Genomic DNA, 144,179 nt, shown 5'->3' on the forward strand with positions numbered 1-144,179 from the left:
TTTTATTCTTATATTTATTTATGTATATATTTATATAAATATTGATGTTTATATATAATTACTTATATATTTTGTTTCTATTTTTTAATGTATAATTACTTAAATCTACTAATGATATGACTTTTTCTTTTCTTAACATTATTTTCATAAAGTATAAAAATAATCTATCTTTTAAATCTTATAAAGTTTATTCATAACAATAAGAATATGTAATAGTAGTTTTAAGATATTTTGACATTTTTGTTTTATTTAAACAACACTTTCTATTTTGACACTTGATATTGAAAATAAGTTTTTATATATTGGATTTATTTTTGGGTTTACATATGGTGACTCGCTCCTTTTGAATGTTATTTTCACAGAGTATAAAAATAACTTATCATTTAAATTATATAAAACTTATTCATAAAAAATGTGGCATACATACCCTCAGTAAGATTTGAACTTGTGACCTCTCTTTACAAGATCTCTACTAGTAGGTCAAACTAGAAAACTATAATTCAAAGTCACAATATGTGTATTTGAAAGAAGTATGAAATTTGAGAGAAAGAAAGAGATGCTCGATCAATAGCTTTAGTTGCTAAAAATTAGAGCTTGATTAGTGTTTGATAAGTTCTCCCTCTCTTTTATTGTACTTATTTTGTAATATAAATAATGTTGGAAGTTTTCATGAATATAAATCAAACAAATGCTTGATAATTATAGCTTAATTAGTGTCTTTTAAGTATTTTGGTATTTATTGCATTTCTCTTGTAGTATAAATCATGAAAAATGGCAACTAGTCTAAGCTTTTGTCTTTATAGACATAAGCCTTGGGAAAGCTATTGAGTTTTACTTTTTATCCATGCCTTATTATAACAATCTTATTATTACACAGTCAAGGAAGTGCAACATGTTTTAGACAAATTATATTGCATATTCTATGATCCTATAAAGAAAAATCTTAGGAAGAAGATTTTTTAAAAAAATAAAATAATCAGTAAAAGGCCATAGTCATATTATTTATATTGATTTAACTAAAAAAATTATATTTTCTTTGTTCAAACAGGAACTAGTAGGAAAGAACGGAGAAGAAAACTTCAAGTCTTGCTCGGGACATTTGTCCTATACACTTTTACATTATAAAAAGGGCATACCCCAGTTTATATGTTTTTCAAAATTATCATTAGTTTACAACGATTTACTTGTATTCATTTTTGTACTATTGCTTTGATTACATTTTCAACTTGAAAGGTTTTCCTTTCTCTATGATTCCATATTTTCTTCTCAGGGAAATTTGGCCTCTTGATCAATTTCTGCTTGACTATGTGCCTCATTTCATTTGAATTCCTTTAGCTTTGATATAGTTTCTTTCTTCATAGCCTCTGTATTGTGCTATAAAATTCATACTCATTTCAACTGCTAGTCTTAATAAGTAAATTCACATAAATGTTTAAACCTTTCTTTGCCTTGCAATTAGGGGAAATTCAACTTATAAGACTACTAATAAATCAATGGCTATAGTCACTATCAATTTGGAGATTAAACAATATATAAATCTCCAAAATACCAGGGAGAGAGATGAGATAGAAAATCTTCAATGCCAATACTTATTAGATTACCCTAAGAGCAGAAATAAGGGGCCATAATTCATCAAAATATATTAATATTAAAACTATTTGAAAAAAGGAAATAAATGAGACAAGGGACATAATAACAAGATATCCAACAAAAGCACTACTATTTTTCTGATTATTGTTATCTTAGGAAGAAGATAATTAGGATCCATTACTAATAGGATAATGTTTTAGATAAATTATATTGCATATTCTATGATCTTATAAAGAAAAATCTTAGGAAGAAGATAATTAGGATCCATTACTAATAGGACAATGGAGGAGAGAGAGAGAGAGAGAGAGAGAGAGAGAGAGAGAGAGAGAGAGAGAGAGAGAGAGAGAGAGAGAGAGAGAGAGAGAGAGAGAGAGATCTTTAAAAATCTAATAAAATACCCTTCCATTATATTTTGATAGGTTCCATACCCTAATATAAAGCTTTTATTTTGGCAAAATCAAGGAGAAAGTGGGAAATGCTTTTGACACAAATTGTGCATATTCAAAAATCCTAGAAAGAAAAATCTTATGGCGAAGATAATTAGGCCTCGTGTCAAATATGCTCATGTGGCCTTATACATTTTCATTTAATACTAATACAAATTATTTAATGATAGAAATGGACCTTTTTTGTAGTAAGTTGGAATGTTCTACTATAACTAAATAAATCTCACCTAAAATGTTTAATATATAAACAAAATTTCAAGAGTTCATTGACAAATTTTAAGGAGTTTGAGTGCAAATTGGGTTGATTTTAAGCTCATTTCTAGTTCAATATCAATTAAGAGGACATTTGAGGAAGCTAACTAATAATGATGTACTGATAGGATGAGAACTCCATCAATGAGCAATAAAAGTTAAAAAAGAGCTAAAAAAAATATTAATATGATAAAAACTTCATTGATCATTTGTTTAGTCATTTGTTTGGGTAACTAAAAATTAGTGACCGATTGTTTAGTCATTTATTTAGTCACTTATCTTTTTCTAACCTTTTGATTTTACGTGATGAGCAAATTTATCATTTATCTAGTCACTTATATATTATAAAATAGTATAATAATTTGATCACTTTTAGTCATGTGACTAATTTGCCTAAAATCTACTAGTGTAAGCATAAACACATCTATCGACCTATGAGATTGCTAAAAGGAGGACTAAAAGGTCTTACAAAGAAAGTGTACACTTTTTCAAATGGTGCAATGATAATTGTTTAATATTTGAAAAATATATTTATTAAAGTGAAACCTTAGTACTCAATAATAAATGTATAGGGTCAATGGTATTGTACTCACATGTTTTGGTGGTACATGGTTACCTTTACCACTAGTTGTATTTTTTTGTGAGCTTGATTTTGTAAAAGAAATCACATATAGGTAGCTTAGGTTTGCTGGTTGAGTGAGTTGTCATTATTGAGTATTTATGAGGAGTGCAAATGTGAAGCGTGACATGGTACGTAGGGGTTCATGCTTGCACACATTAACATTATATCAAAGAGTGTTGATGTTTTAGGAGTATTCATTGTAATTCTATAAGTTCTCTCTTAGGCTTTATGGTTGAATAATATGATGGAACACATATACTTTTGGAGGTTGGAGTTTTCCTTTTGTGAGGATTTATTTCATGGCTTGTGTATGTGATCAATGCATAATGGTGGTTATATAAGCACGTCTTTTATGGGTTGTGTAGGATATGGATTAAATGTAACCAGTTATGATGCATTATCTCCTAACAATAAGAGCTTGAGAATGTTGTGGAAAACTACCAAGAGCTATTAAGACCAAGAGAACATAAGGTATTTTTAGAGACAATCTAAGAGATATTATGTGTGGTAAAAAGGTATGTTTTAAAAAGAGAGAGTATGAATGAAATATAGGGTTTCTGATCCATTACAATTTGTCTCAAGTAAATTCTATTGACTTGATTAAGTTATAAGTGGAAAAATGAAAAAATTGATCTTTGCAAAGTAAAAATGCCATGATATACTAGTTGTATGTGTGGACATCCTTGCAAAACACTATTGTCAAAACAAATCATGCTAAAAATTGACATGAGACAAGAAAACCACATGGATAACAAAAAAATACCATAATAAGGTAGCTTCTAAAAGGAAATCTTGACCATGCTAAGAGTGGGAAAATAATCCACAAGCTAAAATGAGCCTCCTTAAGTACAAGGGGAACGGACACTAAAGTGGATACAAAGGTACATGTTGCATTGGAAGGGTATGCAATTCCTAACACAATACATATCATATAGCTCAAAGAGTGTCTTACATCAAAGACATTGGTTTGTCCCTCGTGGTCTTGATCTAGCATGAGATCAACCATAGTTACACAAATCCTCACACATGGATTCCTATAATCTTTGTTGGCTAACTCCCATATACTCAAGATTTGTATTTTTATAATCTCTTGCTCAAGGCATGTAGAAAAATACATTCCTTATCTAGAAACCCTTGTTTGTCATTGCTTCACTTTCTTTTGATCTTTTTTATCTTGTCCTTCTTCATGAGATGTTTTAAAATATGTTACTCCTTGTTTATTTTGTAAGGATGATGCAATAAACTCTATTAGGGTTTAACTAACCACTTCAAATAGATGCTAATTCTCCTCAAATTTTTTTTGTTCCTATTTTCTAAATTAAAATGGATTATTGCCTCTTCAAGCTATGTGCTAGATCATTCATATTTCAATTACCATTATTCTTTTACTATCGCAAACAATGACAATATAACTAGTTTGCAATCTCTACACATACTTGTTCACATTCTTATTATCGAGAAACTCTATTATCTAATTTATTTTCTACTTTTATTTATACTTATATTAAATGTTGTTTTATTTCTAACATTATCTTTAATTGCATTTATTGAATGAACCTATAATTTATTCCATTTCAATATTTGATTTAATATACTATATCATTACATATTTTCATTTTAAATAAATAAATGATCCTAATATCAGTTATATACCAATTTTGTCTAAAATATTCCAAATAAATTGAACAAATATAGTGAAAGATCCTATTTACTATTAAAAAACATCCAAAAACAAACAATCTAACTTAGAACAAATTATAACTTTTAGATAAAAATCTATAATAAAAAACACAACATCAAACATAATTCCAAAAATATCTCCCTTGATCCCTTAAAATGATTGGTATATAGATCCCATTAAAATCTTTCATTTCATTTAATAATAATTTAAAATAACCGACATCTCACCTTCGGACACTATTATGGCGATCCTACGCTTTAGGGTTCTGTAATTTCGATGAGTCCATTAGTAATAAGTTCATGTGGATTCGGCAAATGGGAGTACAAATTACAATCACACATTTGTCTCGCATCTTTCCTTTTCGAAGGTCCAAAAATCAATCCACCCACCATCTGTAGACCTCTTAAACCCATCGTCACAAAGTTTACATCTACATATTCCTAAATCATATTTACTATTAAACAAAGTCAGTGTGTCAAAAATGGTGGCTCTCTGTATTTACCCAACTCTTTCTTTTGAAAATTACAAGTGCGCATTGCTCACCGTGGAATTAATGTTCAGATTGGTCAATCAACAATAACTGAATCCTTCATGTGAAAAACCGTTGTGTCTACTACAGTTTACAGGTAACTATTTTTCTGCAAGCCTTGTTCACCTTTGTGGAAGTACGTTGGGAAAATGCTATCTTGGGGTTTGCTATTGGCGACATTATTTTAGTTGCCGCTGAAAACATTTTGGGCATTATTTTATCTTAACAGTAGGGATGTCCCGTATTAGAACCCTTTAGTTACTTCTTGAAACAGAATGTCTGAAAATCTTGGCTTTTATCACTCATATAGCTTTTGTTTATGTGTTTACCAGTTCTAGCTTCACTGCACGTTGATGTCGCCTTTCTCCTCGTTCTCTCTGTTTTTCGTTTTTTCCTCCTATTTCATTGTTTATTACAGGCGAACTATTTAGGGTCACTTAGAGAGAATGTGTCTAAGGTACAATCTCAATAACATTTTCCTAGTTTTCAAATTTTGTGCGCCTGATAAAACAAATTCTGAGTATTTAATGCAGCATTGAAAATTAATCTCTTTGTACACATTTTTTTTGCCCTTGGATGTTGTTCTACTAAAGATTACCAACAGCGGAGGTTTAAATTTTTGGCTGGGTAACTGCTTGATTCTCATGTGCTTCTATGAGTCATTACTAAAATAATGTTTGTTTTGGTTTCTCTTTGATGAAATGAAATTTGGCAGCCAGTATGTTTATTTCTAAGAAAGTACAATGTATCAATTTGAAAGAGGTCAGAATGTTGGGATGGTGTGTAGGAGGACGAGAAGAGAAAGTACAGGGCTTTTGTTGAGAAGAAATTTCTTTACGTTTTCTGTTAGTTGTGTAAAAAATGGCCTCTGGGATCCAGTCTTCAGCAGTTCTTGTGCCTTCGGGCATTGTTTATCCCAAAAGTAGATATAATAACTATTGTTTTAGGCTACAAGGATGCTGTGTCTCTACAACTGCAAGAAGCTGCCATTCAGTTGATTCATTATCATCATTGACCTTGCGTCTACCGACAAGGTCAATTGCTGGGGCCGTTGCTTCTTCTCAGTCACAATGGAGTAACAGCACAGAGCCAAGTAGAGTCATATCTGGTTTATGTCTTGACAGTCATATTGTGAATGGACATTTTGGTTTACGCAGGGAGAGCATGGGAGAATGCCGAAGGTTTCTATCTGGACATCTTAAGCTGGTCTCTTATAACAATGATGCAGGATATTTCCTAAGATCCTCAAAAAGTAAGCGTTGTGTAAAATCAATCTGGGCATCGCTTGCTTCTTCCAGTAGACAGGATCCATTCTTGGATTTGCATCCTGAAGTTTCGATTCTTAGGGGGGATGGACGAAATATGATTGGCCCCTCAAAGAAACAGAATGCAAATAATGTGCCGTTTCCATTGGAGGATTCTTCTCCACCTGTCAATAATAATGCTGCCAAAATCAAGGTGATAGGAGTTGGTGGGGGTGGCTCTAATGCTGTGAATAGGATGATTGAGAGTGAACTGAAGGGTGTGGAGTTTTGGATTGTCAATACTGATGTACAGGCCTTGAGAATGTCACCCGTGTATTCTGATAATCGTTTGCAGATTGGAAAAGAACTGACAAGAGGTCTTGGTGCAGGGGGAAACCCCGAGATTGGAATGAATGCTGCCAAAGAGAGTCAGAGTGCAGTTGAGGAAGCTGTTTCCGAGGCAGATATGGTCTTCGTGACGGTAAGCCTGGAACTTCTATCTTACCTTCTCACTAAGTGATTATCATCATTGGAAAGACTTAAAAAGTGAAATAATTTTTCTGCAGGAATCAAAGGAATGCATCTGGCTAATGAGTTTAAAATTTGAGGGAATGAAAACCTTAGTATTTTAGGTATTGCATTAAATCAGTAATTCTGTCTAGTTGAAGACTTATTGAGATTTTAGCATTTATTTTTTTATTTTTTCATCAATGTTTACTAATGTAACTTTCTTCAAGTTCTTAATTTTACGCCCATGAATTTAAATGTTTTAGTGCAAGTCATTTTTTCCCTTCAAAAGTTCAAAAAATAAAATGGATTGAGAAGACCAATGAAATAATATCTTCTATTTTATGACATATGCTAATTTATGGAATGAGGTTGCATCGCTTTAGAAATTAATGATATTATAAAACCAACTACACACGTTGAAAGACACAAAACACAATGAATAGTTATAGTATCAAATAAGTCCAAGCCTATTGAAGATCAAGGGGAATATGACAGCATAATTTGCTCGCTTATCATTGTTTAAATTAGAGATGGTGCATATAAAACATGATATATGGCTTATACAGAACTCCCATGCAGCTACTTCTTCAGTGATCAGTATCATATAGGTAAACTTACAGGTCATATTTGTTGTTGCCTTCAGCTCAACTGTGCATGGCGATACATCATATACAGTTCCCCCTCATAAGTGAATAAATGACCAACTTGATTTACATTTTAGATATTATAGCCCATGCTTTTAGTGGGGCTTCAACAGCATCTGTCCAAGTTTATAGTGATGCTACGAATTAGATAAAATGTTTTATGAATGGATTGAACACTGATTATGAAGAGTTCAATGAATTGTGATATTCATATTATAATGGCTTTCCTTTCAGCCTGTGATCTTTATGCATCAAGACTTTACTTCGCTTGACTGGACCATTTTTGACTTTGCCTCACCAAAGAATAATTGTCAATGTGAATGAAGGTTATAAGAAGTATATGCATAACAAGAGGCTCTTATTTGAATATGCATGACATCAACACCTATGTATGAATGGAAGATCAATTTTTGTCTATATTTTTATGCATATGCTTACAGTTTTTGATGATCATTCATATGTCCCTATGTTCATACGTCCCTATGTTTAACATCAGTTTAGAGCCATAGATGTTGTTAGGGATATGCAAATTAGGCATAAATATAAGGCGAAGAATATGTACAGTTCCATAATTAGCCATTGGTTAGTGATTTGCAATGTTTGTTTTGATTATATGAATCTGTAAAAGATACAACTGTCAATAAGGCATTTAACATGCAATTAACTTGACACATAATTTTGAAAGTGGGGTTTCAGGACTTCCAAACTTCATATATGCACGTCTCATCATTTTTACCCATAAGTTGACTGTAGGTAAGAATGATATCATCATTGTAGGATTATATAGAATGTGTAAAGACTTATTGTTTATTTATGCCTTATCATTCGACATTACTGTTAGAAAGATTGAAAAATTTGATTCATTTGGGAAGTCAAAACAATTTGAAGATCCAGTATTTCAAAAGTTATAATAGGAATTAAAAAAATTCAGATCTAATTGGGCAAATCTAGCTTGTCCAAAATCTGGATCCAGTTCGCTTTGAACCAAATCTGGTGTATTTGGTATCTGTGTTGTCAGTGATGGCCATAACACCAATTTCACCATCTAAACATTGATTTTTTTGGCCAGCAAAGTTTTCAAAATTGATGGTAGAGAACAGCGCAGATTGGAGGTAAATGCATAAGTTTCTCCCTTTAGGATTTTTTTGGCCAGCAAAGTTGTCAAAATTGATGGTACAGAAGCACTTGCCAGAGCAGATTGGAGGTGAATGCATAAGTTCCTCCTGTTACAATTTTCACATTATAAGAATTTTGTATACCTGGGATCTGTTATGAGAAGGAATGCTTTCTGCTCATCAAAATATTGTAGTCAACGCCAATAGGATGACGACATTCTTTGGAGCCTAACTAGATCTAGATTTCTGTCTTTGATGGTCCTCAGAGTTAATGCCAATTTTAATACTTCCATTTAACAACTTATAGCCAACACGAATAGGATGATTATTCTTAGGAGCCTTACTAGGCGTAGAATTTTGTCATTGATGGTCCTCATTGCCAATGTCAATGTCAATACTTCCATTCCATTGTCTCTCAAGTTTCTTAATCAAGTGTTTATGTTTGCATATTGTATTTAACTGGAATCTCCTATATTTAGTGTGATCCTGCTGTAATAACCTTGAATGGGCACAATTATGAGTCATGGGCAAAAGCGATCATCACACAATGTAAATGGATTTCTCGCTTGCCTCATCTTTATGGACTCTCTGTAATGTCCCTGATATGGAGCCAAGGAATTAATGAGTGAATTATTAAAACATTAGCCCAAAAAGCTAAAACTGAGTTACAAAATATTTAATTATTCATTATGGCTTAAATTCCTATCTTTTAGTCATTGATGGGACCACTTAAAGTTTTGCAACACATTTTACTAGGCGATATATTTGTGAAAGGACATTTCAAAATAATTAATGGTAATCTTAGTGCCTAAGTAAGTTGCCTAAAATCAAGGATTTTATGAGGGGACAGCTTTTTGAGAAAGAGGATAATTTATAAGGAGTTGGATGGGAGAAAAGTATTCATGCCAAGTTTATGATTTTTTTGTTATCTCCTCCCTACGATTTGTATGTCTAGTATGGGATGAAACCCCTGTAGCAGCAGCTGTTCTGGATGCAACCCCATCACAAAATATTGATTAATGATTATTCTATCAGCATAACAAGTGGAGAAACAGTAGCAGCAAGCCATGAAATATAGCTGGTTTGAAAGCAGTAGAGGGTTTTTGGAAGCAATCTGCAAGTACACAAAGCTTATCTGATCTGGACCCTTACGCCAATCTCTGGTACTGTAATTGCAAAATTAATAACGGAATCACAGCCTGCAAAGATGAATATACATGCAGCCACCGCCTCTTAACAACAGACGATTCTTGAAGCTCAACAATTCAGGTTTTATGAGCACACTGATCTTGTATGCTTTTTGTTACAACTCTAAATTCGGTGATCAGAAATAGATGGTGATTTCTATCAAAGCATTTCTTGTAGTCTAATGTAAGCAAGTTCAATTTGAATAAAGGGAAACTGAAAGATATTTGCATAATGTTCGAATATTCCTATTATTTTGTGTGTTTGAATCAGATTGTTATAATTCCATGAAAAATCTTATATTTCTCCGAAGGACTGCTAGTTAAGATATTTCACTCGCCCGTGAGCCAGCAATAGAGTGGTATCAAGGACTTTGGGAACTTAAGAATGATCATATCCGAATATTGATTATCTAAGAAAGTTACAAAAAGTCACTTCTTGAAAAATATGCTGTTTTTATTTGATTATATGAAAAATGTTATGCGGCCCTTTGAATTTTTTTGCTGTTTTGCCATCAATGCGAAAGGGGGAGATTGCTGAGAGCATGGTTGAGATGTCGACATTATTGTTATTGATGTCAAGACCCTTGTATTGGTTATATGCTGAGTCACAAGGTTTGAATTTGAATTTGAATTCGTTGATCATAAAATTCATGTGAAATTTGGCAAGGGTAAAAACTTGGAAATAAAGGACATTAAATCTAAGTTATATATATTTATGTTTTTTTAAGTATTAGTAATGTATCCACAAAATTGTCAAAATAGTTTAACATTGCTAAAGAATTTAACTAAATAACTCAATATCATTTTAAAATAAAAATAATATTATATTAAATAACAGTATTATATTAAATATCATAAAATTCGGATGAAGTTCGGAAGACTGAAAATTCGCTGAAATTCGAATATCATGGATGAAATTCAACGTATCCTGTGACTTGGGTTATATCTCTGTACTTGTTGATTTTCAGCTGGTTATGCTTCAGTATTATACATTTTAGATCTAATCCTATGTGATATTTTTGATAATGGACTGCGTGGATCAATGTCTCAATTCTGGTTATGATAATATATTCTTTTGGTATATCTGTAGTATTTGGTGAATATAATTGGCTGCTGTGTTTCAGAATGCTTCTGAGTATCCGTGCTACCTGGACATTCTTGCAGTATATTAGAACTTGTTGGTATTATAGTTGTACTCAATGTTTGAACAGGTTCCATTTTGCTCTATCCATCAGTTTCTTTAGAATTTTTGTACATCAAGAGATGATCTCAGTTGCAACATTCCCATCGACCCCAAAACATGCTTAGCTTTCGGTGTTCACAGTATGACCTATTCTGTAGGTCCAGTGCTAGTGTGTTAAACTACATTGCAATATCTTCTGTGTCTTAATCCAACATGTTTTGTTGCTAGGCTGACATGTGTATATGTTTCACCGGATATGTAAATATATAGAACACCTATTTCAGGTTTGAAGATATGAGAGTGAGAGTATGCTGAAGGTGGTATGATGTCAAAATTATTGTGAGTGAATAGTTGGTGGTGAAGTGTGTGAGCAGAAATAAGTAGTGCGAAGATTGTGGAATCAGAGAGAAGGTTTGCATTCAGTTTTTCAAAAGGATAAAGAAGTACTAGCAGAAGATCTTTAACCAAAATTCCTGCAATCAATAGTTGTTGTGCTTTTAGCTGGAACTGTATTCATGCATATATAGATACAACTTCATCAAGTTACATTTTGTCTGTAAGACCTTTTCATTTAATAGATCTTTTGTATCAGGGCAATTAGCCTAACTGATAGTGAGCCTACGTGCATTGAGCCCTTGTGAACATCACCTTAACTGTTGTCACCTTAATTGATGTTTATATTCATGAAAATTAGTTTCTCCATGGTTTTTCCCATCTTGGGTTTTCACATTATATCTGAGGTGTTATGGTGTTTACTGCTTTTGCCCTTTCAAGTTTATACTAGTTTATGTACTAGAATGTTTAAGTTTGTACCACTTTATCAAAGTTTGCAAAAACTATTTTGGAATAACTGATTCATTGCCTCCCTCAGTTTTTCGGCATGTTCAACAATCCTAGAAATGATTCCAAGTTGAGGAATTTTGACAATGGAGAAAAGATATTATTGAAGCTGAAGACTTTGCAAAACATTAAGACTTTACATAAAGAGGCAAGAGAGCATATTAATAAGATGAAGTCATGGTTCATCTGCAAAAAGAGAGTCTTCCAATAGGAACATACAATAAGTTGAAGATATTTGGATCTTGCAAAATTGTGAAGAAGCATGATTTTGAAAATGCATATGAGATAGAGTTGCCAATGTGGACTTAACATTTCACTTGTCTTTAATATTTCAGACTTGACAGAGTATTAAGAAAGCATAATTACAGATGAAATAGTGGAAGCTTAGTGGAATATTTCAACACCTACTTCAAATAAGGAGATAGAAAACTTCTTGGATAGTCATGGGTTGGAGCATAAGAATCACGAAATGTGAAGAGTACTTGATCAAATGGAAAGGAAGAGCTGTCGAAAATTGTAACATCCACTCTATTCGGGTCTTAATTAACAACTAACATATCAAAGAAATACAGTTATTACTTCATTTTCATAGGAAGACAGTTATATCAGTTATGTTCATGTGAATGAGATTTAACAGTTACAATTACTTAAACGGAAAACTCATAACTAACATCTGAAAACACCATCAATAAATTTACTATGGAAATTAAAATCTACATACCATGAAATTTGAATTCTAAAATCAATGTAGAGATGCTTCTACAATCACCTACACTAGTCCACAAATTTCACTTAGTATAAATTGACGATTACCATCAAATACCACTATATCAAAATCAAATGACAATTACCATCAAATACCACTATATCGTTTAGGGCATCACATACTACTCTATGAATTAGGGCATCGGTTACCATTGGATCATTTTGGGCATCAGATACCACTGTATCATTTGGGGCTTTAGATACCACTGTATTATTTAGGGCTTAAGATACCACTGTATCATTTAGGGCATCGATTACCATTGGATCATTTAGGGCATCAGATACCAATTGTATCATTCCTTTCCTTCTGATTTGCTCAACTGTGGCAATAACATAAGATTAGAAAATATGCTCATAATCATTATTCTTATAAATGAAGACTAAAATAACAATCCATCAAATAAATCTATCTCTCGCGAATAAATATATTCCACATTTAGTTAGAAGATCAACCGATCTAACTGGTTGCCAATTATATTGATAAGAGTTGCTTTCATTTAAAGAAATAACTGTAACGATGATACAACTCAATTAATCTTACCTTCTACTTGAATATACATCCTAAAAATAAATATCTGTTTTTGACAAATGTTTGAATGCATAGCTTATCTTTATTTGATGCAGATACAACTTGTGGAGAGGGAAAACATTGTCACGTGCTTAACCACTCAACCTCGGACCATGACTTATCCCACACAATCTCTATTGAGAAAGGCCCTCCGTACCCGGAATAGACATGGAACACCTTGTCATCCACTAAGCATTCTGGTATCTAATCACACCACTTGACTCGACAATAGGAGAATACAATAAACATGATCATGCATGAGCTATTAAATGATATTATTGTAGATTTAATGTATCATATCTGACTTTTATTTCTACGTCTTGCAGACTCCGCCTCACCTCTTTACCTTTTCCAAGGCTATACAGCCGATGAATCCTAGGTGCTTAGATCTCAGAGCAATCGACTCTATCTGTTGATGCTAAATAGAATCATGAATATTAAAATATATATATTCCAGCTTATCACAATCTGTGATTCGGAGAATGTGTTCTTGAGATTATAGAAAATATCATTTGAATTCCAATGGCATATTAAATCATTATTTCATAACATGTTTACTTGGCTTTTTATTTGCCGTAGACAACTTCTATTAAACAAGATAATTTACAACATGTCATAAGCTGTAGCTTACAACTATATAAATCGTAATGCTGTAGCAAATTTGGTAGGAATTACATTGCAATGTTTGGTTTTAGGTTAATCACATGACCTAATATGTTTTGTAGGACGAATGGAGTTTTGCTGAAAGTTCAACAACCAGCCTTGAACGCCAATTTCTAGTATAAATGTTGCTCACGATTTGTGGTTGATAACATGGAGAAGTCGAGTGCTTGAAACATATGGAAGTCTGGTGCATGAAAAAATAAATATCAGACACTTGGAAAGATATAAAAGTCGGGTGTTTGGATCGTGCAAAATGATTTTGTATCTACTCTTTTTCGGTTTTCCTTAAGGCGTAACCACAATATATATCAATCCTCAACAAAGGATGCATACGACAGACTGTAATACAACAACACTGTTATGAAATGAAAAAGATCTTCAAATGGACTTACAGAAAATCAATTGATTTTTAGTAGAGTATTGGTTGAGGGAGGAAGTCGGAATGGGCAAGGAAAACGCCAAAAAAAATAAAGGAAATAAAAAATGTGGTTTCTTGTATATTTTGTCTCTCTCGACTCATGATAGAAAAAAGATTAAAAAACTCTCTGTCTTCTGTAACATAAAGAATATCTTGGCTCTTTGAACGCCAATTAAAAATGCCAAGTGTTCAATTGGTTTTTAAAAGAAAAAGAAAGAATAAAGGTTGGAAGAAGATTTGAAGATTAAAAATTCAAAATATTATAGTTTATATCTATCTACGTACGCGTAGATATATTTGTGAGGTGGCATCATTATATTATGGTGTCACTTTATATTTATCTCTATGTGTACGTACATAGGTATATAATAAAATAATATTGTGAAAGATCATTCAAAATCCTTTGAGGTATGTATTATATTTTAATTAATTTATTTTATGTTTTAAATTGTTTATTTAATAACTCATGCGGTTTCATTGATTATATTGTGATGTTCAAGTCGTTAGGTCTACGATTCATACCCATTTGCGCAATAATGGTGATACTCCTGTGCCCAATTCTTTTCTGACAGTGCTTCCACCCCTTCGACGTGCTTCCTACAAGGAAATTTTTCGCAATTAAATCATATTACCGTAACAAGTTATTTGATCATAAGTAATCATAATGGCTAACCGCCTTTTTAATTCCATGAATTCATGATAAATAAACTAGCATGTTATCTTCACATGAAATTGTAAGGACTAACCATCTTACCATTTCGTAGGATTATAACATATTTAACTGTCAATTGACTTCATGTGAACCTCAACGGCTATATTTTAAATTAGGTCAAAAATTGGGATGTAACAAAAATTCATCATGGCTATTAAACGAAGAGTTTAATCTCCTTGGTTTTCCTTCGAACCCCTGAAATGTGATAATGTCACTTTTCAAATTACCTTGATTGTCTGATGTAGGAGCATCTAGTGTGTAAGAGCGATCTTGCAATCACTCAAAAATATTGTCTATTTTTACTAAGGGCTATTTTGGCTAGGTTACTACTTTTGACAATTCTACTACTTTTAGGAAGTTTTCATATGTGCATACTGGAATCTAAAAACTGGTCTCAAGGTAGAATGGGAAAATATAGTGACTAGAAAAATAATCATGTCAATACCCCATATAGTGCGGTAGGAGATATTCATTTTTTTTCTATAAAAACTTCAAATGCATTTTTGAAGGCCTTAGAAGCCTCAAATTCATTTGAACGGTCAAATTTTATAGATTTGTCGAATAGAGGGTGTAGATTTCTTTACAAGCTTTTTGACGATGCATGATAATCTATGTTACCCCAAGTTTCTAGGATAGGGGGGGCATGGATACGGGTTTTTGGGATTTTTTTGTTTTGGTTGAAGTAGGGGACGACTACACACACACACACACACACACACACACACATCTGAATTTTCAAATATATTCATCAATTTCACATTCATCACAATAACATAGTTTAAAATTATCAAGTCTATTCCTCAATAATCATAGAGCATAGAAGTTAGCATCTAATCGAATCATCATAGAAAATAGCATCAAATCGAATACCAATAGCAAGTCATCAAAAAAGCATCATAGATTCATATCACAAGGCTGCAATTTTCAAGTTTCAAGTTTCAACAAAATGGAAACATTGAAAAGTTAAAGACATAAACTTTAAACTTTTAAAGTATCAACTATAGTCTATCTATGACTATATAATTGTTCCATCAATGTATCAACTATCAATGATCATATAATGTTAAGATAAAACACTCCAAGTCTCAAACATTAAAGTCAAAATGAAAGCAAAGATAATATGATAGTTGTCCTTGATCATCCATATCAACATCACTGTCACTATCACTATCACTATCATCCTAATTTGATACATAATTTGATATGTAAACAAACTTATAAAGTTAATAACTCATATTTTATAATTGATTTAAAGCTTGACTTCCAAGTGCGGGACCCACGAATGGGTAAAGAATAGTTTGTTAAATTTTTTTTTGAGATTAATATCTTTTTTGAGTTGGAAACTTTTAGTAGTGCCCAAGACGAAGATAAAACAACAATGCAAACCCTAGGACAAATAGGAAACACCAGTACAATCCCCCAAATGATTAGGAAAAGGCATTGTCGTCCCCAGGTTAGACAATGCTATTCGAGAACTTGTTGACTGTTTCCTAAGTTTTTGGGACATGTTTCCGATTTTCCTGTTTGGGCGGGGACGACTAGGAAACGTCCCTTGTCATCTCCCCGTTCTTGTTTCTGATACTTGGGGCTCAGGGCCTGAAACGTGTCCCTAGGTAATGCAGATGATAATTGAAAATCCAATGATTGGATAAAAAGATACGGGTTTCAGAAGTTGTGTTGCTTAGTTGGAGAAACAAATTCTTTAAATACCCCACTTAGTACCAAAAGTCATGTTGGGCATATTCTCAGCATATTCTAATATGAATTACAATAACATTTTGTACATTTTATGGCAAACATGGGGGAGTGAATTTTCTTCTAGGCCAGGGGATTGGTCCAAAAGATGGTAGCTTGGATGGTTGAGCTAGAGGCTTTTCATTAGGAAAAGACAGTGAAATGGGATAGGGACAAATGGGGGTTCCCATCAGTACTATTTGTATTGACAGAGATCCTCTCATCCTGAAGTTAATGGGACAGGTTAATGGTTCTGTGCAAGTCATTGGGATTGGAGGCTTGACTCTAAAAAAAGGTGCACAAATTGAGAATGGTCAAACATCTGGCACAAGGAATATTAATTTGTTAAAACAAGGAGCGGATCTTGGTAAGTGGTCGTTGCTTTTTGGCATCAAACTGTAATGTCCCCTCTTAGTTCAACATGGCATTGATCATGGATTTGCCTATTCCAGACTCTCGTAGGCAAATGGTGTGGAAAGAGAGTCAATTCTGCGGATCAGATAGTCATATCTTGCTCTTGAAGAAGTGTTAAGAGGTTATATTTTATCATTATGTGATATTGGGGCCCACATGTTATAATTTTAATTTGAGTTGCACTTTTTATTTTATAAAATTACTTTATTATAAAAAAGTGCATTATAATGAGAAATTATAAAGGATTTTTCTAGAAGTTCTAGCAACTTCTTAGAAAAGTGAATAAATAGAGGGTTGGGCCTCTCATTTGGACATGCTTGGATTGGAGAACTCTTCTACTTCTTCATTGTGAAGACATTTGTGGACTTTGGATCTGCAAATTATTCGATCTTTGGGAACGAATCACTCCCTTGGATTGGCGACTTTGAGGGTGTGAAATATCACCTGAATTGTTGCATAATTGGAGTTGGTATTCAGTCATCTCATTGGAGCTTATTGAGAATTCGTTGTTAGGGTTTGTTTTTGGTTGGAATAAGGATTTCAGATTTGCCCTATCATTGGAGAAGCATTTGACAAGAGTTTGAAGACAGAATAAGTGCATTTTCAGAATTGGCAAAGCAGGGTTCGGAACCACATAATTGCTCATATCTCCTCAAACCCTTGGAGTTATTTTTTATGGTTTTACAGGGTTACTACCTAACCCTAGGCGCCCATTTTCCTTGCATTTGGGGGTCCCAAAACCCTAATATTATTTTATTTCAGCAGCCGTACAGGTACGGCCTAGTACGGCCCTGCTAGTTTGGGCAGCAGCAGCAAATTAAGGACAGTTTGGGGGTGCGGTTGGAGGTCTTCATCAACGATCTGCAGCAAAACGTGGTGTTCTTCCATAGTTCTTCAAACCAGGTTCTTGCATTCTGAAATATATGTCAATTTTTGGGTAAATTTGCTGTCATACAATCATTGTAATAATCAGTCCAGAATTGGTAATAAAAATAATTTCAGAATTTATTGCATTGTAATTGAAATATAGTTCAATGGCTTTATATATATTGTAATTCTGTGATTATATTCTGAAAGTATCAAATCTGAAATTACCATATTCTGAATATTGTTACTGTTACATGCCAAGTGTTTGACAAAATTCCTAAGTTCAGTTTGAGGGTTTCTGTGGCCTTTATAGAGAGGGTCATTACAGTGGTATCAGAGCTATAAGTCCTGCCATCCTGTGGAGGTCTTATAGGGAATTTGGAACAGCTGGATAGGAGGGAAAGTGTTTGACGAAATGTCAAAACACTAAAATCAGAGCATGTGACAAAGGCCTTATAATTTTCGCAATACCAAAGCAAGACAAGATAGGATTTCTGACCTGCAGAGCGAACAGTCTAGCTCATCTATCCAGGTGGACATAGAATCCAGTCATACAGACACAGGGGAGGTATTTTTTGATCAAGACTACGACTACAATATGGATAGAGGCGGGAATGTCGGTCCAGATCCGCAAGAGGAAAGATTTTTACAGTTATTAGACACCCTGGCACAGGGACAGCGATTAGCCGAACAAAGAGCACAAGAACAGAATCAGAGAATGGAGCTTATGATGCAGATGATGGCTCGACAAATGGGGTTGAACGCTAACATAGGTGGAGGAAATAATCAGAATGGGAATAATCAGGATGAGAGACATAATGGAGGCGAACAAATTGGGAACAATTTCGGTCATGCCCCCCAGCAAGCTCGGATAGTAAGTTCGAGGCCTATGATTCCTACGTTCCTTCCTAGAGCTCCAGAGCAGCTAGTACCAGAACCCCAGATCACTGACATACAGGATCAGCTGAGGAGAGATTGGGAAGCAGGAGGACCAGATTTTACAGCTGCAATCACCTTTAGAGAGTATATGGATGTGCGGATGAAGCATATGCCCCGTGGACAAGACAGGACTCAGAACTATGAGCTACGAAAGAAAGTAGGAAAACTACAGTTACCATATTATGATGGCTCGGGGAAGTCTACAGCAAGAGCTTGGGTTCAAAAGCTTGACACATACTTTCAATTGAATCCTATGTCTGAGGAAGAAGCTATTAAGTATGCAGCAATTCACCTGGATGGGTTAGCACACGAATGGTGGCATCATGGTATGATCACTATGGGTCATGCACACATTACCTCATATGTGGAGTTTACGGAGAGACTGATTGAACGTTTTGATAAGAAAGATCCAGAACTCCATTTCAAGGAATTAGCCCAGCTTAAACAGTGGGGCTCATTGGAAACATACATTTCAGAGTTTCAGAAACTTGCAGTGTTAGTAATAGATGTATCTGAACGAAGGCTATTGGTTTTATTTATGGATGGGTTAGTTGATCCGTTGAGAGGGTGGATTAAAGCTCTCAACCCTTCCACTTTGCAGGAAGCCATTAAGAAAGCTCGTGACATGGATTCCTCTTCAGCTTCTAAAAATAAATTTCAGGCAAAGAGTTTCCCTTCAGGAAAAGATAAGGACAGGAAACCCTTTCATAGAGAGGCACAGCTACCTAAGGAAGAAAGTAAGAGGCTGGACAAGGAGACACTTAATGATTTGCGTAGGAAGAAGCTATGCTTCTATTGCAAAGGCCCGTATGAGTACGGCCATGACTGTCCTATGAGGCCAAAAAGGGAAGGCCAACCGGGCAATGTGGGCTTATTACGAAGGCTCAGATTCAGATGGTTCAGAACATCATGATGAGGATCCTGATGAAGCAGAGGGAGAGCAGGAGATAGACAGTGCAGGGCAAAGGCAAGAAACAGAGCTACATTTACAGGAAGCACGGCTGTCTAGTATCCAGAGAGAGGGATCTTTCAGACTTCGGGGAGTCTTGGCTGGACAGAAGGTTATTACATTGTTGGACACAGGTGCCACGCATAATTTCATTGATGCATGATTTGTAGAGAAGCGTGGACTCATTACTGAGGAGTTCGAAGGACTAAGAGTCAAGGTAGCTGATGGATACACTCTTCGTTGTGACAGGATGGTACGAGACTTACCTTTGCGCTTGAACAACTATGAGTTTAAGGCGGATTATCATGTTGTCAACATGGGTGACATGGACATAGTACTTGGGATGCAGTGGCTACATTCATTGAAGGTGGTTACCCTGAGATTAGAGGATATGGAGATACAATTTGAAATAAATGGTAGGATTCATGTGCTAAAGGCTATCCGTAATGGAGACATCAGGACTATCTCATTTAGGCGGCTGGAGAGATTAACTAGGCATAATGATATAGAGTGGGCAGCAGTTTGTACTTTGATACCTACACAGGAGGAGCAACATAAGGTGGAATATCATCCTGATATTCAGAAGTTGAGGATTAAGTACGAAAAGGTATTCAGTGAGATTCCACCAGGCAGGCCACCGGACAGAGGTATTGAGCATATTATTGAACTGGAGGAAGGTGCTAAACCTATCATGATCACACCATATCGACATCCAAAGCAACTCAAGGATGAGATTGAAAGGACCATTGAGGAGTTGCTAGCTATGGGGCACATCCGACCTAGTAAGTCACCTTTTGCATCCTTTGTTGTTTTGGTAAAAAAGAAGGATGGAACGCTACGGATGTGTATTGATTACAGTGCATTAAATAAGAGAACCATTAAGAACAGGTATCCTATTCCTCGCATTGATGAGTTGATAGATGAATTGCATGGGGCCTGTTATTTCACGAAAATTGATTTGAGATCAGGTTATCACCAGATCAGAGTCCGTGAACAGGATATTGAGAAAACTGCTTTCAGATGTCATTGTGGGCACTTTGAGTTTGTAGTCATGCCTTTCGGCCTGACCAATGCACCTGCCACTTTCCAGTCCACTATGAACAGAGTTTTCCACCATCAGTTGAGGAAATTCGTGCTGGTGTTTTTTGATGATATTTTGATCTATAGCCGATCATGGCAGGAGCATCTAGAGCATTTGGAGACGGTGTTGAGCATTCTACAGAAGGAGTCCTTGTATGCAAAGGAGTCCAAATGTGACTTAGGGATGACCGAGCTGTTATATTTAGGACACATCATTAGTGCAGAGGGAGTGCGGATGGATCCTGAAAAGATTCACGCTATTGTTGATTGGCCTCCACCAGAGAACCTTACACAGTTGAGGGGGTTCCTTGGTTTATGTGGTTTTTACCGCAGGTTTGTCAGTGGCTACTCACGACATGCAGCTCCCATGACAGATTTACTGAAAAAAGGGGAATTTGTGTGGACTCAGAAGGCACAGGACTGTTTTATGAGATTTAAGGAGATAATGACTACGTGCCCAGTTCTAGCATTACCTGATTTCACGAAGCCATTTGAGCTTCAATGTGATGCATCTGGAGAGGGAGTAGGTGCTGTACTTATGCAGAATAAGCACCCCATAGCTTATGAGAGTAGGAAGCTCAGAGGCCTTGAGCGTTCATTCAGTATATATGATAAGGAGATGTTGGCCATCATGCATGCTTTGGCCAAATTCAGACAATATCTTGTGGGTAGTAAGTTTTGTATTAAAACTGATCATAACAGTCTGAGGCATTTCTTGGGACAGCAGGACCTGAATGATCGCCAACAAAAGTGGGTAAGTAAGTTGCAGGCATATGATTTTGACATCTCATATGTCAAGGGAACTCAGAATGTTGTTGCAAATGCTCTATCTCGAAGGCCACACCTCACTCTTATGGTTCAGATATCAGAGGATTGGCGACACTTGATTATAGCAGAGTATGCCAGGGATACATGGGCCTCCGATATAGTAGAGGGAACAGTGATTGATACCAGATACACACTTGTGGATGATTTGATCATTTACAAGAACAGGATTTACCTGGTCCCAGGATCAAAGGTTAAGCAACTGATTATGAGAGCACTTCACGACTCACCGACAGCAGGCCATCCCGGGTACTTCAAGACTTACAAGTCAGTTCGAGAGCGGTTCACTTGGAAAGGGTTGAAAGCTGATGTTTTGCAGTATGTTCGAGAGTGTCTTGTTTGCCAGCAAAACAAACAAGAACACAGCTATCCGGCAGGGCTCCTACAGCCACTTCCGATTCCCAACAGGAAGTGGGAATGCATCTCCATGGACTTTATCACAGGTTTGCCCAAGGTACAAGGACGAGATTGTATTTATGTGGTGGTAGATAGATTAACGAAATATGCTCATTTATTTCCTATCACCACTACACATTCAGCAGCTCAGGTGGCAGAGGTTTTCTTTCGGGAGATTTTCAGATTGCACGGCTTGCCTCAGAACATTGTGAGTGATAGGGATAGCCGTTTCATGAGTCACTTTTGGCAGGAGGTATTCCGGTTATGTGGCATGGAGCTTACACCCAGCACTAGCTATCACCCACAAACCGATGGTCAGACAGAAATTGTGAACAAATGGGTGGAAGGGTATTTAAGGAATTATGTGGTAGCTCAGCAGCGAGCTTGGGTCAGATGGATATATCTCTGCAAGTATTGTTACAATACTACATATCATATGACTATACAGATGACACCCTTTATGGCACTTTACGGTTATGAAGCACCTAGTTTCCTGGATTTATTGTTGAGCGACAGCCGGGTACCCAGTGCAGGTGAATTATTACAGGAGAGTAAGGATATAGTTGCTACCCTCAAAGACAATATTGCAAGAGCTCAGAACCAGCAGAAGCAGTATGCAGACCAGAAGAGAACTGAGCGTAGTTTTGAGGTAGATGATATGGTTTACCTCATGTTGCAGCCATACAGGCAATCTACTCTTAAGAAGAGTGGGGCAGAGAAACTTAAGCCACGCTATTATGGACCATTCAGGATTATCAGGCGAGTTGGTGAAGTGGCTTATGAGTTGGAGCTTCCCGCAGACAGCAGAGTGCACAATGTGTTTCATGTGTCACGCCTCAAGAAGGCGTTGGGTCAGAATGTGGTGCCTTCTGCAGTATTACCTCCTTTAGACGATGAGGGAAAATTGATTTTAGTACCAGAATCCATCCTGGAGGGCCGAGAAAAGCAGCTTCGTAGAAGGGTGATCAGAGAATACTTGGTTAAGTGGAAAGATTTACCTGTTGAGGATGCTACTTGGGAGGGCGAGGCTATTTTGCAGCACCCGGCGTTGAGATTGCTTGAGGCCAAGCAATTTCAGGAGGGGCGGACTGTAATGTCCCCTCTTTAGTTCGACATGGCATTGATCATGGATTTGCCTATTCTAGACTCTCGTAGGCAAATGGTGTGGAAAGAGAGTCAATTCTGCGGATCAGATAGTCATATCTTGCTCTTGAAGAAGTGTTAAGAGGTTATATTTTATCATTATGTGATATTGGGGCCCACATGTTATAATTTTAATTTGAGTTGCACTTTTTATTTTATAAAATTACTTTATTATAAAAAAGTGCATTATAATGAGAAATTATAAAGGATGTTTCTAGAAGTTCTAGCAACTTCTTAGAAAAGTGAATAAATAGAGGGCTGGGCCTCTCATTTGGACATGCTTGGATTGGAGAACTCTTCTACTTCTTCATTGTGAAGACATTTGTGGACTTTGGATCTGCAAATTATTCGATCTTTGGGAACGAATCACTCCCTTGGATTGGCGACTTTGAGGGTGTGAAATATCACCTGAATTGTTGCATAATTGGAGTTGGTATTCAGTCATCTCATTGGAGCTTATTGAGAATTCGTTGTTAGGGTTTGTTTTTGGTTGGAATAAGGATTTTAGATTTGCCCTATCATTGGAGAAGCATTTGACAAGAGTTTGAAGATAGAATAAGTGCATTTACAGAATTGGCAAAGCAGGGTTCAGAACCACATAATTGCTCATATCTCCTCAAACCCTTGGAGTTATTTTTTATGGTTTTACAGGGTTACTACCTAACCCTAGGCACCCATTTTCCTTGCATTTGGGGGTCCCAAAACCCTAATATTATTTTATTTCAGCAGCCGTACAGGTACGGCCTGGTACGACCCTGCTAGTTTTGGCAGCAGCAGCAAATTAAGGACAGTTTGGGGGTGCGGTTGGAGGTCTTCATCAACGATCTGCAGCAAAACGTGGTGTTCTTCCATAGTTCTTCAAACCAGGTTCTTGCATTCTGAAATATATGTCAATTTTTGGGTAAATTTGCTGTCATACAATCATTGTAATAATCAGTCCAGAATTGGTAATAAAAATAATTTCAGAATTTATTGCATTGTAATTGAAATATAGTTCAATGGCTTTATATATATTGTAATTCTGTGATTATATTCTGAAAGTATCAAATGTGAAATTACCATATTCTGAATATTGTTACTGTTACACGCCAAGTGTTTGACAAAATTCCTAAGTTCAGTTTGAGGGTTTCTGTGGCCTTTATAGAGAGGGTCATTACACAAACCTTCTGGTAAATCCATTTTTCTAGACATAAATAATATCTCTGAACCTTCCAAAGGGGTTTTGGCTATTTCGATACTTGATTCACACATAGACCACTAGGCTTCGAGTATGGCTCTTGTTAAGAATATTAACCAAGATAAACCTACAGGTCTGATAGTACAAACCGTACTTCCTCTTCATGGTAATATATCTCTAATGATGGCATTTAATGATATATGTATCTCTTGTATAGGTGCCGGCAATTTCTAAGGATGCAACTGTTAATGCTTAACCAAACTAACTCTTAGTTAGTTAGTCTTTACTAACTTATGTCTCCCAGATCGCCGACTTAGGAAGTATTTAATTAGTGCCAAGTTAGGAAGGGTTATGTCCCTTGAGGGACATACCCTTTAGAAAGGATATATATGTAGGTTTTAAATGCAAATTGTAGGACACACAGTTACAACAATCTGCTCCTATAAGCATCTTATATCTTGTGATTTAGGTTTGAGTTTCTCCATCACAATTAAAAGGTTAAATATTCAGTATTGTATCTGCATTATAATAAGCACTGATTTCATCAATATTCATACCACTTAGAAGATCATTCTTAGCATATAACACTGAATTAAAAGTCTGATTAAGAGATAAGGATTTAGCAGAAACTTTACATGGTATCAGAGCTCTGGTAATTGAACCTAGGCTCTGCTAAATTTCAATAATCAGACTTTGTACACATCAAGCAACAATCTTCTATCTTCCATGGCTTACACAATCAGACCCGAGGACAGGTTTGATGGGAAAGAGCACTTTGAAGCTTGGAAGTTCATAATCATGATGATTCTTGAAGAGAACAATGTAAAACAATTCATTGATGGAGCATCCAAACAACCCCCAAGTGAACCTCACAAATCTGTTTGAAGCAGAAGAAATAGAAAAGCTATTCAAATCATCTTGGATGGAGTTAAAAATGATATTGTACCTATGCTTACAAAACATCAAACTACCTTTGATATGATGAATGCATTACGAAATGCCTATGAAGTAAACAATGCAACCAGGGTTCTTGCACTAAAAAGGCAACTGAATTACATTTAGATAAAGAAAGGAGAATCGATAAGTTCTTACTTCTTAAGAGTTGCCAGCATTAGAGATGAACTATCAAGCATAGGAACCATCATTAGTGGTAGAGAATTAACACTTATGGCTATAAATGGATTGCCAGATTCATGGGAGACATTGGCACAAGGAATAAGTGCGAGAGATCAGCTCCCGGACTTTAACAGACTCAAGAATGATTGTCTTGAAGAGGAATCCAAAAAACTAAAGAAAGGAGGGAAACCAAAAGTAGATGAACTTCACATTCTTAATACAAACTCCTATAAAGGCAAGAAGAAGCATTTCAAGAAGAAAAAGGGAAATCAAAAGAATGGAAAGCCCAAAAAAGATGATCTAAAATAAACTTTCAAATGTGACAAATTTGGACACTATAGATCTAATTGTCTTGAAAATTCCAAACAGGCAAATTGTACAAATGTCATTAGAGAAGAAGATACTTATGATCCTGAGAACCGTGTTTTGTATTCCTCTCTATCAAATGAAATTTCAAATAAAGCACGGGTAATTGATAGTGGATCTTCTAGACATATAACGGGATACAAAAAAACTCTAGATTCTTTATTAGAGAAGGTTAATGGTGAGGTTACCATTGGTGATAACTTAGCACACTCCGTTGAAGGAATTGGAAATTGTATTTTGAAACTAAAATCAGGAAATACTCTTCTTCTTAAAAGCGTACTCTATGTACCAGGGATTAAAAGAAATCTAATCTCAATTACAAAACTTGAAGATGATGGACACAATGTTGCATACGTGGATGACAAAGTATTAACTTGGGCTAAGAACTCTTCCATCAAGAAAGCAAAGTTAATTGGTCAAAGAAAGGGATATTTGTATGAATTGAATACATAATCTAGTCGATCCATTCAAGCCCTAGTTCACGAAGTTGAAGATTCAAATGAAATATGGCACAAAAGATTAGGGCATTTAAATTTTAAAATTTTATCAACTATGGAAAAGATGGTTAGTGGATTACCCAAATTAAATAAAGACCACCTTAGTGTTTGCATAGGGTGTGCTCTGCGTAAAAGCACCAGAAGTCCTTTTCATGATAGTACTAGGAAAACAAATAATGTACTAGAATTAATTCATTTAGATTTATGTGGACTTATGTCTATTCCTTCTCTTGGAGGATTCTGGTCTTATATCTTGTTCATAGATGACTTCTCTAGGAAAACATGGATTTACTTTTTAAAATGCAAAGAATCAGAAGAAATCCTACAAAGATTTAAAGAATTCAAAGCATTAACTGAAAATTTTTCAGGACATAAAATTAAAGCCCTTAGAATTGATAACGGAGGAGAGTATACTTCAGACTTGTTTAAAAGGTTTTATAAAGAATCAGGGATTAAGAGGGAGTACACTATTCCTTATAACCTAGAGCAAAACGGGGTAGTAGAAAGAAAGAATAGGACAATTATAGAAGTTGCTAGGGCTATGATTTTTGACCAAACCCTAGAATATTATCTTTGGGCAAAAGCTTCTCGTATTGCTGTATATATTCAAAATAGAAGTCCTCACTCTTATCTTAAAGATAAAACCCTTGAAGAAGTATTTATTAAAGTAAAACCCAATATAAGTCATCTTAGAATTTTTAGATGTCCTGTATATATCCATATTCCAAAAGAAAAGAGAACCAAGTTAGAACCCTCTGGGAGGAAAGGTATTTTTGTAGGGTATAGTGAAACTTCTAAAGCATATAGGATTTTCATACCTGGACAGAAAAATATTGAATTTAGCAAAGATGTAATCTTTGAAGAAGATCTTGCATTCAAAAGAGCCATAAGTTCTGATGAACCTTCTCCTTTATCTAGTTCTGAAGGAAATAGCGAATCTGGGTCCTAGAGGGAGAACTTAGAAGAAATCAAAGATGAAATTCAAAATATGAACCTTGAAGAAAATTCAAAGAAAAGACCACTTTGGGCCATTAAAACAGTTGAAGCAGCTCAAGACTTTGCTGCACCTTCCGAAACAGTCAGAGAAAGCAAAAGACCTAAAAGATTCTCTGGTTATACAGCTAACATAAGTGATTTATCCAAAACAGAGCCAACCAATCCCTCTAATGCTATTAAACATTCAGCTTGGAAAGAAACTATGACAGAAGAATACCAATCTATCATGAAAAATGATGTTTGGGAAATTGTTCCAAGACCTAAAAGAAAATCTGTTGTTTTTTCCAAGTGGATATTTAAAATAAAGCATGTTGCTGATGGTAGTATTGAGAAGTATAAAGTCAGATTTGTAGCCAGAGGATTTTCTCAGAAAGAAGGGATTGATTATGAAGAAACTTTTGCTCCTATTGCTAGGTATACCTTTATAAGAGTACTCTTAGCAATTGCCGCATCAAAGGGATGGAAGGTACATCAGATGGATGTGAAAACAACATTCCTAAGTGGAAAGATTTTAGAAGAAGTATATCTGGAGCAACTTGAAGGATTTGAAACTCATGATCCTAATGCTTTTGTTTGCAGGCTCAAGAAAGCTCTTTATGGGCTTAAATAGGCTCCTAGGGCTTGGTACGAAAGAGTTGATAAGTATCTCACCAGCTTAGGATTCTCCAAAAATGAAGCCGATCCAAATTTATATTATAAAAGAGATAAAGATGATATGGGAATTTTGATACTGTATGTTGATAATCTACTAATAACAGGTGATGATCATCTCATAGATCAATGCAAGAAAGCTCTAACTAGAGAATTTGAGATCAAAGATTTGAGACTCCTTCATTACTTCCTAGGACTGGAAGTATGACAAAATTCTGACAGTATCATACTAAATCAAGGGAATTATACATCAGATATTTAAAAAAAATTTGGAATGTGGAATTGCAAACCTATGTCTTCTCCTATGGAGACTAATCTACATAAACTTAAGGAAGTAGCTGCAGAATCACCATCCATAGATTCTACTCTCTACAAACAGATGATTGGGTCTCTTATGTACTTAGTAAATACAAGACTAGATATTTGCTATGCAGTTAATACCTTAAGTCAGTTTATGTGTGAACCGAAGGAGATTCACCTAGTCGCAGTTAAACACATTATGAGATACTTACATGGCACTCTTAATCTCAGACTCAAATATGAGAAAGTTGCTTTAGACTTACATGGATTCACTGATTTAGATTGGGGTGGCAGTGTTAAAGATAGGAAAAGTACTTTAGGATGTTGTTTCAGTTTGGGATTAGCAATGATATCTTGGATATGTAGAAAACAGTCTTCAGTAGCAGAGAGTTCCGTAGAAGCCGAATACATTGCAGCAGCAATGGCCTCTCGAGAAGCAGTATGGCTGAGGAAGTTACTTGTGGGATTGTTTGGGCAAGCTATGAATCTCACGATTATTCATTGTGATAATTAGAGTTCTATCAAGTTCTCAGTGAATCTAGTTTTCCATGACAAGTCCAAGCATATTGAAATTCCTTACCATTATGTAAGAGATATGGTAGACAAAATTTTTGTAAAATTGGAATACATTTGCTCTGCAGCTCAGACAACAGACATATTCACCAAACCTCTATCTAGAGTGAAGATAGAACACTTCAGGAGGAGACTTGATGGTTGAGTTGTAATCCATTTGGACTCTCTTGATTATTAATAAAATAATTTTATTTTGTTAGGCTATTGACTGTTATGGGCTCCACCATTTGTATTCATTATTTTAAGAGGTGATGATCTCTGAAAATAATGAACACTTGTATAAAACATTATGAGAGGTGACGATCTCTTAGATAATGTGCTAAACAGTTGAGTTCTACTATAAGATCTAGATGAGTTCAAGATCATATTGTGATGTTGACATTGCTATGTTCATGGGTCACAAATTGGATAAAGGAAGAATCTTAGTATTCTTCGGGTTTATCCTGTATTCTGGTAGATCTTAAAACTTAGGATCGTGTTGTGATATGAAAATACCAGTTTCTATGAAATCATAACTTGGATAAATGAAGAGATTACTCTTCAGATTTATCCTGTATAATATCACTAGTGGTAGTGATTTGTCATATCACAGGTTTAGTAATATGACTTTGTATCACGTGTTCTATGATACCACATACTAAGAAGAGACAAACAGATATAGAGTATTAATTCTTGCTTATTCATCTGTATTGGTGTTGCTAGATATAATATCTCTTTGTAGGATTATCAGGTTAAGAGGGAGCGTTAAGAAAATTAACCAAGATAAACCTATAGGTTTGACAGTACAGACCGTACTTCCTCTTCATAGTAATATATCTCTAATGATGGCATTTAATAATATATGTATCTCTCCTATAGGTGCCGACGATTTCTAAAGATGCAACTGTTAATGCTTAACCAAACTAACTCTTAGTTAGTCTTTACTAACTTGTGTCTCCCAGATCGCCAACTTAGGAAGTATTTAATATGTGCCAAGTTAGGAAGGGTTATGTCCCTTGAGGGACATACCCTTTAGAAAGGATATATATGTAGTTTATAAATGCAGATTATAGGACACACAGTTACAACAGTTTGCTCCTATAAGCATCTTATATCTTGCGATTTATATCTGAGTTTCTCCATCACAATAAAAAGGTTAAATATTTAGTATTGTATCTGCATTATAATAAGCACTGATTTCATCAATATTCATACTACTTAGAAGATCATTCTCAGCATATAAGACTGAATTAAAAGTCTGATTAAGAGATAAGGATTTAGCAAAAACTTTACAACTCTGACCTTAGTTGGCAAATTTGTTGGATTTTTGCCAAACATAGATGTGGTAAGAAGCTTCACAAAGAAAAAATGGTACCTCAAGGGTGAGGGAGAGATTGTTGCTATGGGAAAAGGTTTCCTCTCATTCAAGTTCTCGAATGATGAGGATATGTCTTGTAGAGGTCCATGGATGGTGGGAAAAGTTTCCCTAGCCTTGCAAAAATGGTCGTGGAACATAGATATGAATGAATCTTTTTTCCACTTTGTTCCTATCAGGGTTAGATACCTCGGTTACCTCTAGAATATTGGAATAAAGATGTGTTCAAGGGATTGGTGAGGTCATTTGGGGAACTCCTTTCTATAGGCCCGAAGACTGTGGCTAGGTCTAGGCTTTTCTATTTGAGGATCTGTGTCCATGTTGATCAAGAAATTGATCTCCATCTAACTATTTTCGTCCATTCCAAACTTGGACAATGGCCTCGAGCAGGTGAATATGTATCCTTGCCTTTTTCTTGCTTCATCTGCAAGAAATTGTGGTACTGGGTGAAACAATGTCCCCACTAACAACATAAGGAAAAACCAAAAAGAAATGATCAAGTCAAGGATCCTAAAAATGCGTAGAAAGAGAAACCTATTGTTGGAGAAAGCAAAATCCAAAAAATGGATGAAGTAGTCAGCTTGACATCTAAGTAAGAATCATACCCTCAAGAGAATGAGAAGAATAAACAAGGTGATTCAAGCAAATCTCTCGATAAAAATAAAGTTAACTCAAGTAGGAAGGTGGATGGGGTTTTAAATCAATTGGAAGAGGGGGAAACAACATAAATAATAGAGGTTATAAATATTGAAACTAGGGGGAAATAACATAAATAACAGAGGTTATAAATATTGAAACTAACTCAGAGAATGAAAAAGCAAAATAACAACCTCAAATTTAGCTTATGGTCAAGAGAGGCTGTCTTTCCAGAGCTAAGTCAGCCTATAGTGATTGAAGATCTCTTGTCGGTTCAGCTTGCTAAAAGTGAATCACAACTGGTGATTTGGGTGGAGGAAGACCAAACTTAGGATGAAAAAGGGGAAAGTGATTGGATCCCAATCAAGAACAAGAAGAAGAATGGGGAATGAAACTTGCAAGAAAAAAGGAGATCTCTTTATGGAAACCGCTCCTCCTTAGGGAGGAATAAGGACAAGACAAATGAAGGCAGATGTGGGAGCACCAAAGCAAGGGCCTGTGCAAATCTCAACAAAAAAGGCAAGGGAGGTAGAAAGCAAACATAACATAGCGGATGGAAAATAACTAACCATCCAGGAGGTGTGCTCAACAAGTAAAAGATGAAGTTTATATCTTGGAACACGAGAAGACAAATAGTTATCACAAACAGATGTGTTGAAAAACCTAGTGTGTGATCATAAGCAAAATATTGCTATCATTCGAGAGACTAAACTGTGAAAAGAGAAAGTTCAGAAAATTAAACTCTTTGAAAATTGTGCGTGGAGGGCAATGACTTAGAAGGTGCATTTGGTGGTACTGTTATCTTCTGGAACATGGATCACATATAAGGTACTCCTCTCTTAATTGATAATAATTTTATTACAGTTAAGTTCACTCATATTCGTTACAGCTTTGAATAGGTTGTCACTAACATTTAAGCCCCCAATACCAAAATGGTAGAAATTCTTTTTGGAAAAAGATTGAGATGTCTAGAGTATCTTTTCCTAATAAAAGTTGGATCATTATGTGGAACTTCAATACCCCACAAAAAGATTCTAAAAGGTCCAGAGGCATCTCTTCCCAAGTTGGAAATAGACTCCACCTCTTAAGCTTCATCAATTATTAGGCTCTTTTTGATGTGGACCTCCAAGGCTCTCAATTTGCTTCGTCTTACTTCGTCTAATAGGAGAGTTTGCAAAGTTCTTATTCAAGTTAGGCTTGACAAGCCTGTCTCCTTCGACTGGATGTCTAGCTATTCCATCTTGCTTTCTTCAATCCCTCGTATTGGCTTTGATCACTTTACTTTAACCTTCTCTGCTGATCCTTGGTTGGGAAAAGTTAATCATCCTTTTAGATTTGAAGGAATGTGGCTGGCTTACCCTGATCTAGAACATAGAATTTTGGAATGGTGGAACATTGATGTGGAGGGAACAACAATGTTTAAATTTACTAAAATGTTAAGCAATGTCAATTTTAAGATTAAAAGATGGAACAAAGAGGTGTTTGGAGATATTTTTAAGGAAAGTCAGAGGTCCAAGACAACCTAAAAACCGTTAAAGACCAAATGCAAGAAAAAGGTTATTCTAGCTCCCTGATGAAATCTGAAAATGAGATTCTTGTTAAGTATCATGATATCATATCTAAAGAGGAAATGTTCTGGAGGCAGAGATCTAGAGCCTTGTCGTTGGAAGCTGATGATAAGAATACTAAGTATTTCCACATGACCGCTCTTAAACATAAGGCAACAAGTAGAATTAATTTCTTTAAAATTGGTTCTAGGAAAATTGAGAAGGATCAAGAAAGTAAGAATGAAATGGTTAGATACTTTTCGAACTTACTCTCTGAGGACTTGAATTTTTATCTCCCTTTCCAAAAGGAATTGCTTTCATCTATTCTTGAACGCATTATGCCCAACATAATAAACTCCTAAGTGGTATTCCTTCTCATAAAGAGATCATGGAAGCGACCTTCTCATTTGAAGGAGAAAAGTCGTCAAGATTGTTTTTCAATGTTATTCTTTTAGAAATTTTGGCATATTGTTTCTCATGTTGTGAAATAATTTTTTGGTTCTCAATCTCTACTCAAGGAAATCAACTCACTTTCATAGCCCTCATTCCTTAGAAGTCGGGGGCAAGCACAATTAATTGGTTCAAACCAATCAGCCTTTGCAATTCTCTCTATAACATTATCTTAAAAGTTCTCACTTCTAAGTTGCTATCCCTTCTTTTGAGCATCATTTCTGACCAGCAGAATGGGTTTGTATTAGGAAGTCAAATCTTGGATTCTATAATAACTGTGCATGAAAACATTCATTCTTTGGATTGTCTAAAAAAGAGGGCGTTATTATGAAATTGGACTTATCTAAAGCCTATGACATAGTCGATTGGTCTTTTTTATGCAAAGTGTTGAAAGCTTTCGGGTTTGAAAAAAGAGGCATTAATCTGATTACTTAGCTTATTGCTTTATATTCTATTGTCATTTTGGTCAATGAGGCTTCTTCCAACTTCTTCAAACCCTGCAGGGGTCTTAGACAGGGAGATCCAATCTCTCCTGTGCTTTTTGCGATCATGGTAGAGTCTTTGGGAAGGTATATTGGTAAATTTGTTGAGGAAGAGAAAATTAAGGGGCTTTAACCTTCTTCTAGAAACCTATCTTGCTCTCATCAGCAATTTGTAGTGTTACCTGAGGGTGCGTCCCCAGTATATTTTCAGCTGTTCCCATCCCGAAAATGTCTTGGAGACTTGGGGACAGCTAGGGGACTTTGACTTTGACTTCTAGAACAAATTAGACTTTGACTCTCAAAGTAATCAAATTTGGCATATGAATTTTGTTGATTCTTATATTTTAAGGTTCTATTATGTATAAATACATGCTTTATCCATGTTTTCATATAAACATTTTAAATTTCTCTATATATTTTAATTTTGCGATATTGCTATCAGGATTTAACTATGTGATTTTGAGTCAAACTCATTGACCCATGTTTCATGAGTAGTGACTCAACATGAATCCATCTCTCATTAGAATAAATGGAACACTTAGCACTCATTGGATCTAGGTGATGCTCACAGGGGTGAAGCATCGGGACTTCTCGGGAGGTCACCCATCCCAGTACTACTCCAGCCTGAGTGCGCTTAACTATGGAGTTTCCTCTGTGATTAAACCGAAAGCTTGCAACCCCATTTTAATTTTCCCTATTTTTATATATCTGTCCTCATTTGCCGTCCCCTCAGTCCCCAAAATTGGCAATATTTTTTGCCGTCTCAAAAACTTGTCTTGCTCTCCCTTGCCGTCACCGTCCTGGAAACTTAGGGGACATAGGCAATTTGAGGACGATAATGTGCTAATGGGATGCTCGACAATTAGAGAAGCTAAAATGTTTAAAGAAGCCTTGGCAACTTACACTGATGCAACGGGACAACTTTTCGGTTGGACTAAGAGCTCTATCTTCTTCAACACTCCTGTTGATAGACAACAGAGGATTTCAAAATTTTTTGATTGTAAGTTTGATTGCTTTTTGTCCTCCTATCTTGGGCTCCCTCTAGGTCCTAAATCTTCTGAAACCTTTTGGAATGAGTTGATTGATAGATTCAACTCAAAACTTGCAGGCTGGAAAGGAGCCCTTCTTAGTCAAGCATGCTAAATTCTTCTCCTTAAATCTACCCTCTAGGACATGCCTGCCTATGCTCACAATTTATTCCAGCTTTCCTCAAAGTTTGCTGATGCTATTGAAAAAATTCAGAGATGCTTTCTTTAGTCGAGAGTTGAAGACAAAGGTCGCTTTCCTCTGGTTTCTTTGGATAAGGTTTGCAAGCCTAAACATAAAGGTGGCTTGGGGATAAGACCAATCAGAATGATTAGTAAGGATCTCCTTGCAAAATAAATATGGAGGATTTATGAAGATGAAAAGGAGTGAAATGCTATTATAAAGAAAAGATACACCACTGCTATGCCTAATCTGGAAACCTTTCTTGCCTTTGATTTGGAATAGCATCCAAAAATCCAAGAAAACTGCTAGTATTGGTTGTAAATGGACTCTTGGAGATGAAAGAAAGATTAATTTCTGGAAGGATAATTGGTTGATGGATAAACCCTCATCAGAGAATCCTATTATATCTCAGCGCATGGATAGATGCATAAACCAGATTGGCTTTGAAGTCAGACATTACTGGAGGGAACAATGAATGGATAAAACTAAAAGAGATGAACCATGAGCTGGCTTCAATAGATATTAACCTCAATTGTTGGTTCATCAGGAAAGGCACTTAATATAAACTCAATTTGAAACTCAATCCAAATGGTAGGTGCACGGTCTCCTCTGTTGTCTCTGAATTTTTTAAAGAACATGACAATCCGTTCTGGGCTAAGGCCTGGACTAAAAACCTTACTCCTAAAATTAACATTTTCTATTGGTTGATATTGCAAAATAAAATCTTAAGTACTGACAATCTTGCAAAAAAGAGGTTTTGTTCTTCAAACAGGTGTTATTTATATGAAGAGGAAGCTGAATCAACTGTCCATCTTCTACTGGAATATAGCTTCTCCATTAAAATATGGTTGATGTTATTTCAAAAGTTGAAGATTTTGTGGGTTCTCAATTCTATTCCAGATTTCTTTGGGTATTGGAGAATTCTGATACAACATAAAGGGGTAAAGACTATGGAATTTTATTGCTCCACACATGATATGGAATGTCTCGAAGGAACAAAACAATTGTATCTTCTGAAATCAGAGCATTCAATGTTAAGTTGTTGGAGAAAGGATCTGTAGGAGTATTAATGAGAACTTGCACATGGCCTATATTTTTAATCAAGATCCCCAAAATGAAGATAATGAGAATTTGAAAAATTGGGATATTTCAAAGATTAAGAAAGATGGACCTAAGAAAAGAGATAACCTTGCATGGACCTCCCCTCCACAGAACTGGCTAAAAGTGAACTTCAATGGAGCTGCGGAAGGCAATCCGTGAAGAGTTGGATGTGGAGGGATAATTAGAAATGGAGGAAATTGTGTTAGTGCAGTAGCTGTCGCTTTAGGCATTCAAACTAGCCATGTTGCAGAAGCTATGGCTGTGCTCTATTCTATCTAATTAGCCAAAGAGGTGGGCTATGAAAAATTATGGATGGAAGGGGATTCAAATAATGTGGTGAAGTGCATCAAAGTGGAAAACAAAGATTCTTTTTGCATTATTGACATTATCAAAAAAATCGAATCCTTGGTGCATAGTTTTAATAACTTCCTCAAAACTCACAAACATTGTTGCCAATGAATTGGCCAGTATAGGGACAACAAGTGACAAAATCATTTCTTGGAAGGGAACTAACGACATGAGCAATGATCTAATTAATGCTATTAATGTGGAAAAGACCAACTTTAGAGCAGGGGTCATCATTATCAGTGATGGAAATGACAGTTAAGGGGGGAGTGTATAACTTTGAGTACCTGTGTAATCTGAATGTATCTCCTCGTGATTGCAGCAATAATTATTTCCCACACTTAATGAGTTTATTTCTTCTATTAGTATTTGCAAAATAACTTCTCAGATAAAGAAAATTTTAACATTTCTGCAACTATGGGGGGAGATCTGAACTATGAGGAGCGGAGTACATGTGAATGGAAAAGGAGAAGGTGTGATTTTTTTGGAGAAAGGCAACATTTCTACATATCTTGACAAGATTCATGGCTCTGATCAGGAAAATGGACAGCTGAAATAATGACAACATTACTCTGCATGACATAACGGTCGAGCTCAGGGTGGACTTGATAGAGAATGTGATGGGTCTCTTGAACACTGGTAAGAATTTTTTCAGAGACGTCAGACATGCTAAAATTATTGTCAAAAAATTTCCTCAGAGCCAGAAAGTGAGATCTAAGTTAGTTCAAAAGAAAGAGAGCTTTTACAAGATGACTCAAATCAAATCTAAATGGAGAAAGATTCTGAAAGCTATCATGGATTACATTACATTGGATGGTAGATTCACTAGAGCTCGTAATTTTCATTTTGTGATCCTGAATCATTTTAGGCACAATTTGGGAATTTCTTTTCCATATTATCTTCATAGCTCTCTGGTCAACAACCTTAACAAGCATTGCAATGATCCTTCTAAACTTGTTTTACATGGGGGTTTGATGATGCTCATTTCAGAATACTGTGAAAAATACGAAGTGGGTAAGAAACCGAGTTTAAAAGGTCAGAAAAAAGAAACCAGCGTTTCTTAAAGTCGGAAGAAAAGAGAACTTGACCAAAGCTCTTCAACTGAGACTGAGGAGGACGATAGTGAATCGGAGGAGGATGAGAAGTATGATTCCTCAGAAGAGTCCTTTTTTGACTCCGAAGACGAAAATAGAAAAAGAACAGAGGAAAAAGGACTGTGAAGGGCTCTGACAAAGAGAAAAGATTGGACAACGGTGATACCAATGAAAGCACTGATTTGGAGGAAGCTGAGGAGGAGAAGGAAGCCGAAGAGGAGGAGGATAACAAGGATCTGGAGGTAGCCATTAACATAGAGGAAATCAGGAGGATATGACAGCTACGATTCTGCATGACTTAGGGGGCAACAGGAACAAAGAAGGAATTGGAGAGGGACTTGACCCATCAGAGGATTGGTGGGGAGGAAATTGACCTGTCAGAGGACAAGGGCTACTCTGCTCATACTCGTTCTGGAAATAACGAGGCTCACCCGCTTTCTGCCCCGACTGAAGCTGAAGATGATGGAAATAAGGAAATATTTGTTAATATGGATTCAAAGGACTTCAATGATAATAGGGACAACACTATGGGTATTCTTTAAACTGCGAAAGCCAGGTACATGTACTCATTCAGTATCAACTAATGGATGGTGGAGGGGATTATAAATCTCAATATTGGTCTGCAGGAGATCCGGAGAATGGTGGAGAACCGAAATGATTAGAGGGGCATCAGTACTATGGAGAATAATACACAAACTCTGAGGGTGATAGTGAGAACAAAATTTACTCTGCTATTGATTCCTGTCTAAATAATATGAACGATTGGATTGAGAGGAATGAAGCTATGCTGAGAAGTAGCCTCCTGCGCAGCCATGAAGGGTTTAGAGTGTCTACTGTTAACCTCAAAGGTCTGCATGCTTTACGGGAAAACCAAAAGATAAAAAAACTATTATCAATGTTGATAGTGGACCGGGAAATTGAACCAGAAACAGCCTCAGGAAGAACAATGAGATGGATATACAGGAGACACTCAAGGAGCAGATTGACCTCAAAGAGTCTTTCCAAAGACTTGAGAATCTGAGAAGGAAACGGAAATCCTTCTGATGCAACTGATCTAAGCTGGTCTGCTGTTGTTGCTTGTTGTTTTGGTAGTGGTCATTGTTTGCTTCCTGCTGGTTGTTGTGGTTTTTGGTGTTTAACCTGTTCCTATGGTAACTTTTGCATCTAAAGTAATGTTTGAATATCTATCTTTCAAGAGATTGTAAAGGGTTTCGGGGTCCCTTCAAAACCTGTTTTAACCATAATTGAAAACATATTCTAATATGGGGAAAAAATATAAAAGTGGTCAGGCTCACAAGGGGGGGATTACGTTCTCCAGAACATTTTAGAGCACAGCTAAACTTCCCAATATAAGAAGACAAAGAAGCAGTTACAAAGGACAGTTCCGATCATGCATATGGTGGCTCTGACTAGCAGATTACTGTAATGAGAATGCCCATGTGGTTGTTGTAGACACCTAAAAACCTTTAGAAAATAAAGTATTTTTATTTTCTGAAAAAGTCTTGATGACATCATCATTTATTAATTAATTATTTAATTAATTAATTAATTAATTTTTATGTCATTAAATCCCTTTATCTTAATTAAAAATATTTAATTAAGGAATCCCTCCCAAAAATGTTTAAATCTTATTTAAACATTATTTCCTTATTTATTAATTATTTAATTAATAAATTGACCAAAAATCCTAAAATAAATAAAAAATTTATTTTTTGCCCAAAACTTGGCCAATTTTCTTATGACCAATAACCTCTTCCAAAATCTTCTAATCCTTCTTTAATTTCGATTAAAGGCTAATCCCATCATTTCCTATCCCTAATCCCAACTCAAAATATTTAATTAAGATTAAATATTAATCCTCATGTTTATTAAAAAAAGTTTTAATAAATATCTCCTCAACCCAAACCCTTGAAATAAATAAAACTTTATTTATTTCTTAAAAATCTAATTTATCCTCATCTTAAGAAGTTCTAGACTCTTCTAGAAAGTCTTCATCCTCATCCTAGGAAATTCTAGACTATTCTAGAAAGTCTTTATCCTCATCCAAAGTCTAGACTCTTCTAAAAGATGTCTTTAAATCTAATCCTAATCCCCTCCTAACCTTGTCACATTCCCTAAACATGGGTTAAGACTTACTAACCCAAGCCAAAGTTAACAAATATCTCCTCCTTCACCCACCCTCATTAAATGCCATCCACTTGCCTATCCCTAAGCTAATCCTAAACCATCCTAATCCATCCTCTAATCATTTGCACAAGCCTAAGCAAGCTTAAAACCCTCCTAATCAAGTCCAAGTCGAAATTGCTCTCATCACCCTCAAAATATCTCAACCATAAAACTTTATGAAGTCCACTAGGTCATAAATGACTCTTACAAGCCCTTTTATTGCTCTTACAAGTCATTATGAGGGTCTTTATGAAGATCTTATCCCTTGAGCCTCCTTTGTTGACTCATCCTTCCCCTTTCCTCCATCCTCTCACCATGTGACATGTGTCACTCCTTGATTGGCTATAAGGAAGCACAATCCATGTGCTCTCCTCTCATGCAATCTAAGCCCTCCAAGAGCTTTTTCCCATCCTTGCATCTTAGCCCTCAATCTCTCAAGCCTCTTGCCTATAAATTGGATCCTTCCCCTTTGCAAAATAACACAATCCATGAAGTAAAGTCATAATGCCATTTTGAGAAGCCATTTTACATCAAAACCATACACTCACACCCAAATTCCAACTCCATTTGAAGCCCTTTTTGAAGCATAAGCTTGAGCATACATCCTATCTATTTAGACAAAGCTACTCAACAAGAGAGCTTCTCATTGAGAGAGCCCATTAATGGCTCATATTCTCAATTGAGAGCTCATCTTAGTCTATCTTGAAGTTTATGAATTTTGTTTAGTTTGTAGAAGCTTTATTTAAATTTGGTTTCTATTAGCATACTAACATTGCTCATATACATTTTGGCACGCCCGGTGGGACCCCGCATGGGTCATCTTCATTAGCTTTTTTAGCTAAGTTTTGTATGTCATTTGCTGATTTTGGCTAATTTTGCTTGTTTTTGTGATTGGTAGGATTGTATAAATTGGTTTTTTAGGTCCACATGAGCATGAAGAAGACAAAAGAACTCATAGTCTATCTCATAGTATTTGCAGATTTTTCAAGCTTATAGGTGGACAAATCACTTGGAATTCTTCTTCTTCTTCTTGTCTATATTCTTCTTATTCCATCTACTTCTTCTTCTTCTTCTTGTGGGAGATCTTGGTGATTTTTTTTTTTAAGGAAGCAAAATCATACACACTTCTTTTTAGTGCTTAAAATGAACCCCCAAATCATACTTAAATCCATTAAAAAATTAAAAATTTGCAAAAAAGAAGAAATCTTTTAACAAGTGAAACTAAACCAATCTAATCATTTGCATCCTTGCAACATCAAGGTTTTAGATACATTCATGCAAAGTTAGGAACACTTCATTTTTGGGAATTTAAAAAGAACTTCAAGTTTCCATTTCAAAAGGTTCAAAATCAACACTAAGTGCATACTAAAGTTCTTTTAAAAAATCTGATGAAAACTAAGAGTCCTAAATGGTTGCCAAAAATTGTCCTAAAAGCTTTGTTATTTGTTCCAAACAAATGTCTTATTGCAAAATCTTGAATGTTTCTTAGGTTTTTCATGCATCAAAACAATCTAGGAATATCATTTTTGGGCTTAAAACATGCAAACTAGAACACAAAATCTTGAATAAAAACCAAAGTCCAAAGAGTCATTTTCACTTTTGAGTCCAAAACAATTTTGAATGATCTAAAGTTAAAACAAATCACTTCAAAGTTCTTAAAACAACACACAAAATCTCAATCTTGAATGCTCAAAAGAAAACACTTGAATGTTTAACCACTTGTCCTTGAATGCATGTTGCTAAAATCACTCTTGAATGCCATGGATTAAAATCAAATTTTCCTTGAATGCATGATTAAAACAACAAATCCAATCTTGAATTCTAAGGATCAATTAACCATTGCAATATCAAACACTTCATTTGGAGCTTCTAAAAATTGAACAAAACAAATCTCTTTTCCACATGCAATTTAGGTAAAGTTTGATTTTTGGACATTTAAGAAACCTTGTTAAGTTAAAATACAAATTTGCAAAAATCAATTTGAGTAGTTCCTTGGACTCACCTCTTTTCTAATCACCCTTCAAATATTAATCATTGGTTGCAATCTCAGCGCCATTTATGGGGATGGGTCTACTTGAAAAAAGTGTTAAATGTTCCACAATCTAACTCACTCACTTGGGCTTTAAATGTTTGCTTTAACTTTATCAAAATTCTTAAATGATCAAAACTCTAGATTAAATCGATCACACTTCAAGTTTGGGCACTAAAATTGAACAACAACTGACGTGGAGAGCCTCCGGGCGCGCGCTTGAAATCGAATCTCACACACTTTTGTTTTGGGCTTAAAACAAACTCACACTCAATTTTGAATGCCTTAAAGAAAATTAATCGATACTTGACGTGGAGGGCCTCTGGGCGCGCGAGTTTGCTTTTGTTGACCCTAACTCTTCTTATTGTTTGCATTCTTCGATCGATTTACTTTTGTTGGCGCTTCAAGTTGGAATTGAACATTGTCTCTTAAACATGAGTGTTTGCAAAGTCTAGATTAGCACACATAAGAGTCAATTGGTAAAAGAACAAGCGTGTTTTTTAGCCCAAGGTCATCCAAGTCTTCTCTTCCCTTGTCGTCTTTCGAGGCCATCTTGGGTGCATAAGATTAGGATCCAAAACCTTGTTTCTTTTTAGGAGGCCTGCTTGGGGATTTCATCACCCCTTGGACGACCTCAACTCTAGTGTTCTGGAGGAGTATAAGAATCGGGAGGTGAATCGAAAGACACCTCTCTTGGGATCAAGATTTTGTCACTCGGGCTAAGCCTCAAGGAACTTTATACCCTTGAGAAGTGAAAGAGGAGAAGTGGGTTACCGCTCCTCTCGGCTGTGTGACATCTTTTTGATCTCATCTACGGATTTGGGCCTCACGTACCTTGGGTATATCGAGGACTCCTTAGCTAGACCAACTGTCAGCCTTGTAGACAACCATCTAGGACGTTAATGTGTTTGAGGTGACTGATCGAAACATTTGTAGAACATACACACTCCTTGGCGCAAGTATCACTTTCTGAGAATCAAAAACTTCTATCTGGTTGTTTCTATCTATTGCTTGATCTTTTATTTGTTGAATGAATGTTTGCCAAACTTGGTCAATCCTAGCTTAGGGCATACTTAGCGTAGTCACTGCCTATTCCAAAAGTTGAACGAGTTGAAGCAAAACAACCAAGATCTCTCAAAGCCAAGCAGATTCAGAAATTGATGTCAGAGCAAGCCAAACCCAAACAGAAGTTCCACAAAGTTAAACTCAAACTATCTCTAGCATACCAAGAACTTTCAGCCAAGAGAAAAGAAATAACACCAAGCCCACGAATTGCCAAACTCCACAAAGCAGAGGACAAAGCTACCGACGAAGCACTTCAAGAGGCCTGGTTAGAGCGCACCATCAAATTTAGCCAACATCCAGGAGTTAATCCTGCTTATGCCTTACCAACTAGGCATGATTTCTATGATTAGACACCCTTGTTTCTCCACATATTCTTGGATAAGCTTCACTTTAGACTCATCTTTGTAGAAAAGCCAGCCATCTTAGGTTATCCCCTTAAGCATTATTAGCTCATCCATCTCATTTAGAATCAAACCATCTAGCCAACAATCAAAACCTCACATCCAAGCCTTCAAAATTGTTGTCACTTTTGCCAAAAGTTTACCACTCCTAAAATCTTCCAAATCCATCAATCTCACCAAGGTTATCCCTTTGACAGAGCTTTGTCTAGGGTAATCCAGCTTTGTCACTTGTTATCCTCCATCACCTTGAGCTAAAGGTTGGGATCCACAAGTGGTCAATCTCGTGTTCTTCCTAAAGGATCATCAGTCTATCCTTAAGTTGACACAATCACCACCAAGCTTGCACATAGGAAAGCAGACCTTTCGTGCTTTGGCAACATATCTTTGAAGTTGGAATCTCCAACCCAATCCTCCTTAGGTATTGTCATATAGCTTTGCCTTAACCTAGGAAATCATTTGCATAGAGAAGCCTTCCCCCTTTTGCATCCACTAGCATTATTGCATCTCATCCCTAGGAGCATTTTTCATGCCACCCGTCACTCGCTTAGCCAAGAAGAAAGAAACAATGGAGCCCTATCATTTGGATCGAACAGCCTCACCCCCCTTGAGCACTCAGCCATCCTTCAGCCCAGAGAAAGCTATGCCATCATGTACTGACATTGAAGCTTTCATGAACCAACCGGGAAATGCAGTATTGGTAAATGCCATTATAGACAAAAACAAAGAGACAATCATGGCTAATTTTCGAAGGGAAAATGTAGGAACCTTTGACTTTGGAAGACCCCCTCCATTATCAAATCCATCTCACCCATTGTTTGGGCAGCTACCACCACCCATAGGCTCTGATGATCCAAATTATCCTCAATATATGCCAAAAGAAGAGCCTCCAACCAATCCATATGATCCAATAGACCCAAACATACCATCATCCACCCAAGTTGAAATCTCCATGCCACAAGCCAACCCAGCCACCACCACTCCATCCTTGGTTCATACCTCTCCGCTCCAAACCCCCTTTACCCAAAACAGCTCACCATTCACCCCCTTCACTATTGTTGCTGCTGCTCCCCAACCCAGCCTTCCAAATCCACCTATCTCCCAAATCAGTGCTAGCATCTTTGGCCAACTTCAGCAATATACAACAGGGATGCCACCTATGGGGCCAAGTAATCAATCTTTCATCACCCCCAACTTGTTCACTGCAGCCCAAAGCACAATCCCATCATTTCCATTAGGTCTTGGGAGCTCAATACCATTAGCCACAAATCTACAAGCTACTACCCTCACTCCACACAGCTATCAAATCCCACAAGCTACTACCAATTTTCTACCACGCTCCCAAGTGAACCCAGCCCCTGCCACCACTCTACCGAGCTTCCAAATCCAACCACAAAGCTATCAAACCCCATCAGTTCCATTCCCAAGCTTTCAATTCTCACCACCTCCACCACCAACTAATCCATTACCTCCAATTACCAACTACTTTTCAATGCCACTTCTAGGAGGTAATCCACCACCCCAGCCAACCACCAATTATTTGCAGATACCATCCCAAATGGGGGCACAACCCACATATATTGGTCAAACCCCACAAGCCCCCCGATCCTTTCCCCAAGCCTCTCAACCATCTTATACCTTACCTCCACAAAGCAATCCATTTATCCTACAGCCAGCTTATGTTCCTCAATCCCAACCTCAAATCCCATATCAACAGCAAGCCTCGCAGCACATGCAACAATATGCGCCACCTCCCCCTCAGCAACCTGTCATCCACCATGCAGCTGCCCAAACAATGTACAATCCCTATCAGCAAATCTCTCATAGCCATCCATATTCAGTGGCCCCATCCAACACATACCTACTTCAAGGCACTCCTACATTGGGGGCACCCCAGCCATCACCTATCAATTCAGAATGGGAGCAAATGAAGATAGCTCTGAAAGCCATCCAAGAAGGGAATGATCCGAAGACATTCAAGTTTGAGAATGTGTGTCCTTACCCATTTGACAGAGCCATTACCATGACACCATTTCCCAAACACTTTGAGGTACCCAAATTTGACAAATTCAGAGGAAAAGGAGACCCTGTCACACATATCAAAGAATTTTACATGCACTGCCAGGACGTAGCATACAATGATGTCTTCCTCTTGCGCCTTTTTCCCAAAAGCTTGGTTGGACCAGCTCTTGAATGGTTTTATAGAATCCCCTATGGCACAATTAAAAACTTTGCTGAATTATCTGAGACATTTGTAGCCCAATATGCCCATCTTGTTGAAACAAAGCTATCAATAGTTGATCTTGTCCACACCAAGCAAAAAGGTGGAGAAAGCCTTGTCGAATACCTGCAAAGATGGCAAACCCTTACCACCCGCATATCCTGCACCTTGCCAGAACGCCATGTGGTGAAAATGTTTATTGATAATGCCCATCCTAGCTTGGCTCACCACATGACCATGAACTGTTTGCAGACTTACAAAGATATCAAAGAGAAAGGAATGATCCTTGAGCAAGGACTCATTAAAGATGGTGTGGTCAAGATTTACAAGGAAGCCAACCAAAACCAATCACATTCCAATGACAAGTCTAGGTATTGGAACAAAAACAAGCACGTTGCAACAGATGGCGTCACTGACACCAGACATGTGAATATTGTTGGTCCTTCTGACAACCAGTCCAACCCACCATATCAACCAAACAATCAACAAGCTATCAACTACCAACAACAGAATAACCAAAGCTATCAAAACCACAATCCAAGACCCAACTTCCAAGGGTCTAGCAATCAAGCTAATGCCATCAATGTAGCTGCAGGACAAAAGCCTAGATTCCAACCTACACCTAGAAACTATACACCCCTTGGTGAGCCATTGGATGTCATTTTTGAGAAATTAGTCAAAGAAAACCTCATCAAATTTCCTCCTACCCAGCAAATTGACCCAAGCCAATCCAAAGCTGCATGGTACAAAGATAATGAGTACTGCAAATTTCATAGGGTAAAAGGTCACACTACCCTCAGATGCATGAAACTGAAAGACTATGTGTAGGACCTCATTGATCGGAAGGAAATCACTGTTGGTGCCCAAACCTCTCCCAATGCAGGCTTATAGATCTATCAAAATGCTTTTCCTCCACACCACAACCAAAATCTTGGAAAAGCACCTATCCAAACCAACAACAACAACACCAACAACCGTCAGCCAAACCAACAGCATGGGAAGAACAATGACCACACTTCATCCTATATAGACTATGGTAGCCTTATAAGTTGTATATCCAAGAAAGAGCCTTCCGTGAATGTTATCAATATCCAAGGACCAAACAATGAGTGTGCAGTCACCACTCGAAGAGCGCAATTTAACATCGCAGGCCCACCTATTACACCAACACCATCAGCTCCATCAAAAAGCCAGTACAATATCTTGGAACACCTTGGGAACATGCCAACCCAAATCTCCATTTTAGACCTTCGCACTAGTCCTGTGTACAAGAACATCCTTGACAGTGCTCTCATAGAATCTCGTATCCCTTCTGATATCAATGCTACTGATTTTCGTAATCTTGTTGGACACCTCTCATCCTCATGTGCCCTATCGTTCAAACCCACCGACATACCCGTGGTCGAGCCAGATCACACCCTTCCGCTTCGCATAGCCATCATGGTATCCAACTTTGCTGTAAAAAGAGTAATGATAGATAATGGATCAGCCTTGAATATTTGCACCCTAAAATTCATAAAACAAGCTGGGTATACTGAGGCAGATATCATCAGTGAGGTTATCACCATCAAAGCTTATGACAACTTGGAAAGAACCACAGAAGGAACTATTTTGCTGCCAATCAAGGTTGGGCCAGTCATCCAAGAGACACTCTGCCATGTTATTGATCTAAACCTACCATTTAACATCCTCCTCGGTCGCCCATGGATTCATGCCATGAAAGCCGTTCCATCCACTTACCATCAGTGCATCAAATTTCCGCATCAAGGCACTGAGGTAACTATCCATGCCGATCCAGAACCCTTTGCTTACTGCAATGCGGTTGAAGCTTCATATACAAACCATTGCCCTGGAATTGATATCGGCACATCCATCGCCAGCTCATCCGACACTTACAATGACCCAGAAACCATCCTCGCCTCTACCCTGTCTACCGTGAAGATCAATAACAAAGGTTGTGGAGAGTATAGTCTGTCAGATGCATTTGCTGTCGGGGCACTCCCACTTGATCCACATGCCCATGGACGACCGACATATCACAAAGCTAAGGAGGTCCACCTCCTCAATACAAACAGTTTGGCTCAACAACCTTTGTATCCTCAAAAATCCCTCTTCATGAGGAGCTCACTCTAGATATCAACAAATGGTTACATAAGGATGCACCTCAAAGAAATCAAGCACGCCTTGATCACTTCAGCCAAAAGTATCCCCAAGAACATAAGCTCATCACTGACAAATGGAACTATCAATGTGGTGGTCTAGGACCAGAAGAAAGAGGCATGCAGTGCCCCATCGACGCACACAAGTGGGAATCGAAGTCAGGTCTTGGCTTTGGCATACCCACATATGGGGGCACCAATGATAACGGACACGCTTTTTTAAACATTCACCGCAACCTTGTCGAAATCGAAGACATTCCTGAGGAAGTTGAAAAGAGAGCCTACGACGATATCCTAGACCAAATCTCCCTCGGAGACTCTGTTCTCCAAGAACTATCCATCCACCTCATTGACCTACCACTCGCCCATCCACAACTCATAGATTGGGACCAACCAAGTGTCATACACATCGATGAGTTCACATCAGAGGAGGCACTTCTAAGATTCATGGGAGCTGAAACTCCTCACAAGAAAACAAAGCCAGATTCTGCCTATATCTACAAGCTAGATCTCAAGGGGTATTTTGGAGAAAATCCCCAACCTAGTTCCGATACACCCAAAACTGGAACTAAGGTGAATCTGAGACTAGCTAAGGCAACGAAGAGAACCCCTCAGCAAGAAAATCCAGAGCCACAAGAAGAACATGAGGATTTAGCGTTGCCTCCTCAAGATAATCGACCAGAGGTGTCTTCTATTCTAATTGAGGATACTCGAGAAGTCAACATTGGTTCTTCAGAGATCCCCAGACTTGTTCACATTGCTGCATCCCTATCACAAGACCAAGCTGACCTCCTCTTTGAGGTCTTAAGAGAGAACATTGGCCGATTTGCATGGTCATATCAGGACATGCCAGGACTTGATCCAAAGCTTGTAGTTCATCATCTTGCAGTTAATCCAAAGATCAAGCCCGTCAGACAAAAGCTTAGAAAAATGCACCCCAAGGTGGCATTATTGGTCAAAGCTGAATTAGAAAGAATGTTAGCTGCTAAGGTTGTCCGACCTATCGACTACTCAGAGTGGATCTCCAACATGGTCCCTGTCACTAAACCTTCCGGTGACATCAGAATCTGCACTGATTTTAGAGATCTTAACAAAGCTTGTCCAAAAGATGATTTTCCCTTGCCCAACATAGATATGATTGTAGATCTTACAGTTGGACATGAAATTTTGTCCCTCATGGATGGATTTTCTGGGTATAATCAAATCAAGATTGCAGAAGAGGATCAGCATAAGACAGCATTCACTACCCCTTGGGGAACCTTTTGCTACAACATGATGCCTTTTGGCCTAAAGAATGCTGGGGCTACCTATCAAAGAGCTATGACAGCCATTTTTCATGATCTCATCCATAGCATTTTGGAGGATTATGTGGATGATATCTTGGTCAAGTCTCATACCTTCATGGATCATCTTGCTGACCTGGAGAAAGTCTTTGATAGGTTAGCCAAATATCATCTCATGCTGAATCCCAAGAAATGTGTCTTTGGGGTCACATCTGGCAAGCTTCTAGGCTTCATAGTTTCTAAACGAGGTATAGAGATCGACCCCAAGAAGGTCAAGGCTATCTTAGACATGCCTTCTCCCCAGACACTACGACAGCTTCGCTCTCTTCAAGGAAAGCTCCAATCTGTTCGGCGCTTCATCTCCCAGCTTGCAGATAAGTGTACACCATTTTCACATTTACTAAAGAAGGATGAGAACTTCAAGTGGGATCCTTTATGTCAGCGCAGCTTCGACCATCTCAAGCAGTATCTCATCAATCCCCCTATCTTGGTTCCACCAGTTCCTGGTCGTCCCCTGATTTTGTACATATCAGCAACACCTACTGCTCTAGGGGCACTTCTAGCACAGCTTGATGACTACAACAGAGAAAGAGCCATCTGCTACATCAGTAGAACCCTAGTTGGTTATGAACTCAATTACACTCCTATGGAAAAAGCTTGTTTGGCAGTTGTTTTCTCAACTCAAAAGCTTCACCATTACATGCTAAGTCATACCATCCAACTAGTCTCCAAGATTGACCCTCTCAAGTATATGCTCTCTAGAACAGCACTTACAGGCCGTTTGGCCAAATGGGTTATGCTCCTTAGTGAATTTGACATCCAGTATGTGGATAGAAAGGCAATCAAAGGACACGCTATAGTAGATCACCTAGCTGATGCACCTCTAATAGATGCTTATCCATTGATCACAGAATTTCCAGATGAGCATATCTGTCTAATTGACGAACAACCCCCATGGAAACTTTATTTTGATGGCTCATACACATCTCATGGATCAGGGGCAGGAATATTGTTGGTCACACTTCAAGGAGATTACATTCCAAAAGCCTTCAAGCTACAATTTCCTAGCACCAACAATATAGCTGAATATGAAGCCCTCATAGCAGGATTAAAGATAGCTGTAGAATGGAACATTGTTGAGCTACAAATCTTTGGCGATTCTCAGCTCATCATCAAGCAAGCCTTAAATGAATATCAAACCAAAGATGAAAAGCTATTACCCTACAAAGAGTTAGTTAATCAGCTAACCCAACATTTTACAAAGCTTCAGTTTACACAAGTGCCTCGAATACAGAACAAAGCAGCAGATGCTATGGCTACTATAGGCTCGCTCTTGGAAATTCCCCAAGCAGCTACACAGTATGAGTTTTTAGTGGAGCAGCTCTTCACACCCGCCTATGCGAATGAGGATTCAAACCGTGTTTGTATCTTGGTTGGTCCCCAATCCCCTTGGTACCATGAGATTCACGCTTACCTTAACGATGGTATCATATCCCCTCACCTCACACGTACCCAACGCCAAAACCTCATCCGAAAATCATCCCGCTATGTTATCATAGCCAATACCCTATATCATCGGGGTTATCATGATACTCTCTCTCGATGTTTAGACCAAAATGAGGCCGCGATGGTGTTAAAGGAAGTACACTCTGGACTTTGCGGTGCCCACACAAGTGGTATTGTCCTAGTGCGACAAATCCTTAGAGCAGGCTACTATTGGCCTACCATTGAAGAAGATTCCTGTGACTTTGTCAGAAAGTGTCTCCCATGTCAGCAGCATGCAAATCTTGTGCACGCTCCAGCACAAGATCTACAGCCTATTGCACCACTTTGGCCTTTCGCTTGTTGGGGCCTTGATCTAGTTGGAACTATCACACCCCTCTCATCTGATGGACATAAATGGATAATAACAGCTACAGACTATTTCACTAAATGGGTGGAAGCAGTCCCCCTAGTCTCAGCTACAGGAGTTCAGGTCTCCAAGTTCATCTTGTACCACATTGTTTGCCGCTTCGGCATCCCATCCACCATCTTCACCGACCACGGAGGTAACTTTGAAAATCTCAACATGGAAGAATTATGCACTTCCCTCCGCATCCATCACCGCTTTTCTAGCCCATATTTCCCACAAGGTAACGGCCAGGCCGAGGCAACTAACAAAACCCTTCTCAAAATTCTAAAGAAAGTTGTCAATGATTCCGGCCGTGATTGGCACCTACAAATAAATCCAGCCCTATGGGCCTATCGAACTTCCTTTCGTACATCCACAGGCACAACTCCATACTCCCTAGTCTATGGTGCCGAAGCGGTACTACCTATAGAGGTTGAACTTCCCTCCTTGCGCATATCTTTGCAAGGACAAATATCAGATGAAGAATATAGAGTAGGTCGACTCACCCAGTTAGATCTCTTAGACGAGAAGCGACAACAAGCCTATGATCATCTCACAGTCTATCAAACTCGTCTCAAAAGGAATTTCAACAAGAAGGTGCTTCCACGAAACTTTCAGCCAGGTGACATGGTCCTCAAAGAGAACATGAAAGTCCAAGTAGATCGAGAAAAGAAAGGCAAGTTTGAACCTACATGGCTTGGTCCTTATGTTGTCACTGCTTCCTTTGGCTCCGGAGCTTATCAGCTATCTACACCAGAAGGAGAACTCTTGAATGATCCTACTAACATCATTCATCTCAAGAAGTTCTATGCTTGAAGATCCTTGGTATACCCAGCTTCTGAAAAATACAAAAGAAAAAATAGTAAAGAGAAATAAGCGTCCAATGGTGAAAACTTGGCAATTCAAGCACCTTGGATAGGTACCTTGGTGAAAACCTGGTAATTCAGGCGCCTTGTGTACTAAAGACTAATCCATTATCTATCACTATCCTATCCCTCATCCATTCACCCACCATCCCATAAGACACACTTGCTTGTTCCCTTGGTGTTCCAACCAAATATCCAAAATCTGATGAAGCTTGTAAATACCTCCTGTACAGCTTGTAAATCTTTTACCAAAGCTTGTATTATACCTTGTAAATCTTGTACCATACCTTGTCTATCCGAATCTTGTCCAAGGTTTGTACCATATTCCAGCCTATAAATAATCTTGTATCTTAGCTTGTATACTATCACGTGCACACAGAAAACCCCATTTTCACTTAATCTTTTCGCAAACCATCTACCTATCCACCTATCACCTATTATAGACATCCCATCCTTCACAAACATTTCCATCTCACAAAAACCAAAACATGAAAAAACTTGTACATTTGTAACATATCTTGGTCCATCAGCTTGTACATCCTCTTTAGCTTAGTACCATTGTATCTATCCAGTGTTCGTGTCAGTTCGTCCTTGATCAGCATCTTGCACCCATCACACATCTTGGTTAGCTATTCCAACGCATCCTTTAGCTAGATTTCCTGTCACCAAAGTGTTATCCTTCTTAGTTCAGCTTGCCAAACGCATCACTCATCCAAATCCACCAGCTTCGGTGCTCTCCGATAGGTCCTTGCAGGATATAGCTTTCCTCATGTCTGATCTTGGTCCGTTAGTACCTTGTCCTACCCATCTCGTTGGCAAACGGCTCTCTTTTGGATTTTCACTTTCTTTTGATTTGGGATCTTCCCTTTTGGGTCTTGAAGTATCTTTTCCAAGCAATCTCCTTGTTCCCTCCTCAAGGTTGCCACGATCTTCCATATCATGGTATGCTGCGAATGGGGCAATTAGAGCGTAAGGTCTTGATCAGGTCTTTCATTTGTTTTTCTTTTCTGCTTGTGGGTTCTTCAGTGTCGTTTCCACACTGCTTCCTCTAGGATTCATGTGTGATGCTAGGGCAATCCTTGCGTGTTTGTTTTGAGTTAGTTTGTCAGTCCTTTGGACGGTTGGTGAAAAGGCCTTGATGTTTTTGGTAACCTTGGCAATTAACCAATAGTCCTATAGCAAATCTAGTGCTCAACTACATGGTGGTACTTCTCTTTGAAGTATCCCCCCGCTCAAAAAGCTTCAATGGTTTTCCTTCATCTCCATTATCCCCCATCCATATCCAACATCCGTTTCTCCTACCCCAGCTTATGCATCAGTATCTCTTTGAATCACTCATCACTTTTAGCTTTAGGGATCCACAATCCTAGTCTTAGGGATCCACCAATCCAAATCAATCCACCAAGCCTCATCTTTCGAGATCCACAATCCTAGTCCTAGGAATCTCCGAAACCCATCTTCCACCAATCTGACTCTTTGAAATCCTGTTGCATCAGCTTTTTAATCCCCTCATCCATCTCCCTTTCCTGGACTCCTTTTTATAGCGCTCTGCTCCTTCATTCTCCACCTTCCATAAAGTCTTAAGCTTGCTTCCTCTTGTGCATCTGATTCTCCTTTATCATTCTCCCATAGTGAGAGTTTGAGCTAATTCAGCCCCTTCTCTTTGCCAATCTGAGTTTCCTTGCTCATCCGAGATTCTTGTACTTTTCAAGAAGCCATCGAGCCTCGCTTTCTCTCCCCGCTGCCTTCTTGAGGGGGCATCTCACAGTCCATTCTCTCCTCTTCTGCTCTAGCCTTGGGCATCTTATTTTCTTATCTTTGATGCCATGCCACTTGCGGCATCACATCAAAGAGGGGCAAAATGTAGACACCTAAAAACCTTTAGAAAATAAAGTATTTTTATTTTCTGAAAAAGTCCTGATGACATCATCATTTATTAATTAATTATTTATTTAATTAATTAATTAATTTTTATGTCATTAAATCCCTTTATCTTAATTAAAAATATTTAATTAAGGAATCCCTCCCAAAAATGTTTAAATCTTATTTAAACATTATTTCCTTATTTATTAATTATTTAATTAATAAATTGACCAAAAATCCTAAAATAAATAAAAAATTTATTTTTTGCCCAAAACTTGGCCAATTTTCTTATGACCAATAACCTCTTCCAAAATCTTCTAATCCTTCTTTAATTTCGATTAAAGGCTAATCCCATCATTTCCTACCCCTAATCCCAACTCAAAATATTTAATTAAGATTAAATATTAATCCTCATGTTTATTAAAAAAGTTTTAATAAATATCTCCTCAACCCAAACCCTTGAAATAAATAAAACTTTATTTATTTCTTAAAAATCTAATTTATCCTCATCCTAAGAAGTTCTAGACTCTTCTAGAAAGTCTTCATCCTCATCCTAGGAAATTCTAGACTATTCTAGAAAGTCTTTATCCTCATCCAAAGTCTAGACTCTTCTAGAAGATGTCTTTAAACCTAATCCTAATCCCCTCCTAACCTTGTCACATTCCCTAAACATGGGTTAAGACTTACTAACCCAAGCCAAAGTTAACAAATATCTCCTCCTTCACCCACCCTCATTAAATGCCATCCACTTGCCTATCCCTAAGCTAATCCTAAACCATCCTAATCCATCCTCTAATCATTTGCACAAGCCTAAGCAAGCTTAAAACCCTCCTAATCAAGTCCAAGTCGAAATTGCTCTCATCACCCTCAAAATATCTCAACCATAAAACTTTATGAAGTCCACTGGGTCATAAATGACTCTTACAAGCCCTTTTATTGCTCTTACAAGTCATTATGAGGGTTTTTATGAAGATCTTATCCCTTGAGCCTCCTTTGTTGACTCATCCTTCCCCTTTCCTCCATCCTCTCACCATATGACATGTGTCACTCCTTGATTGGCTATAAGGAAGCACAATCCATGTGCTCTCCTCTCATGCAATCTAAGCCCTCCATGAGCTTTTTCCCATCCATGCATCTTAGCCCTCAATCCCTCAAGCCTCTTGCCTATAAATTGGATCCTTCCCCTTTGCAAAATAACACAATCCATGAAGTAAAGTCATAATGCCATTTTGAAAAGCCATTTTACATCAAAACCATACACTCACACCCAAATTCCAACTCCATTTGAAGCCCTTTTTGAAGCATAAGCTTGAGCATACATCCTATCTATTTAGACAAAGCTACTCAACAGGAGAGCTTCTCATTGAGAGAGCCCATTAATGGCTCATATTCTCAATTGAGAGCTCATCTTAGTCTATCTTGAAGTTTATGAATTTTGTTTAGTTTGTAGAAGCTTTATTTAAATTTGGTTTCTATTAGCATACTAACATTGCTCATATACAGCTGTAGCATGTTATTTTTTTCTGAATGTTGTAATTCCATTTCATTGAAGACAATAGAAATTAAGTGTTTCTCTTTTTGTAATTATTCTGCTCTTGCAATTTTTTGTTTATTTCTCTATTTTGTTGTGTGTCTGTGTAGATACTCTTCATCAACAAGCAACAAATAACAACTCAAAATCTGTTATTGTGGTGCACTCTTAAACTTGTTTGAATAATCAGAATCGGGGCATAAATTCTTTCAATTCCTTCTTATTCTCTAACAACTAACTTTATTTCAATCCACAAAGCCTTAACTCAAAGTTTACAAACAAAAATCAGATTGAATGCCTTCTACAATGTCACAAATAATTTATGCACCTTCTCAGTAAATTCAAGATGATATCACAAATTTGACATAAGAAAACAGTACTATATCACAGGCTCCTTTATCATAAAGTTTGAAATGTAGTTATTCTTGCATATGTTAAAACTTGGAGTGCTTTGCTTATCAGCTCTGTTCCCTAATTCATTAATTTGTCAACTTATGTATTAATGTCTGTAGCCTTTTCTCCATCTTTCTCAACTTGCTTAATTTACTCCTCAGCAATAGAAGATGCCAACGTATCAATCTCTTTTGAAGATTTAGTGATATTTTAAATCACTGTCATGAGCAATTCATTTTGTTCTTTCAGCTGGTCCTCCATTTTAAGTTCCTTGTAATCTTCTTCCAACATAGCTGTAGATTTTCGGGTATTATTGCTAATACTATTATGTGTTTGTTTACCCTAATCAAATTTGGTAATTTTGAAATCATCAAGCTGCATTTCTTCTCAGGGCTTATTTGCAAAGGGTTCGACTATCTCCACATATTTTGTTTTGCCTTTATCTACTCAAATCCTTGGAACAACCTTAGCTTTCTTAGTATCCCTGTTCTTGATTGGCTTCATTTACTCAAAGTCAAAGTCATGTAGAGAAACTTCTTGTTTTTTTTGTCTTGGAGACATTAGCACTTATCCAAGAAGGAAGGTCAGAAAGGGCAGCTTGACTCTCTTCGGCTGTAGCATGGGATGAATTATGCTAGGTATACACTGTGGTTGAAACAATTGTAGGTGTTTCAGTCTGAACAGTAGAGGGGATAGTTCTTGTGGTGACATGAGACATTATTCAACCAGGAATTTTGTCAAAGTCACTTAGGGTAGAATAACCTTAAAAGAAATTATGGGTGAGCTTGCGTGAGAATCATATGAAAACACATTGGCCAAGTTATTATGAGGTGTGTCAAGAACAAAATTAGTGGTTGAAAAGATATAAACAATGCAACAAGAGGGATTAAGAATGTAAAAGGAATTAACATCAATTGTAAACTTAGATGCATTCTCAAGAATAGATACCTGTGGAGTCTCAATGGGGGAAGGTTCTGTATGGTGAACATGCCGAATGACTGGGGGGGTTGAATTAGTTATTCGAAACTCTTTATAAAACTTTTATTGTTTCGATTACCTCACAAATCATACACACAATTAGAATAGATGTAAACATAAAGCCACATAAACACCAACAAAAGCAACACCAGAATTTACATGGAAACCCAAATTGGGAAAAACCACGAAAAAGCTAATTCTCATTGTGATATTGCTATCAAGATTTAACTGTGTGATTTTTGAGGCAAACTCATTGACCCATGTTTCATGAGTAGTGATTCAAGATGAATCCATCTCTCATGAGAATAAATGAAACATTTAGCACTCATTGGATCTAGGTGATGCTCACAGGGGTGAAGCACTGAGACTTCCCGGGAGGTCACCCATCTTGTACTACTCTAGCTCGAGCACGCTTAACTATGGAGTTTCCTCCATGGTTAAACCCAAAGCTTGCAACCCCATTTGCAAAACCTTCACCAAGTGTTGTGCCATATGAGCATCACCTAGATCCAATGAGTGCTAAATGTTCCATTTATTCTCATGAGAGATGGATTCATGTTGAATCACTACTCATGAAACATGGGTCAATGAGTTTGGCTCAAAAATCACATAGTTAAATCTTGATAGCAATATCACAATTTGACTTGCTGTGGAAATTATCTCGTACTCATCAATTGATGAACTTAAGGGGCTTTGTAATGAATGGTTCATAAGGCACAACACTTGGTGAAGGTTTTGCAAATGGGGTTGCAAGCTTTGGGTTTAACCATGGAGGAAACTCCATTGTTAGGCGCGCTCAGGCTGGAGTAGTACTGGGATGGGTGACCTCCCGGGAACTCACGGTGCTTCACCCCTGTGAACATCACCTAGATCGAATGAGTGCTAAATGTTCCATTTATTCTCATGAGAGATGGCTTCATGTTGAATCACAACTCATGAAACATGGGTCAATGAGTTTGACTCAAAAATCACACAGTTAAATCTTGATAGCAATATCACAATTTGACTTGCTGTGGAAATTATCTCCTACTTATCAAGCTAATTCTCATGAAATGAACACCTTGATTTTGATAAGTGACTCATTTGTAGATTGCTCACTACATGTTGGCTTACTGCTGGTCGGCTAACTACCCTTATGCAAAGATATTTCAGAATAGAGATGACAAGACACAAACTTTAATTGTGTTGATAAACTCACAAATGATACAAACAATTATAATATATGTAAACATGAAACCACATAAAAACCAACAAAAGAAACACCAGTATTTACGTGGAAACCCAAATTGGGAAAAACCACGAAGAAACTAACTCTCATAAAATGAACACCTTGATTTTTACAAGTGGCCCATTTCTAGTTTGCTCACTACATGTTGGCTTACTGCTGGTCGGCTAACTACCCTTATACAAAGACACCTGAGTATGCATGAAATAGTTTAACAATTAAGTTCAGTTACCACATCCAACAATAGATCCGAATGCTGATCTTTTATGTACATACCATTGTATGATCCACAACAATTCAGTATGCAAGGCCCTTCTTGGGCTGACACTGCTCACCATCAAAAGCTCTTCACAAATTCACATGATATCTACTTCTCCATCAATTTATTCATAGGTCACTACGTTCCACACTTTTTCCATTCTTTAGCTTTAGATACAAAAGGCCTTTTTTATTTATATAGATATCTGAATCCTACATGTGTTAGCCACACCAAATGTTTGTTGGCCTAAAATAAAAAGGGTATTACAATTACATTAAATACATTACCATTGGTCCCCAGTCTAGGACACACTTAAGACAACTTTACAACATGCTACAATAGGATTTAAAAATAGGTTGTACTTAAGATGTATACAATGCATATTAAACTGTCAAAACATGACTACCAAGTCCAGGACTTGATCCACAAAATATTTGAACACATCGATAGATAAAACTTGATTGAATTTGTCCAGAACATGATGCTGCCAATATATCAAAAGCATTTAAAGAACTGGGCCATTGTCCAAATATCAAGAACATCTAGAAGAGCACTTAGTCTCTGACATAAAATATTATGCAATACTGATTATCGAAATATACAAGTGTACCGAAATATGTAAGCCATGAATAGAACCAAGTAGACCTGCTATGAAACAACAAAAAATGTATGTACCAAACCTATCCCATGAATAACTGAAACCTCTGATACATATCCAACAACCAACAAGTACACAACCAAAACTGCCAACAACCAACACTAAAATTGGTAACAACCAACTGATATCTCCAACCGATATCTCCAAGATGTTGGTATGAAGGTTTTAACATTAATGACAACAATGCTAACAACAACATAATATGTCTTACACTACAACTGGTGTAGTTGGAAGCTTTTACACTTCTTCTTGATCTTTTTCTTCCTCGACAATTTCTTGAATCTCAAATTGTTCTTTCCCTTTGCGAGAAGGATCTTCTTTAGTCTTCTTTATCTAATCTTGATTTTTATTATGGTTTCGACGGCTGAAGCACTCTCTTTATTATTGGCTCTCACCTCTAATTTCCAGCTCTCAGGTCCAGTTGTATCATCATCAGACCCTTATTTGAACTGCCTCATCTTAATACCCTTCCTCTTAAGCTAAGTGTGTATTTTCCATGCTCGATTGAAATTTGTTTACAATGTAAGTACTTTCTTTCAATGAGCATTGAAGTAAGGGGAGGTCCTGATCTACAACCCTCTCTTCTTCGTAGTCTAAATCTAGAATGTTTCTATCATCCTTCATTCCTTTTGAAATGTTGGCAAGATCTAGATCAATGATCTGTTTTGTGGTAAGTCTGGAATAATCCATTCTTTTGATGTCCTTATTTGTACAATGGTCTATCCAAACATCTTCAATGTGGTGGACATGAGCGAAAGCTCTTTTAAATCTTGTACTTAATGTCATAATAGTCAAAATCTCTTTAGATTTTAAATTTCTCTAGTTTGATTTCTTGAAATTCTGTCTCCATAGCCTCTGCCTTTGTGGTAGAAGTCAGAGAATGCCTACCAATGCCCAGGGTATGCTAGGAAGAAATTGCAAAACTGGGCTTACGTGTTGCAGATTATCTGGTATGCATGCACATCAGCTATTTATTTAACTCCATTAGAATAATCTTGCAAGTTGGGTGCCTTGGTATATATGGGTAATCATCAGAGCATCCTTATGTAAGTGAAAGTTTAGAATCGTAGGAACACGCATCCTTATTGATCACCTTTCTTCATGCTGCCTTAGAAACTCTTAGGTTCTCAAGTTTTTTTATTAAACAAGCACATGCAATGACCCAAGAAGACATCTTGAAGTCTATGGTAATGATGTCTCCCTGTGGTCTTGGGTAACTAATTGAAGTGTTTCCATACCAACAATATACTTCTGTTCCCATCATAGGAGAGTATTGACAATGCCCAAAAGGATGCATCTATGTACACAAGACATGAATTCATGTAAAAAGTGGTAGATGCTTCTAACAAAGTGTCTCTGCCCAAAACAGCTATTGCATTCTCTTCTTGACAATAATGATGTATTGATACATCCATGGCTCAAAATTATTTGTTTTCTTTGGTCCCTGCATCCTGCTTAAGAGAGTGATCATGTCATTGATCTCCTCCTTAAAACTTAGTTCTATATAGTATTACAAGTCACTAGGTCAAAATTGATTGCCTTTGTTGATAAACCAAACAATGTTGATCTCTCTTTCGCAATCTTCTTCCCTTTTATTGTAGTAATCTAAGCCTTTTCATAGGAAATGCTTTGCATACACAAGAGGGTTAGGAACATGGAAGATCTTGTCAATGGCCTTCGCATCCAACATTATGATTAATTTTCCATTTTTATCTTTGATTGTTTGGTTTCTTTATTAAGTGTGATGCACATGCTGAAATAAATAGGAAATGCTTTGCATACCCAAGAGGGGTAGGAACATGGAAGATCTTGTCAATGGCCTTTGCACCCAATCTTATGATTATTTTACCATCTACATCTTCGATTGTTTGGTTTCTTTATTGAAGTGTGATGCACATGCCAAAATAAACTTAGGTTCTAGTACTATTATAGGAAAGGTTGAAAGTATGTGAATATGACTCTTGAGGTGATTCTTTAGTTCTTTTGTTAGTTCCTGTACTTTTATCCTTTGAGTGAACTTTGACATATCCACTTGCTTGATCTCGGTATCCTTGATCTCATCTATGTTTGAAACTATTGGGGTAGGAATGATGACATTCTAGTATTTATAAAACTCGAATTTTGTCTTCTGCTTAGGCATGGTGGTCACCTCTTGAAACATTGGATGAGATCCTGTAACATTGAGATGAAAGAACCAAAACAACATGATGTTAGGATGCATTAATGTTAGTTCCATATCATTCTTCATTGTGGGGAAAACATTATCAAACAAAGCCCATGCTTTGTTTTTCAAACTTGGAAGATCATGTGTGTAAATAAGGCTTTAAACAAAGTTGGGTTGAAAAGGTTGCTTTTGGTGGGCCTTGTTGCAATTCGGGGATTTCAGAATATTACATGGGAAAAACAAAAGTTCTTTGTGAAATCAAGGTTTTTGAACCCAACCGCACCTGGGATTGCATGTGTAACACATTCATTTCACATTGCATCCTAGACAAAAAGCCTTGATTGCATTTGCATTTGCAATTACAATGGGTAAAGTTGAGTGTATTCATGGTTTTTGAATGTGATGACACATATGATTGCATGGAATAAAATATGCGATGGGTGTGAAAAATTTTGATTGCTCATAAAGGGCATAACATTGGAAGTTTTGGATAGGTTTGCACATGAAAGCACATGCAATAATGCATGCTATTGGGGTTGAAAGGCCCGATTGCATGTGTAGTGAGTAAGAAAGTTCTGATTTGGAAATTGATGTGTATTTTATTTACAAATACTGTTGCAATTGGGGGTGAAAACCTTGATTGCAACTGTAATACATGTTATCAAAAAGTGGAAATGTATTATATGGGAAAATCTCTGAAAAACATACATACATATGTGTACCCAGGATTAGAAACTTTGACTGCATGTATATACACATGTGAATGAGATATACAGTTACAATTATTTAAACGGAAAACTCATAACTAACATTTGAAAACATCATCAATAAATTTATTATGGAAATTAAAATCTACATACCATGGAATTTGAACCGAAAATCAATGTAGGGATGCTTCTGCAATCACCCAGATTAGTCCACCAATATTACTTAGGATCAATTGACGATTTCCATTAAATACCACTATATCAAAATCAAATGATGATTACCATCAAGTACCATTATATCATTTAGGGCATCACATACCACTATATCAATTAGGGCATCAATTACCATTGGATCATTTTGGGCATCAGATACCATTGTATCATTTGGAGCGTCAATACCATTGTATCATTTAGAGCTTCAGATACCTCTATATCATTTAGGGCATCAATTACCATTGGATCATTTAGGGCATCATATACCACAGTATCATTTGGGGCGTCAATACCACTGTATCATTTAGGGCATCATGTACCGCTATATTGACGATAAGAGTTGCTTTCACTTAAAGAAATAATTGTAACAATGATACAACTCAATTAATCTTACCTTCTACTTGCATATACATCATAAAAGTAAACATACCTGTTTCCGACAAACGTTTGAATGCATAGCTTGTCTTTGTCTGATGCACATCCTACATCTTGTGGAGAGGGGATACATTGTCAGGAGCTTAACCACCCAATCTCAGATCATAACTTATCCACACACAATCTCTAACAAGAAAGGCCCTCCCTACTCGGAATAGACATGGAACACCTTGTCAGCCATTGAGTATCCTGGTATATGATCACACCACTTGACTTGACAACAGGAGAATACAATAAACATGATCATGCATGATCTATTAAATGATTCCTTTTAAAAATGATAAACATTGTTATGTCACATCTGATTTTGTTTCATGTTATTGCAGATTCCTTTCTCTCACCTCTTCACTCTTTTCCTTGGCTATATAACCGAGTGAGTCCCAGGTGTTTGAATCTCAGAGCAACTTGTTCTTTTTGTTGATTCTCAACTGTTTCATGAATAATATATGTTCCAGCGTATCACAATCTATAATTTGAGAAATGTGTTCTTAAAGACTTGCAGAAAATATCATTTGAATTCTAATCTCCAATAGCATAATAAATCATGATTTCATAATCTGGTTACTTGGCTTTTAATTGCCATAAACAAATCTAATTTAGAGAAGGTCTATCCTATGATATCAATAAAGATATTTTGCATCATGATATAAGCTGTAGCTCACTGCTATGTAAATCGAATTTGCTGTAACAATTGAATAAGAAATTCATATTGCAATGTTTTGGATTTTGGATATCTACATAACCTGAAATAATCCGAAAAGGAATGGGGTCTTGCTGGACGGTCAGCAACCTACCCCACTTTCAACTGTGAAGATCTTGAATGCTAATCCGGTATGAAGATAGCTCAAGATTTCTGCAGAATAACAGTATAATAAAGAATTCGTGGGAAGGAACAATGCAATGATTACAATTTGATAACAACATAGATATTGATGCTATGAAAATGTAATCTGTATTATGGAAGATGACGGGAATGATCACAGAAGTCGGATGCTTGGAAAATAATAAAAGTTGGGTGCTTGAAAGAATAGACGTCTTTCCCTCTCACTCTCGACTTCTTAAATAAAAGATAACGTGACTCCTTGGCTTCCAAGAAGCCATAACATAAAAGAAATGTATTGGCTCTTGGACGCCAAATAAATGTGCCAAGTGTTAAATCGGTTCAAACAAGGAAAAAAAAAAAGGATGGAAGAAGATTTGAAGGTTATAATTCGAAAAATATTATGGTTTATATCTATCTATGTACACATAGATATATTGGTGAGGTGGCATCATTTTATTATAACGAAAATAATATTATGGTGTCACTTTAATTTATATCTGTGTACATACATAGGTATATATAAATAATATGGTGAAAAATCATTCAAAATCCTTTGAGGTACATATTATATTTTAATTAAATTATTTTATATTTTAAATTGTTTATTTAATAGCTCATGTGGTTCCATCGATTGTATCCTGATGTTTAGGTCTCTAGGTCCTCAACCATGGTGATTCACAATTCATACCCATTTTTCCAATGATGGTGATGCTCTTGTGCTCAATTCTTTTCTGACAATGCTTCCACCCCTTCGACATGCTGCCTGCAAGGAAATTCTCCGCAGTTAAATCATATTACCATAACAAGTTATTTAATCATAAATAATCACATTGGCTAACCCCCTTTTCAATTTCATGAATTCATGATAAATAATCAACTAGCATGTTATCTTCGCATGAAATTATAACGACTAACCATTTTACCATTTCGCAGGATTATAACAAATTTAACTGTCAACTGGCTTCATGTGAACCTCAATGGCTATATTTTAAATTAGGTCAAAAATTGGGATGCAACAAAAGTGATGAAACAAGAGTGTAATTGATTGCATATCAAACAAGATGCTTTTTTTTTTTAAACAATAAAAGAATACATAGTGATACGACATCAAAAAATTTAGAAAACATATGATGCATAAGATTCAATTGCTATTACAAATAAACACTAAACTCACAAAATAACCAAAACGACTTGAAAGAAATTGTATAGAAGTATGCCCTAAATATAAAAAAATGTAACTGCTAATCTGTTCAAAATGTCGAGAAAAGAAGAATGGCAATGAACATACTTGATTTTGAAATTGCAAGCAAATGGTGCACTTGAAAGGTTTGAACAAAAATCCAAATGCCAATATGCCATTTCCAAATGATTTAAATGTAATGCAGAGGAATTAGACTATCAATGCGATGAAAAGGTTATAAAAGGAGAAATAAGGCTTGACATTTTGATTTAATTGGCATTTTCAGTATAACTTGGAATTCTCATTATTAGACTATTACTTGTGGCTGGGGTTTGAAACCTTGACCGCATGTTATTGTGCATGCATTGAAATATGCTAAGTTACCAATTCGGATGCGGATTCCGAAGCGGATTCCGGAAGCGGATACGGGATGCGGGGATTTTTATTTTTTTTGGATGCGGATGCGGGAGGAAACGTGTGTGTATATATATATATATATATATATATATATATATATATATATATGCAAGAAATATCAAATATACTAATATATGTCTATATATATTAATATATAACAACTGAGATGAGTATTTAGTATTGAAGACCCAGTAAAGACGTACAGTTTGCGTGAATACTTTTGGTCAAAGATTTTGATTAGCAGCAAATATTAAGAATCATACATCATAAACAAAGTTGTATCTACATACTGTTTAATAATCAAATATTCTAGGCACTAGCAATATCAAAGTTTGGCATTTAAAGAAAACATATATGTATATATATAACAAAGATTAGCAGCGTGTAAATAACATGAATGCTGGAAAGATAAATAACATGAATGAGTTTTACACTTTTCATGCAACTGGGCCCGTGGATGCTCCCGGATGCTTCTGGAAGCTCTGTGGATGCTGGCCGGAAGCCACCCGCAGGCTCCCGGATGCGTCTGGAAGCTGGATACTGGCTTCCAAACGCATCCGGGAGCCTACAGGTGGCTTCCGGCCAGCATCCACAAGGCTTCCAGAAGCATCCCGCATCCGATGTGGAAACCTCTGCATTTCCAGATGAATCAGTATCTTAGGAAATATGCAATGTTATATGAAAAGCCTGACCATTAAAGTAAATTGGACCTTTTTGTCCATTTAAAAAATATGTTGTATACTAAATAATATGCAATGACCTCATAAAGGTCCAACTATTTCAGGGCATTTAGCATGATTTGTACATTACTTTAAAGTTTACATGTAAAATGACATGTAAGAGAGCCTTAAGGCTCCAACTCCTAAAGGAAGAAATACAAATTAAATAAAAACTTAACAAAAAATAAAATAAAAATTGAAACAAAAACCAAAACTTAACCCTATGACGATGAGAATATGAAAATATAAATTTTTTTATGAGTACAAATTATTTATTTCTCAAAAAACGTGCTTAGAGCACAAAGATTGTATTTTAATCTTTGTATGGGTTGATCTTATGATTTTGTCTAGCCGAAATTAATGATAACAGGTGGACGTGAGTTTCTTCTATTCTCTTTCCAATGCCCTTTGAGCTCTTTGGCAAAGTTGCATCAACTATCTTTCATCCCTCAAGCTGGCAGAAATTATGCTTTGATACCATTTGTAATATCCCCATTTGGGATATACTTTACATCTTGCCCTAAATCACATGTTCAATTAAAATAAGAAGTATTGTTTATTAAAACACAAACATACCAATTAACAATGGTCTTTCCAACATAAACTTTGGTTTAAACCCTGGAATAATGTTAGTCAACGTTTTAAATGTACTGCATATATTTCCATAAGGATTAGGGTTCAATAACTTATAAATGTGTGTGAATTAATTACACTGATCATTGAATGACAATCTCTATCCAAATCATGTGATATCAGTTGAATTCTCTAATTTCTCTCCCAACAATTAACCATACTATTTATTGGGTAAACATGATAGGGTGCTTGGAGACTGTTCGACACAAATAAGCCCAATGGTGCAGAATATCCAATCAAGACAATACTACCCTTGGCCTCACAAGTGGTAGGAATATCCAATTAAGGCAGTTCCATCCAGCTCAGGATGGTGTGCCTATTGTGGGAATCTGTTTGTTACACAACTAGCTTAAGGGCAGGAAACATCCAACCAAGAGAATTCGACCTCTTGGCTGCATGAGTTGCAGGAACATCCAACCAAGACAGTTCCATCCATCTCCGGTTGGTGCGCTTACATTTTGGGAAGACCCCTCAATAATGCTTGCTTAATAATCCACATATCATTGTAGGTAGCAGTACATTTTACTAGAATTTGATCTTTTCTGTCTACACGAGCTTGACTTTTTTTGAAATTCTTTTGTGATGCTAAAAAAAATATCTCTCTTTCAGTTTACGATAAGAACTTTTGAGAATTTCAAAATTTTAGTTTAATTTTAATATTTTAGAATATTTTCAAGATTGTTTATTGAACAATAAATAGGGTCAAAGTTAACATATTTTTACTTGGCTAAATAATGTTCCATGACAAAGTATGATTTAATTGGCTTGTAAGAAAGAAGTATATGCATCTTGGAAGTGATGGTTAAGATTCAAGAGTATTAAGATCGCATTATAACATTTCAAATTCCTTAACATCTTATGTAATATGATAAGGAACAGTAACACAATCTCCTTTAGGGCAAATTATATCGAAGTCAAAATTTCCAGTCCATAATTAGCTTAATATATTTCTGGATTAGAGAATGATCCAAAATATTGAGGAAGAATAAAGTTTACATTGTCAAATCCGGAAATATATCAAGGCAATTTTATAACTTACATTAATGTTCTTTTCATGTCCAATCAGTTCCCTAAGTTGTGGTCAGCATCCTTGTTTAAAACTAGAACAAATAAAAAGCAAGTACAGTGTTTGCAAATAGAGGGCCACGATAATGTCTATTCACAACTGAAGCACATAGATTTTTTTGATCACAAGTGGGGATGAGAGGGGCATTGGGGGAGAGCCGGGGAAGGAGAAGGGCCGAATGGTGGGAAGACTTGGTAGGTTTGGATAAAGCAGGGTGGCCTTGGGAAGGACAGAGGTAAGACTCCAGGACTGTTTTCTCTTCATCATTCATATTGTTTTCTATTGATGTGGCTTTTATGTTATATTTCATATATAATTTTTAGATAATCCAGTGCTCACAAAGCAGTAACCTCTTTTCGTAGTGTGTATTGTAGATAGTAATTTCATATCCAAACATCAAGCATTTGCTATGCATTACATTGATGACTTAAAAAATAGAGAAATTGTCTTAATGGGATTACTTTTGTTTGGAAATTGACAGGCAGGTATGGGTGGTGGTACTGGTACTGGAGGTGCACCTGTAATTGCAGGAATAGCAAAGTCTCTTGGCATATTGACTGTTGGAATCGTCACTACTCCTTTTTCCTTTGAAGGTCGTAGGCGAGCAGTACAAGCACAAGAAGGAATTGCTGCCTTGAGAAATAACGTGGATACTTTGATTGTAATTCCAAATGATAAGTTATTAACAGCAGTTTCACAATCTACACCAGTCACAGAAGCTTTTAATTTGGCTGATGATATTCTTCGTCAGGGAGTTCGTGGAATCTCTGACATAATCACGGTATGCAAGGCATACATTCACAGTTTCTTTTTATATGCAGTTGTTGCACATTTGTAAATTCAGCTATTAAAGAGCCATATTTTTTTGATAGTAGTTTAGTACTTGATCCATGCGACTGCACCTATGTATTTGTAATAATATGCAGCGGAAGCGCAGAGTGCATCATAAATAAAAGAGATTTCCTAGAAGGTTTCCAATTTGAACTGAATCACAAGAAGAATGCATTTTCTTCCACAGTTAAATCATGGTCAATTTATTCTACATGATGAGATTTTTTATGCACCCTACTTGTCCGTAGAATTACCCAACTATTTTTAATGTATACGGAAGATGTTCTGATTATCTGACACTTTTCTTGCAGGTACCTGGGTTGGTTAACGTTGACTTTGCTGATGTTAGAGCGGTTATGGCAAATGCTGGGTCCTCTTTGATGGGAATAGGCATTGCAACTGGTGATTAATTTTACTTGTCTTTCAGAAAGTTGTGTTAATATTTGTTTTGTATTTTACTACTTTTTCTCAGAATTTCTTTATAATTTTTTGGAAACCAAGTCACAAATTACTGCCTTAAATGTTTTGCTATCTGGAGGTTTCAAAACTTTTAAATTTGAATTTATGTTTAAGGTTATTATTCTTTTTGCCTTTCATAGATTTTTCATATTGAGAAAGTGCACATGTATAGTTCAGTGAATATCAATACAACTAAAAACTGGAAACTATTAACATTTTACATAGAGCTTCAAAGGTCTAGCGCAACAGACTTCATCACAAACCCATGTAAGGGGCATGATCACCAAATTATGAACAAAAATATACGTACAGTTAATGCTGAGTCCATTACATTATCAATAATAGTATTACATAAGCAAGACTGACAACAGCCAAGTACCCTATTAACATGGTCCTACTATTTATTACAAAAAAACCCAAGTTCTGCATGCCACTGTGGCAAATTTGGTGTTAGCAATTTCAATATTCTCTTCAGCTTCAATGATGTCGATAACTTCATAAGCTAGGTTCTGAAATTTATTTCTAATTTTTTCATTAATCAACCACTTAAAAAAGGCAGACAAGGGAATATAGTCATAATTACCAGGCTTTGAAATATCATAGCCCTTGTAAATAGTCACATTATCACCATCCTTAGTGATGCAGAGCATCAACCACACTCGCCACCTAACTAGGGATAATCTATGCCAATTTGCTTACAAGGTGTCCTCACTTATCTAAGTCATCAACATCTTTCCTTCACATGGCTTCCCAAGAACATATCAATCCACACAATACACACTCCTGACCCATCAAACATCACTGATCCACTTATTTCCAAAACTTATGACCGATCTGCTCCTAGTAGACACAATGCATCCCTCGACTCCGTACCATGCTATCTTGATCCTTAACCCCTTGATCAGACTCATGAGTTTATGGACTCTCTTTGCACCCTTAGAAGATCCTTACAACATTCACAAACCCTTTTACACTTTGCATAATCATATGAACAGTGACTGTCCTATTCACCCTTGTATTCCTACACACATCCTTCCTTAGGCCATCAATGGCTCCTTTACTTTCCCAAAGGATTCTCTATACACCCTTGTATTCCTACATGCATCCTTCCTTACGCCATCAATAGCTCCTTTCATTTCACTAGTAAATATTTCGAAGCATTCATTTATAACTTTTATTTTGATCGAGTTCAAGGATTTTGCCAACTTAAGAACTCATAAAGTTTAAATTTTCTATAGAAAAACTTTGAACCAAGTAATCATGATTTAAGGTGAAGATTTACCTGCTTAGGTTTAGCAAAACCTAAAGTATAGGGGAATTGATGTTATTCCCGTTTGTTTGCCAAAACTGATTGAATAATCCTATTAGAGAATTGACAAAGCTCTTGGATTTCCAATCTAGGGTTTTGGGAACCAACACTTCCTTCATACATTGGTATGTCACCCCTTACTCCTCACTGCCTTTAGAAGTCTTATTGTTCTTTGTTCCTCAGTATCGATTGGTAATCCTTCTTTTGCCGCATGAAACTCTTCCTCCTCTTCTGGCTCCTTACAACTCACATCACCAACTTCAGCTGCCCTTATCTGATATGACTCCAAGCCTTCAAGACTTGCCAAAAGGGTATTTTAGGATTCTTGCAACCTAGCATTCTTTTCCTTCAATTGTTGTATCTCCCTAGCAGTACGTGCATTCTTAGGAAGCGTCTTGACACACTTTCTCCTCAACCTTCAACTTCACAAATATTTACTCCCTTGCTCTGATACCACTATGATGCAAAGCATCCATCTCACTAGCCACCAAACTAGGGATTATCTATTCAACTTGCTTACAAGATGTCACGTATCTAATTCATCACCACCTTTCTGTCACATGGTTTCCCAACCACACATCAATCCACTCAAGAGACACTCATTGATCCATCAAACATCACTAATCCACTTATTCCCAAAACTGATCACCCATCTTGATTTAGGAGCATCTTGGGTGTAAGAGCAATCTTGCATCACACAAAAATATTTTATTTTCAGTCTTTTCTGTTTTAATAAGGACTAGTAGATAAGGTGGTTACTATTTATGGGAACTTGCTATTTTTAGTAAGTTTGTCATATGAGCTCGAAATGTTCTTCATTTTAGAGTTGGAAGCCTACCATAAAAATCTAATTGCTCAAGCATAAGTATTAGATAAGTTATTGTGGATTTTTGATGATAAATTTTGCAGAAAAATCTTCAGGCTCACCGTAGGAGGCTTTAGAGTGCCTGCATGAAGTCTGAAAACTCGACGGAAGGGCGTTAGCCATGATCTTAGCTTGTAGATCAAGAGTTGGCGTTTTCGAAAAGTGGTTATAATAGCCAATTGGAGCAACGGTTCATGAGTTATGGCCTTTCAAAGTTTGGTTGCCCGAAATATCTAAAATAATTGTCAAAAATGTATTTGGCCGACTCTATATGTATTGTTAGGGTCTATCGGCCCTAGGTATTAAGTTTCAATCTCTAGAACCTTCTTGGGCAGCATCAAATTGTCTATTTAAGAAAGGCCCGAACATTGTCTAGAACAACTCTGGGTGGTAGTTCGCAGCTTAGTCTTGCAGATTACTGTAATGAACGCAACCATTTGGGTTAGCATATTGTACTTATGAATTTTGTAATTCCACATTTGCAGCGCAAATAAGAAGTCCATATTTTGTTCTCGCATTTGTTGTTGTTTCGTTGTTTCTGTTATGAGTTTATGGTTTTAAGGTGAGCACCCTTCATCACATCTCCTCCTAGTAGACACAATGCATCCCTTGACAACTTCCCATGTTATCTTGATCCTTCCATGATCAGACTCATGACTTTAGGGACTCTCCCTGCACCCTTACAATATCCGTACAACATTCATAAATCCTTTATACACATTGCATAAGCATACGAACAGTGGTTGTCCTATTCACACTTGTATTCCTACACACATCCTTGCTCAGACCATCAATGGTTCCTATCTGTTCCCAAAGAATTCCCCTAATGTTTACAACCTTGATGACCTTTTCGTGACACAACATCATCCCTTAGGCCCTGTTTGGTTGCAAGAATTGGGCCGGAATAGGAAAATCTAAATACCCGCATTCACCAATTTGACATTTGTTTGCAAAATACAAAATTGGAATTAGAATTTGCCGATCCTAATTTGACCCCAAAATGAGCATTGTTGAATTCCTAAAAAAAGGTGGAATAAGAATAGCTTATTCTTATTCCAGTTTTTAATAAACCTATTTTGATGGGTTGATGGGTTGTCTGCGGCTTTGTCATTTGATTGTATTTTGCCACTCAAATGCATTTTTGGACTAGTTTCTCCGTTCATCATAAAATATAAACTAGGTCAACATTATTTAACGTTTAATATGTGTTTTTTTTTATATGACAAAAATTAGTAATATCGGATTTGATATGTTTCCTAAACTTTCATAAAACTATTTTCACAAATAAATCTTGTGTTTAGTCTTATTATTTAAAACTATGTTGAAAGATCATTTAAATATCATATTAAAGATCTCGACTTATTTGTATTTTTTAATTTTCTTTAATATATTTAAAAATCAAATGATTTTAGTTTTGATCTTATACTCATTAAAATAATTTGATTTAATTTAAAATTAAATTTATAATATACAATATAATATGTCCTTTGAATTTTGATGATTTCAAAGGTTGTGGTATATCTTTGACTTATAAAGTCAATTTAAAAAATAAAATAAAGGCTAATTAAAATAATTTGGCTTTTTGAAAAACTAATTAAACAACCAGTTTTTATAAATAAAAAATCTTGTTCATTTAAAATATACCAAACTAAAAAAATAATAATTTAATTATTAAAATTTAAAACAGAACTTATTCCAATTCCAATTTCAATTGTTGCAACCAAACATAGAATATGCATCTTTCGACTCCTCTTCTAGGTCAACCAAACAGGTCGAAATGATATTCTTGAACTTATTTCAAGAATGCACGAATACCAGAAGATAATTTATTTGATCATAGATGAATGCCGCATTCGACAATTCCTGCAGCCAAACGAACATTTAATACACCCAACCAATCCAACTTTGGCTCTTTCCAATCACTAATAACAGTTTTCTATCAAACTGTGACAGTCCTTCCTTACCTCTGAGACACTCATTTCAAACCCCTTAAATATGTGGCCCTAGTCCTCCATCCACTTGGAAACATCAAGGACTTGTCACTACACATTCCCAAGCCTGTACTCCTCTTCAAACATGATAGTATGGGATAGAACATAACTGAACCCCTTTATTACTGTCATTGTACAGTCTGAGACAATGATTACAGATCTTCACCATTCAAATGTATGTGAAAACCTTTGCTTGATTCTCTGCAACCTTGAGGAAAATAAGATATACACTTACTCCTACCATTCTGGAAAAGATGAGACTTGCATCAACATGAAAGACTAGGTTTCTACATTTTATTTTGTTCAGTGGTTGCCCTAGGTAGGGTTTCCCAGTTTACACAAGAAATTGAATATCTCTGCCAATACAGAATATAGATTCAGACAAGATAAAAACCAAAGTGGAGATAAATCAATGCCTTACTGTCTCTTATTGACCCTTGGAACAATACATTGAGTTTTAACCATGAAAAAGGCCTGTGATCTGGTAGTTGGACAATCAAAACCGTGAGTGTTGCAGAGAAACCTTTTGTTATCATTGCCAATTCGATAAAATCAACCAATACATCTCTCTGGAGGTTTTTACGTCATATTTAAACTCATTCCATCTTGCTCCAACTGACAAACTCCCCCAACTACCCATTACAAGTTGTTGTCAAGCAACTTTGAAAAGTTGCTTGACAACTTTAATGCAATTTTTTTTGTAACATTTACACAAATTGCTTTTTTGTGATCCTATCAATTCTAAATGGATACATTCCATGTCAATACATCAAATAGGACTTAAAACAATCAATTTCACCCGTGGTCTTCCACTTTTGACCATTTTGATCCGATATGACAACTTTTGTGCTTTTGACAACTTTCAGGACTAGTTGGCCTTATAACTAAAGTTACCGATGCCAGTTCTGATGCTGATGCGCGTGTGGGGTGCTGATGTGTGGATGCACGAATTTGTTTCTTGGGGGATTTTGGATGCGTCCATATATATATTCTATAATTTATATATGCAAAGAAATATAAGAAATATACAAAAATAAACCTTTCCATAGCATGATACTTCACCATTGATAGTTTAAATTGAAATAAGAAGAGAGCCCAACTGCAAACAAAATGAGAAGAATGAGCAGTGAATGGCCTTTTTTAGGGCCATTCTAGGGTTTAGGAGCAAAAATAGAATAAGAAAAATAATTGCCACATGCTTTTTTAAAGTCACTTAAGTGACTAAGTGTTGAAAAGGTCACAGGTGCTCTCCACATGTGCCTGAGTGCTGTTTTGGTGCTCTTGGAAGCATCCCGGGCACATCCAAGGTCATTGGGCATGCTTCCTGGATGCACCAGTGCAACATCCAAAAGCACCAGTGGATCCTCATGTACTAACATTGACACCTAGTGTTTTTGGAGAGAATCAATATTTAAGATTATAACCCTACCATTGCACTAATTGGCTTTTGATAGCCTTATTACATTATTTTTGGCCTATGAAGACATTATTTGCATATGAACACAAATCTCCATGCTTTGACCCTATGTAGGCCTTTGGTGTAATGAGGTGCTCCTGTACCACTTAACACCGGTTCCTCGAGCATTTCTTTAATCACTAACGTAGCCTTGACATTGGCCTTGGACTTGAAGTGGCCTTTAGCAAGCTATTGAAGCTCCTCTTTAGACCTATTAGCTTGCTCGCAAGCTTGCAAAAAGACGAAAAATATTGTGATTTCTCCATAATAGTCACGGATACTCCTACTTTCAACTTGAGAGATATGTTTATTCTTGCTAATCACCAAAGAAAATCTGTGGATAGAATAAACAAATATGATGAATCAATTTAGGAGCAACATCAAAATTTCCAAGAAGAGATTGTAAGGAGGAAAATATAAAGGAAAACATAGATTTTGGTGGCGAGTTTGAGAGATACTCCCGGGATGAATGTGATGCTTTTGTTTCTGCCTTTGGCTGCTCATGCATCAGTAGCTACACGGTTGATATTCTGTAATGCCCCTCTCGGAGATCCTTGGAACAAGGATTCAATACAAGTGAAGATTTTTTTTTTTTAACAAAAAAGAATGCACATGACAACATATAGGGATCACAAAGATCGCAACGGAAGACTTTACCAACAATCACATCAACCAATGAATCTCCAGACACCACAACCAAACTGACACACTCAAACTGACGACGAAAATTGAAGACGACAACATAACCTAAAATCTTTGATCTGTCGAAGCATGGCAACGCTAGCATTCCTAAAGGGTACTCAAAAGTCCAAATGCGTTCTCCAAAAAATAGCAGAGATGCCACCTGTTTTTCATGCGAGAGAAATAACAACTGACAGTCTCGTGGGAGGAAGTACCTCTTCGCGCGAGAAAGTACACCAAGCCACGTGAGGAAATGCCATCTCACGCAAGGAAATGCTAGTACCAGCAGTCAAAAGCACTACATTGGTATGGGGGTATCGCATGAGGATCTATTGTGAGCGGCGTGAAGAAACACAACACACCATGTGAACCTTCACACTCTTGTGCGAGGATCCATAACAACCACCTAGAAAGACATGAAATAAAAAGGTAGAAAGAAGGTTTCCTCCACATCGGGGAGTACCGGATCCATGTAGATCGAGGAATGATCACTCGAGAGCATAAATGACAAGATGCCATGAAACAAGAAAGAGGAACATCTATCCATCTAAACCATAACAACATATGAAAGAACATGCGAAAAGCAACATCGCAATGTACATACATGGTTTATAAACCAAACATCATATGAAGTAAACATGAACATATAAACACCAACACAACTAAAACTCATGCATGATTCCTCCCAACCATAATAGCATCATGAGACCTTGAAGGTCCTAGCTATGCCCCACGCATAACATTCCAAACTGCCAACTAGATAGTTGGAGCTGTCTTATGAGGATGTCACTATTAAAGCATAATAACATCATAACAACAGGAAATCTAACATGCTAATCCGATAAGCAATAGATAGTCCAACTAAGCAAATCACATCATCTAATCATATGCTAAACATCATAATAAGAGAATGGGTCAAATAAACTAACATCATCTAAACATGATCTACAAGCATTCCAATGAGAGCATACTTTGGAACCTTAAGTAGCAAGTGAAAATATCTAGCAACGGTCACATTGGGACAATAAACCGTCTCTATACATCGGTCCCCAGCAGTGGTGAAGGTAGCTACGCCTCCCAACCACGTGGAACCCATAGGTCCACTCCCGCTATGCTGATGGAGATAATGATCCAACCACAAACATACATAAAGCAAACGTCCATGGCTAACACTCACACCAGATAGTATGATGACTGAAACCAAGATCAGAGACAATGCATAAACTATAGGTCTTGGTCAGACAGTCAATGGGCTACTATGTTGAGGCTGACATCATGGAGAATCGCTTGGCATCCAAAAGCCCAAGCTCAGATCGTGTAGATTCAACTCCCTCAACGAAAAGGCTCTAGCACAGATTATTATCTTATGTTTATTACCATCTAGTGTTTTATTTAGCTATCACTTAATTAAAACTTCCTCTGCCAACCCTCTAGGCACAATAATCACCAGGCTACGAGATAGAAGCCCCCTCCATATGCTACCTTACCCTACCCATGCTCATCTAGTGATGAGTGCTCGTAGGCATGCATATTCCCAACCAAACCCCAATGATCATAACTCCAGGAAATACCACGGGAGATCAGGCTTGCAAGTCACTCGACAAATGTACGCGCATGTACTTGTGTGTGTCGCATCGCCATCACAAAGATCATAACACAAGGATTCGATGAGAACACAAGCAAAATAATACTCAGCCGAAACAACTTAGGAGAACAGATGCGACACGCATCCTAATGCAATAATAAAACCAAACATCATGGACTCACTCAATCGACCTCAATCTGGGAGTATGGATTCTACACGAATCCCAATGATGCAACAAGACCAAACATCATGAACTCACTCAACTGGCCTCAATCCAGGAGTATGGATTCTACACGAATCCTAGTGTCTAGGAAACAATAACAAGGGGTCCAAAAGAAATAATAACACCAGGGATAAAATCACTCAACTGAACACAAAGTCGGGAGTATAGATGCGACAAACATCCTAATGCAAACATAAAAGTTCAAAAATGGTCTGAGTGACATCGTACGGATAATCCAAGTCCATGACCAACATCATGCCAAAAAAACTTGAAAAAATTGGGCAGCACGCAAATCGAGGTGAAAAACCTCAAAACTCATAAACTTCGAAATTAAAACCCATTTGGTCTTAGGGCACAAAAGCCACAAAAATCCAATAAAATTTGGTTTGGAGTCCGTAAGCAAAAACGACCAGCATAGCGGTGCAAAACCCCAAACCCTCATTTCGAAAAATAGGAAAATGCTCATACCTGTCCAACCGGGTAGAGCTACCATATAGAAATGGAGGGGAACACTAGTTCTCAGCCTCCTAACAAACGGCTACCAAAAACAGAAGTAGAAACGGAGCTGGAACAATAAAACGGGAGAGCCCTACCTCGTAGTCAAAAGGGCAAAACGAGAATCTTAACCATAAAATAAAAATCTTGCAGAAGTAGCCGAAAATTGCGGCAATCCAAGGTCTCCCCGAGTTGGATCCAACGAGACTGATCTCGCGATGATCCCACACTCGTAGCTCCCACAATGAACAAAACAATAATTCCTCATGAAGAGGATTTTGGGTTTTACTCCAACTTTCTAATTCAGAAGTGAGAAGTGAGGAATTAAATTCGTCTTTGGATACTTATTCACTTTTTGAGTGAATAATGAATTGGGGCAAATAACTAGGAGAACTAGTTAAATCTTGAATCAACTGAAATGAAAACAGGGTATTTCAAGTAGTTGGAATTCATCTATGGCAAAACTGGTAGAAATTAAAATAAAATAAAATAAAGCCTGAAAACCCCAAAAATCACAGAATTTCCTTAACAACCTTCGTGACAATGGGAACCTCTAAATGCATAGACACACTCACAAGTCTAGTCACATAATGCAAATGAGTCCAGATTTTTCAAATCATTGGAAGGTTTAATTTAAACATTTAAATAAGATACATCAACCATATAGGGAGGACATTGGTAAATATGAACAGCTGAATCACTAACTCCATGTGCCACTGCCAGGGATATAAATCTTGCACACTAAAATACATGATCAAGTGCAATTGTATATAATAACTTAGCCGAAGCAATAAATGCATTAAATCACCTAATTTGACCATTTATTCAATTATACTGAAATAACCTATTTACATCACTCACGCTTGCATAAAGCATAATGAAGCAAGAATGAAGTAAATAACCATAGCATTAAATCCCTCACATAACATAATCAGAGATATGTCCCAATATTGGATAACTAGATATCATCATAAAACACATTGTCATTTCAAAATGACATCATCATGCAATATGATCAACTGAACAACATAGTAGTCTAATATCTATGATACTGGAATCAAATTATAACATCTGACCCTCAGATCATCTCAAATGTAAAACATAGCATGAGTAACAAGTATCTCTTGGATCAAAATATAACAAGGGAAATATCCGCAACGCATAACCAATCAATCCAACATGGACAATCCATTTCTAATTATTTAAGCATTTAATAATGGTTGTAAAAAACAACATGAAAAGATACTTAAAACACATAAGTGAACACAGTCATATATATGACTAACCACTGCTATAGGAACCTAGTCCAATGTAGCAAGATAATAGTACACAGTGCAATCTCTGCACACATCTTTGGGTAATCACGAAACAACACTTGATACCACATCGATCCTAGTAACCACTGGCACAAACCTCAGTGAACCATATAGCACATCATAATCTCATAAATCAGCCACAAGCGTAAACAAAGCAACTGATACAGTAACATAAATCCAATCACCTTAAGGGTGTAGACCACTCATGGTCCCAATCACGATCTCATCACAACAAGGTTGCATCCATCAAGATGACATACAAAAATCAAATGGGAGAGGCACTACATATTCCTTGCTGCCTTTGTCCACATTACTTCATATTGAGGTTGGTTTACAAAATATGAAGAATATGATGGTGGGAAGGTGTACCTCGTGTTGGAGTAAATAGGCTATCACCTAGTAATTGATTACTATCAATTAATTACTTAGGTCCCCTATTACTTTATCTCATCTAAGCCAAACTTACGAGCGCTTTTCTATTATTAGATTGAGCTGATTTTAGGTCACATTGTCTCAATTCATAAGATGAGGATACTTGTTAGGATCTAACTTTATCATTACCTAGGGTTTGTTATTTGCTTAGTAAGCATTCATTTTTACATTATAATCATCCAACTATACTCATTCAAATCTATCAATACATATGCTTCTTTGATCTCTAGCACACAAGCATGCCTTTTTCTTTTCAAATGTGATGTGTTTTGGCTTTTGGTGATCCTTAATTCCTACATGGTATCAGACTACCACAATTGTACCTTTTTGTCCATATTTTGAGAGATCAAGCCCTAAAGAAAAATTGTCCCATCGGAGCTAAACATACATCACTGTTGGATCTAGAATGACCACTAACATAAAGATTGCTTGTCCAAATGCCAAATCTGAGAAGTTGGAAAAGTAAAATTTTCAGGTCAGGGCACCTTGTACAAATAATTGTACGAGCTATATGGCTCCATACAACCCTCCCATAATTAATGATCCTTGCATGCACATAGGCACAAATTTTACTTTTTTTGAATTTTTATTATTTTCTTCTCCAAAAAAATTAAAAAAGGCCAAAAGAGCAAGTTAAATTGACCTATGCGGGGGTTTGTACCTTATGCACGCTGGTGCTCTTTGATTGAATGATAGGGTCATATGGATACACATTGGCAATCTCTAGCAGTGCGGTGGCTAAATTGGCTGACTGTTTCACAGTTGACGACAACATATATCCTATAGTTTCTAATTCTTTTTCAGCGTTGACGAAATAAACGAAGAAGTTTTATCAGTTAGCACTTTTTTGATAGCATCTTTAGAACATTTCTTGGAATTGTGATATCTATACTTGACAAGATATGTTGACAGCATTTCAACATCTAGCAAAAAATATTTTGATGATAAAATTTTTACTGGTGGTCAAATGTTTTCTAATAGGAGGAATATTCATCCTCTCCTAACCTACATTTGGTTTAAGGAGTTGTTTTGTTTCTTTTTGCCATAACTTGGGCATATGGTGTTGAAATGGGAAAATTAATATCATTGGAATGTTAGTTCTGTGAACTTTCCAATGGTGGAATTCTCATCATCAGATTTTGTTGGTGCTACAATTGATTGCTTCTTGAAGTCAGATCATCAACTTTTGCTTCTAAGCTCGCAACATTTTACTTGTATCTTTGATTTTCACAAATCTTGCAGAATTGGTAAACTTTTTCAAAGCTCCTTCGTTACATTGATGCACTTTTTCTAAAATCTATTCCAAGCACATTATTCAATTTTTATGTTTTCACATTTTGGTCAATTTCTTGGACGTTTTGGCACCTAAAAAGGATTTGTTTGCATTAAATGACTTCGATTGATTTACTTTGCATGCATTTAAATTATTGGCCATTCTATTTGAGTACATAAGAGTGCTCACTCTTTGCAGACCAAGCGAAAAACAAAGAAAGCAATGCAATGGTATAAAAGGATGAGCTGCATAAGCTAGAATGGTTTTAGGAATCTGAAAAAAAACTTTATTAAAGGGTTTTCACAAATATTTTAGGGTGTTATATTTAATCCATTTTGATGTATTTGGTCCTATCAACGTATTTTTTATTTCCATATTTGTATATTATGTTTCTTTTGTTAATATTTAGTATAGGACTCTTTTTACAAATAAATCTGAAGTTTTGAGTTGTTTTAATTACTTTGAGGTTCCTATAGAAAATGAAATTGGTAGGAAGATTAAATTTTTGAGGATTAATGATGGTGGTGAGTTTTGGTTGGCAGTTCTTGATAGATTTTGTGAAATCACGGGATAGAAAGAAATAAAACAACTTTATACACCCCTTAGTAGAATGGAGTTCTATACTAAATGTCGATTGACATGGTGTATGCTTTTTCGAGTTGGCTTGGAACAAAAGAATTGTGCAAAAGCTGTTGCAACATGTTACGTAGTTAATAGGTCTTCTTACATTAGTTGTTTTTGATAAGACACTTATGAAGGTGTACTTGTGCAACAAAACTCTCATTCAAACATCTTTGGATCTTTGGCTGTGATGCATATGCATATGTGCCTAGGATAGAACAATCAAAATAGGAGAACATGATTGCAATATGTACCTTCATTGGCTTTGGTGTTGGTGTGAAAGGACACAAACTTACACAAATTATTATATACACAAAATTAATTAAGTGCTTGATTAAGGCTCATCTTGGCTTAAATTATGGTTCATGTATATACACACACACACACATACATATATCTACATATACATATACCTATACCTACATATATATATATATATATATATATATATATATATATATATATATATATATATATATATATATATATATATATATATATATATATATATATATATATATATATATATATATATATATATATATATATATATATGTATATACACATACACACACACACACACACACACACACACACATATATATATATACATATAAATATACATATACATATACATATAAATACACACACACACACACACACACACACACACACACACACACACATATTTGTATCATAATAAAGCACTAAAAATATATTTTTTAGTGTTTTTAACATACTTTCGGCCTCATGGGCTGTGGGTTTGCGCAGGGTCCTTGAAGGTTCGCCCATGGTCCATGGCGAGTCCAAGCAGGGTTTGTGCCACAAACTGTAGTTCCTTGAGGTTTTGCGGATCCGTGAATCCACAAGGACCCTCAGTCCTTGGCATGGACCCGTCATGGACCTAACACATATGTGGACCCGGATCTGATTGGCAGGGTCTGATCCTGCAACTTAGAAAAAAATCTCATTATCTCTAGCTATGCATGTTCAAGATCATTTATACCCAAAGAAGTTCTACTTGTACTAATTGCACCACATGTTGTGATGTTTTGATCATCAACATCATTATTTATATTGAGCTGAGTAAGATCCTCAAAGGTTGCATCCAAGTTGGCACACTCAAGGGCGTCCCAAAGCTTGGCTGCCCCATCCCTGTAGTGATCTTACTTACATGACAAAAGGCACATGTTGGTATGAATGTAAACTAAGTCTTTTACTTTTTTTGAGCCCAACCATTTACACTTCATTGATTGGATAAAGAGTATGTACTTTAATTCCATTTAGTGACAGAACTTGCAACCTGGATAGTTTTCACAAAAAAAACTTAAAAAATGCAAAGAAATTAAAGAGTGTTAATTACCAAATTGTGGAATACAAGTGGTAAATGAAAATTTTACTTTTGAGTTATGTTACCCTAGGTTTCGGGGATAGGGGGACAAGGAAACAAATTTCTTAGAAAATTTTAGTTTTTCTCGGAGCAGTGGATGGTAAGGGATGACAGTGGGAACAACTATATAAAAAATTGGGAAAATTTTAAATATATAAGGAAATTTTAAATATTCATATAAAAACATGGATAAATCATGCTTATATGAATTATTGAACCTTAACATATAATGTTTGTGTTACATAATTTAAATTTAGAGTTCACATGTAAGTGGAAATCAAAGAAATTATCAAAATTGAAACATTTATTTTATGGGATAGCCAAGGAAAGGTTTTTGGAAGTTTCCAAGTTTCCAAGACATCCCAAAAACAAGGATGGGTAAAATTTTGCAAGAAATGCATCCTCAGGTAACACTGCTTTCAAGAGAACCTTGATTACAAAAGGTTGTAGATGCCAAAATTGTTGACCACAGAGGTAACGCCATGTGATAGTTGGTCCCTTATTGCAATTGGACCATGTTTTATTCGAAAGGTAAATAAGCCAAATTCTATCTAGTTTTTTTTGTGCATTTCTTCATCTTGGTAGAGTTTTGAGAGATACCCATTAGCAGCTTCATCCGCATATGGTGCCACTTTATCTGGCATAGCAAGTAGTTTAGTGCCATAGTACCTCAAAGATAGGGCATATGCAAGGAGGGCCAATGGGGTGGTCATCCTTTCCCAACTATGATGAATGATTGTTTCCACCTTAATTACATAAGGCTTCAAATTCTATAGTCATTCTCATGTGTTTGTATTGCAATTTTCACTTTCTTCACAATTATGTCCATGTCATCATAGACATCCCCCAAACAAGGCAAATTTGCGTCTGCAAATCAGAGCATAGTCATGATAGGCTCGGTGAAATCCAATACGTATTGCACACGAACCCACCAGCTATCATCTAAGACCGATTTCTTGACCTTTTGGGCCCCCTCTGAATTCAAAGCCTTCCATACACCCTACTGGTTGGAAATAACCATTTGGCTCAATGCTTCTTGCACTTTGACAAGTCGTCTCATAATTATAGTATGAGATGCACGTCAGGTCTTAGCAACCTAAGTAAGTTAATAGCAATATGTCAATAAATATTAAGAAAATTTATATACAATTTGCTAATTGAACATGACATAAAATTTATTAAAATTGAATAAATAAATTAAATTTAGTATTTACAATTTGAATTTGCCTTCAGCAACTCCAATTCGGACAAAGATTAGAATATTGATCGTGGCATTTGGTGGTTCTTCACAAACATCTGGATTTGCTCCCCCTCTTGGTATATTTGCTTCACCTAGTCTATTTGAGTGCCAGCTTGCTGCATCCCCAAGTTGAGGGAGTGTACAGTGCATGGTGTCCAAAAATGTGGTCATATCGGCCCTCAGCCAAAGCACTTGCACCCCTACAAATTATTGCATTGTGGGTGATTACCTAGACCACATTTTGACTACCCACCAATCTCTATGGCCTAAATGAGAATTCTGGAAATGAGCTATGCATCTTTCACTTCCTTTTCACAATTAATTGCCCTTAAAAACATTGCTTCTTTAGGTGACACTGCAATCACATTAATCAATGGACAATTTCTTGTTTCTTTCCTTAGAAGCCCTTTCTTTTTGCAAAAGGGTGGCACAAACTTTTTCAAACCCAAGACTTGTGTAATTAGCTAGTGCTTTATACCATCTCCTTCCAATAAGGTGATCTCACCAAGTTGAAAAGAAGATCATTGGCATAGAGGCAACATGTAATGGCTTGATCAACGAGCTCTCGTCTCTATTTTAAATGCCGTGTCCAATGGACATGTTTTGTGTGAAGTAATTTCTACTTGATCCTCTTCCACTTCCAGTACAAGTACTTTCAAGGATGGATGTTTGGAGGTTTGAGTGGGTAATTGCATTTTTTTCTTTGTGGATAGACCACCATAAGAAAATTGTTTTGATCTTCTAACCAATTTATTAGCCACTTTTGTTCTTTTACATATGCTGCTATTTTTGCACTAGACATCTCATTCTTGTCTTGGCCCATAAAATGAAGTTTAACTCGAGAATATGAGCTATTGAGTGCTTTACTATCACATACATTACACTTCCAAATATATGACCCAACTCTTTCAATTTGTGATATTCTTGTGGTATGTCTCCATAAGGGTCCGTTTGGTTCGTGGAATTAAAAAAACCCAGATTTCTACAAACCTTGGTTTAGCCAAATAAAGGTTTTGTATATCTTCATTCCTATGTTTGGGATTTTATTGAAACTGTTTGTTTCACTCGGAAGATGCGTGTGAAGACACATTTTTATGCGTAAGCTTGGAGTTGAAGCCAAATTTCAAAAAGTAGTCCAATCTATTGTTTTTACACTCCTTAAAAAACAAAATCAGGTTTTGATTTTCAATTCCTACTTTTTTTAGGAAGTTGGAAAACCTAGTTTTCAGGCAAAATTGGAAGTCCCGTATGCTAATTCCATTTTGCAAATTTTGAAACAAACGCACAAATTTTCAAATCCGGGTTTTGAAAAAGCCAATTCCTATCATCTTCCAAGAACCAAATGGACCTCAAAGGAGATCCTATCTCAAATTTGAGTTTATTAGCTCTTTGCCCTTCCATTTAACTTTCACTACTAGTGGTGGCCATTCTTGCACAATACAATCTGATTTCTTGCTATTATAAGAAATTAAATAAATTTAAATTAGAAAAAAAGCCTATGAATCAAGCGTACAAGTGCAAAATAAGATGCACAAATATTAAAATAGATAGCTAAATTTGTTTTTGTATTTCTAAAAAAAATGAAAAAAAGAGGAAATTTTTTTTCCCAAATTTGAAAAAAAATCATCGAAGTCTCAAATAAATTCATTAAAGGACTCAAGAATGGGATCAAATGCTTACCTGAGATTCTTAGATCTACTTTGTGGAAGCTATCCAGCAGGCCATGAACGATCTTCTTCAAAAATAATCATCCGCCTTTCAAAATGTGAAAATGGAGACCATATGAGAAGAGAGCAAAGCAGTAAACAAAATGAGATGAAAAATCAATGAATGGCCTATATTAGGGCTGTATTAGGGTTTACAGGAAAACATATTAAAAAAGGTAAACGACATGTTTTAAGTTTTTTTTTTTTTGGGTTTCACGTCAATTTTGATGTTTTGCTTTTTTTGGGTCCTTAGATGCACTTGGAGGCACCCCCCTGCGCCTCCACCTTTGAATGAATCAACATCCGCGTCTGGGTGGGTGGGAGAGAATCCGGTAACTGAAACTTTTTGTAATTTCACTTATATTTTCATGTGCTTGATTCAAATAGCATCAGAAAAATAACTTCTATAAATGCTCAAGCACGAAAATATTATGTATCACCTCCCTTATTGGTATGTTGGGGGCATACCTTAAAATATCTTACATGGACAACTTTTTTATTTTTTGTCTTGGTGGATTTCTATTCAACATTGGCATGTTGCTATGCCCTATTGGTTTTCTTTTTACAAATTGTAAAGCATTTGACATTGTTAGAAGCATTTTGAAGATGTCATGATTAGAAGAAAGTCATAGAGAGTATATCTCAAGATCTTTGAAACAATCGCTATCTTTGTTAATCCACAACATGGTAAAAGTATGAGAAAGTTTTTACTAATTCAAATTATTGTATTTCACATGTCTTATATGTTACAAGCTAGAGGTGTCATTGTACCAAAAGATCAACTTGTCAATGCCCAAGACAACGACTAGACTTATAGAACATAGGAGGCGGTTAAGCCATGTCACGAATCTCGAAGTTGAACATTGGCAGTTAGTCCAACAACCCTCCACTCGACGTTACCCAAGGAGATTTGAACCTATGATCAAGCTCTAATACCACTTGTTACAAGCTAGAGTTGCAATTGCACCAAAAGATTGACTTGTCAATGCCTGATACAACGACTAGATTTATAGAACACATGAGGCGGTTAAACCATGTCACAAATCTCGAAGGGGAGCATTGGTGATTAGTCCAACACTATAAGTATGAAAAATTAAATTGGAAATGATATTGATAATAGTTTGGAGAAATTGATGGCATTTATCAAGACCATTTTTTAGTCCAAAACTTCAATCAATGGTTTTATAAGTGCACCATAAAAGAAAATGTATCTATTATTTTCATCCATTTTGCAGCAAAATTTCCAACAATATTTTAACCTTCTAGTATATCCTAGAAAAGCCATCTAGTTGCTAATACATTACAAGAAAGAGATAATGTTATTTGGGACTATTTATTATGATGCAGCAAAAGATAGAGCATCATTCAGTGAAGTTTAATCGAGTTTTATGACCAAGGACATTAATCAAAGTTGACTTTCTTTTTTAATAACATCTCTATTTTGATTGCAAATGAAAAAAAGTCAATTGAAATCTGTTAGTCCAGGTGTGCCTGTCCTACATGGCATGTTCAGTCATGGCAAATTGATACATACCCAAAGAAGTAAGATGACCATCATCTTGATGTCGATTACCTATAAGAATTTTGAACCAATATTTTCCTATGGTATCTTCAAATCATGTATGGATTACTATCAAAGTATGGAATTTTGTCTTTGCATGTTACTTGTTATCGTTGACTAAATTTTGAAGTTAAAGTTCTCCTGGCACTGATTCTCAATATACCATGCTGTGTTGTTATAGGTTACAATCCGTGATCTTTGAAGTAAAAACTTTGAATGCCCACACTTGGAATTATTTTTCTAGCTCAGTTTATCTTAAAAAATAAATTGTTCTATATTTTCGAAATAGGGAGTCTTACAAACTTAAGCTAATTAATGCCATGATGGAATTCTGTGCAGGGAAGACAAGGGCTAGAGATGCTGCTCTTAATGCTATTCAGTCACCCTTACTAGATATTGGTATTGAACGAGCAACTGGTATTGTATGGAATATCACTGGAGGAAGTGATTTGACATTGTTTGAGGTTTGTTCCTACAAAGTTGTCTCTCTGAATAAAAAGTCATGGAATACCAAAAAAATGTGCACACTACTGTAAACATTGATAGAACACAATAGTTTAATATTCTATTAAATATCAGCATATGATTAGAAAGAGATTCATTTCCTATATAGAGAGTGGAGGATGAAACCTTGCAAAGGATGAATGTGAAATGACATGCACTAAAAATAGCCGACTCTTTAAAAGGAAAAAATGCTTTCCGCCAAGGTGACTTTATTACCATTTTGAAACTAATCATTTTTAATAATTTTTTAATTTAATTCTGGTATCCCCTTAAGGCTTACTTCTCTTAAAGAAAAACATATGAAACTGAAAACACCCCAAATCATGAATTTGTCATTCTTTAGAGGCTTGTCTTTGAAAACAGACTATACACTGAGTAGAACTTCATCAAGCTGCATGGAACCTTCATAAAGATGTCACTCCTGTGTTGAATTCACAAGTTTCCAAATTATCGCCTCCTCAAATTCCCAAATTACCAATCTCTCCACCCATTGAACAACAATCTATGCTTAAAACTTGTTTGTGGAAGCTATCTCTTGCTCTACGAATGATCCTCTTCGAAAATAGTCACCTTGCCTTCAAAATGCCAAATGGAGAGCAAATGAGAAAAGAGTCCAGCTGCAAACAAAATGTGATGAAGAGTGGTTGAATGACCTCTTTTAGGGCCATTTTAGGATTTAGAAGCAAAAATTAGGTTGAAAATTGTATTTTCCCATGTGCTTTAAAGGTGTTTTAAGTGGCTAAAAAAATTAAAAAATCGTCCTTTAAGCCATCTAGGCTCGTGGAGACTGGTGGAGGCTTCTGAATGTGTCCAGAATCAGCACCCCCATTCCTCCCCCCCTTCCCCGTATCTGCCTCCACCTCTGCTACCAGGAGACATGAATCGGTATCTGAGTTACAAAAACTTATCATGGAAATATTCTACACTTAGTACTTACAAGTCTTAGTCCTAAAAGAGAAACAAAATCCTGCACATCCTTATACCCCTAGCTTGAATGATCTCTGACTGTTTCTTCGATTTTACTCCAAAAAAATTATGATACAAGATTTTAGATTCCTAAAACTAAATCATTTTCTAATTTTCATACCGATATTTGTTGAGTCTAAACATTTGGTTTCTCATTGTATGTGCCCATAAAACCCTCTGATTTCATCATTCTACAATTGTGAACTTATTTATAAACTCTACCTGATACAAATTGCTGTATGAATTCTGAGATATTTTAGATATTTTTTAAAAGCTTCAGGTCCGCAAGAATTCGATTTCCAGTTTATAACTAAGGAGTCTTCTTGATTTTTGCCTTTAATGTGTCAATTTTTCCAGCAAGATCGAACTGATTAGATGCTTAAGAAATGTTCTGATTTGTATCTCCTTCGATTTTTGCACATCCTCTGGTCTGCTCTGCTTTTGTAGTTTTCGCTTGTTGATTTGCATTGTTTGAAATGAGAACATCTTTCTTTTATAGGCTTTTACATCCAAAAGTCATATCTTATCTATTGGACACCCTGAGTAGGCAGTCCATTTGAATTGCAACCCATTTAACCTTCACTAAGGCCAAATTTGCTCCATTTTCGTTGCATTTATAACTTACTTTTCCCCTTGGCCAACTTGATTGTAATTTGATCTTCTTGATAATGCTGGGCATTTGAATTACTTGAAAGTCCCCAAAATGGAGCCCCAGAAATTGGGTCGGCGGGCTTGGATCCCCAAGTTTTGAGCTTAGATAATAGCTTCACTTGGGCTCCAATTCAATATTTGAGCTGAAATGTGCATGTCTTTGGGCGCCAACAAGATCATTTTAAAAAAATTTGCTGGATATTGGGCTTCATCACTTGATTGAACGGGCACATTGCTTGGAATGTTTGAGATTGGATCAAAGATTATACCAAATGTTTGCAACTCTTGCTCCAAAATAGATCATGACCCAGATTTTCACCATTGCAAAGTCAAATATTGTTTGGATATCGCCCAAGAACAAAGCAAACTTGGGCTTCAAGCTTTCTGATTTCACTGAAATGCTGGGCGGAATTCAAGCTATTGTTTGGCTTGAAGCCCCAAAATCTAGGAGGAAAACATAATGAGGTCGGGCTTGGAGCCCCAACAAGGTCAGAAATCCTACCTTGCTTGGGCTCCTCCCAAGTTCGGTCTAACTGACAGTTAAGCATCGAACTCTATGACTTGCCTTTGTTTTCACTTGAAACTGCAGACTGGTTTCATGATTGTTCATGTTTACTGGGATTTGGTTGTTTTCTAAATTGTAGCAATCAAATTAAGATACCCAAGCGTTTTGCAAATTTTCTAGTAGTAACTAAATCACTCTTCTTTTTATGTCTTCCACTCAAGCAATCGCCGTCTTTTGTTAATTCAACTTTCACCATGCCTTGGCTTCAAAGGTTCAGAGCCCCACAAATTGGGTGAAAAATGGTATTCTCTTGGGCTTGGAGCCCTCAAAGGAAAGGTGGAAATCAGGCCCCTCTTGAGCTCCAAGATTGAGTTCATCTCCAATTTTAGCTAAGTTTTAGACAATTCTCTTGCATCTTATATCTTTCATTGATTTCAAGTCTTTATTTCTTTGTTGAGGTCATAAATCATATTTTATTTGCAATTTGCATAGGGCCTGTTATAGGATGGCATACTTGACATGGCAATCAGAACATGTTTTAAAGTGACTCTTGATTTCACTTAACCTTTAAGCATTTTCCCTCAATTGCAGATCGAATTCGCACTTTCCATGAGATTGAGAGTCCCAACTTTAGGGTGGAAACAAGGGTTTGCTTGGGCTCTGAGCTCCAAGAAATGGGTGGAAATCCTGCCCCTCTTGGGCTCCATCAACAAGGTTGGTGAGGACATTTGGCTAAGTATTGAAAATTTAACTTGTCCAAATCTGAATTAATCCCTATTTTCAAAATTACCTTGATTTTCCTCAACATTAATCCAGTTTCTCATGCTTTCCCAAGCCTTCTTCCTTAATTTGAGCTGAAATTTCTTCTAGGTGTGGGCCATGAATCAACCAATTGAAACCTCCCCATCCACTACAAGACCATGACTTACAACTACGACATTGATTTGCACCTTAGTCTTTCCTAAGATTTCAACCTTATCAACCTTCAAGACCTCAAAATATTGCCAAACTACAACTAAAATCAACATACTACTGACTGCCAAAGCAGAAAGAGGAGGTCCCCATTTGGAGCAGGGTGATGCTGCAAAAAAGTCACAAAAGAATCTCCAAAATCATTTCATCCACGAACAATAATTTAATGAGCATGACAACTTCATGATTTAGCTTATCAAACTTGCTTCTCTTTACCCACAATTATTGGCTGAATTTCAGTATCAAGGTGAATCATATCAAAGAATTTGTACTCAAAGATCGTAATTATATATTGTTTCTAGCTGTTATATTAAATTGCCAGTGAAGCTCTAATTGCCTTCCAACATGATGTTGGGTAATGATGCCATCCCTCCCACAATATTAAATCACAAAAAATGAAGAAACTTGTTAGACTTGTAGATCAAAACCCAATCAACAAACTCTAGTTGGGCAGCAAAAACCACAATTTTATTAAAATTTTTCATAAATCTGCCACCTAATTCTGGAAATTGTAGTTGACACAATGGCTGTTAATGATTTTGTCAAAATATTGCTAAATAAACCACAGAAACTTGCCCTAAAACCTAGGTGTCACCGAAAAGAGGGAGGAAGCCACTATTTTGTAAAAATGGTAAAAACTGACTTCACAAATATTGTTTTTCGATCTGTAAAGTCACCGAAAACCCTTGTATTGATAGAGAATAAGAGATTTGGAAAGTCGCAAAGTAAGTAATTTATCAATGATATGTATGTACAGTTCATTTTCAGTAAGAGATGCTTGATGAATTTAGTGAAATACTGATGAAACTCTAAACCATCCATGTTTTTAGGGTAAGAGTGGATTGAGAGTTGCATCATTGGAAAATATATTTCTAGATATTGCTACTAATAGGTATGTCCATATTTATTCAAAACATGAATAGATAGTAATAACCAGGATAAGGTGATAGGAATCCCGACACAAAAGTTGGTTTTGCTAGATGAATGGTTACCCAATTAATGGAAATTCAAATCAATTTCAGGATTTTTCAAAATTTCTTTTTGACGCATTCTACAATATCTATAATGCTTATAATCCAGAAAGAACATTGACTGGAGTTTACGCACTGCTTACCTCATGTTTATGCTTCACTATATGCAATAGACAAGTATACAGTTATAAAGAAAATTAGTTTAAGCTTTATAGTAATATTGTAGGACTCTGAGTATCTATCTAAGTTGTAGTTGATTTCAAGATGAAAAATCTGTAGTATTTCAGCCAATAATTGCTAATTTACAAGAGTTGTCTGCCTCTTGATTGTATCAGCTGGATGTTATTTTTTTCTTATTAACTTAGTGTACTTGTGTTATAAACATACTGTGCTTTAACTGACTCCTCAGGTGTCTTCAAGTGTCTTACCTAGATAAAGGGTAGCTAACTTTGGAGTCTGATACTTTGTTAAGCATTGAAGGAAGATGTCTGATTCGTCTCCTTACGATGGTCAGGAAAAGGGGTTTTGATAAAGAGCAATAGAAGCTCAAGTACTTTTTAGAATGACTAATGGAGTGGATTTTATTGAACATATCTGTGACAAGTATGGCCTTGTAGAACTAGTAGCTGGTTTGGATTTGGGATTGGGTTAGTGGGTTAGGCAATTTTTATTTTATGTCCATCCATACAAAAAAATATAAAAATCAATAACATATACATAATTAAGCCTAAAAATAAAATTAGGTTCATTAACATACATTATTTTATTATTAAATTGAAGATAGTATATTAAGGTAAAAAGGTATATAAATTATAAATATTAAAGTATAAGTAACATTTTTAATATAATAATCAAAGTTTTGGTCCTAGATGATGGTAAGAATCATTAAAACATAGCTATTCGAATAAATTATATGCTCATGCTTGTGCTGTTTGAATAAATTTTAAAAGATATGCTTTGTCAATAATGGATAAAACACAAAATAGCAATAGTAGTAGATAGGGTAAAATAGAATCATAAGCAAATGCAACTGGCATTCTCTACTGCCTTTCAGCAAAAATCAAAATTACAGTGAGCTTTGAGTATTTAATGGTTGCCTGGACGAAACTTTCTACATAGCCTGATCACTGTTATTTAGTCAATAGGACTGCTATTGCATCTGTTACTAGGTGAGAGTCTATTGTGAGTGCATTATGGTAAAAAAATTACTCTACTGAACAAAGAGAGTCGTATGTTGGAAAAAATCTCTGTTGTCTGCCAGTAAAAGTAGCCAAAGTAAAAGCCCAAAAAGATTCTATATAAGCGAGAAAATTTAAAAAGTTGTCTAGTAAAACTGCTGGATTGTTTTGGGTTTATTTGGATTCACCCGAACTTATTCAGGATTCTCTTGAATTCATCTGGGATATGTCCACAGGTCGTGAAACTATCTTGACTAAATACCTGCTTGGATATAAGTGGGGTCCGAATTGGGTTTGAGCTGAGACTGGATCCAAGGTTCAAACTGGCTATGTTGTAGAATCTTGGAATGATATTTTCAGTATTTGTTCAAGACAATGATGTTTGCCTTGTCCAACCCTAGGTTCTTTCCCTGTAGAAAGAGTAGCTGATTTAGAGTCACATTCTTCAATAATTAGTCATTGTGATGAAAATGTCTGTTTCTTTTGTTTATGATTCTTAGGAAAGGAGGACTTTCGATAAAGAATGGTAGAGGCTCAAAAGAATTCTTGGAATGGTGATTGAACATGATCTTCTTAGTCATATTTGAGACACGGATAACATTAAAGAAAACCTGGAATCATGTTTTTCTGTATTTGTTGTTGCCAATGATGTCCACATCTTCTAAACCAAAGTAATTTTGGTATCAGCAATATCAGGCTTTTAAAGCCTAATTCCATGTCTTCATTCCTTGATTAAAATCTTGCATAAGTGGGCTTTTTGTTTGTCACTGCACGTCGTCTTGGGTGTTGTTTACTTGTATAGTGGAATTAAAACTCCATCTTTATATATTTGCATGGGGATATATGAAGTTTAATGAGGACATAATGTATCAGTGGGCTTTTCAAGCCTGGTTACATATTTTCTCTTTTAAAATTTAAAAGTTCTTGTAAATGCACATGAGAAGCGCTTGCTTGTGTTAAATCATCAACTATATGCCAAGGTGGCAATTTTGGGAGCTATTGCATGTTTTAAATAGTTTGTAACGAAGTCTAGGCATGCCTTTCATTTCCTATAGCCCATAACTAACCCATTGTGACAATTTTTGGAAGGATTGCATCTTGTAAAGACATTGTCATTACATGATTTTCATGTCCAAAATCCTGTTATGAACCCAAGTGGCGATTTTGGGAGGGATTACATGTTTTAAAAGGGCTCATATTATATGTAAATGCTTTCCTAAAGTCAGTTTTGGTCTTTATATGAATACTATGTATACACAAGGCATGCATTTCTTCATTAAAAACCCGTTACTATTATGTAAGGGTATTTCTGAATGCTTTGTATGCCTGGGTGGCTATTTTGAATGCTATCTTAAAAACTCATATCATACATGTTATAGTTTCCGAAATGCCCATTCTTGCATCTTTTTAACATATGTAAGAGCCCAGCACATGCATTCATTCCGAATGAGGCCATTATAATTCAAAAGTGGTGATTTTGAGAGCATTACATGCTTGTGTGAGGTGTTGTTGGCCTCATGAAGCCTGTAATATTTGCTTCTTGAACTCAGAATCCCGTTTTTAATTAAAAATGGCATTTTAGAGGCGTGTATAATTAGTTTTAAAGCCTGCATGCATAAGGCATTAGAATCTGTGTTTTCCATTAAAGGCTTAAGACGATGAATTTGAGAGCATTTGCATGCTCATGTGAGGTGTAGAGACACATTCAAATCCTGCCAATTCCTTCTAAATATTTGCACCGAGCTTCTTAAATTCCGTCTAATGCTATTATGACTGGGTTTTGAATGTGCAACTAATTTTAATGTTGCTGTCTCTTCTCTGAAGCCTGTCTTAGGGCATTGGTGTGATTCTTGAAGAGGAAATCACTCATGTTTCTTGCAATATCTACCAAGAAATGTGATTAGGGAAAATACATCTTATTTTGCAGCTTGTATGCACTTCCACAAACTGGGTTTATACATCAAGGGCTCCGTTTTTCCTTCTCATTGAATTCATACTTGCCATGGTGTTAAAAATCAGTGTAGGGCAGATTTGAACAATTCTTTGGCTCCCTATCTTCATGCATTTTGGCTCTCATTCATGGCCATTTGTCAGAGATTTGTAAAGGACTGAGTTTTGCCTTCATTCTTGGGATGATTTGGTCAATCTTGGTTGCCTATGTAGCTGCGAATTGCTCGTCTTTTCTAGATCCAAAGTCATCAAGATTTGGGAGATTTGTCTTTTAGAGATTTGTATTCTTTGAATGAGAACATTGGTTTTCAGAATGATGTAAGTAGTTCCCCTTGTATATTGAAGTGCATCTGTAATACAAGTTAGTTCTTGAATGATGCATATAGCAATGAAGAAAAAGCTCCAAACTCTTATTTTTCTTGTATTTGCAATCAGGATTAAAAATCTCATCCATAAACTTGTCTTGCATAAAAAGACAAAGGTGTTCTGCCCATTATGTAATGTGAGCTAAGAAAGCCACCTACAAGCATTTTTCACGCACATTTTGATTCATTTTGAAAGCTGCAAATGAGCATGAAAAATCCATTTGTGGGAGGCAAATACTTTTCAAAATGACTTGTAATCAGACCTAAAAACCCCCCTTACAAAAGGAAAATCTTCTGACTTATGCTTGTGCAAGGAGCGGAAGTGAAAAACAATTGGAAGTATAGAAAACTTTCAAAACTGATTTCAAGTAGGTGATTTGCTGATGCCATCAGTACAAAACAATCAATGATGCAGATTCATATTCTGGTTCAAGATGCTTTCACCAAATTGGAACACATGATCATCGGGCATACTATTGCAACATGAACACCAGTTACAAAGGATAATGTAATAGGGGTTGTGTCTTGTCAGACAGTTTATTTTCATCATGCATTTGATAACTTTGTAATTGACATATTGCATGCAATATGAAAGCGATTGCATGTGATAGTATTTCCTTCAAAGATGTAACATGTAATCACTTTGCAAATGCATTAGGACTTGCAAGATTGAATAAACCAAATTAGGTTTTTGAATAGGTCAATGTTTGTTGGGTTTTCCCACCTCTCTCTCAGCCCCTCACCTATATATAGGAGGAAGTTTCATTGTAATTTTGTATCTTTTGGCAATGCAAGAAAACTTTGCTAGTTGTATGGGCATTCTAAGACTTTGTGCTTGGATGTAAATCAGATTGCTTTCAATAAAAGAGTCACATTGTTTTGAGACTTTGTGCCAATTCAAACTGTTATGTGATGACATTTTCATGAGTTGATTGTGAGTTTTGGTGCCTTGTTCAGGAGGGATTTGAATTCAATTTTGCAAACTTTTGAGTTGTATATTGCATTCAGAGTTATAGCTCAATTTGAGCTTTTGAAGACTCTGTGCTATAGGTCAAATTGTTATAGTTGATAGTGGCTATATAAAGACTTTGGGCTTCAATTGTAAGTGTTTTTATTAAGTTTGAGAGTATCCAGTAAGAGATTCTATGCCTTACTGGTTATTCTAACTCAATCCTAATTTGGGATAATTGCAAGAGAATTTGGGTTTCTATACTTATTTGACAAAATATAAAAGTAGATTGTTGTCTTTTGAGTTCTTCTTACATTGACCCCAAAGCCATTGGTATTATCATAGTAGTAGAGACCTTTTGTTAAGTTAAAAGAGTTCTAATCATGCAAGAATCATTCTTGAAAAAAGAGGAATTGATTAAAAAAAACCACCCTTTGTAAATTTGAGTTAGGTCTTTGTTGAATTCACATATGGTAAGAAGGGAGTCCCCTCTATTGCTGAGACAATTTTGTAAGTTGTGGTCATAGTGACTTAACAAAAATTCTAGCCAACATGTTCTTCACAATCACATATAGATAGTGTAATGAATTTGATTTTGATGAAGAGTACACTTGAATAGTTTAGTTCCAAATCCTACAATGTGCATTGTACCCATATAGATATTTATTTGTCAATACTTTTCATTATTGTAATTCTATTTCATTTCAGAGCTGGCTCCATTTTCGCTAGCATTGCTTCTGGTATCAAGTTTATCCCATTGATGTGTTTTTAGTTTTTTTGATGGAGGATTTTATATCATCCACAACAACCTTTTACTTTTAGCTATCCAATATGGGAGCAAGGGTCCTTTGGCTAGGACCTTGTCGGCCCATTTATGGACCTCATTAAATTTTTTTCCCCAGCTATGTTTTTTGCTTTGGTGAACATTTTATCTATAATTTACATGTTAAATTCTGATAAGTAGGATAAGAGACACTTTGGACCCCTTTGAACCAATTCAGTTAGGTTCAAACAGGTTCAGATTGGTTTGCACAGGTTCAGACAGGTTCATCCTGCTTTAGTAGGGTACAATGAGGTTTAACATAGTTCAACCTAGTAAAGTGGGTTCATACAAGCTCAACAGGCTTCATCTAGGTTCAAAGTGGTTCAGTGAAGTTCTCACAAGTTCAAGATGGTTCAAGTTTCAGTTTCAAAGGTTCAATTTCAGCGATTCAAGTTTTAAAAAGGTGCTCATAGTACATTGAATTGGCAATTCTCTGTAATTTTGCTAAGCTATTATTCTCTAAACAACAATCTAATGAACGACACCTGACAATCTAATCTTGGGACAGGAACAATGCAAGTTTTGTTTGGGCCATTAGACTTGATGGAGCTAGTGCACAAATTCATTTCCTAAGTCAAGCACTCAGTCGAGCATTTTAAAGGTTTGTGATAGATATCTTATATGAGCCTGTATTTTGTACATCATGGGACCATCAGCTCTGTATTCAGTCAAATGGGATTGCATTTTTTAGATGATACAAGTGGGCTTTGAGTGGCATTCCTCTTTAAAATTGTGTTGGAGAGTTATACTCTCTTGTACAGTTCTCACAAATCTACCGTTGCTCCTATTACTACTGTAAGAAATGTAACTGCAAATCACTTGACCACAACTTTGGGAAGGATGTGAAGAACTGTGATGATTATGATCATTCAGCCCCACAACACTTTTTCTGATGGAATCCAGCTGTGGAATAGCAGGGCCATTCATGATCTTGAAAATCAAGATGTAGCAAAAATAAATATTGTTTATGCACTGGACTCAGCTAGTGAATAGATAGAAGTGCTGGAAGAATATCAAGAGAATCATGGAATGACTGCGCAGAAGATAAGATTTCAAAGAACCCGTAACCATGGATTTTCTAAATACAGAAATCAGTTTCTGTGTTGGGGGCATGACTTTTGATTCAACTGTTGGATGGTGCTGAATTTTGGAGATGTTAAAGAAAACGTAATTCCGTACATCTTCACCAGAGCGATTGCAAAATTATGTCGGGTTTGAAAGATATAGATGACTGAGTACAGCACTATCGAAATTGTCAATGACAGTCACATTAGTGACAAAATGACGGGGAAAAATAAATATAAACTAAGGACGATATTTAATTATTCTTAACCATAGAACCTCATTTATTATGTATAGGACACCTGTCACTAAAAGATATTGTCTGTTGGAGGAAGGAAGATAATATGTGAAATTTCTTTGGAAATGTTGATGTTTTGTAGCTTCACTAAGATATATATATATATAATAAGTGCATTTATTTTCATTATGCTAATGAATAGACATGTCCCATTTGAATCAAATCTCTTATTAATTTAAGAGGTTGCTACATTTGAAAAACACATACTATAAAAGGGCAGTGCTATTACAAATGCAGCAATCCTTCTTAAAACTAACATGGTATCAGAGCAGAGTTCACTCTGAGATTTGGAATTGAAGAATAAAATTGAAAGGCATTTTTGAAAGATTGTCTGTTCTCTGTGATTAAATGGCTTGTGTGGGCTTCCAGATGGCTTAAGTTCTATTTCTGATATTAATTTCAAGTGTGCATACCTGTAATGGGGTTTATTGTCAGCTTTACACCGTTTAATGTCTCTGTTTCTCTCAGTACTGCCCAATTAATATTATAGTAAGATGATCAGGGCATTCCCTAATAACAAATGCAAGGCACAGAACACTAAAAATGTGCCCAAGTGGGGATTTGGATGAACGTTTTATCATGTATAAGTACTATGGTATATAGCCAATAATCTGTTTCGACACATGATATACCTGTGTAGAATGCATTTCTGATACAAATTCTATGTATATATGCTTGAATGGACATTATGTTGAGTTGTGACAGTTTATTGTACCTATCTGTCATGTGGACCGCCTGTTATGGCACATGATGTACCTTCTCAAAATTAATTTCCAGTACCCAGTCTACAATCTAAGATAGCTCAATATCCACGATGCTCACACCATGGATAGAGATACCGTGGACAAGGAAAATAGGACCCATATAGATGAAGAGATTTTGGAGCATTTGGAAGCATAGAAAAGGCCTCCCCTTGATACTGAACATAAACGACATATGTATATTCATGGTCAATGACCGGAAGATGATTTAAAATGAAGGAATCAGTTGAAGGAATAGAAGGAAATATAACAAAGGGTAAAATAAGGAACATGTACTATGTGGTATGCCACGTTGACAAGAGGGACCTCCCATACTTCAACTATTTAATGCCCACAGTTATGATTAAGGCAAATAACGTGGCTGCCTATATGCCGCAATGATAAGTTTGAAGAAATTATCCATGGAGGATATCACCAATAGGTAATTACGCCCGAACCTTTACAAACCAACGGGCCACATATCACATTTATATTGGTATAGGGAAGTCAATTAAGGACATTATAATAAAAAGACCATGAAAATATGTTGGTTATAACATTGATATGCCAGCTGCGGTCATTGGTGTCGAGAATAAAACGAAGGTGATTCGAAAAAAAGGGTAAGTACAAATGTGCATGGGAGCAACCGCAAATATAAAGGTATGATTGTTGACCCACTACCAACCTAAGAGAAATATAATATAAAGTTAGATAGTGGAGGTAATAAGGAGTTTCAAGTCTTCACGAAGAGTGTTTTAATTAAAAATAAGAATAATTATGGAAACTTCATGTACACCATTATTAATATATTATGAGACTTATCATTGAGTGTGTAAGATCTATATATAAAGAAGTATGAGTGGTTCAAGAAAATGACATGAAAATCAGTCCTAAATTCTAAAGTGATTCATCATTTTGGCACCATCCTTTAACTATAAGATATAGTATTTTCAGATTGCTATACCTTGAGAATTACCTTTATTTATCTTTTGTAGTTAATCTCTTATTTTTCTTTCAATATGTACTACAAGAGCTATGTGCCTTGGTCTTTTCCTCTAAGAATGTTATTGTAGGTAGAGGAAGATTGATATTCAGAGGGAGCCTGACATTTCATTATAGACAACCTTGAAAGAAAGGGAGTAGATAGAGGATATGGTTCAGTCAACCTTCGGCGATTTCGGTTGTATTGATTTAGAGGGAGTAGATGGATTCTTTAGTGATAAATAAATTGTAGCAGTCAAGAGGATTGTGATTCATGAATATACCTGATGACTATTTGGGCCTACCCCCTGCGTACATCATGAGGAAGTGATGACTTCCAAATGATTATCACTTGTATTTGTAAGAGTTATTGAAAGGTGACGATCTTTCAATAATTTAATCTATTGTGATAGACATCTTATGGTGGCTGAAACAGATCATGATAGATTATATCTTGCATGGTGGATTAAATTCTTTAAACAAACCATGGTCATCTATTATGATGAACATCTTATGATGTCTCAGCAGATCATGATAGATGATATCTTGCATGGTGGATTAAGTTCCTTAAGCAAACCATGGCCTTCTAAAGTGATGGACATCTTAAGATGTCTAAGCTGATCACAATAGAAGATTACTTGCATGGTGGTTTCTTAAATAGACCATGGCTATTCATATGGTAAGCATTATTGAGAATGCGTGTATACATACCTTACGAATATTTTAAGTACTTGGTAAATGTTACGTGACTTGACATTTAGGAGGCCATTACTATTGATACTATGAGGTGATATCTAAATGGTGAATATCTTTTGATCAAAGATATTCATAATCTTGCTAACTTGATATTACATTGAGGTAATACTTAGCCATGTGTTTATCCTCCCTAGCTAAGAGGGAGTGTTGATGTTTTGTAGCTTCACTCCAATAAATTATACCAAAGATATGTTTATATATATTTAGTATACATAAGAAGTGTGTGTGTGTATATTATAATAACTACAATCATTTTCATTATGCTAATGAATAGAGATGTCCCATGAAGGGACATGTCTATTCTTGAATCAATTCTCTTATAAATTTAAGAGGTTGCTACATTTGAAAAACACATACTGTAAAAGGGCAGTGCCATTACAAATGCAGTAATCCTTCTGAAAACTAACAGAAAAGGATAATAAAGTTTAAAAAGCCATCAGAGGAGGGAATTTTCAAGAATCAGTTTTGGAAACTAGAAGGAAACCCGTCAAAGAAGGCAAGATAAATAAAGAACAAAAGGACAAGAAAAGTGTTCTGTTTTTGCTTCTTTCCAGAAGCTTGTGTGCAGAAGGAAAGGAAATCATTCTGTTGTTTGTATGGAGAGGGACACTCATTATTTTCATTTCATTATGCAATTCTGTCTATAGAATGAAAGTCTGAGCTTATAGTTAGTATTGAATGAATGAAGAATGCAATTTTTGAATGTGTATTTTATTCTTTTCTTCAGCTTATGCTGAAGCTTTGTCTCGTAATAATCATGTTCAATGTTATCTTTATCATACCCAACAGCATATGCATTCATTTTGTGACTGTGTTTTCAGAATTATCTATCTATCAGAAAGAGTGTTCTCTTCATTTTGTTAGTCGTCATTTGTGAGTGAGAAGAAGGGATCTTTGTATCGGCTTCTCACTTTCATTCTCATTTAGTGTTTAAATCTCTTTGCTTTTGCTACGTGATTATGAGTAGATGTTAGTGACTTTTGATGCTTTCGGGTGAACAGCATCTCAGTATTTCATTCATTGCATATCACAAGAGGGAGATGTACCTCTCAATTCAGAGGAAGGAAGGTTACCAATCTCATGCTAATCTATCCAATTGTTAGTGCACTTTGTCCTTCATCCTGGGCATAAGGAGTCAGTTTGTGTGATTGTTTTTGGAAGGACAAATCTGTTCACTAACATACCTCTTTGACAAAGAGCCAAGGACTGAGTGATAGTTATTCCACTAAATTCGCTCATGGCATGATCCCTGTCTCATCACACATAATGTCAGGGCCTTGCACTAATCAAGATTCGATCCCTAGTGGACTTAGTTATGAACTATTCAACTTCACTAATAGGTCAAGGGCCCATTGACCATTGATGTATTTTTGTGACAACAAAACTTTTCTTTCGGGTTTGTTTATATTAGAAATAAATAAATGGTTAACTATGTTATTACTTGGGATTGATCAATATGTCAGCAATTTCATTTTTATTTATAAGTTATTTTTTTGGCTTATTGATGTTCTTTTAGATATGCCTATGTTTATAAATAATATATATAGTTTGTTTTATGTTAAAAATGTTTATAAATTTCTTAGCCTGTCGATCTTTAAAGTTTTTAACATGTTTCATAGTTCCTATCTTATGTCTATTTCTAAATATGCTCGCTTGTAAATATTTTCAAATAATATACTTTTCCGTTCTTCCTTAAATTGACTATGAATATTTGTAGATTCATGGTAATTACACTATATTTAACTGTAGAGCATATCTTTCCCTCATTTGTTTTTATTTTTGTACTTTTAATATATGGATATATTTATATTGTTTTATTTATGTTATCTTTAGAACTAAATTAGTTCTCTTTTGTTTATTTGTCTTCTTTTTTTCTTAATGTCACATTCCTGCACATTGTTCCATATGCAACCTCTCAACTTCCTCTCCCCCACCTTTCCCATCTCCCTTATTAGTCTTTCTGGGTATGCAACAATCTATTCTACTGCTTGAGATCTCTATCATCTCGTGATGGATCAGAGTGTAGTCCGAAAGATTGATGACAAAAAATGCACAATAAATCCTTGTAACAGCAACATGAATTTTTCTTTTGTTTGAACTTCAATCTTCCTTTGAAGTTTGCTATTTTTTGACTTTATGATCTATCTTTTACTGTTATATTGCAGGTAAATGCTGCTGCTGAGGTGATATATGACCTTGTGGATCCTAATGCAAATTTAATATTTGGAGCTGTTATAGATGAATCACTCAGTGGACAAGTAAGTGACTGTGGAAATCATATTTGGCTTTCTATCTAACTTATCCTTATGTTTTCAATCAACCCCTTAGAAAAAAACATATGATGTATTTAAAACAGAAACAAATTATAACTGCAACCACTCTAATTCATTTTCAAATCCACATCTGATGAAGCTGGAACATGTGGCAAAACATATATGATGTATTTAAAATGGAAACAAATTATAACTGTAACCACTCTAATTCATTTTCAAATCCATGTCTGATGAAGCTGGAACATGTCACTATCTCAGAAACATGTATTCAACGCAAGTGATTGTTTTCCCTATATCATGTGTAACAAAGAACACACGGTGAAATTTGTAAGGTCATTTTCCTAGTAATTTATTAAAAAATTCTATTATTTTGATTTGAAGTCTGTCTTGCATAACTTATCTGAAGTCAGTTGTAATATTCTCTGCTGGTTTTGATTAAAAATATTGAAACTTGACTAGAGGGAATTTCGTCAAACAGTTGTTATACAATCCAATGCCTTAAACAAAATGCCTCTATACTGTCACTTTACTGTGTATCATTATAAATGCCATGAGCGGTCGTGGAAACGAACTTCAGCAAATACATGGATAGTGGTACGGACACATTATACTAGACTATAATACCCATTTAAATTTGCAATGATAAACCCAGGTCTGTTATGCTTTATGTTAATGACAGAATTCCTATATATGAGAAAAGAAGACCATAACATATAGTTACAGGTGTGAGATAGTACAGACCCGATATTTGATAATATAGACTGCCACCGGTTGGAAATGAGGGATCCCCTGAACTGACCGTGAACTACTAATCAGGACACTTAGGTGACTTTGCAACCTCCTCCGGCTTCTGTGTACTGTTCCTGTTATCAGATTCCTTGCTCGTCACTACTGGAGAAAGATATTCAAGTGCCGCTTTCACTGTGATACAATTCTGAAATGCCGACCAGCTATTCCTTATTTCGAGCTCAGCTTACTGTATGTCCGATGCCAGAAAGAAATGCTGATAACATACAGCAGATGTAATGGAATGACATTTATGCAAAGTACTGTATTACAACAATCTCCTCTGCTACAGGGTGACTGCTCTCTCGTCTGCTTGCCAACTTGAACCAGTATGACTCAGTGATGACCTGTGCGTGCAAACCTTATGTACTGACCTGTTTTACTTCACTGCTGTTGGAAATACTCCAACTTCCTATCAACCTCCAAAGTATCCAATCGAACTTCAGTTCTGAAAGTACCAATGTGAGTGCCAGGTTTGCGTCCAGCCTCACTATTTTCCTTAAGGGGTTTCGTCCTTGGGAAATATCCAGTCACATCTAAGCAACCTTTAGGATTTTATAAAGCAACATATATTCGTGGTGTCAACCCTAGTGTAGCTCCATGCTTTTATAACCTCGATATGAGAGAGGAAACAAACAACTAAGCAATGTGGGATTAAAAGCCAATTTCGTCTTTTAGTGACTTAAGTAACTTTATAACTTTATAACATGAAAATATTTAAATAAATCACTTAAGTCACTTGAACTTTAATATCTCTTGAAATACTTGTCTGATTGCCATGCCGTCTGAAATAGGAATCTCTCCTCAGAAATCCCCATGTGACCAAATACACTTTCTAAAAATAAAGGGTCCATCTCTATTACCCTTGACTTACTATACATAGTAAGTATGGCAAATGGAGTCCAAATGACATCGAACGAAGGCCAAATCCATAAATCGCTGAATGTTGGAGATGAGTCAATCCTCAGGAGACCCTCTAACGATCCTCGTCAGCCTATGAGGATCCAATATTAGGCTAATCCTTGAAATTCTGATGCTGGCAACCAATGGGGACATTACACCAATCTACATTGATTTGACACCATATCTTATGGCTCAAGAGATGGGACTATTTTCATTACTTCTGCTTCATTTACAATTTTCTCAGAATTTGATCATTTTGGAGACTGAAGTGTGTTCTAGTATTGTAATGTCCCCAGCTAGGACTTTACAGAATTCCAATTAGGGTTTAGACTCTAGAGTGTGATTGGAAATGGCAATTTGTAATGTTGCCTACTAGGAGAATGCCAATCCCCATAGATTAACATACATCTATATGCATTTAAATCAGATTAAACTAAGAAGCAATCACCAATTCATAATACATTCTTTAAGCTCTAATTCCTTACTTCTCTCCTAATCAATAACCTTAGAAAGAATGGGGATTTAGTTATGTGAGGGTACTTGAAAGTTGAAAAAAATCGACAAGTAGACTCTCAAGATTTTTGGAACATATATGCATACCTATCTTGGGATTTCTTACTCATTGTGAGGTATTACTCCATTTCTCCCTGACAAAACCAACCTATGTTCTTAATGGTATTAGTAAGGGTTTAAGGAAAAGGCTATGTATATGATGGGGACACAACCCAAGAACAGAATGGACACAACAAAAAAGGAAAATTGTATTAACTGAGAAAAATAAGCTAGTACAAACAGTACAGAGAAAATAAACTTCAAAACATGCCCTAAGGGCTTACAATAGCATAAATTTGGAGATAATTTCTCCTTTCAGTACCTCCTCTCCATCTTTATTCCGAACTGCCTTTTACAATGCCAGAAATCTCCTTAAATAGACCCCGGAGGGTTAAGGACTAGGAGTACATTCTAGAAAGTGCTAGTAGGCATCCACCGACCAAATAGAAGGTTCCAGAAGCTGCGGTAGAAGTCGGCGCAAATCTAGAAGAATCCATAAATGGTAACCGAACTTCCGGGAGGCATAACTTTTGAACCGTAGCTCCGATTGACAAACCGTTTACATTTTCGGAAAGCTCTCGAAGTGCTCTATAGCCCTATGGGACGAGCTTCGCTCATCCCCCATTTTTCGGCCCTTTTCGAGGTCATTTAATGCCCCTAACCTGATTTTGAAGCATTCTTAGGAGGTCTCCAAAACCTGGAAAACTGCAATAACTTTCAAACCGTGGGGCCTATTGACCTGATTCTTTTTCTAGAATGCTCTAAATCACGATTACATTCATCTGGCCAATTCACACCTTCTAGTTTACCAAAATGATGGCCCAATTACATGCTCCTATTTTTTCGGGATTTTCTAACACACTGATAGTGGAACTGTGAGAGTTGGAACCTTTATTTGACCCAAATGGGTATCCAAAAATGAAAACACATGAAACAGAAACTAAGTCTAAGTACATTTTTTTGGGTGACACAGGATTGCCCTTATACCTCTGGATGCTCCTGCATCAGTATATATAATTATGTAATGTATTCTATATATACTTGTATTCTCTTTATCCCTAATAGGATTCTGATTAAGATAAAACATTCTTTAATCAGTTTCAATTTATCAATTGCTTGCTAGCAATATGTAAGATTCATTTCCATTTTCATATCTTCCTTGTGAATAGTATCCAATATCTTTTATATTTTCTGATTCTAGCATCTATCTGCTGAATTGAGCTTGAATGCCTTAATATATCCTGCAACGGAATATAATTGGCTGCGTTCCAAGAGACAAGTCTCATGTCTATCCATAATCACCTTTTCACCCTCATGATAATCACACCTCTCAGCATTCAAGTGTAATTGCTGACATAACCATCATTAATCGTGCCTGATTAGTTTGTAATTGGTGGTTATTAATAGTTGACTTTTAACTGCCTTAATTGATAGTGATGTTTGAGTAATGATTATGGGTTTATTGCTCAAGAAACTTCATTGATTTGTTATTAACTTATTAAAATTATCAATGTCTTAAGTCAGTAATGATCGTCATGAATGCCATAGACTCCTCAACTTAGTTGATCTATTCCTTAGTAATAATCATATTCATTCCTTGCTGTCATATGTGGTGCTTCACTAACTATGACTAATGGGTTGATATTAGCTGATATCACCGTAGAGTTAGACAGATATAATAGTTCTTAGTTCGAGTTTCTCGGATGATTGCCTTTATAGTTTTTAGTACCTTCCATCTTCTCTCAGCTCTTTATCATCATCAAGAACCATTGTTGTTATGGTCATGGCTTAGTATGTCAATGGACACTATTATTATCACCGGTGGTTATTGCGTGTAATTTCCTTAGGTCAATTGCTCTCCTTCATTATGATGATGCTCTTGATATTAAATATTGCTGTGATCGCTTCTACCTACTCAATAACGATTACTTCCTTGTAAGCACGGTACACATTTTTCTTCTGTTCATTATGTAGTTTATGATAATTGAATCACATCTTCATAGTTGGGAACCCCTTAGATGTCATTAATCGACAGCTTTACTAATTTGATGCCAAGTATGAAGTAGTGTATTAATGACTAATCTTTTGATTAGTTAATTCCTCCTCTTGCTCAAAATAGACTTAATGGCTTCAACAACATGTATATTAGTGTCTTGCTATCATTGACAACAAATTTGATTACTTCAGGTACGATCCTTAGATTTATTATTTCAATGGTTGCCATGACGTGAAAAAGATAGGGATATCACAATTGGGGTTTGTAATGGGGGGACATTGCAAGTATGGAAAGCCTGTCTATTTCAGTGTTACACCAGTACGGGGGTACTTTGGGAAGGCGGGGGATGTTGGGGCGAGTTTCTAGGATGAGCGAAAAATGGGCCTCATTTTCGGGATGGCTAGGGGACGGTGGCAAGGGAGGACAGGCCAGAGAGGGGTGTTGTATAGTATACATATAGAACTTTGAAATGCTAGTTATGAAATGATGTTTCAGTAGTTCACTAGAACATACCATATTAAAATACTTGAGCATAGCAAAATTGCGACCATTGACATTCAACATAGTTATGTATTACATACCCAATAGTAATATTCAAAATCAAAATTCAAATAGAAAATCAAGTACACATCCCAGAGGCGGCATGGTTATGGAATGGCGGAGGTGGGGGTGCTTGGGTACTCAAGTACCTGGTGTGGGAAGGTCTCAGGGAGGGGTACTTGAAGGTTTGGGAGGGGAGTGTGAGTCTCCGGGTTACAGTGGTCTATTTATAAATAACGCCATGGCACTAAATTTAGAGTACAAGTTGGTTCCAACTTCTATATTAGAAATTAATATATGAAGGTCTGTCTGTTAAAGTGGTCATAAGCACATTCATTGTAAAGGATTAGAAGAAAAAAGAGGTCACTGAAAATGTTAAATCATTTCTGAGCTTTGAAGTTTTACATGAGAAGACCAAGGGCTCATTGCGAAGATGGTGCATAATTCTAGTGATAATTTCTATTTGAGTGAAACATCTTTGTATGTTAAGTGGATGCATGAATAGCCAAATATTCTGATTAGAAGCTAAAGTTAGAACACCTTGTATGCTGTTGCCCCACTTTTTCGTCGCGTAGTAATTTGGCAAAGTAGATGTTTCGTCATATTTGGTCTTGTCAAGTCAATAAGTCTTTCCTCTTTAGGTGATGATTGTCTCCATCGGGTTTCCATCTTTCCCCCTTCTCGCACATTGTATAGCCGGGTGGGTTTCCTCATGGTCATAGTTCATTCGGGTAGTCTAGATCCTTACTCGATGGAGATTCTCAAAGGATACTACCTCAGACAAATTTACATGTAGATTATACGGACTGAATATGAAGAAAGATGAAGGGGCAGAAATTTCAGTTTTGCCTTCTCCTTTTGTGGACTTTCGCACCTTGAAGGTAAAATTCCGCAATGAGTTTTAAATGCGATTTGCAGATTTCAAAATAGAAAGGTGAGTGAAGTTATAGACAAGTCAGTTGATTATCATCATATTCTAGCACGAGAATCATTCAGAAATTGCCAAAGTGTTCAGAAAAGGCATTGGCGGAAAACTCATAACTGATTTCTCCTCCCGCGGACTTTTGTAGCCGGAAGGTGAAACTCCACCAGAAATGTAAATGCAGTCTACAGGATGAATTCAGAAAGAAGAGTTATGTTTTGCTTAAGATCATCTAAAGTTCGGGATGTTTCAATGACGTGAATGATTTAAAACCTATTGAGATGAGTAAAAGGAAGATTTGCGGAAGACTGAAAAATAGCTTCTCCTTTTACAAGCTTTCGCACCAAGAAGTCAATTTTCCGAATAGGCATAACTAAAGAAAGTAAAGGAAGTCAGTAGGCCCCACTTCCGTCGGCGAAGTACTTTTTCTATTCTCCGAAGGCTTAAAGCGGAATAGTTAAGACAGAAAAGACTAAACGGAGGCTTCGCAGAAAATTGGAAATTGCCTTCTCCTTTGCGGAGTTTCTACCTTCAGAGGAGATTTTCCGCATTCTCCAAAAAATTAATCTTGCAAGCCTGGTTATGTAACAAATTGATCACAAGAAGCCTAAAGGATACAAGGGAAGTGAATAATCACATTTGAAAAGGAGTCTAAATGCAGAATCGAGCTGAGCAGATTTCCACCAACAGAGTACTCCGTCTTGGTTTTCCGAAAACTTAAAGTAGGTAAAGTGGAGAAATGGAAACTTATTTCTCCTCGGCGGGTTTTCTACCCTTGAAATCTATTTTCCGCATCTGACCGAAAATCATAACTGTGAGCATGATCACAAAGTACAGAATTATAAGATTGTTTCAAGTGAAATTTAGCTAAGTGGATTTCGCTCTAGGGAGTATTCCGTTTTGGTTTTTCCAAAACAGGGTTAAAACGGGAAAGTAAGTCAGTAATAAAGGAAGTTACAGTTAAGCCAACGGAAAAGTGAAAAGACATGGAGGAACCCGTTATAACCATCAGTCTAACGGATTGATCATTTATTTCGCTTGTGTGGCGCGGATCCTGAAAACCTAATGGGTAAATTGAGGTTTCTATATAAAGAACAGTCTAACCGATTTTCAAATTACCATTTTCTTGCTTTGAATCGTTATGCTGTTGAATTGAACATTGCTAATACAGTACTTGCAAAGCTATTTCTTGCAATCATTTACTTTCTCAAGTTTCATAGTCTACATCTGTTTGATTAAATGGCTCGTTTCTCTGGATTTGATGGTTTGGGTGGAGTCCGATCAACATGGCAGAACATCACAGATACTTCACTCCGCTTTTATGATATTCTAGATTTTCAGAGAAGGATAAGGACTGAACCAATTCATCCTATTACTGAGAAGCTCCGCGGGAGTGGATTGGTGGAGGCAATTGGATTTCCTGTGGCAGTTCAAGCTCAGGAGTTGATTGTAGAATGTATCAATCATTACAATCCAGACACTAAGCAGATTCTGTTGCCTGATCAGAGTGTATTGATTTCAGTTGATAGGCAAGCAGTGATGAATTGTTTGTGAATCCCAGAACGTGAGGAGTTCTCCACACTGACAGTTGGAGGAGCTATATCAGAATTCTCTTTGAAAAAGATGGTATGGAGGAAAGAAATCATGAAGTCTTGGTTCCAGAAACCGAGGGGAGTCAAGAGTAAGGTCCCTAAAACCCTTTTTGGCACTGATCTCAAGCCAGAGATTGTGGATATTATGGTTCTTTTGCATCGACTCAAAGGTGAGGCAGATGCCTTTAATTTTGTAGAGCATTATTTTTTCTTGGTGCAAATTATTTGCTCGGATTCGCAGTATATTGACTGGGCATTTGAGGTCAGTGAGCAATTATCTAGGGCTCTCAGTGCAGCCAAGTTTTATAATTCATTTTATGTCTTCCTTCCTGATATATATGCTGGCTTCCTTACAGTTATGGCCAGGCCTCCCTAGAATTGAGGATGCGCCAGAAAATGTTAAAAGTTATGAATTTTATCCGTGCTTGCAGCTACAAAACAGCTATGCAGATTTTATCAGAGTTAATGGCGCATTCAATATGAGAATTTGCTAGGAACTCCAAGGGTGTCTGGAGCAGAGATTCAGCCCAGAAGCAATGGCGGTAATCAGTCAGTTTGGTTGCTTTTTTATACAATTCTCATCCTTCTCCTATTTGCGTCTTGCAGCATTCGATGGGTTTCCCTTGAAGATGCCCAGATACCCGGATGACATGATCGTGTTGATGGAGATCGTGAGACAAGCTCTCCAGGTGAACGCGTTAAGTGCTGGACTGCGAAAGAAGGGATATGAATTCCCTATGAAGGTTGGAGCTTACAGTTGCGAATCCAGGTCAGATGCTAAGAACATGGTGAAAGTGTTTGAATGAAGGTTCAAATTACAAGAGTATGAAGTTTTGAGACCCATTTTTGACTCGAATGGGTATGCTCGAGATGTGCTTCAGATTGGAAGCACGATCAAACATATCACCACCATAGAAGACTACTGGGCAAATTGTAAAGATGAGCTGGAGAGTAGAGATCGTGCCTTTGCTAGATTCACGGTGGATCAAGTAAAAACTTATGGTATCAATTTGGATGTAGAAGGGCTAGAGGATGATGGCCAGAATATGTATAGCAATACATATTTAACAAGGTTGAGAAATACCCCAGTTAGTTCAGAGCCCTACACTAATATAGATGAAGATCTCGATGTTATGGTGGCTAGGATCGTCAAAAGAACAGGAAAATGGGTAGAGTGGACAGCCAAGAAGGGCCGAAGTAAGGGAAAAGCTTCTCAACAATCTCCAGCTGCTGCCACTCCCACTTCTTCTCATAGTGCCACACCCAATGTATCAATATCAGCTACTCAAGGACCAACTATGCCTGCAGGAGGAGGAGATCAACCACCTGAAAGAACATTCCCATATCTCCGACATGTCAAGGTGGCTCTCTGCTAGTTATCGGGACCCAATCTACTGCTGAAGAAAAAGAGACTGATAAGGAAAAAGATAGTGGTGCTCCTCCAATCTTCATTCCTCACGTTTCCCCATCTCCATCTCTACAGAATACACCTGTCCCTTCTCCTCATACTACACCACTTCCATCTCCTCATCATAGTCCTATTCTATCTGAGAAGAATCCCATTTTGCAGCCACCTGGTTCTCCAATTCAGGTAGTAGAGGTTGGAGATGGAGACTCTAGTAGCAGTGAATCCACTGAATTGGACAAGGCTGAAGGAGGAACACAAGGGGAGGAAAAAGCTCCAAGCTCATCTAGACTTCTTTCTAGAGATTCAAAGAATCCTTTCTCTGCAGAAACAATGGTGAAGACTCCAGTGAAGAAGAAGATGTTTAGCATCGAATCATTAGGAGCAGCTTCTAAGGTAATTGGAACAGAGTCCCGACTTGAAGACTCACTGGAAAGAAAAAGGAAAAGGAAAGATGAACATGTTCCTGCAAAGGACATTGTATCTCAGGCAGTTCGTTCTGGTTTTTCCATGATGAAGGTCAAGAAGCAGAAAACTTTGTCAATTCTGGGACAAGATCCAGAAACAGGACATTTGACCATGGAGATTGCCAAACCCAGTAAGGCAGGGCGAATTGAAGACCTGACTCTTGGAGATTTTACTCTGCATTCTATTGATCTTGGAGAAGCCAGGCATGATACAAAGGTGGGCCTATGGAGATCGGGTAATGAGATCATAGAAAATCAACTGGAGGATCTCAAGTTGTCAAAGATCAGAATGAAATCTGAGATAGAAGAGCTTAAGAGGTTCATTAGGCAGTTAGTTGCCCCATTGGCAACTATTACTGGTGTACCTGCTGCTGAAAATCCCACGGTAGAGGAAGTACAAGCCTTCATCTCCCAGCTGCAAAAAGATCGACATTTCGGTCAGATCGGGAAGGAATGGATTGAAAAGCTCAATTCGGATGGAGTTATGTTAATTGATCAAATTGGAAATGTTATCATTCAACTAGAGACTGAGAAAGATAACCTCATATCTAATCAACATACTCTGGCTACAGAGAGAGGAAGATGTGAAGAGTGTGTTTCCCTTCTGAAGATGATTATTCAGATGAAGGCAAAAGAAGCAGTTGAAGCGAAGATTCTGAAGAAAGGTAATGAGCCCTTGTTTGAATGGCTTCAAGGTATGCAATTCAAACAGGAGATGATTCAAGAAGCAGAAAAGGGGCTTAAGGAAACGGAAGATAAAGTAAAGAAGACTCAGGGTAGAGCTTTTGAGTTGATGAAAGGACTGCATTCTGAACTGCAGACTAGTGGTCAAGGAAAGGCTTTGATTGGAATAGAAGTGATGAAAAATAACTTCTCTGTATATTTGAGTAACCTGTCAAGCATCACTCCTAATAGTCAAAACAGAATAACAGATTTATAGACATTGAGCGGATGCATACATGTGGCAGCTGAAGAATTAAAAAGTCAGATGAATTCTGTAAAGGAATTAGCTCGAGAGCATTCAAAATGGCTCTTAAGATTCACCAATGTACATGTGTCTAGCAATGATGAGCTAATTCCTATTATAGTTGCTCCCCAGGCATATAGAGCGAAAATGGAAAAGGGGAAGAGGTCAAAATAATGTCTCTTTTTCATTTTCTTTTGATTTTGTAAATGACAAATTAACTTCTTGTCATTTGTCTTTTGAGGAAATGAATCGATTGGTATTCCTATTGTAACTATCATCTCTCATCTCTATATGTATAGGGTTAAATGATTAATGAAGGGTCAGCAAATTTTTGGTGTGAATCTTGTTGCAGAGACAACTGAGTTTTGTGCCATTTCTTTACTGTCCGCTTTCTTCTTCTGTATGTTATATTTCCATAAATGTTAAGTTGAAGTAATTAAGTGAATAGAGTTTCATTTTAATGGAATTGGTAAATCAATCAGAGAGTTGAAACTAGTTGTGGGAAATATTTCCGTTAAGTGTTTCGTTTGTATGCATTCCATCCTGTTTCTTCTTAATCGTTGTGATATTCTGTTGTGCGTCAGAAGTCATAAGATTGTGAGGGTTCAAACACAACAAGTATCTGTTAGTTGTTTCATCTGCATAGTTAAGCTTGCATTGCATTTCATATTTGCATCTATCATGATTGCTTTGTTGAGAAATTCATAAGAGTGTGAAGATCACAGCACAGCATTTTTGCATCTAATTTCTGCCTGAGATTTCACTTGCCTGGGTGGAACTCGGTTTTCCTCTACTGTTCTCCGGTTAAGAACATACCCCGCAGTAGGAATTAGAGATAAAACAAATTCATTGCATATCATTTCATAAGGGAGCTGTACCTTCCAATTCAGAGGAAATCTATCAATCTCATGATAGATTATCCAACTGTTGGCATCTAATTGTTCTTTCAGAATTGGGCATTTGGAGAGTTTATTTAAAAGGACAATCTGTTTACCAACATATGCTAACAAAAAATTCTTTAAATATGCTTTGGAGATGTTCTGCAATTATGCTAACAACATAAAGATGCGGCTCTAACAGCATAGCATGAGATAACACAAAAGGTGCACGGTAATGTGAATAAAAGATGATTTTTGGATAAATATATAATAATTTCATAGTGGAAGTATCTCATGACCTGATGGCATTATCACAAGCTTTTAGGTTAACTCATCTTGGCTTCCTCATACCTGAACTTCTCTTTGCCAAGTCACACAAAGTGCACAATTTGTTTAAGATGTTTGATATTCTTGATCTTTGATACAACAGGCTCTTGAGTCTTGATCCAAAGTCATGATTAATCCTTGAATGACGTTTTGCATATCCATCAGGATAATGTGCTCTATACCAAACCTATAGATTTTTTTTTTTGGCTATTATTGAATTCCAGAACCATTTCATTGTTCATGGCTTTGCCTATGTCTTATTCTATTTTATTTCTAAATTCATTGGCTGTAATATTAAGTCCATATAAATGTCTTATTTTATGATAATTAACGATGATTAAGATTTTGCTCTTATTATGTCTAGATAATGATGATTGAGATTTCACTCTTATTATGTCTAGATATGCTTTCCCTACTATGTTAATGTCAATTTTATTGTTTTCTAATACAAACTACCTTTGGACCAAACCATTTGTACAATTTTGCTTGGATGTGCAGGTACAAGCCAACTCTTTTTGCTATGCTTAACTTTTATTATCTAGTTTCTCTTTACTTCAGAAATTCAGTGCGGTTTGGATATTTTGCACAGCAATACTCTTCTTGTGGGACCAGAAAAAACTTTCCCATCCTACAAGTTTGTCTGTACCTGTGAATTTCATGGGGACAAACCTCCACTCCCCAGCCTCTTGATCCTAAAACCTATAGCTATCCCCTTTCTATTTTCCTATTAAAATATTGTTGAAGATTTCATGAGTACCTATGATTCTCCTTATCATGTTCCCACATTTTCCTGTACCCCATCAAAAGATTCTCCACCAAAATAGGACCCAGGAGACATGCTATTGCGCACATATGTTTGTATTTTAACTTCTTGAAGAGAAAGCTTGATGCACAAGTTGTTTACTGCTTGTAAACATTTTGCAGGCCAGGATGATGGTTGACTTTGTGTTAGAACCTTTCAAAATTGTCTTGGTAAGTAATATTATTGGTAAGTGATGCTAGAATAGTTGTGGGCTTTGGAGGGCCATTTTTGATTTCCTTGTTGAACTGAGATGACTATTTCTGCATCTTCCACAGTCTAGTGATAACAATAGTCTTTCAATTGGTTCTTTTTGGGATTCATTTCCTGTAGGTCTGGACCTCACTTGTGTCCCATTCACCTGCTACTGGTTTGAGTCAAACATGATCAGAACTTAGCCATGGTTGAAGTCTACCACTTTCACGGGTGAGTATCATGTAGCTGTTATTCCGAAGAATAGATTGGAGTTATAAATGCATGGTAGCTAAGGGAACAAAACAGGATGTAAAATAAATTTAACAAACTACATTAAATGTTAGCAGATTACTGAAAACGTCTAGCATGAGATGATTTTCAACTGGAAGCTTGAGATCTTTGTGAGTTAGTTTACCAAATTTTCAATGACAATAGAAACATCTCCAGGACTATCCCTTGTTAACTACGCTAGTGCTTTTTAGATTCAGAGTAAGATATTGACCCTTTTCGTAGAACTGCAAATCTGGATGTGTACTGGTGCCTTATAATGAAGGTCTTTTTATTGAACATTGAGAATTGATTTCAATCATAGATAAGGAAAACTCAAGATGGATTTTGTAGGATGCCAAATCTGATTCTAAGGGAAGGTAAACTGCATGCTTTTCTTCAACACTTGGAAAATTCAGTGAATACATGGGAAAGCATGTTTCCTGAAATCATCTGTGCCTACAACTTTTTTAGTTTTAGCCTTCGTACAACTTAGATATGCAGTCATTGGAAGTTTAGCTGAAGTTATTACTATCAGAATGTCAAGAAGCTCTAGGAGGATTTAAAATGCTGAATGGTTTCTTGGAGGTAGAAATTCCTATCTTTTTGGCTACCAGGTTTTGTGTGGGCAAAAGTAATTCAACCACCCTTTCTTGACATCAAGGAGTGTCCTTAGCCATGCTTTATGAGCTTAAAGGGGCTTTCTAATGAATGGCTCATAAGGCACAACACTTGGTGAAGGTTTTGCAAATGGGGTTGCAAGCAGAGTGGGTTTAACCATGGAGGAAACTGTGTAGTCAAGCATGCATTCGAGCTGGAGTATTATTGGGTTGGGTGACCTTCTGGAAATCTGGGAAGTCCCAGTGCTTCACCTTTGTGAGCATTATCTAGATCCGATGAGTACTGAGTGTTCCATTCATTCTCATGAGAGAGTCTGTGTGAATCACTACCCATGAAACATGGGTCAATGAGTTTTATTCGAAAACTACACAGTTGAATCCTGGTAGCAGTATCATTATTTTAATTTGTTGACCTGGGATTTCTTTAAAGGTCTTAATTGGAGCTGTCTAGTTTTACTGTTTCTACTGATCATCTCTAGAGCATCCTGCCTTAATCATAATATGTTTGCAATTCACCGTCTCTTGTTTAACAATGCCATATTGCATTTCCTATAGTGCATATATGGAATGTATACTAAATGATAGAAGATCATAGTTGTTCTTATTTTATGCACAATTACTATACAATATTTCATTGTCTTGTTTTCTGATGACATTCTTCTTGGAAAAAGAGGAATGCTTTGTTTTTTTGAGGAATTTCCACATCTTAAAATGAATGATCAAGCATGAAAAGCTATGTGCAGGCTTGAAAAATTGCCATTTTGACGAGGCAGCAAAATCATATGGCCACATTCTGGTCAATTTGTGTTTTAGAAACTTACGGTGGTGATTGATGATGTTATGTTTCATTTTTCAGGTAAGTATAACGTTAATTGCAACAGGATTCAAAGGCCAGGATGATGTAGAAGGAAAAGTTGCACAGGTAGTGCTTAGATTTGTAAATTGTGTATTCCTATTGTGCTATTATGAATTGTGTATCCATTTGTTTACTGATTTTATGATGTAATGCTCATTGCAGGGCATACGGCAGTTTTCTTATGGGGATGCCAACCAAGGGTCTGCTCGTCGTTCCTCAGTAGCAACTGATGGTGCAACTGTTGAAATACCCGAATTCTTGAAGAGAAAAGGCCGTACACGGTATCCAAGAGCTTTTTAACCAGGGCATTGCTTACTCTTAGCTTCTCTACTCTTTATTCCTGCATGGTTGTAATTGGAGTTACAGTGAGATTTAGATTTTGTTCTATTTTCTATTTATCCTGCTTGACAAGTCTCTTGTTAATATGTACTATTACACGTGGAATCTTGTGTAGAATAATTTCCCTCTGTTCCGTTGGCTTGTCTACCTTGCTAAAAAAGAGGTAATAAATAAATATACCCCACATTGTAATTGTTGCTTCATGCATAAATTATTCTCATAATAGGTTTTATCAATTAGTGAGATCTCTTGGACATCGAACAACCTCTTAAATAATATGTGAAAATTTGATAGATACACTATGTGGATGTCTGCGTAGCCTGTGTACTAGCAGCTCGATCCAGAAATTTTCTAATTCAAAAATAAGATTTAAATTTTTTGTATGTATTTCCCAACCTCATGAATACTCCCCTTCTCTGCCGGAAAGTTTATCTTAGAGATCATATTAGATAAATACACTCGGCAGACAATCATACCATCTTACTCTGCAACTCTTGCTCCATCGTGCTTGGCTCTCTTCCTGTCCAAGAGAGTGATTAAGTACAATCTTGTATTTGTTTAATCCTTGTAAGCCACACTTGGTTTTAATCAGTTTGTGCATTTCAAAATTAGAGAAAAGATACATTTATTGCAATAATATCATGACGTAGATGAAACATCTTGAATTGTGTTTGGTTGCTGAAATAGTGTGAGAGACTTGTTGGAGTAAAATTGAAGATTCATAATATGTAGTAGACAGAAATAAGTATTTACTTTTCTTGGTCCACATTTTCAACCAAACAGTTGTGATCCATCGCTCTGTAAAAGGCCTTGCTCTTTATGCCGGAGATTCTGATATTATTTTTGAAATTTTGACTTTTCTTGGTTTTTTTGAATATATGATATTTTGTATTTTTCAGAATTTGAAATGATAACTGTGCATAGAAATTAAATGCTATTACAAACTCTGCACACTAGAATTTATTCACTGTATGAAATTAAGCAAATATTTACGATGCCAAATATCTAATTGATGTAACGCATTTTATTTCAGAAATATTATGGAACCCGGTAAGGAAAGATATGACGATATCCTCAGGATGATTTGCAGCAACCCAAATGCAGACCAGAAGTTGACGTGGTTGCTGGCATGTGTCAAATTCGAACCCTCCGATATGGACACAGCCTATGTAACAGTATACAATTCTTCCGTGAAACCCATTACTGCCAATATAGGGTCGATTGCATCCCAAACACGGCTGTCATAGGATCACTCAATCTCGGCCCTTAATGTCAAACAGCGATCAGCCCTTCTAGCCATCCCAATACCAAAGAGAGCAACAATTCTGACTAATCTCTTGCACAAAACGTTCCACCAAACCCTTGTTCAAATTGCAGCACTGAAACCAGACTATAAGCACAATTCATTGCCATAAGGAATAACCAGCTCAAAGTGCAAACTACTCTGAAAATAATTCACGATGCTTTCAGCAACAAATCTCTCAAACCATTGAATGCCTTCAAATTCACAAAATAACATAAGCAATAGACTGAATAGCACATCCAAATGGGCTGCATATACAGAAAAATCGGTTGCTTCATCCACACACCAACACTAGCTTCTCTGCGACACTTCTCATTTAAATAATGGATTTGCTTTTTGCTTGCACCTCTTGAATTTGAAATAATATAAAATAATAATAACACATTTACTCCAATACTTTAATTAATTCCTTGGATGACTCAATCGCTAACTTTAAGTGAAATTATAATGTTACATTATAACTCATAAAAGTCATTTAATAGTTTAATAATAATTTGACCACTAAAATAACAAGAGCTCTATTACAGCTGGAGTCCCTGCCATATGGAAAAATAGAAGATTTGCAAAGGTTGAAACTATGTCGAATAAGATGTATTATATGCTCAAATAGAGGATTAGATCTATGATGAAGATGAGGAGAAACATAAGAGAATCAAAGAGCAAAGATGACACAATGACATCATGACATCATGACTCAACTCTCCAAATGTTGCACCACATTCTTTGTTCTTGATCATTCCTTGGAAATCTGTTTTCAAATTCTACCAAATAAAGGCTAGAGAAGCCCATCACATGAGGCCATGCCAAATTATCAAAGATTTAAGAGGATAATATTGTTATTGAAACAAGTAGTATATTTGGAAGGTTAGGAATTGGATTTACATCATTATTTTCACTCAAGACATTAGGAAAAGTCTTCATTAAGGCCCCTTTTGGTTGAAGGAATTGGGTGGGAATAGGAAAATTTAAATACTTGCATTTGCCATTTGACGTTTTTTTACACAATAGAAAATTAGAATTAGAATTCCTCTATCCTAATTTGACCCCAAAATGAGCATAACGATATTCCTAAAAAAAATTGGAATAAGAATAGTTTATTTTTATTCCATTTTTTTTATAAACTCAATTTGAGGTCCATGCATTTTGCCGCTCGAATGCATTTTGTTGCTTGAATGCATTTTTGGACTATTTCCGAGGTCAACATTATTTAAAGTTTAATATGTATTTTTTTTTAAATGACAAAAAAGACCAATATTAGATTTGATATCTTTTATTAACTTTCATAAAATTATCTTTATCATTTAAATATCATATTAATGACCTCATTTTTTCTTCTTTTAATATATTTAAAAATAAAATGATTTTTAGGTTTGATCTTATACTCATTAAAATAATTTGATAATTTAAAATTAAAATTAAAATTTACAATATAATATGTCATTTGAATTAGTTTAATGAATTCAAAGTAAGTTTTAAAATTTTCAACAATTGAATGTTGTATTTAGAAGATCAAATATGATATCTTCAATTTTTTCTTTTATAATTTTAAGTCTAATCTAATTTAAATAAATTTAAAGAATTTTTATTTCTTATGTTGTTTAAATGAGCATATATTCAATAACCAAAGTATTTTTAGATATTAAAAATTATATATATATATAAACTGAATGAGAACTTTAAAAAATATTAAAAAATTTCTCAATAAACTAAATTTAATAACAATTTAATAAGAATATACTTTTTAAATTAATTGCACGTTAATATTTAATTACAAAAAACTCAATTTTCTTTGAACTGTCCCAACTCCCATGACTCTTTAGGAACCTAAATTAGCTAAACATGTCCCAATACAAGGGCATTACATATGTTTTAGAAAATAGTTATTCTTGCATGGGTCTAGTGGTCGTATATGCCCTTTTACAAACTAATATTAGCCACTTAGAAAAATGAGAAAAAATCTATAAATTATATATATATATATATATATATATATATATATATATATATATATATATATATATATATATATATATATATATATATATATATATATATATATATATATATATATATATATATAGGGCTTCAAACAATAGAATAAAGCTCTATGTATATTTATTTGGAGGTTGCTGAGGCACAATTAATTACTTTTTTTCTTTTTTTTTTCTTTTTTGGTTTAAGTGAAGACATTAGTCTTTGCCTATAAAGGCGGGGACTAATAATACTACAAAATATTTATCCTTTTAATATGCTGCCCGAAACAAGAGTTCCGCCTATTATTTCCCCATGTGACCAAATGCTCTTTCCAAAAATATAATAGTCTCAATTATCACCAGACTTACCATAAATAGTAAGTACATGAAACTCAGCCTAAACGAAGTCTAATTCGAGCCAAATGAAGACCAAACTGCAACATACTAAATTGTAGAGAAGACAAGACCTTCCCATAATTGAGCCTCTACCTCAGAAGTCCTATACACAATAGTTACCATATGAGGATCAATTATAGGCTAACTCTATTGCAAAACCAAAAGGAACTAAAAGGGGGATATTATAGTTTGCCCTCCTTGGAATTGCTTGTCCTAAAGCAATCTTAGGAAAAAGGTAAGACAAGTCCTAGATCCCAAGGCAAGATATGTGTAATGTCCTTGCAATCATCAAATAAAATGCCGAGTAGATCACCATACCAATGTTGAGCTAATATGATCATTTTGTTAGCATGTTGACCATGGTAAAGTCATCGAATGGGACCTAGTCAACTTGCAGTGCTAACCTTGTCACTATTTGGATCTTATTATAATGAAACTTGCATCCATCGTAAGGATGTAAAGATATCTGAAATCATTTGCTACATCAAATCTTCCTCTACAGTCTACCAATCCCCCATGGGTGTGACACCAAATTGTGGTATAAGAATAAAATCCCCCAAAAGTGTTGATATCATAACAAAGATATCCTTTGTGCACAAACCGCCATTGATATATTGATAGTGCAAGTAATCTCTCACTAACTTGCAACAACTAACTCCATCAACTGAAGATGGTGTAAACCCATCCCATAAAGGGTGGTACGATCTCAAAGCCCATCCACATCGCTGCATAACCAAATCCTTAACATGTGGATCAAAAAAGAAATGACGAGCACTCCTAATTGTGTAGTTACGTTAAAAAAAATGATCTCTATCAGTGGCTCATCACTAACAACTCGAGTATCAGAAGATGGCTCCAATCTCTGACCCGAAATACTTGATCAGATAGGGTCTCTGGTAACCCTCTTTGCAAACCCAACCACAAACTGCCTATGAGGAAGCATTGGAGTAAAAGTTTCTACAATTGCTTTAACTAAATGTCGAGTATGACGAGAACCTTAGGTGAGAATAGCCTTGGTAACTTTTAAGGGTCCCCCTTGAAACTGTTATAATTAATAATCTTTACTTGGTTGTATTTATTTACTTATTGGAATAAACCAAGGTATCCGTTATGTATTATTTATTTGTCCTCTAGTCCACATGTAAAGGATATGTCATTCCTGTCCTATTGTCCACTTGTGAGGACAACTCATTTTTGTATTTGTTTTAGTAAGGAAAATAGATATTCCTTCTTAAGAGGAACTTGACACTTTGCACACACCTTTTATGAATGTGGCATTCATAGAAATGAGAGTTACACATGCAACTCCTTTCTCATCTCTTTAAAAGAGGTGCTTCTCTCTCTCATTTTCATCTAGTCTCCATTATTCACATCAAGTTTTTGATGTTATTGTAAATGAGCTATTTTGCTCCATTTTCTCCGCCGCTCTCTCACACACACACACACACACACACACACACACACACACACTCTTAAGCTTTTGCCTCATTCATAATACTCACAAGGGGTTTTCTTTGCTTTCCCCTTATCAAATCCTTGTCTCTTGTGTTGCTTCCTCTTTAGTATTGCTCTATTGATCTTGTATCATTTGTATGGTAAAACTCTTCTGCTATCTTGGATTAAATCTATTATTTCATGCTATTTCATTTTATTATATTTTATCATTTCAATCACTTTTTCTTACATGGTATGAGAGCTACTAATCCTTGTTTTGAGTTTGTGTGAAGGGTTCATTAGAAGAGCTTGATATTGTGAAGATCTTGAAGTTTGAAATATTGAAATTCTTATCTTATTCTTTTGCAGATTTTCTTCTTTCTTATTCATTCTAACCCTCTTTGGAAGGCTTGCTGTCAAAGAGTTCTTCATTTTTTATTTTTTCTAACCTCCTTTGGAAGGCTTGCCGCCAAAGGATTTTTTATTTTTAATTTTTTATATTATATCTAACCCTATTTCTGTTGCAGACTTTTTAAGTTTTTGAAATTCAGGTTTTTTTTTTTTTTTTTTTTTTTTTTTGTTTTAGAAAGGAAAGTACAACAGTTTGTATTTTTCTTATATCTCATAATCTATGATCTAGGTTTGGTTGAAATTTTAACAGCATTTAGAAAATATAAAAATAAAAAAACTCTTTAAATTTCATTTGTATCAGAATAGTATTGCAAAAGTTATTATACTATATGTGCGGTATTATTTGTTTTTCAAGTTTTAAGACAACAGTTCGTATTTTTATGATATCTCTCAATCCGTGATCTGGGTTTGGCTGAAATTTGAACAGCATTTAGAAGACATAAAAATGAATTTTTTTTTAAAATTTTATTGAAAATAGAGTTAAATTAAAAAATTTATCGCTCTCTGTGTGTAACACGTTTTTTCAGTTTTTCAAATTTTTATTTTTCCCGTTTCTTCAATCTGACCAGTGGTTTTGCAAGGAACATTTTAGTTTTTAATTTTGACTCTCTAAATCTCTTAATAATTATTTAACATTCTTGTGAATAATAAGTCTCACTTTTTTATTTCAAATCTATTATTTAAATTTTAAACGTAATTTTTAAAATCATATCGACTTTAATTCCAGAAATCAAGTTAAATAACTCAAACTATTATGCTTAGAAAACTCATCTTTCGTTTATATTCCGTTTTAAGCATATTTTAGATGTTGCTACTGACCCTTTTGTAGTTCCTGGTACCTCGGCTACACAAGATGAAAAAAAATGCATGAAATGCTAAAAATGAGGAAGCCCTTGACCTCATTGGTATATCTCTTAACCTAGATTTATATGTTCTAATTTCTCATTGCACTAATGCCCACGAGGCTTGAGATATTTTAAAGTAAACGTATGACAGACCATCTGAATCACGCAAGATTCAATTGCAAGACAATTTGGAAGATTTAAGGTATATTGATTTCAAATCCATGGATGAATTTTTACTTAAATTTGATTATATTAAAAGTCAACTAATTGGATTAGACATTACTCTCATTGATATTAGATTAATTACCATTATTTTAAAGAAATGTCTTCCTAGACAATTTCAACAATTTATTACTAATGTTCATTCTCAACTTGCTATTCCTATTTTATCTACTCAATTAACTTATAGTATTTTTCAAAATTTGTTACGTCAAGAGGAAGCTAAGTTATTACAATTTGGTACTCTTAGATCTAATGAACATGCATTTGTGTCTAAAAATTAAAATTAAAATCAAAATCTTAGATCATCTTATCATGCTCCAAATAATAATCAAAATCAAAATTTTAATACTCACAATTTCAATAATAATCATAACAATCATAACTTTAATAATCGTCACAATAATAACAACCTATTTAATTCTAGACCTTCTTTTAACAACAATAATAATCAAAATACAAATCGTAATAATAACCATCCTAATCAATATAATAGTCTTAATAAGAAACCTCATTGTACTTATTGTGGGAAAGATGGTCATTTGACTAACAATTGTTTAAAAAAATAAAATGATAAGCAACCTATCAATAACAATAATAAAAAATCTCATGGTAATCAATCTCATCATCCTTTTACTATTAGTTACAATGCTTCTAAACGATTAGAATGGATAGTTGATAGTGGTGCTTCTCAACATGTTACATCTCATAAAGAAGTTTTTGATTCTTTGCAACCCGATCCTTCGAATACTCCAATTCAATTAGTTGATAATCATAGTTGCAAAGTTAAAAGATTTGGTGATGTTAATGTTCGAAATGGAAAGTTATATGATGTTCTTGACTTGAAAACCAATCTCCTTTTAGTTGCTAAATTATGTCAAGATTATAAAGTTGAATTTCATAAGGACATGTGTTCTATTATTGATCCTAGCACTAATGTTGTTGTTGCTAATGCTAAGTTGGTTCATGATAACTTATTCAAGTTTTATGAGTTTACCTCTTCAAGGTACTCTTTGCAAGAAAATATTGATTTTAATGTGTGGCATGAAAAGCTTGGTTATTTGAATTCTGATTATACATCATTGATGCTAAAATCTCATATTGTTGAAGGATTACCTCATATTGTTCCATTTAAGATTACATGCACTGGGTGCATGAGTGGAAAAATGCATTGGGAGCCCTTTCCCCATGGTTCATCATGGAGGGCATCTCATAAGTTACAATTGATTCATAGTGATTTTTTAGGACCTATGGAAAATATCTCCATTCAAGGATCAAGGTATGCTTTTACTCTCATTGATGATTTTACTAGAAGAATTTGGATATATTTCTTATATAATAAAGATCAAGTACTTGATACATTTTTCGAATTTCATATGTTAGTAGAAAGGCAATCTGATTCTAAGATAAATATTCTTTGAACTGATAATGGTACTGAATATGTTAATAATGCCTTTCATTCTTACTTAAGATCATTTGGTATTAAACATCAGCTTACCATTCCTTATACACCACAACAAAATGGTGTAGTGGAAATGAATAATAGAACTATTGTGGAAATGACTAGATGCATGTTACATGCAAAAAATATGAATTATAAGTTTTCAGCTGAAGCTATGTCTTGTGCCACTTATATTCTTAATAGAACTCCTACTAAGGCTTTGAGGGATATAACTCCTGAAGAAGCTTGGTCAAGTAGAAAGCCCAATTTACAACACTAAAAGATATCTGGATCTGTTGCTTATGTTCATACACCCAAACAAAAAAGGCATAAATTAGATGCTAAATCTTCTCCATTTATATTTTTTGGGTATGATGAAAATACTAAAGGTTATAGAGTCTATAATCCTCTTATTAACAAAGTTCAAATCGCAAGAGATATTTGTATTGCAGAAAATGAAGTACATGATTGTTCCAAGGTTCAAGATGATGAATTTAGTGGAACTAATATTGTAGTAGTGGAGGACCAACCTCCTTTTCTAAACCCTACACCTTCTCTAAACCCTACTCCTCAAGTATCTTCTTTTATTCCTCCTATTTCTTCTAATTCTAGTAATGATGTTGATACAAATGATGCATTATACATCATGACTCTTCTTTTAGTGATACATTTGTTAAGAGAAAAAATAAATGGTTTCAAAAAGTACTTAGTAAAAGAGATCAATTTTTAGAATGGGTGGACTTCAACCTAGGAGGATTAATTATTGCAAATATTGTTTGATGTTAATAATTCTCTTTCATCATCTTTGACATTTCTCTTTAGTATGTTGCCTAGGAATTATGTTCTATATATGATCTTAATTCTATTTGCATGATTTCATACCATGATAGTTTAGGTATATTTATTCATGTGTATATATGGGGGCCCACATATATATCCTGATAAATATACAAATTATTGTGTCTCTTGTGACTTATCAAATATGAGTGCATTCTTTATTTCACATAAGTAAATTTATTTTATTTATTTTTCTTATTCCTTGGGATTATGAGTTATTATACACTATTGCCGTCAACATTAATTTTGTTCTACTGATTGGCACATAAGTGCAGTTTATGCTTTTCTAGCATCATTCTATTGCCATATTGACACTTTATGGTTAATACCATTTATTATTGGAGTTTCCTTCCAATTTTAGTTAATTTGACCCATCTTGAAGGCATTTTACTCTTATTTGAAGGCAGTCAATTGTTAATACTCATACTCCTCCCCTTTGATATTTTTGAAAACATGCCATATAATGTTATGTATACTTCTTTGCTTAAATCATGAGTCATGCAGGTTATGGATTGATCACCCATTAACTTGCAGTAAAATGACTTATTAGTGGACTGTCTATATCCACGTGATTGAAGCATTGTTGATGTTGGATTCATTAGCTAGCCCTTTTTATGGTCTTTTCTTGAAAGTTTTGATAACATATTTGTTCTTTGTAGGATATGATTTATTTTGATTTCTTTGTGGTACCAAGTTACACTTATATTTACTCTATAAAAATTTACTTATACATAAAAAGTTTCTAACTTGAATATAAGATGAAATTATCCTTGTGGATAGTTGCCTTTGTTTCTATATTTCAGGTAATCCATCAAGGCACATACAAGATATCATTATTTGTTGTACAGATCCTATGCCACATGAATTGACTTGAAGATGTAACACACTTGAAGAATTATCCACTTCTCTTGGCTCTCCAATGATGTACCCATGATAATAAGAGACCTCTTGCACAATGAAGATATTTCAAAAAATCAAGTTGTAATATTGTAAATTGGTTTTGATGTAATCTCCCCAAGTAAAGATTAAAGGGGGATGTTAGAATTAATAATCTTTCTTTGGTTGTATTTATTTATTTATTGAAATAAACCAAGGTATCCCTTATGTATTATTTATTTGTCATCTAGTCCACATGTAAAGGACATGTCATTCTTGTCCTATTGTCCACTTGTGAGGACAACTCATTTTTGTATTTCCTTTAATAAGGAAAATAGATATTCCTCTTTAAGAGGAACTTGACACTTTGCACACATCTTTTATGAATGTGACATTCATAGAAATGAGAGTTACACATGCAAAGACATGCAGCTCCTTTCTCATCTCTTTAAAAGAGGTGCTTCTCTCTCTCATTTTCATCTAGTCTCCATTATTCACATCAAATTTTTGATGCTATTGTAAATGAGCTATTTTGCTCCATTTCTTCTCTCTCTCTTTCTCTCTCTCTCTCTCTCTCTCTCTCATTCTTAGGCTTTTGCCTCATTCATAATACTCACAAGGGGTTTTCTTTGCTTTCCCCTTATCAAATTCTTGTCTCTTGTGTTGCTTCCTCTTTGGTATTGCTCCATTGATCTTGTATCATTTGTATGGTAAAACTCTTCTTGCTCTCTTGGATTAAATCTATTATTTCATGCTATTTTATTTTATTATATTTTATCATTTTAATCACTTTTTCTTACATAAACTCTAGACTCTTAAGTAGCTACTCGATAAATGTGTTTGTGCAGTAGAAATCATTTTTGGAAAAATTAATCTTCTCCCTTGCAATCCATATGTGATCCCTTCAACTCTATGACACAACTGTCTAGCTGCATGAGATGAAGTAATTAATGTGCTTTCAAGAGAGGGAAACAAATCAACAACAACAATCGACCTCCAAACTAGATGATACTAAACATGTGTCTAGTAAAGAAGAGGGAGTGATGTTGTGAATTGTTACACAACTCACAAATGAATCTACCTTTACATCAAATGGCTATTAAAAATTTGTCCTACACCACCTGTTCATGGACTAACCTCAAGAGGATATGGTGCAATAAGTGGCTCTTTGATGCACTCATATACTGTACTAATCCCAACTATCTCTAATGCACCAGTATCTGAGATAGATGTAGCCACATCCCCAACACATCCATCACCATAATTAGTGGATGTATGGTTATGATTGACTCTACTTACAAACCAACACATAATATCTAGTGATTTCCTTTTTATTCATCTCATCAAGTTACCTTTACTTTTGTCGATCCCTTGTTTGATCGTATCCATTTCAATCGCATCTTCAACACCATGTTCAAACAATACTCCTCCATCTCCCGAACTAGGAGATGATGACAAGGATGAAAATGTTGATCTTTGACCCTTTCTCTTTTTCTTCTATCCATGTTCTATGGTGCTTCTATCTATACCGAGTTTCCTCTTGGTAGATCATGATTCCATTATACTCTGGGTTCATGGAGGTGTACCTTTGGTCATCTTGGGTTTTTTTTGGTGTAACCTTTTGGACATGTGGGGCATCACAATTGTGCTTTTGCATTGCCTCTTGTGTAGGAAACTTATCCTTTTCATGAGTCTCATATTTGTCAGGGCTCTCCTCTAATATAGAAACATTGCCTCCTTGAGATGACATCTCCATTGGTGTACTCTTATTTTCTTCTCCTATTCTTTTCGTTTCAGGAGCTATTTTTGTAGGTGGCACTTGAGTGTTCATGCTTCGAGTTCCATCTACGACTGGTGATAGCTGATGCCTCTATTTGTGTAATTTTCTTTCCTTATGTGGCTATTTTTTCCAGAATCTTCATTCCCAACTCCTCTGGGAGAATTTTTTTGTGTGCTTCTTCTACTTGTGCAGATGTGTCCTCCTTTGACATTTTATCTTGTCCTTCTGGACTCATCTTCTCAACATTTTCTGCTTGCTCAAGATTGGTTATTAGTTGTTGCTAAGTTTCCACAATAGGTAAGCTTCTAGGAGGGACTAGTGAGGCTTCCTTGGGTGCCTCTTCCTTACTTTCATTTTTCTTCTCCCCAACTGAAGTGTGGTCCCTTTCAGGTGACTTTACTTCCATTGTTGTCTGTGTCTTCTCTTTAGCTGAATCCCTTTGTGGATTGATCAACTTTGGGCATTCTTCTCTTTGAGAGCTCTCTACACTATGAGAAGTAGTGTGTGCCTCTTGCCTTGGTGATGGGAGGGGGTTATAAATGATCAATATTTTTGATACTTCTTCCACATATTCCCCTTCCTCTACAATTCGATTGGATCCAACTGGTTTCATTTTCTTTTTCATTCCTTGCTGCAGAAAGCTCTTGCCTTTTGTATTAGTCTATTCAGATATTTGAGCTTTGGTATGCTCTTCCTTCTTTTTTGCAGAGAGTTCCTCTAACTTTATTGTATTGGTGTTCCAACAATTTATAGCCTTCTCAAAGGCACCATTTTCTCTCCTGTGATTACTAGTGCAATAGACTCTTGTGAGACAAAATAGTATTTATATGCTTTCACAAATGTCTTTCTTTCCGATGGTGTATACTCTAGTAACCTTTTCTAGTGCATCTTCCAATATAGCTTTGAATTTGGCAATGTTGGGGCTACCGACATTGCTAGTAACATGTCAATGTGAGGCCTTGCCTCTTCTTTTGTCATTTCATATTGAAACATTGTCAACTAGTGTGTTCGTGGTTTAACAACTTACATCATACAATACTCTATGCTTGCCAGAAAACACAATTTATTCTTATGCTCTTCAACAAGGGTAAAGGGAATCCTGTCCCTTTCATGCATATCTTATTAAAATTTATGGAGGTATGATCGTAACAGATCATCTCTTTTATCTCCTAGTTGCATGTACATTTTGAAAATTTTCTTTGTGATAGGCATATCCTTTTGCTAGTTGAAGGATGGATACCCTAGAAACTCTCTTCTGAAATAGAAGAACATACTTACTCGTATGACAACATATTTCAGTGAATGTATCTTGTGGTTCTCCTTAATCTTGCACATATTGATCATTAATTTCTCATGAAGTTGCCCACTTAGGTCAAGTGTGGCTTGGTTGTGAATGATTTGGTATGCATTGTGTTGCTACACTCGACACACTATTCTCCTTGTTGGAGTAATAGATTCAATAGGCAATTACCATCCCGTCAAATCTCATCTTCGGATCTAGAACGTCTTCTATGGTGTATGCTCATCAATCTTTGCGAGCTCTAGTCAATTTCAATGACTTGTCGACTAGGATTTTCTTGGTAGTTAATTTTATTTTGGTGCTACTGAAATCATATTACCCTTTGGATAAGGTCCTTTGTAATGTTATATGGCTTGTTCAACCACATAAACTAATCGTGTACCTTACTCAACAAAAATCAAATCCAATCATCTTGGAAGAAGTCAGGAATGTTAGAACATGATGTAGTGTGGTATTTTTTAGATATCTCAATTTGGGCTTCGAAACCCCATTCTCATAGAATTCTCAAATAAGCTACGAATGCTTTCATCGCCAAGTTCCAAAACTTTCACCTTTAGGTATGTGCTCACATTCTTGGTGAGCAAAACGTATGCTAGCAACGATGATAATGCCCTAGTCATGTCCTTCACATCTCCCTTCAGTGGAAGAATGTCGTATTTTAGGTTTTTAACCTCCTTTGAATTAATCAAATCTACCTTGTGAATTCCTTGTTCCATTGTAGATTCTGACTGGCGGATTATAGATAGACTTTGTTAGCAACCTATTGTTCCATTTGTCTGAATATGCCCTTCTTCTCATTTAGGATGTGATTCTCTTCACAAAATAATAGCGCATAGTAAGTTAGGCTTTTACAAATATGCAACTCAAAAGTTCAAATTCACAAATTGGTAATTGACTCTTTGTTAGCCTATTTATAGCTTGCAAATAGTAATGTCAGGTTAACGCTAATATGCAATGGTAAACAAAACATTTACCTACAACTTCACCCATAATTAATGTTTGACTATGAGATGACAACCATATTTTGCGTGCACTCTTGTCTTACTACATGTATACAACACTTGCTAGTCTATTTATCACTTTGTGATACTTAACATTAGATCACATGATTTACTAGTTTAGACTAGGCGACCGGTTTGAGATCTTGCCTTTCACACACAACCCTTAAGCTAGATTATCTTAATTTGTTTAAGAAATCTCGCCATTAATTGACGAGCACATAGCCTCAACAAGCTTGGCCTCTACAATCTCATCACTCTCCATTGTCTAGACTTTATAAAAGTCCTTTATGGCTTCCTCCTTGTCCATAATATTGTTCTTTCCCTTATTGTCAAGATTATGCTTAACATACCTTTTCTTTGATCTACATTCTCTAGATGACCTATCTTGTTGTAGTTATAATAGGTCATGCCCGTTCCTCTCCAAGGTTTTGAATGATTCCTTTGGCTAGTGTTTACTTTATAGAACTCTCCAAGGTGTTTATCATTTCCATAGGTTGAACATACCACTGTGGCAAACTTGTCCTTCCAGGTAGGCCTTTATGTTTTTAGAGATGATTGATTTGATCTCTCCTTGGATCTACATACCTCAACCTTATGCCCATACTTGTTACAGAAGTAACAATATCTATCAAATCTTTTCTCATTTGACTGAGATTGACATTTTTGTGCAATGTGACCATACCGATGATAGTTTTGACAGTAATCATAGAAGTTATTTTGAACAATAGATGAAACCTTTCTATGTGGACATATATTCGAAGTTTGTCCTTCTTTACCACGATAATGACAGATGTTTTCCCTCGTCTTTTGACATTCTGGTCTTTGCTCCCAAAAGACTCGCCTTCTTCAGTCTTCCTGTTACAGTCATATGCAAGATTGGTAGTGCTATTGGTCTTTCTCTAAGCTTTAAGCTATTCATCTATATTCTCAAAGCTATTATTGAACTTTTCCACTTTTCATTTCTCTCATTTGTTCTTTTTAGCAGTTTGCTAGATTATAACTACTTAAAGAATACTAAAATGATAAAAATAGTAATGTAAAAGCATGTTATCTACACACAAAAGCATACATCAAGTGACAAAGAATTTTCTATGTGGAAACACTTGATGGGTGGAGGAAAACCACAATGGGAGTAATCAAAAGATCTTACAATTGATTATAATGATAAGAAAGAAATCAAAAGATTGATCTAAATAAGTGGCGCACCTTTCCTTGTATATCTCTAGTGTATGATTTGAAGGTGTCTTGATCTTCTTTGTTCTGTTGACTTCCCTCATGATATTTGATGTATCACCTTGTCATCTTTTACTCTTCACTATTTGCAGTTGTCTTGTCTTCACTATTCTTCTTAGTTTTTCTTCCAATCTACTCTAGACAAACCATCTCCATTCATACTTCAACAATGAAGTTTCCAAACTATGTACATTTGCAATCTCCTAGGCACCAAAATCCTAAAACATCTCTCCTAAAGTTGATGCATTCAAATTTTGAATTGGATGTCTGAGTTGTTCATGGAAAACCCTTGGCACCAACAAGTAGGGTTTGGAATGCTATTGCCAGTCCTACTATGAGCCTAGATATAGCCTCCAAACTAGCTTCTTTACCCCACTCCAACTAAACTTCAGTCACATCATGATGCAGTGTGTGTCCCACCATCATGTCACATCCATGGTGACTCACCATGCTGATTGTAACTTAACACATTACCTTTATTTGTCTTCCACCTTGTCCCTAGCTTCACATTTGAATCAACTAGTGTAGATGTCTATTGGTGCTTGTAAGGCAATATGCACACTACTTCCTCTTTTCACTGGTATTCAATTAATGCCAATCCCTTGGTGTGCTAAGTGTTAGAATCACTGGTCACCTTTCTTCACACCATTGAGACTTGTAATTCCAAGACATTTTATGTTGCTCATTGATGATTATTATAGAATGATGTGGACTATTTATATGAAGTAAAAGTCAGAAGCTTTTTGCATGTTCAAAGCCTACAAGGGCAAGGTGGAGAGAGAGACTAGTAAGGCATTGAAGTGCCTAAGATGAGACTTGGGAGGTGAGTTCACCTTACAAGAATTTGAGAGCTACTAGAAAGAATGAGGGATAAAGAGGGAAATATCAACTCTCAAAACATTACAACAGAATGATGTTGCAAATAGAACAGAAAAACAATTATAGATTGTGTCAGAACTTTGATGATTCAAAATTTTGCACAAGTCTATTATGGAGGCTATGAGCACAACTGTATACACCTTAAATAGGGTACATGTGAAGAAGGCTACAAACAAGACACCCTATGAGCTATGATTTGGACATTCACCATCATGAGTTACTTCAAGGTATCTAGAAGCAAATGCTACATAAAAATGGATGAATATCAAGGAAATTTTGAGTTGAAAAGTGATGAAGGTATCTTTTTTGGATACTCTACAAAGAGCAAGGCATCCCAATGTTTCAACATTTGGAAAAATAATATTGTTGAATATGCTTGTGTGAAGGTAGATGCATTCTCTGAGAAGAACAAAGAAGAACACAAGAAAGAGTTGAAAGATTACAAATGGTTTGTGACAAAGGAACCAACAGAGGTGGCACAAGAGAAAGTTCCTATACAAGAAGAAGAAGTACAACCTGAAGAACAAGGAGAAAAAGCACTTGAAGGAGAATTGATACAAGTTTAGTATGTAATGATAAATAGCTCAATAAATTAGATCATCTGAGACAAGGATGCTTGAGTGATGACTAGAAGAAGGCGAGATAGACAATTTGTGTGCTGTCACACCTGGAGCCCAAAGTTACAAGAGAGGCTCTAAAGGATTAAGACTAGAGAAAGGCCATGGAAGAAGAAATTAACTAGATAGAATCGATACATGGACCTTGGTGACTCAACATAAGGGCAAAAGATCATTGAAACAAAATGGGTATTTAGAAACAAAAAAGAATGAAGATGTAGAAGTAATTGAGAATAAGGCCAAACTTGTCTACAAAGGGTATGCACACGAGGAAGGCATAGACTATGGAGAAACCTTTGCACAGGTGGAAAGACTAGAGGGAGTTAGGATATTCATAGCCTCACAACATACAAGAAATTTAAAGTGTACCAGATGGATGTAAAATCTACATCCCTAAATGGTGTACTAGAGGAAGATGTATACATAGAACAATTGGAAGGGTTTGAGATCGAAGAAGGGAAGAATCAAGTATGCAGAATACATAAAACTCTATATGGACCGAAGTAGGCACCAAGAGCTTGGTATGAGAGATTGCACTCATACTTAATCAAGATTGGATTTGTGAGAATGAGAGACAACAACACTATCTATTTGAAGGAGATAGAAGTTGAGTTATTGATTGTAGAGATATTTCTAGATGACATCATATTTGGAGGAGATGACAAGATGAACATAAAGTTTGTAGAAGCATTGAAGAAGGAATTTGAGATGCCCATGATTGGATAAATCAAGTTCTTCATTGGATTACAAGTGTCCTAGCTAAAGGGATGAATCTTCATTGGACAAACAAAATATGTGAAGGATATTCTAAGTTTTTTTGGTCTAGAAGATTCCAAATCGGTAGACACCCTAATGGTGACCAGTTGTAAATTGTGAAAGAAACATGAGAGTCTATAAGTAAATGAAACTTTTTACTGATCTATGATTGGTAAGCTATACCATTTGATACATAATAGACCAGACATCTATAAGTAAATGAAACTTTTTACTGATCTATGATTGGTAAGCTATACCATCTGATACACAATAGACCATACATTGCACAAGATGTTGGGATAGTGGATATTCTTTAGCCAGTCCAAAGGAATCACATAGTCTCTAAGAAGAGGATCTTTAGGCATTTAAAGGGTTTTGAAGAGTGGTTTGTGGTATCCTCACAAAGGAGGCTTTGATATTAGTGTCCTCATTGATGTGGATTGGGTGGGGGACATTGATGATGGAAAGAGCATTATGAGTGGTGTGTTCTTTCTTGGAGGAAGACTAGTGACATGAGCTAGCAAGAAGAAGAACTCCATATCTTAGTCAACTCCATAAGCATATTATGTAGCAATGATAGTGAATTGCACATAGGTTGTTTGGATCAAACAACTTCTTGAAGGAATTCAAGAAAAGGTATAGGAATCAATGGTTATCAATTGTGATAACACAAGTGCAATAAACATATCAAAGAACCCGACTATGCACTTGAAGACAAAGAACATATCAATAAAGTATCATTTCTTGAGGGACCAAGTGCAAGAGAAAGAGGCATGTTTGTAATATATACCAACCAAAGAACAACTGGCTAATATATTAGCAAAACTTTTTCAGAAGGACACCTTTGAGTATCTTATAGGAAAGTTAGGGGTACTATCCCTATCAATCCTTAAATAGGACAATAGGGGCAAACATCAATCCATGATATGTAAATGACTAATTATACTATGTTTTGATGAACAAGTGGGACTACTCCATAAGGGGGAGTTACAGAGAAATGATGTTCACCTTTTGTATTGTTGTCGAAGGAGGAGAAGAAGCATGGGGAACAAAAGAAGTATAATCAAAGAAGTATGAGGGAAGAATAAGCATGATGAGAAAAAGAAGATGAAGCAAAGAAGCTTGAGGGAGAAGCAAGGAATGGAACTTGAAACATAAGGCATAATCTCTCGAGGAGATGTTGAACAAGAAGAGAACAATGTTAAATTACAATATTATTTTCTAAATATGAAGTAGCCATAAGTGATATGCTCAAGTGTTGCCATCAATTCCAAAGGGGGAGATTGTTGGCATAATTGTCAAATGTCTAAGAGACTAGACTGGGGAAAGTACCAACGTGACTGATTATGATCTAGTTGTCATTGATGTCAAAGTGAAGACAAAATACAAGCCAATATGATTCCATGAATGATGAAGCAGTGTGAGCACATAAGTGCGACTCTAGTTCACAATTGTGACTACAAAAGTAAGAAGGACAATCCAGGATAAGGCCATGAAAAGACAAATCATACTTAGGAAAAATAATTCCAAGTACGTATGAGTATGAAGGGTGTTTTCAAGTGAGCATATAGGTTGGTATGACTAGCCAACTCGATGAAAAGATGAAGCATGGCAATATGATGGAAGTGTAAGGGCAAGATACCTGTGACTATTACATTACGAAGTAGGTGGATCACACGTTACATTGAATTCAATAAAAATAAAGGAACAATATCCATAATAGTAGGAATCACAAGTTCTAAGCAAGGACTTTGGGAGTCACTATCATCATTACTAGGAGTTATTATAAGCTATGTAGAAAGCATGTTAGGAAAATCACAATACATATCAATTAATTCTTCATCACTACTATCTAAAGTATCTTCCATATCTAGATGTTGAGAAAAGATGGATACAAGTATGAGGATGTGTTTCAATCATTATTTTGTCACTGATGTCAAACCTACTACTTTCTGGTAAGACAAATGCTTAGTTGATTTGAGTGCTATCATTTATTTGATTGATGAAGAGGGTTTGATCAAATGAGATAACAAGAGCACCTAGAGGAAAGGTTGAGTTATGGTATGAAAAAGGAGTACAAAGATCAGTTAAGACAGTGACGATATAGTATATTGTTTATCTACTTAAGGTTGCAAAGGTTGGATACACTGATTAAGTCTAGAGGAACAAGTATGAAGAATTATGTCTGCCAAGCTTGACCAAGTGCATAGTAGGTGCCGAGCAAAGTTGGTGCTAGCCAAGCAGAAAATCAGTTGGAGCCAAGCAAAATGGAGATTTAGTGTATGTCGAGTAAATGTAGTGTAAGTTGAGTAAAGTTTAGTTGGTATCAAGCATCAGTAAACTTTAGTGTTTACTGAGTTAACTAGTATTGACTGAGTGGAAGAACAATATGGAAGCCGAGCGATAGTATATTGATGTTGAGTGCTAGTATTCATGTTAAATTGTAGATTCAACAAACTTGAGCCAGCTTTTTTATTTTCTTGAATTGTGTGAAGCATGTGGAAGATAACTATGATGCGCCAGTGGCACAGAATTCAAGGTAAACCATTTTGTGGCAAATTCAAGGAAGATTGAAGAAGAAGTTTCAAGAGGAACCAAATGGAAAAGTGGGTAGATTCATTATATCCTACCTAATCCTACCTAACCCTAAAGTGGAAAATTGTGGTTAAGAGACAAAAGATCTTAAATCTCTATTTATAGAGAGAGCTATTCAGAAGCAAAGGTTTTCATAAGCAAGAACCTAAGGAAGACAAGGAGTCTAGGTGATTGCTTCATTCAGTGGTCAAATAGAAGAGACTTCAATTGACATGCAAAGCAAGAAGGCTGAAGAATATGAATTTTTGAAGGGTGAACAAACTGTCAGAGCCGAAGTGTGTGAAAGCCAAGTAGAATGGAGGACTAAAACAAAGATCTATAATCTGTAAGTGATTTGTAATTTGTTATTAAATCAAGCATTACTGTTACTTTCTAATCATTGTATCAATCTAGGGTAAATCCTTTGGATTAAAGTTGACCTAATAGTCATTTGTAAATCTTTTAACTAGGTGACATTCCAACTGAATGATCTAAAGTTCTCTAACAAAGCTCACTCCTAACAAGGTGATTGAAAACCTCTAACGAGGTCACATTTAACAGTATGTATTGTAACCTTTAACAAGGTTGTCCTTTCACAAAGCCTCACTTTAGAAGAGTGAGAATTAGTAGCATGTTACTGATGGTTTTTCCCAAATTGGGTTTCCACATAAAATCCTTGTATCAAATGTGTTATTGAATATGTTATGTTTCATGTTTACATTTCTACAAAGTTGTTTTGACCTAGGACAGTAACCTACAAAGTTTAAGAGTTGTATGATCTAATGGATGCATTCATAATAAGGTTTATGGATATGGGTATACTAAGCATTGAAAAGTTTTATTTGTACATCTAGACCTCGGATAATTGATTCACCCCACTCTCAGTTATTCTAAAGAATTCCAACATTAGATTGATAGAATCTAAAATATGAACAAAATCATCATGTTTATCCAAATTCATAATGTTACCTTGTTTAATCTCCTCCAATCATTAATGCACAATTCAATCAATGGAATGTAAAGGTTGAGGAGAAGATGTAGGTTGAGAAACAAGAGAATAATTTGTAACCTTAGCTTTAGTTGGATGGTTCTTACGACGTTGACGAACATGTTGATTATGAATAGTTTTATGAGATATAGTGAAAGGATTAAGATCCACTACCATAGGTTCTAAAGAAGGAACATCAATGGGTTTAGTAGATGTAGAGGAAAGAATAGGTTTAGAAGTAGAAGGAGCAATAGGAAATACTTGTGTAGGTGAACAACCCTTAGGAAGACTCAATTCCATGATCTTGGCTACTTTATATTGTTGATAGTTTCTATAGAGATTATTAGGATGAGTAGCTAATTTTTCAGGATGATATGGCCAATAGAAATCAATCTCAACACAATCTCTAGGATGTGATGGTTTATAAAGAGAATAATTAATATTAACAATGTTTCTATCATGAGGGAATTTAAGACATTTATGAATAGAAGAAGATATGACTTGCATGGAAGAAAGCCAAGAAATAGCAAGATTAACTTGAAATTGATCAGAAGTAGGAATACCAAAAAAGTCAATAAAAATAGATTTCCTTGATAAAGTAATAGGTAAAATGATAGAACCTTGAGGATGATAATGAAAACCATTACAAGTTTGAATCCACACAATAATAGTATTGTAAGTATCACTATGTAGACTTTTGCTGAAAAGGTGTTCTTCAGTTATAACATTCATAGTAGAGGAAGGATCAACCAAAGTACCATGAGAAGGAATATGAGAAACTCTATAAGTGGTGTAAAGAGGTTCATTAGGTGCCTTAAACATATTAGACTGAATAAAGGTAATAATAAGTGTTTGTTTATGGTTCAAGTGGAGAAGAAATTTAAAGTTGAGCTGCTAACTCAATATGATTAACCACGTGATTTGTTTCTTATATCTTCTCATCATAATCAATATGGCGATCGGACAAAGAAGGTTAATTAATAAGATTCATTGAGCAAGAAGGTAAAGGATTAGAGTAAATCTAAAAATTATGATTAAATGGTGTAACATACTTATTCATGTTATTAAATTGAGCATCAACATATATAACCTTAGAATAAATAAGGTCTTGAATATAATTCTTCAAACCATAACACTTTTGAGTATTGTGACCTGGTTGATAGTGATATTGACAAAAAGCATTTGAATAAAAAGACTTAGGAAATTGTTTACTGTGATCAATATGATAAATAGGAGGAAGGTTAAAAACATGAGCATGAATCAACTTAGTTATCACCTCGTACAAAGGCTCAGATAAAGGAGTATACTTATGATTAGGACAAAATACAAAAGAAAAAGTAGTTGTACATCATGACATAGTAGCCACTTGATCATCAATTGTATTTGCAAACTCGATTTTGATGAAATTATTAGGTTTAGAAAACTTTTTTCAATTTCCAACGGTATCACTCTTATCACTAGAAATAAGAGTCAGAGTAGAGCTCTTGAGTTGACTAACTTGTAACTGTTAATGGTGAAGTACTGCACATAGATGTGAAAAGGAGGTATGCTTGGGAATCATATCCCTAATGTATTTTTTTAAATTATAAATACAAATACGATGAATATGATTAGGAACATGATAAGAAATCTGAATGTTTAAATCTACTAATAAATTCAATAACTTTCTCTTTAACATTCTTCTTACAATGCATTAAATCAGTTAAAGTAATTTATAGACCAATATTACTCTGAAACTGTTGAATGAAATCATTAGCAAGAGTTTGAAAACAATCGATAGAATAAGGAGGTAGTGATAAATACCATTGTAAGGCTTTATCCCTAAAAGTATGTGGGAACAACTTAGCCATTAGCCTATAGTCATGAGAAAAATCACTACATATAGTCTAGAAAGTTTTAACATGAATTTCATGATCTCCCTTACCATTATAAGTCTCAAGACGAGGTATCTCAACATGTTGCGAGATAACAACATGAAGGGTAAATAAGTGTTATACTTGGGAAAAAACACATCGACTAAAAAAATTTAGAAGTTTAAATTGCATGAATAAGTCTAACGATGTTGCAACTGTGTTACTACTACATCGCATGGTCATGATTTACAAGTTTAAATCTACTACATTTCAAGGTTTAAGTTTCATTAGAGACTACTAGATGATAATTCCATTTGATGTTAACACCTTGACAAGGGTTGATTTTTTTGTTAAAGTCCACTAATAACAGTTGTTTATTCCAAAGTTGTTGAAAACATTGTATATATAACTTCACAATTTTCTAACTACATTGATTTAAAATGTTTAATAAACCACTTGAAAGTTTACCATGAAAGGATCTGTTAATTGCCACTTTATACTAAGACTTAATTGATTATTAATTTCTTAACTTATGCATTTAATTAAAACACTTAGATTAATATGTCCTAAGGTCATTACAAATATTAAATCAGTTTGATGTTAATGATGAAAAACTTTTACCATTAAATTTTGTTGTTAAATTATAATTCAATTCCTTTCCAATTTGAAATATTATATTTATTAAAGACCCTACTTAATAATTACAATTTTATAAAAGCTATATGAAATATAATAAAATAGACATATCTATTAAATATAATATTGATCAAATATCATATTTAGTAAATATAACATTATTAGACCATATCTTTAAAAAATTATTTAGTAACATCATTTTTTTAAACCATATTTAAAATCTCTCAAAATTGATTAACCTAAATCTAATAACATTTAATAATACTTTAAGTTGTTAGATAACTGGTAGGAGGGTGAATTACTTATAGCTAGTTATCCTACAGGCCTTAACAAATTATGTACCAACTTCAACTTTGTAAAATTTCAAATCAATAACTTGGTAACCACATCAAACATCAATCTTATAACAATTTTGCATCAAACTATCATCTCATTTTTTCTTAATATTCCGAGTATTAGAGTAATCATCTAGTTGTTATTGAGTTGTGTCATTAAACAATTAACATGAAGTAAAGTTTGCAACACATTAAGAAATCACAAATTTGACCCAAGTATTTACCGTGGAAACCCTATAAAGAGAAAAATTGCTTGGGAACCGACAACCCAAACATTTTCACTCTTCTAAAGTCATCTTTGTTAGGAGCTAACCTTGTTAAAGGTTACATGCACAATTTTTGTGTGACCTTGTTAGAGGGTTTTCACTAAAGATCATCTAGACCTTATCACTCATTGACATATCTAAAGAGTGGCTTGCTCTAAAGGACTTACAAACATTACTATTGAATGTCACCATATAGGATTTCAAAGACTTGTTAGGTCCACTTCGTTAAGAAATTTTTTTGCTACAATGGTAAGAAAGTGATAGTAAAGTAATCTGTTAGGTTTTGGCACTACCTTTCTTGTCCAGATCTCTGCTTCTCTTTGTCTCTTCCTTCTTATCTCTTTGTGGTTGATTCACATACTCACACTTCCACTTAGCACTTCTTTTTCTTTTTTAGATCTCTACTTCACTTTATCTCTTCCTTGTGATCTCTTTCTTGTTGATTCACTCTCACACTTCCACTTAACACTTCCTTTGCTTGATCTTCCCACTATTGTTCTACTCAGTTCACCTTTTTCCTTCTTCTTCCACTTCAATTTGCATCAACAATAATCACCTTTGATCAGAAACATCAACAATAAAAAGCATCTTGTTCATCCCTTTAAATAGCTAACTTTTTCCTTTCCTAAATCTTCTAGATTTTTCTAGTTTGTAGATCTTGTATTCAGTGAATGTAGACACTTAGAAAATAGACTTCCTTCTTGAATTTTTTGCTCCATTTCATATTATTAAATCTTCTCCATTAGATCCTCTTTGAATTATTCTAGTTGTTCATCTCATTACCAACTTCATCCTTACCTTTTAGACTACTTGAGCATTCTTAATTTTCACCAAATGTCGACCTCAAACTAATTTGAGTTACAAACATGTTCTTCATGTTCATGCTCGGTGAACATTGCAACTTGCTTGGTCAATGCTTGACTCAGATAACATTGAAATTGCTCGGTTAACACTAGACTTCAACATGCATTCCTTAGGTACTTGATGAAAACTATAGTAATTGGGTTATTATTGTACTCCATTCATTGATCAAACTGTCTTACATATACATCTTGTTTATGATCATGTAAAATGATCAAAGCATATTCAAGGGTCCATTGAATACCATACGCTTATCAACACTTATATCATCAAATTTTCTTCAAATCCTCTTCATTAATCAAATGATATGGCATGCTGGTGAATCAACATAATGTCTAACCAACTAAGGCTTGACATCAATGTCAAGATAACAACTGCTGTGAGTCTTACATATACATTAATCAACATTATCAGTTGGGGATAACATAAATTAAGTTACATTAATCATAATTACTCATTTAAACATTACATATATTTAAAATATACTAAATAAAACTATATATATAATCTATTAATTAAATAATTTATTAAAGTTAACTAACATATAACATATAATAATATTAAATATTAAATATTAAATATGTTATATAATATATCTATATATTGTTAGAAAATAAAATCCACCAAAATAATTGAGAGGGGGGTGAATCAGTTATACAACTATTATAACAATTATCAACCTTATTAGTCCTTAACCATATCAGCAATATAATTAAAAACCATAACAAGATACTCATACACAATGATACTAGATATGTTAACTAGGAATACCCTTGATCAGAGGGAAAACCTCAGTGGGGATGGTACCCAGAAAATAATGTACTAATATAATTGTTCCTTGTTAGAGGATGGACCCTGTTAGGAGTCAATAAAATACATTGAGTACATATCAGTCCATGCTAGGAGACTTTGAATCCCTGTTATGAGATTTCAACCCGGTTAGGAGTTGTGCCAACCCTATTAGGAGTTTCCAAGATGGACCCACTATCCAAACAACTTCAGGGGCAAGACCATTGAACTCATTGTCCAACTAATCTCTATATTATTCCTTGCATAATTTTACTTCCTCTTCCTATGTCATGTCAACCAGAATTCTCTTCTTTTGATCTTCATACTAGATCACCAATTTCGCATCCAATAATCCCTTGGATCGCTTGCATTCACAAAATACTTCACACATCACTCGTCGAATTCACACTTCTTCACAAGGAAAATAACCTTCCTTTATACCATGTCCTCAAAACAACTTCTTGAGTTGGCCTTGAGGCTTTCCTAATTAATTATAATAGGACCACAATAAGATATTATAATTATGTTACATCTTTTCACAATTACAAGCCATTGTCAGCTATAGTCTTTACAACTTCTCTTATGTGTGACTTCAAACCTTGCGCACTCGTTGACATCATCATTAGGTTGTCTACTATCACTGTCTAACATTGTATAACATGATTCTATCTCTGTTAGGAGATACAATCCAAATATCAAAAACTGATTCTCAGGTATTCTGTCTATATATTGTCCTTTGTAAATCTTGAATATCTTTTGCATATCTTTGACTTTCTATATGTGCACTTAACCACTTCATTAGGAAAGAGTATAGAACATGTCCATAACTGCGCCTGACCTAATCATCAATACTATGTATGTACAACCTCATTTTTTTTCTGATACTCTGCTAGCCTTCATAGAAATACTGCTATATTGATATCAATGACAAACACACTCATGAATGCAACATGTCAATCATGCTAACAATCTCCCCAATGCTTAGGATACTCCCACAAAATAATACCATCAACATTCATACTAAAAATCTCCCCCTTTGGCATTGATGGCAACATAGATGAAAAACATCTAAGTTCCAAGAATATCAAACTAAACTCTATTGCTTCTTCAGTTGTTCTCTTCTTTTCAAATCCTCTTTATTAATCAAATCTGAAATCCTCTGGAACATTGCTCTATCTACATCTCTTTCTTAGATCGACATCATTAGCTGTTCACACTGACTCCCAGGAACAACTCTCAGTCTTCTATGCAATCTCTCTCCCATAACATAGGAGATGTCTTTCATGTATGTTTCTCCCTCATTGTGCTTAGAGGATCTTCTCCCCCATTCATGGTATAGTTCTCTCGCCCCATTCATAGGAGATGTTTTTCATGCAATCTCTCCCTCATTGACATCAATGACAAAGGCTTTGTTATGCCAATCATTTGCTCCAATTCTTTAATCATCTTGAGTGTCCAAATATACTATTCTAAACCAACTACCAAGAGTCCTTGATGACTCTGCTCATCTCATATACTCCCCCATATAGGAAGCATCAATATTCATTCTAGTCAAACCACTAGTTCTTTGTACCACTAGATTGATGCAATATTTGCATCATCTACTCAGAATCAAGTGGGGGCATAACCCCAAGCATACCTTGCAAATAATCAAATATATCTTTATACAAAGGCTTCCTAAAGATATCTGCAATCTGCTCTTTTGTACTTACATACTCTAATATCATTTCTTTCTCTGCAACTTTCTCTCTCAAGATATGATACTTAATGGATATATGGTTAGTCTTAGAATGCAACATAGGATTCTTAGACATACTTAGTGTACTTGTGTTTTCACAAAGTATGATAACATGATCTGAAAATTCTATCCCAGTATCTGATTACAATTATTTTCTACTACTACATACTCTTTTTCTGCTATACTTTGTGAAATGCAATCTTATTTCTTTCTTAGCCAAGAAACTAATCTTCCTCCAAGGAAAAATGCTCCACCACTAGTACTTTTTCTGTCACCCATATTGTTTTCCCAATTTGCATCATTATAAGCACAAAAAGTGAAATCACTCGATCTATCATATCATAATCCATAATCAAGTGTACCCTTTAGATATCTAAATATCCTCTTTACTATTTCATAATGAGATTCCTTAGGATCATCTTGAAATCTTGCTACTATCCCAAGTGCATTTTCTATATTTGGTCTAGTGTGAGTCAAATATTACAAACCTCCAATCA

General features: G+C 35.8%; 1 protein-coding gene across 3 annotated transcripts; it reads left to right on the forward strand.

The window, feature by feature from the left end:
• The first annotated feature begins 4,788 nt into the window (after positions 1-4,788).
• Positions 4,789-116,636, forward strand: LOC149531899 (cell division protein FtsZ homolog 2-1, chloroplastic-like). 3 transcript variants are annotated; one of them, XM_089811554.1, is made up of 8 exons: positions 4,789-5,217; positions 5,836-6,845; positions 67,034-67,333; positions 67,695-67,785; positions 86,326-86,450; positions 101,823-101,915; positions 116,003-116,068; positions 116,165-116,636. In XM_089811554.1, the coding sequence occupies exons 2-8, from the start codon at positions 5,982-5,984 to the stop codon at positions 116,300-116,302; spliced, it is 1,677 nt and encodes a 558-aa protein (XP_089667680.1). In that variant the 5' UTR covers positions 4,789-5,217; positions 5,836-5,981; the 3' UTR covers positions 116,303-116,636. The 3 variants fall into 3 exon arrangements, with proteins under 3 accessions (XP_089667680.1, XP_089667681.1, XP_089667682.1); XM_089811555.1 differs by having other exon boundaries at positions 4,817-5,217; positions 5,908-6,845; XM_089811556.1 differs by having other exon boundaries at positions 4,861-5,217; positions 5,888-6,845.
• The last annotated feature ends 27,543 nt before the right edge of the window (positions 116,637-144,179 follow it).

Source organism: Cupressus sempervirens, chromosome 11 (assembly GCF_028749045.1).
Source record: "Cupressus sempervirens isolate cs-2001-9-10 chromosome 11, ASM2874904v1, whole genome shotgun sequence".
Classification (NCBI taxonomy): domain Eukaryota; kingdom Viridiplantae; phylum Streptophyta; class Pinopsida; order Cupressales; family Cupressaceae; genus Cupressus; species Cupressus sempervirens.

Coding starts and splice junctions, on each gene's coding strand:
- LOC149531899 (XM_089811554.1), top strand. CDS start 5,982: ATGGCCTCTGGGATCCAGTCTTCAGCAGTTCTTGTGCCTTCGGGCATT. Junction 67,334..67,694: donor GAATCTCTGACATAATCACG/GTATGCAAGGCA, acceptor CTTTTCTTGCAG/GTACCTGGGTTGGTTAACGT. Junction 116,069..116,164: donor TAGAAGGAAAAGTTGCACAG/GTAGTGCTTAGA, acceptor TGCTCATTGCAG/GGCATACGGCAGTTTTCTTA.